Below are 142,976 nucleotides of genomic sequence, written 5' to 3' on the forward strand. Positions count from 1 at the left end.
ACGTCGGCTCGGTGAGTCTCTGATCTGCGCGTACCATGATAAATTGGTTGCTTCTGCATTCCCTTCTGACCCCTTTTTCTCCAGCAGCAGCCGTTCCCCAGCTTTGTGTTGCGTTGCGTGGACCGTCCGCTGTCGGCAGCTTAAATATTGTCTACGCCTGTATGCTTGAGGTTTACGAGTGATACTCGCCGCGCTAACCTTCATCACCAATGTGTGTACACTGTCGCCGCTCTTTTCTTGCAACCCGCCCACCCCTTTTCGCATCCCGTTGCTTGAAGCTGTTTTGTGGTGCACGTAATTGCCTTATCGCCACCCGACCCGTAACATTGCCCTCTTCCCAAGTTTCGAAAGGTTGTGTTTACATTGTTCTCGTGTGTTGAACGCTTGAGCGAGCACTGTCGCCGCCTCTATGCGTCTGTATTCTTGTTTCAATCCATGGCTGTCCGATGCGTGAGGAAAGACTTGCGGTGTTGTTGTCGCTTGTGTTTTGGCGAAATAATACAACATACTTCATAATAAAGGCACACATAATGCTTTCACTCAGTTGTCTCTCTTGTTGCTGCTGTTTTCTCTCAGTTAATAAACTAAACTGTGGTTTACATTGAGTGTCCGACAATATACTTCTCGGCAAAGGGGCTCCTCAATCATATCTCTCTCTCCCTCCATATATATATATATATATATATATATATATATATATATATATATATATACACACACACAGTAAAACCCCGGTGATACGATCACGGCTCGTACGAATTTCGGGGTGATACGAATTTTTCTGTGGTCGCGGCCAAGGCCCATTAGCCTGCAATGTGTTGAAGCACGGTTGTTGTTGAGAACCGATTTGCACCCCGCGACGTTTGATACGAACGTACGCTATAGCGCACAGGTACGAACAGGTGTTGCCCGCGCTGTCGCGGAAGACGCGGCAGTCATGCGCGGGCGCGGGCATGCGCGCGAATCTTGAAGGCCTTTAGGCGCCTTCGCGTTGAGATTACAGATGACGTTGACGCCGCGCTTTTTTTTTTCCGACACGTTGACGCCTGCTCCTGTGCTCGAGGCAGCAGCGTCGTTGTACTGTGTTAACACGTGCCTGCCACGTCGATGTAAGCCATGTCCCCGCAATCAGACGTTCTATGAAACAAGACTGAAACTTGGGCTGCGGGTCCGTCATAAGTCCCATTAAAGGTGGACGAAGACCCCAAGAGACGAAGCAGGCGGTCTTGGCGTAGGAGCTTGGCCTCTATCTATCGAGTGCAAAGCGCTTCTTAAGTCACAATCGCCGCAGTACTTTGGTGTCATGCAGAAAAGCGTAGTAAGGTTAGGCAGGGGCAGCTGGCGGTCACGGGGCACAACACATCTGGTTCATTAATTACACACGAGCGCATGCACCGTATATTTACGAGTACAAGTATGACCGTTGACGTCTAAAAACTTTACTGGCCATCTTTCAGTGCTGTTTATGATGTCGCTGCGGCCCTGAGAAACACTAAATCAAAACGTATGCCAACTTTCTTTTGTCGCATACTAATTTTCCATGTTTCTGGTGATACGAATTTCGGATGATACGAATAGTTTTGGTAACCCCGCGAGATTCGTATCACCGAGGTTTTACTGTATATATATATATATATATATATATATATATATATATATATATATATATATATAATATATATATATATATATATATATATATATATATATATATATATATATATCACGGACGACAGCTGCATTTAAAAGAAAGAGGCTGAAAAGTGCGTCAGTAACAGTTATTTGCGTAATCAAGAGATCTTGTTACCAATAACGCATGGGGAACCATTAGCGACAAGTTCGTAAAGCATGCGCTTACATTGTTCTCGTGCGTTCAATGCATTTGTGTGCTGGGACCTGCCGTGAAGTTCAATTCAGCAACGCTGCGTTCATGTTTTCAATGATGGATAGACTGCAGCCCCAAGGACCTCGGCGGTATATATGCATTCTGCAATGTCACGTTGAAATCCACCATAAACCTAGGTTCACCACTCACCCGTCGAGCACTGCGACGTTGCTGCGCTTTACCCACTGATGACAACGACAGCGCAGCCGCACACAGACAAAGAAGAGAAGGACCACGAATACACAGCGCTTCTTTGTCAGTGCGTGGGCGCGCTACCGTTCAATCATGAAGTACAACCAACTAGCCCAAGTTTCAGTCTTGTTGCCGAATGATATCGTGATCATGGACTCATTGCCAGCACTCACCGGGCTTCAAATGGATGGCCGTCTTCGGCTTCTCCTTTGCGCAATCCGCAGCGACATTGCAGATACATCCATCTTGACATCAGCTTGAAAACTTTTTATGGGATTTGCCCTGTACAACCGACAGTGACCACTTTCAAAAAGTAGTGGTGCTGCGAACTACTGCGAAAGCATTTGCCGAGAATGTTGATCAAAAACGAAAGTGAGAGGTTCGAAGGCGATCAGATACCGCCCTAGATCTGACCATAAACGATTCCAAGCAGCGATCCGACCAAGTTACTCGAAAACAAGTTTATTTGGGTTCCGCGGGGATGGTATATGGTTGCAAAGCTGGAATTGATGGTAGGGCACCACCAGAACAAGAGCATGCAGCTTAATTTGGCTCAACACGGGAAAACTTACCCGGCACGGACACTGGAAAAATTGACAAATTGAGAGCTCTCTCTTGGTTCGGTGGATGGTTGTGCATGGCCGTCTGGTTAATTCGATTTGTCTGGTTAATTCTGATAACGAATGAGACTCTAGCCTATTAAACAGATGAGCAGTTTCCAGCATCTTACAACCTTTCCCCCCTTGTTTTGATTGGTTAAAAATTGGGGCACTACTGTATTGACTTCTTTTTAGCCACGTAGCGCAAATAAATAATTGTAATTCCAAGCGCTATTGCGTTCGGCAGTGCTTTCACACTTCGTCACTAAGAAGAAATAAGCGCACCTTGTTTTAATTATTTCGATTTTTATGCACATCTTCCTATTTACATATATGAAGGAAAGGGCTCGTTTTCTTTGTTAGACACAATATTAATGAGAACTAACAGACAATAACGCCAAGGAAAGTATAGGGGGTGTTATCTGTAGTATTTAGAATATAAATGTGAAGAAAGTAAAGTGGACGAAAAGATAACTTGCCGCCGCTTTCCGGTCCCCACCGGCGGCAAGTTATCTTTTCGTCCACTTTACTTTCTTCACATTTATATTCTAAATACTACAGATAACACCCCCTATACTTTCCTTGGCGTTATTGTCTGTAAGTTCTCATTAATTTACATATATGTAACATATACATAAAGCTCTGATTACATAATTTGCACAGACTTCATTTTTGCTGTTATTGAATGAGCTAGTATAGATTCGGAACCTTCAAGTTATACAGCGTCAGTTTTAATGCGAAGTTTTCTTTGCCTCAACCTTGCACGTTTCTCTACGTAGGCATCTCTATACCTATCCGGTATCATATCATCTATATGATATTGACATCACCAGATTACATTAATGCACGACACATCGCCACAAGTTCTCTCTATTATGATCTGCTGCTGCTCGGCGCATCAAAATTCTTAATGCCATATTTTTCGCGCGCTGAAATATATTCGGTCGGTTTCAGCAGCAAGGTGCACATAAGCTGCAGTGTGCAGCAAAATATAGTGTACTACCACGAAAAGTATTAGATGACTCGGGCACGATGTATTTATAAGTTTTAAAAAAAAAGGGCACACCTATGACATTGGGATGAAGGGCGAAGTGCAGAGGCGTAGCCAGAAATTTTGTTCGGGAGGCGGGGGAGGGGGAGGGGGGGTTCAGCCATCCTTTATGTATGTTCATGCGTGCGCTTGTGTGTGTGCTTGTATATAAAAAAGATGCAAAATTGAAAATTTCGAGGGGAGGGGGTTTGAACTCCCCCCCCTGGCTACGCCAGTGGCGAAGTGAACAACAGTCTATCTTTTGATTATATGATTTATATGTTACGATGATTACAATGAAAAGTGGCACATGCCCAGCGACAAACGCCCATTGATAAGAAAAAACAGACAGTCAAGCCAAGGAAAGTATAGGGGACGTTATTTGTAGGAATATGATATAAATGTGAGAAATTAACGTGGACAAAAAGACAACTTGCTGCCGGCAGAGACCGAACCTGCAACCTTCGAAAAACGCGTCTAATGCTCTACCAATTGAGCTACGGCGGCGGTCGTCCTCTCGTCCTCTTTATCGGGCATATCTGTGTATTTTAAACCTGGGAGTGTTAGTCGACGCCACTCGTAGCCATGATGGCGAGTGTGGAACACTCTTTTATTGCCTGCTAGCGTCACGTAGCACGTGATATTTTTACGAGCTGGCAGCTGACCAATAATCCCTCGGATACTACCTGAATGCATGGAGTCTGCCAGAACAAGACCCTCGCTATGAGTGAACGAAAGAAGGGGAATTTAGGGGCTCATTTTTCTTTGTTAGACACAACCTTAATAAGAACCAACAGAAAGTCAAGCCAAGAAAAGTATCGGGGACGTTATTGGTAACATGGCATGGCAAGAACTTTATTATGGTCCAGAGAAACTATGGCCCGAGGGCAAAGCCCACAGGCCAAGTCAGTGGCTCCGCCCATGTATGCACCGGTAGGCCAGAGGCTTTCCCGATGGCGTGAGCTCTCAGGACGACCAGGAGTTGATCTTGGAGGACTTCACTGGTTATACGCCGACTCCAGTCTTCCTCACTGTTGAGATCCGAGGCCCTTTGAGCACAACCAGAACATATGATCAAATAGACACAGAGTGTGTCCACAATGTTTGCATTCCGCGGGAAAATCCCCGTCAATTTTGTTAAGCACAAACCTTAATGTGACTGCCTGAGCTCGGCTAATAAGCTTCTGTTGGGGGGGAGGAAAGCGTGAAGTGATCTCATGAAAAGTACTAAGAGGGTCTTTGTAGTAGCCGCAGTCATCCTGGAGCAATTCTTGATCTGGTGCGCGGCATGTGAGATCTCGCACAGCAGAGTGAGCTTGCTCATTAGGATTGCAGCCATTAGGGCTGATCAAGTGGCCTTGATGAGCCGGAAACCAGACTAGGTGTTTGCTATCCAGTTTCTAGCTGTGATGAGTATTGGGACTGTTTAGAAGTAACTTGTGCTCTTCCATTGATATGGAGCCGGCTGAGTGATTCCTAATAGGTGTATGGGAATCAGAGAAAATCGTAGAGCTTCTCCTCATTATAATTGCCAGTGCTAATCTTGCTTCTTCAGCGGCATGAATTGAGCTCGTTCTTAGTGATGCCGGGCTTATTAATTTGCCCGTCTCATCGACCACGGCAATAGCGTAGCGGTTGCCCGATCCATAACTAGTTGCATCGAGACAAAGAGCCGAGCTTTGTTGTTGGTGCAGTTTACCCAGAATGCATTTGGCCCTGGCGTCTCTTCTGCCCTTGTTGCGGACAGGATGAATATTTCTAGGTACGGGGTCCACAAATAATTGTGTCTCCACCTTCTTGGGTAGTGTTTAAACTTAGCGACGTCTCTTCCTCAAGGCAGCATTCGAACTTCATCTAGAATTTTAAGCCCTGCCTTAGTGTTGGATAATTTGTGACATCGAATGAGTTTCAATGAGCTCATCTATAGGGGTGTGAAATCCTAACTTGTTGAGGAGTTCGGTACTCGGTCCGTGCGGAAGCTCCAGAGCCCTTTTGAGTCCAGAGCACATAAGTGTGTCTAGCTTAGTCTTCTCTTTTTTTTATCCAGTTCAGGTATGATGCAGTGTACGTGACATGACTGAGGCAGAAGGTCTGATATGCTGTGATGAGACTGTCCTCCTTGAGACCGGCATTTCGATTTGAGACCCTGCTGAGGAGCCTTAAGGTACTGTTGGCCTGCCCCGTGAGACGGTTTAGGGCCGCAGCATTACAGCTGTTTGCGTCAATGAGAAGACCCAGAATTTTAATTGTGTCTTTTAATTAGCAGAGTTTCTAGAGGCGCAAGGTTCCTAACACCCTGTCTTCCCTGTCTAAAGAGCAGCAGCTCAGATTTACTGGGAGATAGCTTGAGCCCGGTGCCCTTAAGGAAGGATTCTGGTGTGTCAACGGCTGCTTGTAGCTTCTGCTCGAATGCTGCTAGTGATCCCCTGGAGACCCACACTACGATATCGTCAGCGTATATGGCGTGCCCCAAGCTCGGGATTTTGGCCAGTTCCTCCTAGAGTCTGTGCATGGCAATGTTAAAGAGGAGTGGGCACAATACCGAACCTTGTAGGGTGCCTCTGTTGCCTAAATTCTATGGACCACCTGGACTGTCTAGTGTTTGACCCCGGCCATCCGATTAGCTTGAAAGGACCTGAAATAATTGTAAAAATTGCTTCCCAGGTTCAAGGTTGAGATTTCATTTAGTATATGTTTATGTGCCACCGTATCAAACGCTTTGGTAAGATGCAGACCTAGGATGCCCTTTACATCCCTGCTAGTGTCTTCAATGATAGCACGCTTGATCATGAGCATGGCATCCTGCGTAGATAATGCCCATCGAAGACCTATGAGATTGTGCGTGAAAAGCTCCTTGTTATCTATATGTTCGACTATCCTGTTATGAATAGCATGTTCGGCTACCTTGCCCATACATGATGCAAGTGATATGGGCCTGAGGTTCTCTCTTGTTAATGGTTTACCGGGTTTCAATACCTTCCGTCACTCCGGTGGGACCGTGCCGGATTTCCAGTGACTTAATTTTGGCCGTAATTATTTCTATGGCATCATCGTCCAGGTTTCGCAAAAGATTGCTTGTTATGCCATCCGGACCCGGGGCAGAAGTGCCATTTAAATTGAAGAGTACGTGCCTTATCTCGGCTGTAGTGAAATCATTGTCTAAGTCCTGTTGCGATAGTCCGGAGTAAGGTTCGTTTATTTCTTCTTCGTTCTCATTGTCATTTTTAACTGGCAGTAATTATTATATAAATGTGAAGAAATTAACGTGGACGAAAAGACAATTTGCCGCCGGCAGGGACCGAACCTGCAACCTTCGAATAACGCGTCCGATGCTCTACCAATTGAGCTACGGTGGCGGTCGTCCTCTCGTCCACTTTATCGGATATATGGGGGAATTTTAAACCTATCTGTGTATTTTAAATTTTATCTGTGCTCTCAGTAAGGTTGTGTCTAACAAAGTTTTTAGTTCACACACGCCCTTTAAGTGTCTCAAATTCAATGCAGGCAAATAGTCAGATACGCAGATAGGTGCCTGAAACTATGCGAAGTATCCTAAGAATGCTAATATCAGAAAAATCAAGTTCTTTCTGCTGCGTTCGATATATAGTGCGATTCAGCCTCACATATATGGGACTATATTTGTAATGTCCAGAATGTCAGTGTTTTCCTCCCTTCCTTTCGCATTTATTTTTGCAGGACGCAATTTACTCATGCGAAAATAAAAATAATATCTGCAAACGGCCGGAGGCCTCAGGAGAGCGTCTGAGATTATTAGTGTCTGCAAGGAAGGCCGGAAGGAAGCGCAAGTACTAATGGTAAACAAGCTTGTCATACTATATTTAAAAAATTGGCCGCCATCCCGCCCTGCTAATGTGAATGTCCAGCAAAGCTGTATCAAACACCACACATACTGATGGGGGGGGGGGGGGGGGGGTAGTACGTTTTATTATTACTTTAGAGTAATAGTAGTGATAAGTAACTGTATATAACTTGTATTTCACTTTTGATGTTACCTTTTGTGCCTGGTTCCTGTATCATCGACCTTTTATAGCATTTTTATTGTACTACTTCCTTGTTTGACATGCTTTGCTCTTGCATATCTGTTTTGCTTACCTCATGTAAATTGGTTTATACCTTTTGTGTATGCAATTTCTGTTACGCCCCCCTTACCCAATGTCCACGTGGCCATGTAAGGTACTTTCAAATAAATAAATAAATAAGCGCTTTGTGGTCGCTGTGGTAGACCATGATCGGTTCGGCGACCATTTTCAGCAAGACGAATTTGTTCCTTTCGTCGAGCATTGTATTCACGCTGTTCTTCTGGTGTCTTTAATTTCCGTCTAACCATGGCAGTCTTAGAGTAAACTGAATGAGCTGCTAGACAGGTCTTCCTTTTATATATGAAAGCGAGAAACACATGCGGGAAGAAGGAAGGGCTGTTTGACGTCACTCGAAGCCAAGCCATCGTGTGAAGTGCAAAGCCCCTGCAACCTAATCTTTACCGGGAATGCGTGGGAAGGTGTTCCCATTGTTCACAGATGCCTTATTATCCGGCCATATCATGCGGTTTTGATGCTTGTTTTGTGGTCTTCTTTATTGAAACGAATACGCTCAATACTGTATGCCTGATTTCAAAGAAAGATATGCCGTTTGCCTTCGATTGTTAAAGGGCCCCTAAACTATCCAGAGGTTGAAGAAGTTTAGTTGTGGCGTTACAGTTGTACACGAGTCTACAGCGAACGCTAGCGGAGTTACACGCGTTTGCTCGTTTCGCTGTCTTTCCTTCGCTACGTTGCATTCGTCGGCTCGTCTGTCCACCTCTCCGAATGCCTTCCTTAGCGTCCGAGGTGAAAACGCAATGAGCGCGCGCATCTGCTAGCAGAAGAGCACGCGAGTGTCTGTGTGGTGAGTAGTGGGATTTCCCCAATTTCTGTGGCACATACGCGCTGTAGGAGTTTTGTGCTGACGCCACAAAATTTTCAGATCAACGAGAGGAATACAGCATCGCTGTCGCTTCGTGGACGAAAAGGGGACAACAAAGGTTGGAATCGAGATTGGTGCGTGAGCTCGACAAGGTATCCACATGCCGGGGATTGACAAGATCGTTTGTCGGCCAATGTTGTATGCGAAAACCCCACAGCCTGATTCTACCTCGGCGGCCCGAAGGCGCAAATGAACCAACGTACAGAGAAATTAACAAGTATCTTATTGACCAACTTTGGCCGACCCACGGTCTGCCCTGGTCACGGTGCAAGGTTCAAGCCATTCATGAAATTCTCAGGGCCCCTACGGTTCCCTGAAGATTTTGCGCCGCCCGTTTAATTATGAAATAATCTCAGATGCCCTCCCGTAGCCCTTGTTTGCAAGTTATCATGCCGCACACAAAAAGAAGCGCGCGAAGCGCGAAAGAAAGGCCTACGTAGCCGCTAGGCCGCTAGGCCAGCTAGGCGCCCTAGTCTCTATTTAATCCAAGCCATGTCGCAGCCAATGTAGAAAGTACGTCGCGCGCGTCGGGCAAAGTTGTTGACGTTGATGAGCGATATTTCTCTTAGAGCTGTAGAGCTTAGAGCGCCCAGCATCCGTTGTCATGTGCTGCTTAATCAAGCACCACTGAAATTTGTTTCTGCTTCTGGCGTAACGAAAGTATCATGTCTAACTTTGACTGCATTGTGGTCACTTGCTGTTCTCTTAAGTGGGCGACTGCGATTGAATCAGGTGATGCCACACATATCCGTCGTGTACTACTGTGTTTGTAGCTGCTTTCATCGATTTGCTAGCGTGAAGCTTCATATGAATCCATTTCAGAACTACGGATACTTAAAGCTCGGAGTATCATTTCTAAATCGGCCAAGATACTTACTATCGAGGACCCTGCAAGTAACATCGGCAGCGGAGCTGCCACGTTGAATGCACTTCTTGTAGTGACAGAATACTTGAGTGCACAAAATGGATATACTGTAAGTAGACAATTACTTGTCGTCGACACTGTTTTACACTGTTCTGGTACCATGAATAAATTAATAAGTCGTTATAGAGCTTCCAGTGAAGTGCCGCACACTGGTGGACGCACCCCGAGGTCATATCTTAAAAAAAAATGTGGGAGCCCTAGCATTGCGCCGTTCAGTGTCTCACTAGCTGACGGCGATTTTCTGCGTGTTTTGCAGCTGTAACTCATAGCATCCGGCTGCTTTGGTGCAGGAGCTTCCAAGATTCCATTTCTATTTCTGAAGAACTTGCAGTGAAACAATGGCAATTAGCTTACGGAAACTGACAATTGTGTAGATGAGTGAGCTGTAGAATTCTTCGTGTAGTAACGGGGTAAAAAAAAGGGGGGGTTTGGCGAATGCCTTTGTGGCCAAGGTCCAAAAAGGGGGCGCGGTGAATGCCTTCGCCACGCCCCCTGTTTGGACCTTGGCCACACCTCCTTGTTAACAAAAGTTCCACAGTATTTCTAATAGCTTTGGCTTGCACTAGAAGCGAAATCTTTATGCTAATCACATTTATATTGCTATATTCTTCCAGGTAGTGTCCCCTGACGTGCTTGAAAAGAGCCGGATTTTAATACTGCATCATGTAAGATATCTACTGTTGACTTTGCAATACACTAGTCAAATCATAATTTCCTTGTTAGGGTGTGTTTTAATGTAGCTATTTTCGCTCTTTTTCTTTTGTCTCGTATACCTCTCAATATCACAGTTATATTGAGTACACACATGTACGTCATCTCACTTTTGTCCACTGAAGGGAATATAAAAGGACTCGAGCTGAACAACACTGGGACCATTTTTTCCCTCTAATTTTTTTATTTTCTTATTATTTATTGTAGTAATGAGGCCAGTGATAAACTGGGAGAAGAGCTGCAACAGGATCATTCTTGGCCATTGATTAAACTCAACCTTCTGGAGTGAACCCTTTCATTTCATTTTGGCTTTATTGTCCGCTCCATATACTAATTGCATACATTTGCTTTTTGTTAAACAATGAGGGGCTGGATTTGGTTTACAACATTGCTGTTTTTTCAATGCAATGCATTCCTTGCCTAATACCAGGCTCGTCATAGTAGGTTCCTGTCTATTGGCAGAGTTCAAACTGGAATGGAGTGGGTCACAATAGCCCGATGCTTTATACCCATCAGGTCGCAAACGTGTGCACACTTCTGCCACTTAGCGAAAAGAGCTGCGTATACATTAGATTGCATAGCCACAATTTGCTTTAAAAGGACCGACAGCTGATTTTTCTCGACCCAGTTTTTACAGCTCAACAGAAAGCTCACCCTTCGCAGTGTTTTTAGCTGCAGTGGTTGATCCCAAAAGCACGTGGTTATTTTATAAGCAGTATTTTTTCATCTGAAAAGCCCCTAAACTGTATGTAGACGTCCTCCAGCAATGCTGTGAAGCGATAGCGATGCCGATAGCCCTCCTCGCATTACGCTCAAGAATCTGCTTTCACAGGAGTAAGTGAAACTTTGGTTACCCACCTTCGTATTGACATTTTCAATCATTTTGGAATATAAAAAGCAGGTAGAATAAGTTTTTCGAACGCTCGTCATCACATGAGATCCCTTTACCGCCTCACGAGCCAGGCACTCGTGGCCTCCTCGATAAGTTCCGGCAACGTGTCGCCGGAGGTAATCTCAGAGGCCGCAAGGTGCTCTTCATACTTCTCCAACTCATTGGTACGTGCCGCTAGGCCCTTAGCTAACAACATTCATGCTGCCGCTCATGAGCATCGGATCACACTTCAAGCAAAGGCGGCACCACTGTTTTGCTCAGTGCAAACGAAGGTATATCTGCACGTTTTAAGTTAAAAAAGATTATAATAAAAAGTGTGCTGCATTTCAAGAGACAATTAATAGCGTACACCAGTAAAAGGTCATTGATCATCTACTAGTGCACCTTCACTTTTTTACCGCGAGAGGCGCCAAAAGTAATTCTGAGTGAAGAAATAAAAATATAAATCTGTGTTTAACGAGAAAAACGGGGTTAATTTTTTAGAGTACAATAGACAATCTTTCCATTGGTGAGGTTATCTCAATTCTTCAGAGCGGTTGTCGGTCCCTTTAAGAACAAAAAGCATGTGCACCCCTGCCATTCTCCTTTAGGCCCAAACAGAAATGGAATGTGTGAATAATTGTCAACTTTACTGCAGTCCATCATGTATGTAACCCACAACCTTTGCGTAATGCAAAGGTTGTGGCTTTTAGTGTCTGTAAGTGGCAAGTTTATTATTTTTTTTTTTTTTTCAAATACTGCAGCCCAATGCAGGGCTATTGCAGGAGTGGGGTACATACAATAGGAAAGAATAACAGTAACATCACAACAAGATTTTCATCGGAACAAATATCGCCACCTCCTAAGCACAAACGGGTACATAAATGAGAAAAAAATAGGACAACAATGTCATTCAAGTGCCTCCAAAAAATCTGACATTCATTTCATGAACCGAACCTGGTAGATCGTTCCAGTAGACAATAATTTTCCGGAAAAAAACTATATTTGAACATATTAGTACATGCAAAGAATGGCCTTATGTTAAGATTGTGACCACGTCTAGTTGGCAGAGTATTAGCATACACAATGTAATTATCATTAGATAGCCGGCATGATGAGTGAACATAAGAGTGCAAAAGTTTCAAAGAGTCAATATCACGCCTTGTGCACAATGGAGATAAATTCAAAGATTTCATTGCAGATGAGGGCGAAAAATCATGGTCATAGTGATGAAAAATGAAGCGAACAGATTTCCTTTGGACAGATTCAATTCTATTCGTGTCACACATTTTGTATGGATTCCACACACACGAAGCGTACTCTAATATAGGGCGGATCAGTGTTTTGTACATTAGTAATTTGGTGGATTTTGGTGATGTAGATAATGTACGTCTTAAGTAACCTAATTTTTTTAATGCCTTAGATGTAATATAATCTATGTGATGCGACCATTGCATGTTGTGTGTGAACATAACCCCAAGGTATTTGTGTGTCTGTGCTCGGGGAACTGCGACGTTGTTGAATGAGTATGCATATTGTGATGGAGAATGGCTGTTCATGAAAGACAAAATTACTGTTTTTTGGAAGTTTATGCGCATCTGCCAGTCCAAGCACCAAGAACAAAACTGCGAGAAAGAATCCTGAAGTATGGCGTGACCATTAGGAGAAGTAATTACCTGGTAAAGTACACAGTCGTCGGCGTACAGGCGAACTTGGGACCTAATATTGCTGGGAAGGTCATTTATAAAAATCAGAAATAACATTGGACCGAGAACGGAGCCCTGTGGGACACCAGATGTAACTTTTACTGTTGAGGACGACTTGGAATTGAATGAGACGAATTGAGAGCGCGAGTTTAGAAAGCTTGCTAACCAGTCAATCAATTGCGGATTATTTAAAATTACTTCTAGTTTACTTAGAAGCTTGCTGTTTACCTAGAAGCCCCCTCCAAGTTGTTTCTTCATACACTTTCATTCATTTTCTATTTATCTCATAATTATCACACTTCAATTAAAAACTACAGTTATACTCGCGGACAACGTTTCTTGGCAATGCAGGAAAGGCTACGGGGGCGGAGCTACTGCACATGTACTCCTCCGCGAAGTAGTCCGGTTCGGCGCGCTTTTCGAACTTAATTTTGGTTTGTGAACCTTCCGTATCTCGTGTGACGACCGTTTGATTATTCAAGCGGCCGTCACAGACTTAGACAGCCATTTGTTAGTGAAATTCGTCGCAAGCTCCCTCGGCGAGTCGTCGGAAAAGCTGGAGGGTGATGAGCGCTCACCTGAAGACGAAGACGCCATTTTGACTGTGAGGTGCACGTGAAAGGTGCGACGTTTTCATGCGCCCAAAAACGCGAAATAAAACTGCATAAAGTGAAACAAATATAAATATCTTCCTGGTGCGTGCTGACCCTCTTTTCAAAGAGCGTCCCGTAGAAAATAAAGTAATGTTGTTGTTTTTTATCTCACGCGGAAAACACGGACGCCGTTGTGGGACCATATTCTTCAGCGGCAGCACACGCGTAGTTCGGCTCTCTAGTCTTCCCTTCATTGCCAAGAAAAGTTGTCCGCGAGTATAGCATCCCCTATGCTTCCCTTGGCATCATTATGTGTTGGCTTCATATGATTGTGTCTAACAACAAATGGGTCCCTTGATCCATTCTTCTTCCTTCGTACATCGCATAATAACAAGTTGTTTATAAAATCAAAAGCATACCAGTTTTCCCTATTCTTCTCTGTTGTCCGCTAGCACTTTGAAATGCCATGTAGCATCATGTTGCCTTCAGGAATGGCCCATGTAACAGGTTGTATTGTTATTTTGCTGTAATACAATAAATTGCTCGTCATGCTATGCCGTTGCTGTTTTTCTTACTACCTTTGTCACTGTCAAGCCATCAATGCCATGCCGTTGCCTCACTGTTGTCACAGGCCTGCATCACACACCATTGCTTAGGTTACCGTAATCTTAAAAATGCACGGCTGATGACGCTGTGAAATACTATTCGTGTGTGTTTAATTTTACAGGGCAGAGAGTATGCTCTGGAACCTTGTGGAAAGGCTTTTATGAGTGTACCACGAATTCATGCTGCTTCCATTGACCAGATCAATGGCCACTCTACCAACTTGGAGAATCTGTTGAATGTTACTTCTCAGGTACACAGTTCCCTTATGCTTACTGTTGTGCATACCGTGAAATCCTGGGCATGCGCCCACACCCGAGCAAGCACCCCCCTCCCCTTTTCAGGAGGTTTGAAATATGCACCAATGACCGAGCAAGCGCCCCCCCCTCCCCTCCCCTCCCACCATTTTCACTGTTTCGTTCACTCTTTTTATTTACCTGATGAGGTGAATAAAGTGCATGCATGCATGTTCAATAAAGCATTTCATTAGAAGCACGGGTGTACCTTCTTTATTCTGAGCGGCTCTTCCGTTGCCATCTTGAATTTTGATCCATGACCGAGCAAGGGCCCCCCTCCAAATCTTGTCTGATTATCTTTCACCATTGGGAGGGGGGCGCTTGCTGGGGATTCTACGGTAGTCCGTTCACACTTTATTAACCTTTTCTCTACCGAGTTTTCTAGCCAAAAACAATTCAAAAAGAGCGATATTTTTTATTTGCCTTTTTGATTCTATATGTCTCGAAACAACTCAAAAAACTGTTTAAAAGCAAAATATTTTTTTTTTAAATATGCAGAAGATTGGCTTCACTGCACTGCGCCATGGAAAGTGCCCCAACCTCGCCACTCTCCAGTGAAGAAAATGTCTCTTTAAAATTAAAAATAATAAAGTGCAGAAGCAAGCGACCTCGTGAAAAAAAAAAAAACTCGCGCCAGTGGCGTTTTTACATCTATTGGCGTTCAGTGCTGATATGTCGACAAGCGGTCATCGTCCAAATCCGATGATTTAGAGAAAATATGCTGCTCTGTGTAGTCTCCGACACACTCGCAGGAGAACTGAAATTCTTCATTCCACAAAACTTCAGCAAACAAGCGTTTTATCTTATTTCTTTTCTGAAGCAGCTGTTGCCAGCACACGTGCGCCGCTCACGCATGGAGGAGGACACCATTTTCTAATTCCGTTTACCAGTATTAAGACCTTTCTCAACCAAATGCATGCTTTGAGCGCGTTAAGTTTTTTACTGCGCCATCTGTTCAAACCAAAGAAAGCTCGGCAAAATTAATTAGGGTAGCTTAACTGCTCTGTGCCCCCAAACGCTTCTTTCAGCGTGGACATGCCAGCTCATCTTCGATGGGAGCAGCACAAACCGTTCGGACTAGCTCAGCTCGTCTTCGGTAGGGAAAGGGTTAATACCTTGTTGCACCGATAATATGTGCAATAGCTTTCTTGAACACTGAATTGTGTTGCAGTGTAATGGTGGAGGCTGTGTTTCACACTTTATTACACTTCATTAACAGTCACTTTATTTTAGTCAACTTCATCAATTCATTGATTTATTTGTGCTCACATGTACATTCTAGGTGATCTTAACATTATTTGCATAATAACCAATAATTTGCTCATGAAATGCCAAATTCACTCAATTAAAATAGGAGAGAACCACTGGCAGGTTGTGCACCCATCCACCGGCCATGCCAAATGCAGAAACTGAGAGTTCAGCTTGATAACTGTTGAATGGGGATGCAGTGATCTATATATGCAAGGCAGCTTTCAGTGCTACAGCAACTGATTTGCTCTGAATGACCAAACATTCATTTTAGCAGCTCCTGTTGTACCCTTCACTAAGTTTCTCAATGAAGCACCGAAATTCTCCCTGCATTAGTCTTGAGCATCACATCAGGAATGTAAACAGCATGTCTTATTGCAAGAGTATAAGTACACAGAATATGGACACAGAAATGCCTTTATCCCATGTGCTTTCCTTCCTGTTATGCTGCAAGAAAAATTAATGTCAACCAACTTGCCCAACTTTCTACGTTGCTAAATATCATTGCAGCACTGTTATTCACAAACTAAGGACATATGAAGCAGTATCACAGTCTTGCAAGGTCATTTGCACAGTGCCTATTTCATTATTTAATTGCTTAAACCCAGCAAAAGCTTTATTTCTAGTGAGGTAAGGCATACGTTATAAGCTGTATTTTAATTTTACGATTTTACCTTACATTTTCCACCAGTCCTTCGGTTACCATGCCAGATCGAATGAATGGAAATTCACATTATTGACATTACCTGTCGACAGTATCTTCCTACGTATTACTGTTATTTGATGCCACTCCCAAGGTTTATGTAACGTATGGCAACATGCGTCTCTTTCTTAGTGTAGTAATTGGCAACAAATCAGCTATCTCCGCCAGGAAAGATGAACTACACCTTGTTTTGGGACTTGATTATGCATTGCAGCGACTAATTTCGTTTTCCTCCTTAATGGTGTAATAAACTTACTGTACCTTTCTGACTGTTAGATGCAAGAAAATGGTCCTCCAGGTGTTTGGGTCTGCAGCACTGACATGATTTTGACCTGTAGTGATGTCGGTATGACAATCCTTACGTATCAACATCTTTCTTTCTTTGGAGTGTTAACTTTGAAATTTTGCTCACTTTGTATGCTGTTCTCTCAGCTGTAAATATCAATATATATCGACGTTCAGTCAGTCAGTAAATCATATTTGCAGCGTATGCTGCAAATATGATTTACTGACTGAGTGAATACTGTTCACTGTATCTTACCAGATTAAGGCGAGGTGTTAGCAGGTTCTGTTATGGTTGATCTAGTTCATCTTTTCATAGTTTATTTGGAAAAGTTCTTTAGAAAGGTGGCCTTGTTTGGTACTATAGTGAGGAAATGGTAGAAGTTGTGGGCAATGCATGCCAGGTGAAGGATCATGTAGTTATTAAGTTAGGACTTTCATATTGCTCCAACAAAAAAAATTGGTTTATTTGCAAGTCCTAATTATTTAACCCAACCAGACAGGCAAATCTGTTTAAATGTTTAGCTCCTAGTTAAAAGTTTTCATGGTAATGCCGAGTTTGATGTAAGTAAATTCAGTGATCACCTTACTTTACATTTTATTTATGAAGTTGGACCATCAAGCTTGACTTGTTGGTTGGTTGGTTGGTTGATTGTCTCAAAGCAACATTCAGGCTGTGTGAGGCTGTGTGTCTTTGTCTAGTGTTGTGCGTCCGGTATGGATCAGTACCAACTCACGAAAATGTCAGTTTTGCTATGTGAGACTTCCATAGCGAATAAACCACTGCACTAGATGGTTATAAAGTGCAGTGCTTAGTGACTGAAATACTATAATCAGACTGCATGGTGACCAGTGCTCTTAGCACCACTAGTGAGTGCTGGGTCATTGCTGAGGGACAAAATGCAGCTGCAATGTGTCAGAAAGACTTTATTTGTATAGCGTAATACACCAGTTTCATCCTAAAAGAAGGTAGGCGTGCAATCACAGGCACAAGAGAAGAGATCAAGACAATATAAACGCCGATTCATTCACAAAGCCGATTCAACACAAACATCAATTTCATTTTCCCAGCACCCATCGACGGCGCAAAAAGTTCTGGTTGCCATGCTGGGTAATAATGAAGTTTGAATTGTGAGGCATTGCACATTCATTTCAACACTTCTACATGTACTGAGTATGCCTCGTTACAAGTTGAAAGGCACTAAAACAAATTTATTGTTAAATGTTTTTGTATCTGAGGAAAATATAACTATATGGAGGCACACCTTGGTGACTCGTATGTTTCAAAATTTGAGCAAGCTTTGTTGTTTATGCATGTTCACAATGCAGGGAGTGCAGTGTACTTTTTTTTTTCCACTGTTACTTTTCACACCCAGACGTAAGAATGCCCTGTGTGACAGTGCCCTTACTTTCTTCAAACTGATATGCTTAGTCAGCATTCCTTATTAGCACAGTTTTATTACAGTGTTCTTGCCTTGCAGCCATCAACTGGTCGTGTGTCAAAGACTGCCTGCTCGTTTGCTCCGCTTGTGATCCCCTGTATGCTACAGGTCACGGTGCTGTCAAGGTGAACAGCGATGTAAGAGGCTTTAATTTTTTTGTATGTGTGCACAAGACTGTTTTAATGCCCAGTTGCCATAAAAGGAGCACGCATTATGTAACGTCTTTAAATTTAAAGCACTTTTATTCTCAATATAGACAAAGAAGGATAGGAAGCGTGGAGAACATACAGGATCTTGACCACTTGGTGGCAAAGAGTCCTCGTGAAATTTTTAGCAGGCCAGTACAACACTATTTGCACATCATGACTGCAATACATGTATGGCTCTGTGAAGGCTGTTTTAATATGAGCTACATATTTGTGGACAGCAATACGCATTTACCGCAGCAAAAATGTAATAATCACAGTCATATCTGGTCAGTAAGCGATTGCATTTAAAAATTGAGGCATCTTGTATCAACACAAAACATGTGTGCTACTGTAGTGTCATCGATTCTGACTTTGTGCAGCTTTCAGAAATCGCTGAAGAAGTTGTGCGAATGTGTGAAGCTGGATAGACCTCCATTACTTTGACTGCTGTTTGCAGTTGTATGTTCTCCAGAAATTTTGACCACCTGGGGTTCTTTAACGTGCACCTAAATCTAAGTACATGGGCCTCAAGCATTTTCGCCTCGATCGAAAATGCGGCCGCTGCAGCCAGGATTCAATCCCGTGACCTTCGGGTCAGCAGTCGAGCGCCATAACCACTAGACCACTGTGGCGGATCAAACAGACACGTCATTATTTTGTCCCCAAGCTTTGCCTTTGTACTGTGCAACACATCTCAATTTCAGCTTGCATCTTATTAGTTTGTTGCTAAACCAGTAGATAAGGTGAATTCAACCTACAACATTTGTGCATTTCCACCTGGAAAAGTATGTTGATTATGCATTGTTGTGTTTCATGCCTTCATACCTTAACACTCTTTGAAAGCCCTATACTGTACTGTAGTACTATCCATTCTTTTTTCTTTCAGGGCATTGTTTCAAGCATCTTATATTGTGGAACATTGGAAGCCTTGCACAATTACACACGTACTGATGGCACAGTTCTTGTTGTAAGATTTTGCTACTACTTTTTGCTTGAAGTATTTTTTAAAGTCTGCTGTAATGAAGTTTTGTTTCTAGTATGCTCATTATTTTTTGCCTACTTTTAGGTCTATTTTCTTAGGCTACTTAATAAGCTTCTTGTTACATTTTGTGGAAATGAAAGGTTCCTAGTAGAGCTGTGCGAATAGCAATATTTTGGGTGTGAAGCGAATTCGAATAATAAAGATTGAGTGCGAATCGAATCGAATAATTTCGAATAATTTTCGAATATTTCTCAAATATTTCTCAAACATTTTTCGAATAATTAGAAGTGAACTTACAGAAAAAGTTGCAGAGAATCCCTAAGTATGTTCTTGTGAGATCGCAACATGAAAGTGTTTCTTTTCGCTAGGTTGATGAAGCGCTGGTGGGGTCATATTTCATAGTTGTCTTTCTTATCAAGAGTGAGGCAATGTAGAGGCCAAATTCTATTTATGTACATGATTTGGTGCAACCAAAGTGTTGCCGACAACACTTTACACGTGATAGGCAGAGATGCCATTTCCTCAGCCTCTCCTCCTCTTTCAACTGCTGTGGAAGGCCAACTGACGTGGCAGACAAGGGTGTGCTCCCTTCAAGTTTGGAGTTCCAAATCTGCCAAGTAGACGTCGATATATAAGAACATCTGAAATTTTGGATGCTAAAAAGCTTCGGCGTCCGATTTTTCGGACTTCCTGCCCAAATTTCAGGTCCAAAACAGCATTAATTGAGCCCCCAACTCTGCCACATCTTTCATCTCCATGTTGGAACCAACGTTTTCTCGAGTTAATACATTTGCGACCGTAGCGGAGCTTGAAAGGCAGCTTTGCCGCAATACGGGGGTGTGATGAGGTGAAGCATATTGAAAATCTAGGGACCACTTCCAAACGGACGTTGACCGTCTCTTGGCTGAGTTCGACCGTAACGGACCTTGAAAGGCAGCTTTGCCGCAATACGGGGGTGTGAGGAGGTGAAGCATATTGAAAATCTAGAAACCACTTCCAATCAGACGTTGACTGTCTCTTGCCTAAGTTCGACCGTAACGGAGCTTGAAAGGCAGCTTGGCCGCAATACGGGGGTGTGATGAGGCGAAGCATATTGAAAATCTAGGGACCATTTCCAACCGGACTTGGTCTCTTGGCTAAATTCGACCGTAACGGAGCTTGAAAGGCAGCTTTGCCGCAATACGAGAGTGTAATGAGGTGAAGCATATTGAAAATCTGAAGGGGTCACTTTCAACCGGACGTTGACTGCATTTGTCTTTGGGAAGTTCGAATAGTTCGAATAGTAAAATTTCAGTGCGAATCGAATCGAATAGCAAACACTATTCGAAAAATATTCGAAATTTCGAATATTCGCACACCCTTAGTTCCTAGATAGCAAGGCACATTTATAGGGGCCCCGTTACAACCTTTGCATAGCCTTGAACATCTGCAGTCATCTAAGATTTCTGACCGCAGCTCAGTTAAAGGTACATTTAAAAAAGTGATTGTAGTCCTGTCCTCATGTATAACGGCTACTCTAAATGGTAATCACTTTTTGAGAAATGTTTCTGTAAATGAGCGTAGAATATTCGTGAAAAATACAAGTGCCACTTCAATGCTGGTTATTGTACGAGTTGATATTTAATCAGAATATAGAAATGCTTGTCTGCTAGTGTTGATGTTCAATAAAAAGACCAAGGTGGTTACATTTAGTGTGTAGCTCCCTTTACAATGACGCTCGCATCTGTAATGTGGCATTTAAAACATCATGAACTCAGTTGGAATTAACTCTGATGCCTTGTTATGCTCAGATGTTCTTAATTCTTATTATCACTACTTGTTTATCAGGATTATTTTTATATTAATTTATTCCATGTACTACAACCACTGACTGAAACAAACTTAATGATATTGTGTCAATTCACTGTATTTCTCTCTTAAGCTTTATTTGCATTTTTTGTTTTCTGGCAATACTACCACATGGCCTCAAACATTGTTTACTGTATTGGCTAAGGATTAAAGAAGTACTGACAATATTTCGTGGCCGAGATAGCCTGCACGATCGATTCCGGTGAACGTGCATATATCATCTGCAAGATAACAACAGCGAATATAGCTTGGAAGTTAATTTAAATGAATTTTGAAGTTTGCGTGAGCGATCAACATCCTCGTGCTACTGACACCCTCAAAGGGGACCCTTGGGGACCCCCTACTTCCCTCACGTGACCACGCTGCAACAAGTTATGATGACGTCATAGCCGCCATGTATTATTGCCATGTTCGCTCCAGCAGCCTACTTCTCAGCGGCTGCTCGCAAACCACGCGGAAGTGCGTCACAGTTCTGTGTGCTGGCGTGATCGAGCGCTGCACCCGCTAGGTGGTGATAGTTGCACCCGGAGGCTTGTCGTTTTTGAAACCGAAACTGACAGTGGTCGGTAATGAGGAGCCTGTAATTAATTATCTGTCGCGCGCTGCAGCAAACGATGTGCCATGTTATGACTAACAGGCCCCCAGCAACACATTGCAGCAAAAAAACGCAAGGCCATTTTTGTGTCAGTAGCCCTTGAAGTAACATTCTTTTTTCTTTTACTCGTTTCCATCTTTTTTCTCTTTTGGCAGTCTTGCCATACATTGAGCGCAAATACTGCTAGTACAGTTGAAACTCGACCTAACGAAATGATGAGGACAATTTATTTCGTTAAACCTGGTAGTTCGTAAAATCGAGAAAAGGGATTTTCAGCTCTTCGAAATCTGAAATTGTAACATAGCGACAACCAACAGCTGCCAGGCCATTGTTCTTGCCACTAGTCTACTCCTGCGCATGTGAAAAGTCTGCGAGGGCGGCCCATGGTTGGTCCTGATGTGGAGCCTCCCATGTCGCCCGGACATAGAGGCAACATGTCCGGGCAATGCAGGTCAGAAAGAGGGTTACATGAAGCAATGACGGGCGAATGATATGCAGAGACGCGGAGAATGAATGAGGCGATTGTGCAAGCAGGATGAGCCAGAAAGTTGAAAGGAGGTGATTAGTGCCATAAAATCACGAAACCAACCATCGCTGCCCGTAACACCATCCGGTACGTAAGAGCGATACCGACTGCCAAGTCCAATGCTCCATGCATGGGCGCAGCGTGTAGCCTCATCAAACTATTAAAGCTATGGCCATGTTTAGGGCGCCTAGACATTTTAATGCGATAGCGTTGAGCGCACGCTCGAAGGAAAACCCATATCCGAAAAATTGGAAGGAATTCACCGCTTTTCCACTCAATTATTTCTGGAAAAACATTGTTAAATTGGGTTTGGTGGCCAAGCTAGTTCATTAATTCGGGTTGATGATAACACTGTGTCCTCTGGGTATTGGCTTGGGAATCGACATTTCTTCGTTATATTGAGAACTTCGTAAAATTGGGTTTCATTAGATCGAGCTTTAACTGTATTGTATAAATTTAAATTTCTAATATTATTGCTGTATGTATGTACTCCACTTCCATCTACAATGTGCAGGTGCTTAAGGGTACTTAAAATAAATAAATAAACCAACAACAAAAAACTAAAGGCAGGTTTTAGATTTATTTATCTATTTGCAATACATTACAGGGCTTCCGAGGAAGCATTGAGTGAGGGCGGTACAGAGTAATAGACAACAAAAATAAAGCAGGGGAAATCTAAAAAAAAAAACTATTATATACAGGCCTAAATCAGTATGCAATGCAAGAGAAGTGAAATCATTATACAGTATTAAGACGTCTGTCTAGTTGTTCTCCAAAATGTTTACGGTCAGTGATCGGGACGAAGGCTTCCAGAAGGTCATTCCCAAGTGCATTGGCCTATGGTAGTGCAGATGACCTAAAAGCTTTAGTCGTTCCAAAATTGCGTTTAATGTTCAGGTTGTTATGTAGACAGCACAATGTTCAGGTGGGGGTGTGGATTGATAAGTGACAAAACTGTAGTATTTATGCAGTAGGCCTGGAAATTAAACAGAGCAATAGGTATCCAACGGCTATAGATGAAGTTTAAGGTTTGTGACACTGGAATGGCAGTTGTTGTTAGATTATATATTTCGCGCAGCTTTATTTTGGATTGACTCTTATCTTGTTAGTGAGATACTTCTGATGAGGAGACCAGACTGCTGAGGTGAATCAGCCTTTTGCACGATGCCATGGTGCATGCCCCCTTCCCCTAGCGGAAAGGTTGCAAAGGCCTTTTGATCTCGGAAGCTTTCGTTTTGGTGATACCGATTGTCCCTGCCCCTACCAAAACACTACCAAAACGGCAGAGGGCATCACAGAAAAATGAAAAAGGTGGATTCTAGCTCTGGTCAAACAAAATTTATATAGGCTAATGCAGGTATGTTATAGTTAAAATCAAGGCTTCGACGGACACCCGTCTGGTCATGAAGAATCATTGAATAAAAAGACGAGGATGCCGACCACAATGCCTTTCTTCGTCTCGTCCCACTGCGCAGTTCGGCCAGAATGAACTCGTGCCAACTCGCCCAACTCTCCACGCTGCTTACAAGAGAATAAAAATGCATTGACACTTCAGCACCCAGAACGAGAGCCTTGTTCACAATCTCAGTTTGTGAGCAAGGCTCCCGTTCTGGGTGCCAAAACATCAATGCATTTTTATTCTCTTGTGGTCGGCATTCTCGCCTTTTTATTCTATGTTAGAATTAGAATGATGCAAGTTATGGCGTAAATAGATGGCTTAGCACAAACTGTAGTTACGTGCTCCTCCCGAGAGAGTGTAGAAGTTAGACTGATTCCTAAACAGGTGTGTGAAGGTGCATGAGGCAACACTATATTATTATAGAATAAGGAAAGTTCGGTATAGAGTGTTTAGGACTGGACTGAATGAAACTCTTTTGCTTTTAGTTGAGGGATAACTAGCCATTTATTGTACCAAGATCTTTTTGAAGATTAACATGGTCATCAGCATTTTTAATAACCCAGTAGACAACGCAGTCATTGGTAAAGAGCCTTATACTGGAAGTTATGTTAGTGCTATTGTTAATGTAAATTAAAGATACAGGGACCCAGGATGCTACCCTGCAGTACATGAGATATTGCATCACAGAGGTACGAAGAAAAGTTATTTTCCACTGTGAATTGAAGGCAACAAGATAAAAAATTTCTAATCCATGACTAATTTAAACTATCATTTCCAAGGGCTGATAATTTTGCAATTTGACAGCAATGTGCTATGCGGTCAAATGCTTTATAGTAGTTTAGAAAGATGCAGTCAGTTTGGAGGCTATCATCCATGTTAGAATGTAGATCTGTGGTTAATTCAAGCATTTGTGTTGCACATAGCCTTTTACTAAATCCATGCTGGTTATTGAAAAAGAAATGATTGGACTCAAGGTGGTTGTAAAGGTGCGATTAAATAATGTGCTCAAGAAGTTTGTAGCGGATATATGTCAATGAAATGGGATGGTAGTTTTCAGCTATCGACTCCCATTTTTAAATATGAGAATAATCTTAGCAATTTTCCAGTCAACCAATAGTTGTCCAGGCAATAATGACTGCCTAACTATTTGGAATAATATTGGAGCTCAAATGAAGGAGGTATTTTTCGGTATCTTAGAACTTACGTTATCAATACCACATTCTGTCTTCCAGTGAGATTTTAATCAGCTCCATAAAATGAACGTCTGTTTTAGGAACAGATGGCACATTGCAATGACCTTCTTGAGTGAAAACATAAAAAGAAGCCATTGAGCTCTGGTCCACACTCTTGATCGGAAAGTCATGTCAGGTTATCTTAGTGTAATAAAAACTTCGTTACCCACACCACTGAAGGCAATTGTCCTCTAGAACATTTTAGGGCTAGACTTTAAGAGAGAAGGCAGGTCGGTCGAGTAATATTTATTTCTAGCTACCTTTAAAACCTTACAATATGTTTTTAAACATTCATATTTTGCCGAAAACGAGAGAGTTTGTAGATGCTTTGCAAGGTCATAAAGATGCTTTGCATGCTCGTAATAGATCGCATTCTGCAAAAGCTTGGACAGGATTTTTCTACTGCCTTGTTCGGTATAAATTATTCTTCATTTAAATATGTGTGTAGATTTTGGTCATTGCTAAATAACAGTTTGAAAGTGTTTTCTATTTAAATAATGTTATTTAAATAACGTTAAAGTACTTTAATTCTGCAAATCGACTTGGAAAAAAATCGGTAAGTTCTTGCAATTATTTACGATGTTCTGCTTAATAAAATTATCTAAAATATTTTAATTGCCAGCATGTATTTCCACACAGATTGCTGCATTCATTAGCCTACAAGAGCAAATTTTGATTAAGCATTTGCTTTACAGAGGTTTTTTATTAACCGTATGCAAATAGAATTAATACTTATAATGTAATAGGCTTCTGCCTTGTCATCAGCTGTTCCTTCCTCCGCTACCCTTCTTCAAGGTCATTCTTCATGGCACCTTGCCACCTTTTTTTTTCAGCTGATTTCAGTTTCATTGCTAATTATAAGGTCACTGGTGGTGTGCAGCAGCATGGAATATATAACAACAGAAGAGCATTGCTTATATACGTTCCTTTAGGATCATGTTAAAGCAAACCCACATTGTCAGAATTATTTGGGGTTGTCTACTGAGGCATTTCTCTTGGATTGTGTCACTAGATCGTGTAAACCAATTCAGTCAGTCACACAGTGCGGATATTCCTTGTTTATTATATTCCTAGAAGAAAATCTCATCTCTCTCTTTTTTTTTTCTTATTTGTTAAGGTGCAAAGGTTAAAGGTACAATCTTTTCTCTTTCCCAGGTGTCTGGAATGGTATTTTTTTCTTCTGAGCTGGCCGAGAGTCTCCTAGCTCTGCATTCCATGTCTCCTTTGGACTGTTGCACATACATGGGTGTTGACAGCGGCGCTGAGCCAGTGCAAGTTGGTGTCTCCTTTGCATTAGCATATGTGACTGCATATTCTTGTTTCACCTTTAATTAAGGTGTATATATTAAATTGCATGCTTCTTATGCATTTAGGTAGCTAGAGGCATTAATGACACTTATTTAATTAATGGTCCCTTGCACCTCAAGAACCTCACACATACACAGCTTGGTGTGTGATAAAGAGGGAGAGAGAGAGATAGAGGCTGCTAGAGTATGGCTGTTTTGTTATGTGTTAGTGTGTTGAGGTGTGGAATGTACAGGAATATTTGTGAGCTAACCTAAGAGGGTTCGGTTATCAGCCATAAGTACTGTGCCTTGTGTGGTGCTCTGAGGAATCTAAGGTGGCCACAATTAATCTGGGGTCCTCCACGACATCTCTCATGGCTGTGTATCGGTTCGGGAATAAAAACAGAAATAATAAGGTGAGACAAAAGTATTATGTCAGTTTTTCTTTAAAGTATTATGTTGAGTAGTTAAACAATCTCAAAGCTACATTCAGGTTCATACGTGTCTTCTTTTTCAGATGTCATTGTTTTTTGATTTGCTGGTGGCTATGGCCGAAGACGTCACGCAAGACACATTTGTTAGTGGCCAGCATGGTCGCTGCTACGACAAAAAATTTAGTCTTGAGAAGAGAACTATGGCCCAGAGGGCTCGAAACCTTGTTTGGAAAGAACTGTCATCATACTCTCTAAAAGCTTGTGAGTAACTGCACTGTTTTTGTATATTTCCTGCTTGCTTTATGTATCGGAGCACGTTGCACACTGCATTGTATGAATAATAGTTTTTTTAATGACAGAATCATTGTGAAACTGCTTGCACAAGTTCTTCATTCTGAGCGAAACTTCTTTGTCTACTACTTTGAGGGGTTTAACATGGCTATGTTTCTCCTCGAGTTGACAAGCAGCTGTTGTAATTCAGAAAAGGCACATTATGTACAAGTATGTACTTTCCCTACAAATGTGCTAGTGACCAGCTCTGTTATCAGTGGAATGGTGCAACAAAACAACAAACAGTACCAAAATATCCTCACTGCAACAAATATTTGCCCTCAAGCACATAATTGTTTAAATAAATTGCAGATTTCTTTGCCTACATCCCCGGAGTTCGGCTTTTCTGTTTGCTCATTTTCTCACCAAGTAAACTAGGCCGATCTCTGAGACACAATCATGGTCCTTCCGGCCACCTAGTGGGGGTTTCCAGGGCCACCTGGATGCTTGGATGGGGAGAACATGGGCAAGGATGAGCATATAAACAACTTTCAATGTGGAAGTGTGTAACATCTGCTCCTATGTGATATGATTGAAACACATTGTCAGTTACGAAGCACCAGCTTGACACGCAGGCACATGCAGTAATCATTACGCTGGAAAATGTGATGCAGATCTTGAGCAGTGACATGCAGGTTACCATGAAGCCAAATAACTAGGAGTGTGCGAATATTCGAAATTTCAAATATTTTTCGAATAGTGTTTGCTATTCGATTCGATTCGCACTGGAATTTTACTATTTGAACTATTCGAACTTCCCAAAAACAAATGCAGTCAACGTCCGATTGAAAGTGACCCCTTCAAATTTACAATATGCTTCACCTCATTACACTCTCGTATTGCGGCAAAGCTACCTTAGAAGCTCTGTTACGGTCAAACTTTGCCAAGACACAGTCAATGTCCAATTGGAAGTGGTCCCTAGATTTTCAATACGCTTCACCTCATCACACCCCGGTATTGCGGCAAAGCTGCCTTTCAAGCTCTGCTACGGTCGCAAATGTACTAACTCAAGAAAACGCTAGTTCCAACATGGAGATGAAAGATGGTGCAGAGGTGGGGGCTCAATTAATGCTGTTTTGGACCTGAAATTTCGTCAGGAAGTCCGAAAAATCGGAAGCCGAAGCTTTTTAGCATCCAAAATTTCAGATGTTCTTATATATCGACGTCTACGAGGCAGATTTGGAACACCGGACTTGAAGGGAGCACACCCTTGTCCGCCACATCAGTTGGACTTCCACAGAAGTTGAAAGAGGAGGAGAGGCTGAGGAAATGGCATCTTTGCCTATCACGTGTATGGTGTTGTCGGCAACACTTTGGTTGCACCAAATCATGTACATAAATACAATTTGGTCTCCACATTGCCTCATTCTTGATAAGACAACTATGAAACACTACCCCACCAGTGCTTCATCAACCTAGCGAAAAGAAACACTTTCATGTTGCTATCTTATAAGAATATGCTTAGGAATCCTCTCCAGTAGCAAGCCAGACGACAAACCAGGCTAACCTCTCCGGGCATTTAATTAAAGAATCTTATCTCTCTCTCTCCTCTCCAACTTTTTTTTCTGCAATTTCACTTCAAAGTATTTGAGAAACATTCTAGAAATATTCTAGAAATATTTGAAAAATATTCGATTTGATTTGCACTCACACTTCAATATTCGAATTCGCTTCGCACCCAAAATTTTGCTATTCGCACAGCTCTACAAATAACACAAAATTGTGTGATTGGAGGAGAACATGAATGATTCCTTACACATACATAGTTGAATATAAGTTTGCTTGCATAATGTGCCTCTTTCCTATGCATCTTAATTGAAATAGTATTTCCCAACAAATGCACTTGATTTGTCAAAACTTCTTTACTTTTCAGCCAGTGGTGCACATGTGTACTATTGTGCTGAGGTTTGGTGTTTCACATGAAAAACTCAGGCGTTAAAAAATATTAGAAAGCCTGTAGCACCAGTAAATGGCACAATCTGCTCTTATTGTTTGTGCAAACTGGCAGGCTCTGGTTGCTTTCTGGCAAGTTGTTTCCTGCACTGTATTACTGCAAAGAGTATTGATGAGCTAGGAAGTGGCCTGTCAGTTCAGTTTAGTTTATTTTCCTTAAAGGGCCCCTCACCAGGTGACATAACAAATTTTAGTTAGACATTGGAAGTTGTTGCGAGCGCAATAAAGAGCATTATGCCACATGAATTTTGTAATCGGTCCCTTAGAAGCCGAGAAAAACAATAATTTGTAGCAGCGGGAAACCATGATGCGAGGAGGCGAGCTGCAAACCCTTGTCGCTCGCCCCATGTAGCCTTCGCAATCGAAATCCCTTCCCTGCCCTCTTCGGCACGCGAGCAGGAGGATCACATAACGCATACGCATGAACACATCATGCGCACACAATGTCACGAGCGCATGATGTGCCCGATCCAGCCTGAGCCCCTGAGACGCGAGCAGTGTTGTGGCGGTGTTCTTTGCGCTTCATCTCTGCAAGTTATGCCGAATGCGCCCTCGGCGATCACTTGGCTTTCAACCTATTACTAAGCACGAAAGCTGCAACATTTGCACGGACGCTAGACTAGCGGTGTGCCGCATGTACATCTAGTTAGACGCGGGAGGATAAATGACCCTAATGAGTGCTGGAACGCGGTAGAAAATTAGTTTCGTTGTAAAGGGTGGCGTCTGCGCGATGCGCAAGGCACGAGAACACGAACACATGCGAAACGGAGGTAGATTAGTCTCGAATCTCGCTGCGATTTGCAGTAAAAATTAAAAAAGAAAACGCACACATTCTGTTTGTGTGTTTTATTATTGCTCTCAAGTTTTGTTCATCCATTCAAGCAACAAACTACACAAACTACACGTCATGTCAAATAATTATCGCAGTGTCATGTGCTACTGTTGGCAACGTCAGAACACAGTCGTCTACGTAGAGGAGCGACGTCACAGCACTACCATCTACGTAGGGCCATTCCACCATGTACGTCATCCCCCATTCTCTGGGCACGCGGCCACGAGAAGAAGGGCAAGCAGCATTCAGCTTGAAATTTGACGCATTTACGCGGCGCATAGCGTTGCAAATTTTGGCAGACGTAATCGTGAACACCCAGTGCATGCATTGCACTCGTCAGCTCAAAATTGTCAAACCTGGTGAGGAGCCCTTTAAAGACCCCCGATTTGGGGGTCTTACAAAATGTTAGTTTCTGTGTTGATTTGTTCACTACTCTTTGTGTGGCATAACTTGACAAAAGGAGGACATCCAACCTCAGATAGAACAAGTGATTCTCCATTTTTCAAGCTCTGCATTCTAACCACTATGCCACAGCTGCTTTGTGTAAGCAAGCTGATAGTTGCATTGAATGCTGACAAAAGTCAGCAGCTTTTCATGTGACCTATCTCAGAATTCACCAACCACAGTGCTTGGCCATATGATGCCTGCAATGTTGGCAGTGTTGTTAGTTGAAGTAAACTCTTCCTTTTTCCCACCAGCGTTAATGTTGCACCGCACATGCTTTCTTTAGGTTTTGCGAGTTTATAAAGCAAAATAGAAAATATATGTATACTATTATGTATGTGACAGTAGTAAAGGTAAAGTCAGTAAAGGTTCATATTGAAGGGACAAGGGGGAAGCGCTAGGACGAATACAAAGGACGAGATGAAGACAGGACATGTGTTGTACTCACAACTGAAGTTCTTTTTACTGGAAAACGTTCCTTATATGCAACCAGCCGTACCAACTAGCCCAACTTTCAATACTGTTGTTATAACTATTCTTTCATCTCTTCAGATGTTTTGGAAGGCCAGCCAAGTCACCACTACTTGTCCAACGACACTACTGCCCGTCAACATTCCGACTTTCTCATTAGTCATGCGGGCAGTGATTTGCTTCTTCATGCTGTTTTGGATGTAAGTTCATGCACCTATCTGCTTGCATCATTAATTACTTTTTGCCTAGCTAATTGTGGTACGTATGTTTTCTTGGGCAGTCAGCAAAGGTTGAACTTGTGCATCTAACATTACATCTTAAAACCTTATTCTGAGTAAGTTACCTTGAACTTTGAGGCTGACACAGTACGTGGTTTGAAACCATCAAATCTTATCTCTGAATATCTATGGCAATGTTGAGCAATGTCACTTTGTTGTAAGTGCATACGTATGGATGCAGTTACACCAGGCGGCTAGTGTCAGTTAGAAGAAGGTGGCTACAGTCGTTTATGATGAAAACACCACTGCCGTAGCTGATATGAAGACACATACCTGCAGTGCAGTGGTGCTCTTGTATTTGATCATCTTAAAATACTGATTAAGGAATGCACTAGACACTGTAAGTGAAAAGTTATTGCTGCACATTTTTATCTTTACCCTTAGCAGCAGCTTTTCACAATATTAAATTTGTAAAAAAAAAAAAATACAGCTTCTCAGAAGTTTTAAGATCTGTTTACTAGTACATATTGTGCTGTAAGGCAGTGTGCATAGCCCACTGCCTTGCAGGTTTTTCTCTGCAGAATGGTTTAGCACGTGACATTTTTGAAATACAGAAGGAAATGTTAACTATGGTTTGGGTCACTTATTTGTCCAAGTGTTAGCAACTTTTTTTTCCCTATTAATTTGTGAGATTGCAGCCTTATCTGATAAGGGCAGTTGCTTCGTGCTTCCTTCAAAGGAAGATGTAAGTAGTAATGTGGTTACGGTCGAAGAGAATATTATTCAAGGGCCCCTGCTAAGGGCTTGACAGTTATGCTCTTCTACAGGTAAGTTTCTGCTTTAAGAGTGAAATAGGCTGGTATTGCGCTGCACTGAGCAGCAGCAGCATTTTGAATGCCTGAAACTGGTTATAAATTTATAGGATGAATAGCTTTTAAAGCTAGTCATCCTATAAATTGAAAAGTGGTTTAGGACCCCTAGCTTTTAAAGCTAGGGGTCCTGAACCACTTTTCTAAGTAATCATCGAATTACCTCAGTATCGGAATTTATTGCCTCATGAATTGATTGCTGCAAAAATTTCTCGAATCCATCAAGAACGAGCGGAGTTGCAGGGATTTGTTGCATCCTTTAGGTGCTTTCTCTCTTCTCTTGTCCAGACGAGCACACTGGAAGCAGGTATGGATGACAAGGGGGAAAGAAGTTGCGTCAGCGCATGTCATGACCTTGGAGCGTGCGTGATGAAATGCGATTGCTCTCTCCTGTTGTGATTCCTGTGCACAAGTGTGGCTACTGTGTAATGTTAGCAGACTATGGAATGGGGCACCGGCACAAGGCAGCACCACGTGGCAAGAAGCGCATTTGATCCAAACGCCACTCTTGATTTATGTCGGCTATTGGCCATAGTATGCTGTCTGTTGTTCGAGATAAAACAGCAGGTGCCGGCAGTTCCGAAGAGAGTGAGCACAGGCCCTTGTATGAAAAGAGAGTGCCTGAGAAAATGGCAACTTTGCACTCCGCTTGTAAACTCTCCTTGCCACAAATGGCTGCAAGATTTGGCTGAGTTTTTCATAGCTGTGTCTGCATTCTGCAGGATGTGTTTTCTCACCAAGCCCGAGGGATGGTTTATGACCCCTTTAAGTATTTAGGATCTGAATCTTTTAGTTTAAAAAATAATTAGTTGCAAATTTGTAATACACTCTAAGAAAAAATCGAGTATTCGGGGAATATTTCTGCCACACAACAATAATCGTCATCTGGCTTGCTCGTGTTTCCTTTCTTGAAAACCCGGCTGTCGTCACTTTCCTATCAAGAATGCTATGTCACGCTGATAACATGTGCGCCGTTCGTGACCCAGAAGTGCCGGGACCATGGTGATAACGCGAGGAAAGTACGCGAGGTGGATGACGATTATTGTTGTGTGGCAGAAATACTCCCCAAATACTCGATTTTTTTCTTAGAGTGTATTTTCATATATTCTATGCCGTTGTAGTTAAAGCAGTCCTAAAGGAATTGCTTAATTACTGCATGTTCCCTATTTTTAGATAACTACAAGACATTTTCCAAGACATCCTATATTATATCACATAGAGTGCCACGTGTGTCTTGTTTCATTTTTTACCAGTCTGTATTTTTTGTCATTATCGTTACCCCCACGCATACTGATGTAAGAATGATGGACACACAAATTTTCATTATTTCATGCATTTTGCAGACTTGCAAAGACTGCATACATTAATGATGACATATGAGAAACATCTGAAAGAGATCTTATTTCGCTTCAAGGCTTGCAAATCCCAGCCGACTGAAAATGCCTGTGGAACTGCAATTGAGGCCAGTTAGTTATACATCGCAGAAGAAAGCAAGGCGGGCAAACGTGGACACAAGAGAAGACAACCAGACAACACAAATGCCATTTGTGTTGTCTGGTACTTCTCTACCGGTTGGCTCAACTTCCTTTGTTCTTGGTTGTACATTTTTAGAGGAACGCACTCTTTAGTTACACTGACAAAAACTGGACAACGTACTCCCCGTTGTAACACTTTATGTGGTCTGCTTTGTCCAGTTTTTTCCCTGTAGTGCACATTTCTTCAGGCTTGAAAATGCCAGACCTGTTGAAATTTCTGTCATTGTGGCGTCATGTCTTATGTGATTTACATAATAGCAATACACTTTTCTCTATGCTTTCCCTTGCCAATCGTGGTACTGTTGGCACAACTGAATTTTTCGTTCTGTGTAGGTTGACGAAAAAGAAGTTGGCGACAGTGCTCTTCTTATGAATACCTTTGTAAAGAGCAATAAGTGCTTCATCGGAAGCCACTCAGTGTTAAGAAACTGCTGCCTGCAGGCACGTGAGGTGGTGGTTGGCAAGAATTGCTACATAAATGGGCTGACAGTGAACCTAAACACTCAGGTAAGCTCCTCAGATCTCTCATTACTCCTGTCCCTCTCAAGAATGTTGTGCATGTTGTTGGTTAGATGTTTATTATCGCCACCAGCAGATGGAAGAATGAACATGATATTATTAAATATGGGCTTGACAGTTCAATAACTGCTGTACAGTAAAATACCACTTGAGCGAAGATCGGTCAAACGAACTATTCACTTGTACAAACTTTTTTAAATCCCCCATGGAAGCGCCTTGAACCCAATGTTAAATCACTTCAGTTTAACGAAATTCAGTGCACAGCACATTTCAGTTCTTCGAACATTTTCTGTGACACCATTCAGTGCCTCCCGGGTCATGTTGACCAGTTCAACAAGTACAACCCCACTTTTTGTAGCATAGTTTTACCGTTTCCTGCGTGGTTAGCTCCGCCAACAGTGCGCCACCAGAGCTAACAGCGGATTCCACGATTTTACGTTGCCAAGGGCACTGCATCACCACGTGCTGAAAAGTGGGTCCCAATTGACCCTGGAGCTCAATTGGCTGCCTTCATATTTTCGAAGCTAGCTGAAGTCATAGCCGCAGTGACAGCTGTAGCCTTAGCGCTATAACCGCGTGCTGGTTATCGTAGTGCCAAACAGCAGCGCATGTCTCTGGACGGAAAACTAGAACCTTTGTGTAGAAGCACTGATGCTATTGGAGAAACTCAAGTAATTTTCTGCCCAGCAGACTGTTGTGGTGGAGAAAGTTCATGAGAGCTTAGACACAGTGAGTCAATTAGTGACCACTGCAGTCTTAAGAGCACAAGTGCAGCAAAGGATTATTACATTCTTCACGAGATCCTCAGCAGGCATAAATTCACATGCAAATGCGAAGCATGACATAAATTGGTTGAAATGCATTTGAACACCTGTTGTTTCCTTCAGCTTGTGATTACAAGCTACAACACAGCTGTTTCAGTTCACCGAACTTTCACTTTAACAAACTTCTTCCAGAGGTCCCTTCGTGTTCGTTCAAGTGAAGTTTCACTGTAATATAATTGTAAAAATGAAATCCTGAAGTATTCTTCTCAACAAGCATCTGGCCGAATTGTTTCGGTGCACCTACTTTGATATTGCTGGTTACAATTGGTAGCAAGATACGCTGCTTTTAAGTAACATTTTCACAATGCACGTTATTGTGTCCGTGCCTGATCCTGGTGGCCCGTTTTTTTCTTGCTTGCAGGCTTTGATTATTCCTGAAAACAGCTGCATAATTCAGTATGAAGTCTTTTTGGAGCATTCTGGCGTATCATCTCCTGTCGTCATCACATTTGGAGTGGAAGACAGTCTTCACGTAAAATTCTCTAATGTTTATGTTAGTAATACATTAGCTTTGGTCATTCTCACTATGATGAGAAGTTTTATTGCCAAAAGTCACTGATAGGTTTGACGGTGCTGCGCATGTGAGGAAAAAAAGCTTGTATGTTTTGTGCTCAGTGCTTTTCGTCGTACTATTCGCTTACTATTCGCACTGGCCCATAGATACTCAGGCTATTTTTTAATTTCCCCTTAATTAACTCATTAAGTATATTTAATTAACCAACTTTTTAATTATTGACTGATGACCCAAAGTATGAATGCAAAGTCATAAAGAACCTCCAGAAACCACCAATTGAGTTGTTTCCTGTGCGATATATCTCACGTAGTCCTTTTTTTCCACGTTGCAAAGAAAGCCTGCAAAATACGAAAAAAAGCCATGTGACCAAGCAGTTACGCGCTGATATGGTGCTGCTCCCTAATGTACAATCGGTGAACAAGGTCGCCAGCAGCATGACTGTGGCCACAGGGAAGTGGCAGAGGAGTTTTGATGGCAGCTGGCATCTGTGCCTTCAGCTTTGTCGGATGACAGCACAAATGCATGCTGCTGGCTGAGCGCTGCCGAGGAGATAAAGCACCCATATAACACTGCAGGTGACTTGGTTCACCAATCGCGCACTTGAGAGCAGCATGAAAGCAGTACGAAAGTGATCAGTCACGTGGATTTTTTTCATATTTTGTGGGCTTTCTTTGCAATGCGGAAAAAGCGACTACGTGAGACATATCACGCAGGAAACAATTAGGCAGTGATTTCTTAAGGTGCTTTACAACTAAGCGTTCATACTTTGGACGTTCAGCCAATAATTAAAATGTTGTTTAATTAAACATGATTAATGAGTTCGTTAAGGGTAAAATAAAAACAGCCTGAGTAAATATAGGCCAGCACAAACAGTACGCATTCAGTTCGATTCGCTTCCAACGCTCCTTTCATTTTTAAGTTCTTGGCTCAAGTTACATGGGACGACCTGTGTGTGTGTGTGTGTGTGTGTGTGTGTGTGTGTGTGTGTGTGTGTGTGTGTGTGTGTGTGTGTGTGGTGTGTGTGTGTGTGTGTGTGTGTGTGTGTGTGTGTGTGTGTGTGTGTGTGTGTGTGTGTGTGTGTGTGTGTGTGTGTGTGTGTGTGTGTGTGTGTGTGTGTGTGTGCGCGTGCGTGCGTGCGTGTGTGTGTGTGTGTGTGTGTGTGTGTGTGTATATATATATATATATATATATATATATATATATATATATATATATATATATAAAAAGCTCAAGAGCCTGTCTCCTACCGGAAAAATGGGCGTGCTCTTTCTCTCCCTCTTTCTCTCTGGCATTGCACAATGCTCCCTCCTAAATTTTTCCTTCCTCCATACTGATAATTAGACTTTCTTCAACACATTTAGCAGTGCAACACTTCAGTTGATACAGGCAACAATGACGGTCATGCATTGATATCCAGGCAACAATGAAGTGTGGCAACGTAAAATGACGAGTGACCTCAATAAAACATCAGATTGCCATATCAGAAACGGCTGGTCGCCAACAAGCCCGTGATCAAGTGATTATGGCGTATACAAATGCACATGTGACCGGCGCACCTTCGAGAGCCGCATTTCTGTACACTCGCCGGCACTGGGGTTTTCGCTTGCAAAGCCGTTGCCGCCACCAAAATCTGTAACTCATAGCAAGCTTGAATATATATATATATATATATATATAGTCATCTATGTATGCACACGTCTACGTGTACAAACCAAAGGTGCTAAAATTAATTCGGAGTCCCCCACTGTGGCATGCTTTGTATAATAAGATACTAGAGGTTCTCGCGTGTAAAGCCCCAAAAGATAATTAATGGGATTTAATAAGAGGTTGAAGTTGATGCCCTCGTTACATGCTTAAAATAAACTGCTTGGCTGATTAGTTCCTGTTCTTCAGGAACTTATGTACAGTGTATGATGTTGAGAATGGTTAGGCAATTGTGATTGTGCATGCTGTTCTTGACATAGGCAGTCAAATTTTCTTTGTCAGTGTTGCACCTCCTATAGTAGGTGAAGATGCACCTGAGGCTGTTCTCGTTACATTCTTAGTGCATACACAGTGCCGTACTGCATCTGCCATGGCTCAGTTATGGAGCCACGCATGCATGTTTCTACTGAGCTTGCACATCCTTGTGCATTTTCTGCTTAACTAATGAGCAATGGCCACAAATTGGTGCTTTAGAAAGGGTATTGTTTGTTAACAGAAAGTTTAACTTTTGCAGCGGGGACAGCAGCAGAACTGCCTGATGACTGCGAAGAGGTTCACATGCAGTGAAGAGAGCTTACAAGACGCGCTGTGCCTTATGACCTCCCCTCAAGATCAAGAGCACTTAAATAAGTAGGGCAGGCCTGCCTTATTATTATTTCTTTCTTTTCATTTTGACTAGTTACTGATAATTTATTGATGAATACAAGTAGCCTCTAAGGCAAATGGATACCTTAGAAATGTGGTCATTTTATTAGAAATTGTGACATAACGGAAAGGCACTGAATATAAGGGAAAAGAAGGTACTTTTAGGTATATCAGAAAAATTCATTTAGAGCAAGGACATGTGCCAACATGCAGCTTCGTTTTCAGGAAATGTATCTATATAGTGCACTCATGTAAAGGCACCTTTTTTTTGTATGTGTGCGAGTTTGTTGAGGATCAGCCCTAGTACAGAACACTTCCTTTCGCTGCAATTTTTCTATCTGTGCGTAACTTCCGTGGTCCATTTGTACCAAAAGAGATATCGCAATTGTTCTCGTAATGCATTTATTCACCTGGTGTCCACCTTGATTTGGCCATTGTCAAGCTTGCTGCTCAGGTTTGGTTCAGCAACACACTTTCAGAAATGGTCATTTCCTGTACCATCATTTGTATTAGCTATACCTGTGACTTCAAAACATTTCAGAACAATGTCTGAAGGAATGGCATGCACTGTGCTTAGAGCTCAGAAGCACACAAGCCACATCAACAGAATCTTCTTTTGTTCTGTCTTCAGCCTCACTTGTCTTTCTTTTTTTTCAGCTTTTTATTTTGGCTGCCGAGCTGGGTGTGTAATTACTCTAGCGCTATTCCTACCTTGTAGTTTTTCGCCTCTCCTAACGGCGTCTTCACGAAGAGAGGTCCCACGAAATCCACTCCAACCACTTCAAACGCGTGCGCTGGTGTCACCCTATGTTTCGCGAGAGGAGCTATTGGAGCGTGTCCTGGTGGAACGGTATAACGTTTGCACAAGTAACATTACCTGGTCACTTTCTTCACCAGGCATCGTGCTTTGCACACTCAGAAGCGCTCTCGTAACTGAGTCAGTATCACGCACACCTCCGTGCAGCACTTCGCAGTGGGATCGGATTACAAGTAGCCTTGAAAAGTGATGGTCGCTTGTCAATATAATTGGGTGCTTGACACCTTCAGGAGATTCCATCCGCATTAAGCGCCCTCCAACCCGAAGTATCCGATCTTCATCCTGGAATGGGTTGAGGCCTGCGATGGGTGATGTTATGTCGACAGAACGCTCTTCTGCGATAGCTTTGATTTCTGCGCTGAAAAATGCGTCCTGTACATGTCGAATCCAGTACTGCTCCGCACTCGATAGCTCCTCTGCCATGAGGGGACCAATTTCTTTATCGCTGCCATGATGTTTGCAGCGATTGACGAACCTCTGCACCCATGCTGTAACTCTCAACAGCTTGTCAACTCTGCTGTAACGCTCCACTTCAAGTAGCGGAAGCGAGACGTGAGTGGTAAGGGACACTTGAACGTCGACCCTTTCACAATAGGCAAGTTTGTCGTTATCCGCTGTTTCTACTGGTTGTGATGCCCACAGGTTCTCAGGTTCCTGAAGCCAGCGAGGTCCATGCCACCACGATATGCTCGTAGCTACCTGGTCTAAAGATACGCCTCGTGTCAACAGGTCTGCCGGATTGTCACTACCAGGGCAATACTTCCAAGCGGAAGGCTCGGTTCGCCCTTGTATCTCAGTGACTCTGTTGCGAACGAACTGTTTCCACTTCTGTGCATCGCCTTTAAGCCATGATAACGTTACTGTCGAATCCGTCCACATCGTGTAGCGTAGCTGAAAGCCCGTAAGTGCGCTGGATATGAAGCTCAGCAACCTTGCACCAATCAATGCTCCTAGAAGTTCTAAACGAGGCAAAGTTACCGTCTTGATAGGAGCAACACGTGACTTTGCGATTAGTAAGTGAGGTCGTCTTGCTCTGTCAGACACGATGTAGACCGCTGCGCCGTATGCTAACGGACTTGCATCGCAAAAAACGTGCAGTTCTAGTTCATGGGGCAGCTTCCCTCCGTTGCTGTTGATGTAGCGCGGTACCCTAATTGACTGAAGCTTTGTCAACTGGTTCACCCAGTCCTGCCATTCTTCTCGTAAATCTTGAGGCAAACACTCATCCCAGTTGATTCCGCGGGTCCAGATTTTCTGAAACAGTATTCGTACAGACACCATGTATGGCGCGATGAATCCCATCGGGTCGAACACTCTTGACGCTGCTTGCAGAACAAACCTTTTCGTGTCTGATTTTGCTTTAATAAAAGCAAGAAGATTTGCCATTGAGAAGCTGAATTCATCGCTCTGGGGACTCCAGGCAATTCCAAGTACTTTTACTGAAGCTTCATGAAGTACCACCATATCTTGGCTGGTTGATCGGTGCTCGCCTTCCAGCAGGTTCATATGCTCTCTGGAGTTTGTCGTCCACTTGCGAAGGTTCATGCCTGCAGAGAGCATGAGCTGTTGCGCCTCTTTACAAAACTTGGCAGCTTCGTCGTCCATATCAGCTCCTGTGACTAAGTCGTCGACGTAGAACGATTCGCCCAAGGTCTTCGCGGTCGATGCCATACTTGGTGGCGCTCTTCTTATGTGATGAAGAATGGTTGCCGTCAGCAGAAATGGGCTGCATGTCGCTCCAAAAGGTACTCTGGTCATCCTTCATTCCTGCACTTGCTTCTGCAGGAACTCAGCAACATCGCCTTCTTCGAACCACAGAAATCGAAAGGCATCTCTGTCCTCTTCTTTTATAGAAATCTGAAGAAAGGCCTTCTCAATATCTGCCATTATGGCGATAGGGTGCGTTCTAAAGCGTAACAATATCTTTACGAGGTCCTGGTACAAGTTGTCGCCCTTCTCTAAGCACTCGTTGAGCGACTTGCATCCTCGTGCCCTTGACGACGCGTAGAAAACGACTCGCACCTTTGTTGTCAGCGCTTGTTCCCGGATCACTTCTTTATGTGGCATGTAGTAAACCTTCGCCGGATTTTGAGGTTTTTCCTTTACTACTTCTGCATGTCCGGCTAGTAGGTAGTCGCGGATCGTGGCATCGTAAGTTTGCAGAAGACCATCTTTGCTGGATAATCGGCTCAAAAGTTTCTTTAGTCTGGTAGTGGCGACTTCCTTGTTGTCACATAGTTCAAACCCAGTTTTCCAGGGCAATGACACTTCGTATCTGTCTCCTCGCATTTCTATTGTTTCCTCGAAGTGTTGCATAGTTGAGCTCATCTCAATTTCCTTGTTTCCGGTATCAGATATGCCTATACTCTCTAGTTCCCAAAATGACCGGATTAGCTCTTCACCAACCTCCACTTGAGTCTTCAACACGCATACCATGACTCGGGAGTCAACTGCCTTTGACGACCAGTGGTCGGTGCTCCCTTGGAATGTCCATCCGAACTTTGAGTTCATGGCAATGAGATTTTCCTCGCTTTTAGGTCTGTGAATTTCACCTGTCATCACCGTCCACATCTGGTCAGAGCCAATCAGCACACTTATTCCGCTTTCTTGCTCAATGGATGAGTGGAGCAGCTCATCGGCGATATCGTGTCCGGTTTTCTTGAATTCTGCGACGAACACAGAAGTCATCGTGCTGTCTGAGATGTCTTGGCAAATGTGGGGTATCTCGATGGCTCTCAGTGTGACTTCCACGTCGGAATGTTGACTTCAGAGGTGAAGCTCTACGATGCGGAGTCTTTTCGGTGTGCAACTGCTGACGTTAGCGAAAGTGTTGATTGCTATAGTAGCAAAGCCAAGACACTTCAACTTCAAACGCCTTGAAAGTGCTTCGGTTACGAATGTGCGTTCACTTCCTCCATCGAACACGCCTCTGACATAGCGACACGAATAATCGGTCACTGCCCATGCGCGGAAAGTTTGTAGGAGCACGCAGGTCAGAGAGTCACCCCTTGCGTTGTTCTTGGTTGTAGCTGCACATACGGTCGTACTGCTCCCTTTGACGTCTCCCCACGCTCTTCGGCTCAGTTTCCCTGGGTCGCACATACTGGATGCATGACGACCTCCGCAGCTTGAGCATGCAATTCTACGCCTGCAATCCCTTGCTCGGTGACCTTTACATGTGCATCGAAAGCACCTCATGTCGGCAGAAAGAAGCTTCTTCTTCTCTGACGGTAAGTCCATGCTACATGACTCCGTGAAATGCTCCGTCGATTTACAGAAATTGCAGCTCGAGTTCGTTTCAGTTATAGCAACTTGGCAGTGAAGCACTGATGACGTTGGGGTCGCGCTGTGAAAGCGAGGACTCTCGTCTTTAGGATGAGCCGCCTCGTTGTATCCTTTTTGTTTCCCAAAGTCACTCCTTTCGAGGCTCTCCAGTTCAATAGAGACGAAGTGAAGAAGACGCTCTAGTTCCGTGTCATGCTGAACGTTGTTGGAGCTTTCAGGTTGTGTCGCGCAGGATCGATGATATGCCACGACGATGTCACGTGGCAATGCCCTCAGCAGAATGTCGCACAGCATCGATGAAAAGGACGACTTGCTGATGCCAGGCGCCTCCAGTCCCCGCGTGTTAATGAGCACATGGTCATATAACTTGCGCAGTTTGGCCACTTCGTTGGAAGAACGCACAGGAGTAAGCCTTCGAAGTCTTGAGAAATACTCCTGCTCCAAGCGTTTTTTGTCACCGAAACGTCTTTTCAGGATGTCTAATGCGTCTTCGTAGCATGCTTCGGTGATAGGAAGCCCCGCTATAGCTGCCGCTGCGTCTCCTTTCAAGAACAGCCTCAGGTAGTTAAATTTGTCGCTAGTTGAAAGATTGCCGTTCTGGTTGATGACCTGATCGAATTGCTCCCAGAACTCGTTCCACTTGCACAAGTCACCAGCGAACGGATTAATCGTCAGCTTCGGTAACTTGGCTTCTGGCCTATCAGCAGGTCCAATAGCCGCCGGCACGTCGCGAACTTCGATGGGCGCTGAGACTGCAGATGTCTCGCTATGCTGGCGGCGTTTGCTCTGGAGCTCGGCTAGGATGCGGGTCGCGTTGTCCTCATATTCAATTACGGTAGCATACTCCGCCTCGAATGCCTCGTCACTTATGTGGCTCTCCATCTCATCATTAATCTTCTTCAGCTCCTCATTGTTGCTCTTGAGCCTCTCGTAAATCGAGTCGATCTGTCGCACTGTCGCGTCATCATTCTCAAGTAGCGCACTTGCCTCTTGTATAAGCTTGGTGTTCTGGGCCCTTCGCGTGGTCCTCTTCATCTTGAGCCTGTCCATGGCGGTCAGCTGATCGGTAGGCCTCCGTAGTTCGCGGCTGTTTTTCCAGTCGGTAGCCACCAGTGATGTCCCTTGACGGTAGCTCCCGGCTGTCGCCTCCCGGGTTTCGGCACCAAATGTAAAATATGTGGCACAAAAACCAGCCGACGCGGACTTACAAGCTCAAACAGACGTTTATTAGCGTCCGCACGAGCCCAGAACGTCAAGATGGCTCCTTCGTTCCTGGTAGAACGAGCGCACGAGCCCAGGCGCATGCTGTTTTTCTTCTTCTTCTGGTGGGATGAGCGCGGGAAAATTCAACATTCCCGGCCGCGCAGTAGTCACGCCTGAAGTTCTAGGGGGTACAGTCTTTGTATGGATCTTGTAGTCACAAGGCCGTCTTGTCGTTTTATCTTGCACCAGCGAACGAGACCATCATCTCCTTCGTAGACTTCAATCACCCTTGCGAGTTGCCACACTTGACGTGGAAGGGTTTCAGCATGTACAAGTACAGCATCGCCTTCCTTAACTTTCTTCTTGTCCCCGTTGTCGCAGAAGTGCGCTGATCTCAGTTGGAGCAAGTACTCTTCGGTCCATCGTTTCCAAAAGTGTTCTGTCAGGCGCCTTCTGTATAGAAGTCTCCGGGTGGCCTCCTTACGCGTTGAGATGTCCATTTTCACGATGCTGCCTTGTGGTATTGCGGTGAATCTTCTGCCAATTAACAGATCAGCCGGAGTCAAAGTGCATGGTTCGCCGTCTTCCGACTCAATAAATGTGAGAGGTCTTGAATTGACGACGGCTTCAACTTCTGCAATCACCGTCATAAGTTCTTCGGAATCGAGGGAGGCTCGTCGGAGAATCTTGCGAAGCGGTGTCTTCACAGTTCTTACCAGCCGCTCCCACCATCCACCCCACCATGGAGCGTTGGGCACAATAAACTTCCATTTGATGCCTTTACTGCTCAGGTGTCCGGCGACATCATCTTGTAACGGCATGCTGCAAAGCTTTCGCAAATCCCCTGACGTTTTCTTAAAGGCCCTCGCATTGTCTGAATAAATGACTTGGGGAAGTCCTCTTCTGGCACAGAATCGACGTAAGGCCATCAAGAATGCCTCAGATGTCATGCTTGACACAAGTTCTAGGTGGATCACTCTTGAAGCTGCACATACCTAAAGGGTTCCTGAAACTATGTAAGCGATTAGGCTACAACCAGAGTAAGTCGATCACACCATAGTTTAAGTAAATGACCTTATATCAAGGGAACTACGAACACTTAAAGGTTACCCTCCTCCCAAGCCCTGCTTTTTTTCCTCAACTTACTTGGCAAGTGATCAGGACTGAGCTCCACCTTCCATGATCCTACGCTGGCGCACCATGAATAGTGAAGGCTGTGCTCCGTGTTTTTCTGATTGAGCTCTGCGCTACAAGGTGACGCTACAAACCCAACTGCTAGGCCGCTTGTTCCTCCTGTATAAACGCTAAGAAACTGATCAGATGTTGTCCCAAAGTGGTGTCATGTCCCAAAACATGGTCAGCTGTAAACATGTTGTGGCAGCATGCTGCGATCAGTAGCATTTCGCATGTGTAAAACCTTATAAATTGCATATTTTATGCGGAATGAAGGAAGGGTATTTTGAGGGCTCGTTTCTTTGTTTGACACTTTGTTTCACGTTTCTTTGTTTTTCGGCAGGTGCCGAACCTGCAACCTTTCAGAAGGTTGCTGGTTCGGTCCTTGCCGGCGGCAAGTTGTCTTTTCGTCCACTTTACTTTCCTCTCATCTATATCACAATTACTGCAGTACACTTAAAACAGTACAAATAACATCCCCTATACCTTCCTTGGCTACACTATCTGCTGGTTTTCATTAAGGTTGTGTCACACTTTATACAGAGCACTTAAATCATTCTGTTAATGACCTGAAGGACATACACTAATGGCTCATTGGGCTCGTAAAAAAAAATTGTCAAAACTGTTTCAGGGTGCATTTAAGTGTATACAGTATATTCACATTTCGTGCTCAGTATTTTTCCTGCTTGCATTTGTTATGTCTCAGTGACAGTCTCCATACATACATATTATGTGAGTATATTCTGTTTTGTTTTCTTGCAGATGGAAAAACTGCAAGAGGCTTTCCCTAGTGGATGTGTTGGCACATCAGGACCTGAAAAACCAGTTTTGTAGATCTTGGTATGTTGCATCTTGTATTTTTTTATTTTAATTGAACTTTTGAGAATTTTGTTCGACATTCCTAAGAGGAAACCATTGCAGGAGCACATTTAACTTTTGTTTAAATATACTTTTTTTTTAAGTTAGAGATGAGAAGTCAAAGTGGTTTGTTTTTGCAACTATAGATGTACATTACAGCATCTGTACGTTGAAGCGCAAATGCAAGCACTGTAATTTCTAGCTGAAGAGCCCCAGCTTGAGTACATATGCTAACCTCTCTAGAAGTCTGTGTCAAATTAATTTTGTTTCTTTCTTGCGAGATTTAGAGGCACGTCATATTTATCACCAGAGCACATTTTTATTTACCACTCTAGCTGTGGTTTCATAAGTTGCAGACATTGGGGCTTGCAGGCTTTGCGTAATGCAGTATTGTGTAAGAACCTGTTTCTGAAAGTAAAATTTATACTTTATTCAGCATAGCTGTTCTGTGCCACTAATGACATTGTCCAGTTTCCTTTATTTGTCAAATAGGCCTGGCTTTCTTGAGTGTGGTTGGTTGGTTGCACTATGTGAGAAGGCAGCCATTGGTTAATCTTCATTCATTTATTTATCCACTGAATTGCAAGCATTAGCTTATAAAACTTAGCCTCATGGTAAGTTTTGATGGTCTTTATAAACTGATGTTATACACTTGTTTACCTTTTTCATAGCACTTTCATAGCTTAGAAACATTTCTGTTCATTCTTTACATTCAATTAAAGACGGAGAGCTGCAGGGAAAAGCAAATATGTGCCTCTTAATGAACACACAACTAGTTTTTGTTATTTTGACTTTTCTCACAGGGACACTTTTTTTCGTGTCACAAACTCCATTATTAAAGGGACTCTGGTGGAGAAGTCGGATGTGCTCATCACACCTTTTATCAACGCAGCTTGCGCTTGTGGTCGTGAGGCAAGTGTAATGGCTGTGTTGGATTCAGGTAAACTGTAAGGATTTCTTGAACTTGTGCACTTGACTTGGCACAATTATGTACACTTATGATGTGGTGTACAGTGAAATTTATTGTACATAAGGTGGTGCCATGGACATCAGGCTTGTTAAATGAGTTGCAAGTAAACATGACTTTAATTTGTTCTTGGAATGCTCTGTTTCATGACACTTACTGTCATTTCAGTACGAGTTAGTGTTATTTTTCGGGCTGCATATGCCCTACTTACTAAACTGTTTTATGAGTGGAACCACCTTCAGGTTATACAGCCTTCAGCCTCTGCTTCTTTTCCATATCCAAACTGGAAAGAATAAAATTCATTCACTCATTCAGTTTGTTTGTTCTTAGCTGTCTAGTGGTGGCGGGTACACTCTGCAGTTTACTTTTGACCAGTAGAGGAATATCTGAGACTGCAACCCTCGATGACACATGGGCCATTAAAACAAAGGAACTGTTGCAAGATGAGGTAAAGGCCGCATTTTTTTTTGCAAGTGTTCGAACATCTGCTTAGAGGGCAAGGACAGCCATATTCTTATTGCAAAAAAAAAAACCCTGAACTTCAGTGATCATCTAATTTTCTTAGGCTGGACACTAAAGGCAAATATTATGTCGACGTTGATTGTTGAAATAGTGGTCCAGAAACCTCGTAGTGCTACTTTTGTGCCAAGGAAGTGCTTATTTTGAAATAAAATCACGTTTTAGTGGTCCGCATTGTGTTAGCGCACTTCAAATCACCCGCCTGAGAGCGGTCGTTCTCACGTCACTGTTGCCGTGCCCAACGTTGCCCTACGTTGTCGAACTTTCTGTCAGAGTGACTTTCACGAGCGCGCAAAACACACGCGGCAGTACGCGATACCGAAACTACCGCTGATACACGACCGCGTGAGCAAAGCAGGGGGCCGGGCGAAGCGCAGTTCGGCGAAAACGGAACCTTTGAACCACTCGCGCCGTTCCCCATGGCAACGCCAAAGAGGTTCTTTTTTCCATCAATCAAACACAAACGAACAAGCAGCGTTTTATTACGTGTCTTGATGCATGGAAGGTTCTTTTTTTATTGCAGCTAGTTTGATTACGAGTGATTAATTGTAGTCGGACTCTCTCACGTCATCGCGGTCATTTCCAAAATGTCCCACTCGTGGCACTTATCGTGTGATACATTTAGCTTAATTTCTCGGTAAGTAGGGCACTGCTGTTGATAATATTACTGTTTTAGACGTTGTCATACATTGAGCTTTCACGCTGACATAAATTGTTATTTGCCTTTAGTGTCCCTTTAAGCTGATTGCTGTCATCAGTTATGAGACTCCTTAGTAGACACATGCAACTTGCAGATTCATTTGTAAAGCACCATCTTGCTTGTAACAAAAAGAGATCATGCCACCATGAGGCACCATGCACCTTGGATACTACTTTCTTCCTGCAGTATACACTGCTAACATGATATTTCTTGTATTGCAGCTACTATTGTGTAAACATTGCTCCGTATGTCACACTTATTTCTGTTCTTGGGAAGCAACTTCAAATTTGCAAGCTTATGCAGAAATTCAAGTACATACCTCTCAAAAGTCAGCTAAAATTATTTTTCTTATGTCTACACTGACAAGTTTAAAATGTTCACTCTTTGTAATGGGTGTTGGTGAATTTCGCTGCACTTCAATTTATTGTGGAGTGCCTTATTTACCCTACTTGCTTGAAAATTTCTACATAGTTGCTTCAGCATGTTCCCCATGTTCTTGCAAATTTTCATACCATATCTGACCGATCTGACCTGTATTTTATAGATTACTATCAATGCTTCAGGCTCTAAGTGGTCTTTGTGGTGTGCTTCAATTCGTCCAATTTAAATTTCTTCTTACTGCCCCTGTTGCCATGAGTTTCTATAACTTTGGCATTATATTGCATTGTGTACCTGCTACTTTACCTCAAAACTTCGCACCGATGTGATCTTTAGTTATTTTAGAGGAATTTATTTTAACATGTCAGTGGATGTTAGTTAGGAGGTACAAAGATGTGAGAAAATCTTAGGAGTCGCCAAAAAATATTAAATTTCTTGTGACTTCTCAAATTTTTCCACATCTTTGTACATCCTCCATCTAGTATATTCTGTGAAGTATCCACTCTGCTTCTTCCATATTTTGCTACAGTCTGCATTTTAGTTATTTTACTAGAGATCTTTTTAAAAGTCCTGGTGGGTGGCATTCAACTTTGATAAGTTCTTGTAAGTCTCACTATTAACCCAGATTTTTATAACTTCACCCCATATGCAATGCCCTCTCTATCCTGAGGAGTTTCATCCCATTCAATATCGTATGTTTTGAGCAATAAATCTGGATGCTGTCACCAAAGCATGGTAAACAGAAGGGCGTCGACTTGGGCTTGTTGGTTTGTCATTCTCGTACAACGGTTCGTTGTATAAACGACAGGCTTCGTGAGCACGCCAACAATGTAAAAAACAAAACGGGGGGATGGCTTGCAGTTCATTGCAATAATTGTGGCTGTATTCCGGAGTTTCACAAGTGCAACATAATCGCAAATAGCAACAACGAAATGTCGCGTCTCATTATCGAGGCTCACAAAATCTCGGGCTTAAAAGAAAAATGCGTCAGCCAAGCGTCCATCTCACTTTCCGACAAGAAAATCGCGTATCTGTGTGGCACAACACGTGTATATTGAGTGGACCGTGTTGTTGGTATGTACTTGCTGTCATGCGCATTGAGTTTTGCCAGGTATAAGGTCACGTCGCTCTGCTAATAAAATTTGTTGACAGTGTGCGCTCCGTGTGTGTCCTTTTGTGTTCCCCGTCTACGTCTTTCATGCGCAACAGTTTACGAGAATGGTAAACAGACACAATCTATTAATTTCCCAGGTGATAACTGCTGTCTGCAGTAAAAAAAAAAAAAAAGAAAGAATGAGTAATTTTTTGTTAGCACTGTATGGCTTTACACATCTTTGTGGTGAAGCCTCAAGGTTTTCCTGCAATACAAATGTCTTTTTTCTTTTTGCTTTGAATGCCATACCCTGAAAGCCTCACAGCAATGCTTTAAGCCGGGCATTGAGGTTCGAACACTCAGTAACAAATCCATGCTCCCACTGCTGTGATAGTCCATTACAGTATTCAAAATTCCTTGCCTGGTCTCCCGGCTACAGAGCTTAGTTTACAGTCTGACTATAGTGGGTAGTCTGACTATGGTGATGACCACCTATTGAACAATTGGATCATTTATGACATCTCAACAGTGACACTGGCAGCACTCATATGTGAAGCCCCTGTTGCACAAACTAAAGCAAATGCAAAAAACGCAAGAGCCATTAACCAGCTAGCCCAAGAACAAGTTATCTGGTCACAATGTTCACAATGTAACAAGGCGTTCACACAGCTCATAATGACCAGATGTTGATAGGTAACAAAAAAAAACTCTTGTGGTGGCTCAGAAAGAAAAGGTCAAAAAAGGAATATTACTGTTTTCTTTTTTCGATCTTCAAACAATCACTGCAAATGCGTACTTTACAAGGCAGATTATTTGCACTGTATCTTGAAATTATAGGCTTAAATTTACAAAGTCTAATTCTTTCACTGTGTATTTGCTGATGTGGTGGTACCATTTTGATTTTGCTTCTGGTTTGTTTGCATTGTGGCTTTGTGAATGTATTTTGTTCAGTTTTGAAAATGGTAATTGCTTATATTTGTATGATATGAGCACTTGTAAAAGTTTCAGCAGCTGTTAGCACACAATGTATACATTTGTTCCTGTTTATGTATGTATACTCAGCAGCCTAACTTAGAAATGAAGTCATGCAGGAAGCACTCACTGATATTACACTGATTGATTACACAAGTGCTTAGGCGGTGCTTATCTTCATGTAGTTGCTGAAGGACAAGAGGCTGGCATGGATCTAGCCATAGCGTCAAGAGCATTTTCGTGCATAGCTGACTTTTTGGGTGCAATGGCTGGAAATTTCGGAGGCTTGCGAAGTGGTCCAGGAGGCAACAAGACCTGGATGCGTGCTTTCGAGTTGCTGGAGGTGAGAGTACTGCTGCATTTTGCTTTCATTGCTCAAGCTTGTTGTGCAGCTTAATTGTCATAACTATCAATGGCTATTGGATAGCACTGAATGTGGCAGTGTGCAGGGGCGTAGCCAAGGGGGGGGGGGGGGGGGTGGGGGGGGTTCAAACCCCCCCCGAAAATTTTCGATTTTGCTTGCGTATATCCTCCTGAGTGCCAGCTATGGCGATTTGTCCAATATATTGGACATGAAATACTCCGTCACTACGAAGACATCAGCGTATTTTCACCCTTAAAAACCAGCTGTCCAATATTTTGGACGCCTACTAGCGCTATCTATGAAGTTATGTCAAAATTGTGCCAGCGGATTACAAAATAAAGAAGACAACATGGCGGCGTTCAGTGGAGCAGCGTTCTACGGCGACCGCCGTAGATATATTGGACATCACGCCATATAACTCGAATATATTGGACATTATGCCATACCAAAACCATAGACATTACTGAAATAATAAGTATCACTTTTTACCTTTGTTATCTACACACCCAGTTTTGAAAGTTTCAGGAAAATCTGTGAACCTAAATCCAACCCGGAAGTCAGGAGGATATATACACGCACACATACAAACGCACGCACGAACATACATGAAGCATGGTTGAACCCCCCCCCCCCCCCCCCGAAAAAAATTTCTGGCTACGCCCCTGGCAGTGTGCAGTGCTTGACTGTTGTTTTTTGAAATAAAGTTAGCTGAAAAAGATTTTTGGCCTTAATATGAAACTTCTTGCAGCTGCTTTGCACAGGCAGGTAGTCATTATATAGAAGAATTGTGGAGTCCGACCCGAAGGTCATGGGATCGAATCCCGGCCGCGGCGGCCGCATTTCGATGGAGGCAAAATGCGAGTCCCGTGTGCTTAGATTTAGGTGCACGTTAAAGAACCCCAGGTGATCGAAATTTCCCGAGCCCTTCTCTGCAGTGTCTTTCATTTGTTATTATTTGTGGAGTTAAACGCACTCAACCCTGTGTGGCCGACCAAAAAGAAAAGTCCCTCCCAACACGACTTCAAACTACGTTTACTGGTGGTGCAAAGACCATATATTACGTAGAAACCGGAATATAGGTCGAATTTGTTTGTCTTTTCAAAAAACGCGATGAAAAAAAAAAAAACTACGGAAGTCTGGCCACTATGAGCGGCTGAAATGTCTACCAGCTCAATCGCCATCACCATCGTCACTCTTTTTTGTAACATTGTGCTAGAATGTAATCGAAAATTTTTGTGCCGTGGGACGGCCCTATTTTGAGTTTTTGTTGTTCTCTTGTGAATCTATTTGGGCTCCGTGCTGCCTTTTCCCCTCCTTTACTGCAAAAATGAGCGGAAACCGACGGCAGCTCACCCACTATTCAAGAAAAAAAAATGCGATCGAGTTCATGAAGGCGCGTGGAAATCTGGCAGCACAGCGTGTCAGCGCGCGCCCGGAGTGTCCGGGAAAAGCATTCGCTACTTACGGACGAAGACGGCTGGCATCACGACATGCAGGAATCGGAAGAAAACTTCATTTTGGGGCAGGATCGCACCGTTTGTGGAGCTGAAGACGAAGGTTGCGAGGTTTAGCCGCGAACTGCGTTCAAGTGGTTCAAGATGGCTACCGGCGACCTCCGATTGCGTCCGAATAAAAGACGTCGAGAAGCGTGTGCCTTTGGATATCCCCCAGCGTGGGTGTGTGCCACGGTTGCAAGGTTCTACTCTACTGTAACGAGGCCAAAATTTTGAGGACCTCCATAATTGTTGGGACGTGTTATGAAGACAACGTACGCTAAACGCTTCTTTGTTCTGGCATGGGGAGCCAATTTGTAAACGCACATGTAAATAAATTGAATTGTCACTGTGTACAGCATTTGAAATCGCATTTGTTTTTTATACTTTAGTAGCGTTCCATGCACTACAACCAAATGATTTTTTTTTTTTCGGTTGGCGGGGGGAGGGGGGTGTTGGATATTCCGGTTTTATTGAAAGGCATAACATAGAAGCAATGGCGTATAAATATCGCTCTTAAGGGGCCCTAAACCGCTTTACAAAGCAGTCATCAAGTGACTTAGTATCGGAGTTTATTGCCTCAGGAATCAATTGCCGTAAAAATTTCTCGAATCTGACAAGAACGAGCGGAGTTACAGGGATTTGTCGCACGCTTTGAGGGGGCCCTGCAACACTTTTACAAGTAACCACCGAATGGCTTTACTAAAGGAGTTTATTGCCTCACGTATCTACCGCCGCAAACATCTTTAGAATCCGTCAAGTACGAGCGGAGTTGGAGCTTTCTCGTCCCGACGAGCGCGCTGGAAGCTAAGCGGGGAGGGATGGCACGGGGGGGGGGGGGGGGGGGGAGCAAAATTGCGTCACGCGCATGTCATGACCTTGAGCACTTTTTTTTTCTTCGAACTCGCGGGCACATGGCGGCCGCTTGAGCTATGCCGCACACAATGCTCAAATCGGCTAATGGCCGTGCAATCGGGTATATGGCATCATTTGTCGAGAGACGGAACGATTTCTGACTGAATTAATTGTAAATCCCAGGCCGCGTGCTGCGCTATAATGTTTGGCTCGTGTGTTCTCAGGAGCCTTAAGTTGATTACTGATTGGCAGCGTTTTCTGACCATGTTGAAAAAGTGTTGCAGGGCCCCTTTAAGAGCTTTCTCATCTCATCCGGACGAGAGTGCTGGAAGCCACACTGGGAGGGATTGCACGGGGGAAAGAAGTTACGTCAGCGCGCCTCATGACCTTAAGTGTACTTGATGAAACGCGATGGCTCTTGCCCATTGTGGTTCCTGTGCACAAGTGTGGCTCACTGTGTAATGTTAGCAGGCTGTGGAGCGCCAGCATGTGGCGGCACCCCGTGGCAAGAAGCGTATCTGATCCAAATGCCGCTCTTGGTGTATGTCACCTATTAGCCAATTTGCATGCTACGTGCTGTTCGATGTCAAAACAGCAGGCGCTGGCAGCTCAGCAGAGAGTGAGTGCAGGCCTCGGTATGAGAAGCGGGGGTGCCTGAGAAAATGGCAACTTCGCGCTCCGCTCTTAAACTCTTCTGGCCGTGCACGACTCTAAGATTTGGCTGATCTGTTCATAGCAGTGTCTGCTTTCCTCGGGATGTGTTTTTTCATCAAGCCTGAGGGGTGGTTCATGGCTCCTTTAAAGGTTATGTGTAGGGCTCCGTGTTTTCAGATAAGTCCGAAAAAAATCAGATAAGCACTCACCGGTAAAATTTTTGACAATTCGGATTTATCCGATAAACTACGATTTTAACGGCCAACATGACTCTGTTCCATTCTTTATGGAAAGGGCATGTTCTAAGCGGCCATTGATACATCGGCCCGTTCGGGCGATATAAACTTTACCTCACGCCAACAGTATCTCATAGACTGCAACCATTGCACAGGGCTTCTCGCGCACGGAGTGAGGGATGTCAACGTATGTAGGGGCCCTGAAAGCGCAGGACATCTTGATATAAGGTCCACTGGGGCGTGCCAGATGACATCGATAATTGTTGGGGTTTAACGTCTCAAAACCACAATATGATTATGAGGAACGCCAGAAGAGTGTTAGCAGAAAGCTCCCATTCTTTTCTGTATTTACTGGTAGCTAGTTTCCTTACTCCATATCCACGTGGTTCACTTCTACCAAAAGTGGTCACCACAGTGACACTGTGGTCACAGTGCTTAGCTGCTGACCCAAAAGACGCGAGTTCGGTCCCGATCGCATTGTGATAGAGGCAAAATCTAGAAGCCAATATAATGTGCAATGTCAGTACACATTAAAGAAATCCAGAGCCATAGTTGCTTTGATTGTTAAACCCCATGAACCAGAAGCTATTTATATTACCAAAACCTACAACTAGTTATGCCAAATTTACTTCTTGCTTTCTGTTATTAAAATATTTTTGTAACTAGCATAATACAATGTTTTTCGTGCTTGCACATAGTAGCTGCTTTATAATTCACACATTCTTCTAATCTGAAATGGATGTAGCAAAAGAGTCCAAATTTCCACCCCCTCATGAATGAATGAGAGAAGGGGAATTTTTCTCGAGGGGCTTGTTTCTTTGTTAAACACAACCAAATGGATCCTACAGACGATTAGGCCAAGGAAAGCATAGGGGGCATTAATTGTTGTCTTTAACTCTAGTGTAGTAATTAGGACGAAAATTGAAATTAAAGTGGACAAAAAAATCACCCTTTCCGTCGGCGGGATCCGAACCCACAACCTTCGAATTATGCTTCCTATGCTCTGCCAATCGAGCTACGATGGAAGGCACTTCCCCATCCACTTTATTGGGCATTTCTGTCTGTGTAATCCATGGGCACTGGGTAACACTTTCAGGGATTATATGTAGAGAAATACCCAACAAAGTGGACAGAGAAGCGCCTTTCATTGTAGTTCAATTAGTAGATCGAAGGTTGTGGGTTCGTATCCCACCGACGGAGAGGGTGATTTTTCATTCAGTTTAATTCGTTTCAATTGATGTCCCATACCCCGTCTTGAAGGTGCAAGAGCACAGGTGTTCTGATGTTGGAAGTGGTTTGACAACATGCTGCGTTCGGGGGGCTCTAAAGTAGATGTACTTGATGCTCCTTCACTCTGCTTAGTGCTATGCTGTGTTGTAGATGCACCATTGTGTTAATTGGACAAGATGGTTCGCCCAAAGAAACTTACTTCCTCTGAAGCAATTAGATTGAATACCTCACTTTGCAATAATTCCCATTCAGAACATTTTGACTGGTGTGTGTGTGTGTGTGTGTGTGTGTGTGTGTGTGTGTGTGTGTGTGTGTGTGTGTGTGTGTGTGTGTGTGTGTTTGTGTGTGTGTGTGTGTTTGTGTGTGTGTGTGTGTGTGTGTGTGTGTGTGTGTGTGTGTGTAGGTGGGTGCTTTTTGTTGTTTTTTTCTAAAAGAGGCAAGTCCACATTATGTGAAACTGAGAAGAATGCAGTTGTTTGCTACTGACAATGTGGTCAAGCCTGCTCCAACAACTTTTTGTCAGTGCACTCATATTACCAAAATACTTAAAGCTATAGTGCTGTTAAAATGTATGTAGACTACTATCGCTGGTATTCAGGAGGAAAGTTCGGATTTGGCTTTTGTAGATATGTCACAGAGTAATTGGCTCATTTTGATTGGAACACATTATTTGGGCTTGCATTGGCTATGCAGAAGAAGTCTAAATGGCAGTGCATGAATGATATTGCAATACTCTGCGACAAAATTAACATCATCAGTGTGCTTTTATCAACCGTCCTCTGTTGCATGGGTGCAATGGTGATGACCATGTGTAGAGCAGGCGGTTCTTCCTGGCAACAGGCGCACTCTTCTAGACAGTCAGCAGCGTTTTCTTGATCTTGGTATCTATTTAGTGCCTCAATAAGATGCTTCACCTCTCCTTTTCCTTCTTAGCTACTTCTTCGCTGGTTTTATCTGGCACCGTTTGGGATCACTTCTTCTAGGAATAGACTGGCCCCTAGTACCGTCATTTTGGTCGTCTTCCATTTCAAATATACTGTCTTGGAGCAGATACGCAATAGCAAAGCAACTAGGTCACATATGAAATAGATTGGATGTAGTCATGTTGGTTGTTCCAGCCACAAGGTGCTCACGCAGCAGTGGTTTAGGGATATGGCTCACTTTAATTCATGCAGATGCAGCACTTGGCTTATTTTTTATTTGAAACTGCTTTTTTGAGTCCACGTTACAATTAGGAATTGACCCATTTTGATTACAAATGTTTTAAAATGACGAACACATAGGCGTGCATCGTGCTTTATGTTACCATCAAATTTAGCCCAGTTTCAGTTTCTGGCATTGGCTGTTTTAGAAAAAGAACTCCTCATGTATAAGAGAAGAAAAAAAAGAGAGTGCAACATATATTGGTTTCGCACAGTATATTTGCTAACGTTTTGGCTGGCAGACCAGCCTTTGTCAAGATGCACTTTGACAAACTCTGGTCCACCAGCTCCTATTTGCTTGATGTGCACTGTGCTTGCATTTTATTCACTTTTTTTCCCATGCTCTGCTGCTTCTGTTGCCACTACATCACCTCTTGCATCTTGTACTGCTACTATCTATTCAGGCACCTACCAAGCGTTTTCTTTTTGCCAAGTATGTTCACATCCCTAGTTGCACATACCCAGTGGTCTAGCCGGTCATATAATTGGCAAGACAGCAGCAGTCAGCACCCAGAAAGCGGTGGGAAAGAGACAAAGATAGCCTCGTTTTTTTAATGATGACATGCTACATGATTCAAGCTGGCAATTGAAACAAGTAGAGACAGCAGTTACAGTTGTGATCGTTAGGATTTCTTTACATGCTGTGCAGTGTGCCTGCACGCTTGCATATAAGCGCCATTTTACGTTATAGGAAGGACAGATTCAGAAAGGTGCATTGGCATTGAAGCAGGAACGTCTCAAGTGGATGGACCGACCAGATCGCATGATGCGAGCAGCAAGGCATTACGAAGGGGCCTTACAGGTGCTTATAAGAAAAGCTGTGCTAACCGCAGAAAAGGTAAGCTTGACAGAAAGAGTGCAAATGCTGGCTGGTATCTTCTATAGGTAGCATTCTGGCTTGCTGTACTTGAGTAGGCACACACTGTGGGCCTTGTATGTGGGAAAGCATTAAGATATTGTTGCAGTTGTTTAATTATTTTGCATCAAAGAAGTTAGTGTGACAGGATGCAGCAAAAGGGTTCCATGAGGAAATGTGGCACAAAAGTGTCCAAATGGCGACTAATTCTGTACTGATTGTTGCAGATGTCAAAGCCATAGCAGGCTGAAATTTTGTGTGTATGTGGTGGGGAGGAGGGGTATATGGCAGGTGATGCGCAAGCCTAGTTAAATTATATAGGTTCATCTGGGTTTATTAGGTCCATTGTGTGATACTGTTGAAGGTCCATTGATTACTGGAAACCTACCAGTAGGTTTTAAAGAAACTCCACTAAGGAAGTATATGGGGCAGATCTGGGACGCTATTTTCTAGTGATACGTTTTCTGATGCTAATGCCTTTTTATTAGGCTTGTGCGAATATTAGAGCAGTTCGAATATTCGGACGAATATTGCAGTATTCTAATTCGCTTTGAAATGAATTTAAATTATTCTAAATTTCGAAGTATTCGCAATCAACAAATAGACATATATAAACCGCATGTAACACCTGTAAAGGTGGTTTCTCTGCAGTGCAGTGGTACTCTGCCGTGATTACACCTTTCCAGGGGAAATCCGCACTGCCGAGAAGCCCTACTTCAAGGTTAAATGAACAAATTACCCTCACATCGATTCACAATTTTTTAAGTTTAAAAGCTCGTTATAGCGGCTTATATGCTCTAAGTATAGTAAATTTTAAAACGTAACATATTTTACAGGTTATCACTTGCATTATGCCGAAAGTCAAATCCTGCTACTATTCAAAGTTGCTTCCACTTCCCTTTGAATCAGAAAGAGTGACGTTTGCACATGCCTTGTTTCAATTTTAAAAAATGTTGTGCAGGTTAGCTCGGTCATGACAAATATGCAAATTTTTTTTATAATGTGTGATATATACTATTTGGATTCGATACGAAATTATTCGACTAAATCACTATTCGCTTCGAGCCTATAAGTTACTATTCGCACAAGCCTACTTTTTATGCTTTCAGGTGTGTGTCGGTTGTCAGAGTGATAGTCTGCCCACATTATCAATGTGATCAGCCAACCATGAGTGGTGGATAACAAAAATTGCACAGAATCAAGCAGAAGACATCACTACAATATAGCAGCTCAGATTGAAGCTTTACAGCAGTAGAGTATGGGGAATCAGTTTTGTAGAAACCGACAAAGTTGACATAAGTTCATGAAACGGACAAAATTGTCATGCAACCTATTTTAGCACAGTAAGCTTTGTAGCACAAAGCTACACAGGAAATCCATATTGGTTTCTCACAAAGAAAGCTTCGGAGTTGAAGAAAAATTTGTCCTGTTTTGGAATTTGAGCACGAGAGCAGCACCTTTCTGGCGCGTTCACTCTACAACTTTGAGCTAACCAGGAGGCTAGTGAAGTGCTTGGGGAAAGTGAATTTATTGACAAATTCAAGCACTAAGACTCATGCTTCCTCCAGCTTGTGGGCTTCCATGGAACTTATTTGCCATATTCAGTGTCCCAGTGCTTCGTTGATTAAGCACAATATAAAGATTTCAGGCTGGAACTTCGTGCAGATAGGCCTGACTGTCTCCATGCTTATACCTGTTGAATGTGTCTTTGCAAGTTCAGGAACATTATTTGAGCACCTCAATTACAAAGGGTTGCACTCTTCAGAAGTGCCAGCATGCAAGAAACATTGGCGCTGTTCCGAGAAGTTACATGATGTATCTTCAGTTGGCCTAGGAAGGGTGGCAGATGGAGTCACTTGAGTGAGAGAAAAACATGGTACTAAATAAGGAAGTTTAGAGCAGAAACTATTTCGATAAAAATTATCTTGTGATTTTGAAAGGTTGCATGAGCCTGTAAGGTGTTTTAATCCTTGTGAAGTAGTAATCCTTTGTGTTCACGCACAGTGTTGTTGATTTTATTACATGCCACAAAGCTGTGCGCATGTGCATGTTCTGCATGAACATGACTGATATGGTGTTCTTGGTTACAGTATATCATAACAGCTGCAGCTTCTTGCCAGCTTCCCTTTGGACAATGGGTTGTAGCAGAGTGCCCTGCACGAATGGATTTGTTTGGTGGATGGACAGACACACCACCTATCTGCTATGAACTTGGAGGTTCAGTAATCAATGTTGCTGTGCTTGTTGATGGCCAGGTGAGCTGTTAACCATTTTAATTTTTTATTTTATTTGTAATGCTGCACTCGTCTTTGTAAGTTTAGTATGATAACACTGTGCATTTACTGCCTCTTAATGCTACATTGTATCAATAATACTTACAGTGCCTATACAAGTTGGCTCAAATTCAAAGCCACATCATCAGCTGGGGAAATATATTAAAATTTCTTCTTATTATTGTTTTATTATGCATATGAGGTGTGTGAGTTGAGCTGATGATCTGTTACTTTTTCGTTACCACCAACTATCTTGTACTTCATGGCCTGTAGTAGCAGGAGCGCCTGAAATCCCCTGTTCATAGTAAAACCTTCTGGCCATATTACAGTATTACCTAGCTGTTCGGAGCTCATCCATGCTGCACTGTGTCCAGTGCTCGTAGTTGTATTCATTTGGGCCTCGGTGCATAGGAAATTTTCTGATACTAATCTTTACAGGGAGCAGAGAAGAAATATATCAAGGCAAAACTATATAGCGCCAAGCGTGCTTAGTTCTTTATTTTATGTGATCGGGTTTCACCCGTAAAAACTGCTAGCACCACTCGATGCAAGCCACGCCGCAATGTTTGCGAAGCTTCGCGATTGTCCCATATTGTTATGTTAAGATCACGTGCAGGACGTGAGTAGTCAAGTTTGTCTGGGAGCTTGCGCGAGCATCAATGATAAAGCTGTAAGGTTCGATCCCTGATGTATAAAAGACAACGCATTTCGCTAACGTTTAGATTACTGACGACCGATGTCTATGCTTGCAGTTATCATTGTACAGCAAGTGTTGCTTGTGCCTTGAGTCTTTCTTTTATTGGGCACATGTTCGCCCAACAAAGCTTTTCATCTAGTACTGGTTTAGTTCGCTTCTTCATTGTCACTTCTGCGAGACAATAGGTAGTCAATAGACTCATGAGATATACTATTTAGTCACTTAGTGTTGGTAAAAGGCTAAAGCTGTAACTAACTAAATTGGAATGAGCGTTGACAAAGCAAGTTGTTTGCCTTGACTTCTCAGAGTTTCTCATAGTCTTCTGTAAATTTCTGCACATTCGAGTGATATTTGTGAAGACTCCAGCATAAGCAAGAGAATGTATTTCATTATCCTTGGGCTTCTTATAGGACTAACTATATTAGCGGCTGACACTGTTCTTGATTAGTGTCTACCAAAAGCTCTCATAGGTCTGCTAAAGGCTTTTTGTTGACAGAAACCAATTGGAGCCAGGGCACGAAGAATACATGAGTGAGTACTACACTTTGAGTCATAATTTTTCAAGCTGATGCCATAATATGCCCTATTGCAATTTTTCTGTCTAATAGACTGCACATTGTTATCACACTGGTGCACCACAATGTTCCAGAAAAGATTGAAATATTTACCATGCAAGACCTTCTTGACTATAATCAGCCTGGTGCTAGAGGTAAGGCTGCCGCAGGCATAAATTCGACTCTATTCAATGCTTATTTAATTGTAGCACTGCTTTCCTCCTTACGAAGTGTTCCTTAGGAAAAAACTCAATGGCTTTTTAGACACTGTAGCTGTACACCTTGGCACAAAAGTAGCAGAAACCTGCATCAGGTTTTTAACATTGTATCACCTGGCAGCACAGCTGTCATCCTTTGTTATTTACAGTCTACTATTCAGGTGGATGAATAACATACTCAAGATATAGCTTTGCTATCTGCCGCTAAACCTAAGTTTGAAAGTAGAGGTGGTGTCTATTGTCAAGGGTGTCTGCAGAACTTCTTGCAGGGTGGGGCATCCAGGGCAGGCAGCCTTTCTTTCACTGCCGTGACATGACTGGCAAGAATAGTCAGAGTGTGTAACATGAAAATTTCACGGGAGGGGGCAGCCGCCCCCCTTTGGAAAAGAATACTCTCTTCCAAGGGGGAGTGGCTGCCTCCTCCCCTGGAAGAGAGTATTCTCTGTTATGAAAGGCTTGCGGAATGACAACGAATGTAATATAAAGCTAGTAAGTAAGGGCTGATTGTATTATGGTGGCAACTCATTTTTTAATATGACAAGATTTAGCCAAAACAAGTGTTCATCGTGCACTTTAGTGAATGTCAATTTTTTAAAGTGCCCTTGGATTTAAATCATATTTAATAGTATATGGCTTCAAATAACAATGAACATAACAATGTACTTACATCAATTCTGATACTGTTTCAGAAATGTCATTGCCATGTTGCCATAGATAACTCAAAGCAGTTATCATATGCAAGCTCCTCATTTCTTTGGTTATCTAATTGTAAATGGTATTATACATAAATGTGCCAGTGTGTATGCTAAATCAGCTTTCTACTTACATCTTATTTTTACTTCCAATCTCTTCTTACATGCCATTTTAAAAGAAATCCAGTATCACAAGATGGGCAAAATGTTAGCTTCCTTTGCCTAAATTATGTCAACGAATACATAGGCTCCTTCAGGTGAGATGATTGGAAAGCGTTACGTAGAATGCATGTGCTCTATGCATTCATTCAGGAAGTGGTTCATTTGTGCAGCAACTGTAGTTCTGCAGCAGGATCATTTGGAACAGTCTCCACTCAGTGTTTTGTTTTTATTTTTTTAGGCTGCAACAAGTGTTGATGTACCTTATAATAGTTGAACAGAATAAATGTTTGGCAACTTGGAGTAGTAATTCTCTAATTGAATGCAAATTGGATAGCAAGAACTGCATGATTCGTATTAAAAAATTTCAGATATTTTGCTCACCACTACTATATGCTATGAAGTTGTAGCCAAAGTTCTGTATGAGGGTTGTGTTGAGTCCACAGTTGCTTTAATTGGTTAAATCAGTCAGCATATAACAGAGGTCAAAAGTCAAAGCTGTACAAGCAAGCCATAGCAACACTCACTTCGGTGGCATCATTTACAAGTGTGCTGTTGGAGAACTAATCGATAACTCGCCCTTTTTGGCATCCTAGTTTAGCAGTGCATGATATCCACCATAACTGTGTGCTTGTGTATTGTAGCAGTATGTTTAACTGCATTGAAAACTGGTTTATGTGAGTTCTAACTTTTTTGAAAAGGTTATGTTTCTCTAAACATTCCCAATATCTGATCTGTCCAATTACAACCTGCAGGTGCTCTCCTTAAAGCCTGTCTTATTGGCTCTGGCGTTGTCCAGATTGACGGCAAATCTACGCTGCCAGAGCAGCTTCTAGCACTGCATGGAGGTGGCATTGAGCTACAGAGCTGGTCCAACTTGCCCCAAGGATCAGGTCAGGCCTGTTTTTTTTTTTTTTTTTTTCTGGCACAAGCTGTCAGTTGAGTTGTCCCTAATTATTGCAGGCCTGGGAACAAGTAGTATTTTGGCTGCAGCCATTGTGTCGGCTCTCTGGACTGCAGTTGGGCGGACATTTGACAAGTTAGCCGTCATTCACTGTGTAAGCAACATTACATTTTTTTTTTTTCCTATCTTATAGAAACGTTGCATGTTTCACTATCACAAATGTTATCTTATTTAAACAGTTTTGGTTTTGAGAGAGGAGTATGTGTGAAAGAGAGGAGTAAGTGGAATGCAAAAAACTTTGGGTTAATTAAAACACATTATTTCATTTCTGTTACCACCAGCATGCATAATATCAGCATGAGTTTGGTTTGCATGCTTAATTTGGGGCATAAACCATCTTTGGCGACCAGATCACTAGCAGTCTGAGATAGTGCTCTCATGTTATCACTGGCAAAACTTATTCTACATGGTAAATTCTTGTTCGCGTTTCATTTGTCCGTGACTGTACCTTCAGGAATGATCAAGGAGCAAAACTTTATTTCACGGGAATTTTTACAGCAAGTTTCTTGCACCCTTTCCTCTGCTGCAGGTTATTATTCCTAGCATGTCTCTTCCAGCACAAGTGAATAGTGCTGTAAATAACTATTCTCTGCCTTTTCACCTCTGCCCCTTATAGACAGCAACCCTACAAACTTGAGCGAGAGCACGCAGATGTGTTTGTGTGATACCTTGGGTTAGTGTAGCACAAGTGCATCTGTTACAGGTTCTGCATGTCGAGCAACTCTTGACAACAGGAGGAGGCTGGCAAGATCAAGTTGGTGGAGTCATTGGTGGGCTCGTGCAAGGCTCCTCGCAGCCTCACTTACCACTTCGTGTGGATGTTGAAGTGCTCCCACTTTCACCTGATGTCTACCGTCAGTTGAACGATCATTTTCTCCTTCTCTACACTGGCAAAGTCAGGCTGGCCAAGAACTTGCTTCAGGTACTGTTGTACAGTTTTGATTTCTCAAGTTGTTTGCCTGCCCAAGTTCAGTATAGCTTGTCATAATTTTTTTTTCTCTCTTTGACGAAGCTGTAAATGCCTTTCTGTATCCTAAACTCATGAAGAATTATTTCTCAATTTTAATTAACTTTTTCCTTACTGGAACAAGGTGAACTTATTTGATCAATACCTTTCTAGACAGTGCCAAACCCTGATTTAAGTATCATCCTATGAGCATTGCCATGCACCATATGAATTGGGCCGCGTTTGTACTTTCAATGCAATTTGTCAATATGTGGCACGCTAGGGAGCCCTGGAAAATAAAGCTTCAATAGGCAGGCTTTTGAAAGACAAGACAGTGCAGCAATATGAAGGCAGGATAGCGAATAGAGGTCACAAGTCCTAACAACAATGGTTTTATTGCACCAAGGATTGCCCTACACATTTGTGTAATCTCATTGTCAACAGATAATTCATCCTTGGTAAAATTTTTCGAATGAGGAGGTAGCTCAGATTATTTAATATCTTATAAATTCTTTGTCGCTTCTAAAATAAATCATGAGTGCACCTTTAGAAAGCCTGAGAAAGTGTTGTGAATTTGTAAACTTACCTATTTTCATAAATTTTTGCACAAAAAAAATAATCATGCCATAAATAAAAGTTCTGCTTCCTACAGTCACTTTAATTGAACTGTTTTCTCTAACTCACAATAAACTTCATTGGAAACGGTCCTGTGGCTGTCTCATAATTATATTTTTCTTCATTTTACATCTGTATTTAAATAGTTTGTATCAGGGCTGGCCCTGGGCTAAATTTTCCTCTTAATGTGCAAAAAAATTAAAACATTTAAACCAAAATCTTGCTTTATTGGGATGACATTGCATTCGTCATAAAAAAAAAGTTGTTCTGGAGAACGGTGTTTGCTGTCAAAGCCCGATGTTTTCTTTAAAGTGACAGCTCATGGGCATCATGTTGGCCAACAGCTATCATGGCAAAAATCTACATTAGCACTTTCCCATTATTTTATACAGCTATCTCACAGGGCACTTTAAATTAATTGAGGTTGAAATTCCTCACTTGTGAAAGCCTTCTTTCTGCAAGATTTGTTATAGGACTGACCGCAATCGAGAAATTCTATTCCCATCAGGCTGTGACAATGATCGAAAGTACACCGTGTTGCACCTGTATTAGAGAAGTTTAAATCCACGATCAAAGCAAGGAGCCTCCGTTTTACACTATTTGTATTCATACATTTCTGCAAAATGGCTAGTAGTTATTTCGTCCACTTTTCTCTTTTGGCATACTTCTTTGTAGTTTAACAAAGATTTTGCTTCGCTCCCACTTAAAGGGCCCCTCACCAGGTTTGACAATTTTGAGCTAACGAGCGCAATGCATACACTGGGCGTTCACGATCACGTCTGCCAAAATATGCAACGCTACGCGCTGCGGAAATGGGTCAAATTTCAAGGTGAACGCTGCTTGCCCTTCCTCTCGCGGGCGCGCGCTTTAGAGAATGAGGGGATGACGTACATGAGAAAATGGCCCTACGTGGATGGTAGTGCTGTGACGTCGCTCCTCTACGTAGACGACTGTGCTCTGACGTCGCCAACAGTAGCACGTGACACTGCGATAATTATTTGACACGACATGTGTAGTTTGTGTAATTTGTTGCTTGAATAGATTAATAAAACTTGAGAGAAATAATGAGACACACACAAATGGAATGTGTGCGTCTTTTTTATTTTTTTCGCGAATCGCCGCGAGATGCGGGGCTAATGTGCCTCCCTTTCCCGTGCGTTCGTGTCCCCGCGGTTAGCGCATCGAGCAGACGCCAGCCCTGGAAACGAAAGTAATGATCTGGCGCGTTCGAGCACTCATTATGCTCATTTATTCTACCGCGTCCAAGTAAACGTTAATGCGGCACTAGCTCATGACAACGCCACTATCGTGCCCGTACAAATGTCTCAACTTTCATGCCCGCCCCGCAGAAACAGGCAGTACTCCACAGAGAACGCCGACAAAACGCCCACGGCCGCTACATAAAAAAAAAGGTAGCGGCGGTGCAACGCCGCTCGCGTGCTCGGGCTGGCTCGGGCACGTCATGCGCACGTGACCATGCATGCGCATGACGTGTTCATGCGTATGTGTCAAGTGAAGAGGGCAGGGAAGGGATTTGGCTTGCTAAGGCTACACGGGGCGAGTGGCAAGGGTTTGAAACTCGCCTCCTCCCATCATGGTTTCGCGCCGCTACAAATTATTGTTTTTCTCAGCTCGTAATGAACCGATTTGAAAAATGCTTGCGGCATACTGCTCTTCATTCGGCACACAACAACTTCCAGCGTCTAACTGAAGTTTGCTATGTGGCCTGGTGAGGGGCCCTTTAAAACGCCAAAGATTAGGCTACAATTTTATGCATCACAGTATATATCACAGTATGTCTGTCGCGGTACATATGCAGTGACATGTTGCCACGCCCGCTTCTTAGTTTATTTTGATGTATTCGGGTTTGACCAGCAAGGACGGTTAGCAACGCTCGATGCTGACTGCACCACATTGTTCGAGAAGCTTCGCGATTGTAGTTGATCACTTTGTTAAGATTGCGCGCAGGACGCGAATAGTCTAGATTATTCCAGAGCTTGCGCGACCACCAGTGATAAGACTGGAAAGTTCGATGCATGATGTAGGGGAGAGTCAGGAGGACTGGGACACTTTTTACAATTATATTTTTAGTTTTGTAGAACTTCAACGTGGAACGGTGTTTGATTGATTATAATACAGGTCTAAACAAGCCGCAAAACCTCTGAGACGCAACGGTTCCTATGGCTCCTGGTTGAGCTGTAAAAAAATAGCTTGTGATGGCTAAAATCTGTCCCATTCCACCTGCCTCTGTGGGTGGAGTGGGACATCACTTGGGAGGAGTGGGACGTATTGAACAAAATGGTTCAAGTGTCTTCAGTGACCATTACAAGCGGATAGTTCAACATCAAACAATAAATGGCGTTGCACAAACTTCGCTGCACCGATACTTTTTGACATTGGCACCTAGGTATCATCACAGTCAGTAATTGGTAAAGTCCCCATATTTTTCTAAGGAAAGCAGAACTGAGAGCTCTTTTGTTGGTTCCGCAGAAACTGCACACTGACGCTGACATGTTCATACTGCTATTCACTCTAGCCACAGAAAGTTTTTTTACTAAAATTGACAAGAAAGATATCGCCTTTTGTCACTTTAATATATTCATTAGGCCAGCTGATTTCACAAATGTCATGCCAGTCGTTATCAAAATCTGACATGTCGTTGTCAGAATTGTCAAAGACAACGGCAGGTGTGTCTTCTTCAGTTGAAGAACAGCAATCCTTCAGCAAACACCACTTCTTTTTTGGATGGCCTGTGGCAGCATTCTTGACTGTGCTGCACTACTTTTTTGATACTGTCTTGCTAAACTCTGAATTCTTGTTCAGTCGTATGCTTCCCCAATTTACATGCCATGACTTTGTTTTGCCTTTTCTTTTTGCGCTGTGTAACGCGGCATCGCAGTAGGATAGAGAGGACCGGGATAGTGTCCCGTTCCTCCCACAATTCAACTGTCCCATTCCTCCCAAAGTACGTTTCCAAAGGAAAGAATGTTCAGCGGCTAAAATTCAGTCGTAATGCTTATACTTTTTCTTTGAAAAAGTACAGCGCTGATGCGTCTTTTCGGAGAAAGATTGATAGCAGCGTCCACAAAGCGGTTCAAATCTGGGAGCGTTACAATTGAGATAGCGGAAACTTACTTTGAACACATGAAAAGGGCGACTTCCAGTTACAGAAAGCTCTATTCGCCGAAGACACCGGCCATTACATCCATGCATTCGGTCTGTTAGCACCATTTTATGAGTCGTTGGCCAACGTCTTTGAAGTAACTGGAGGAGAGATAGACGAGTTGTCCCATTCCTCCAACTGTCCCAAAGCTCCCGACTCTCCCCTATAAAAGATGGCGCGTCCCAGCCATGAGCAGTTTATCGGCGGCTGATGCTCTGTTCGCCGCTATCAGTGTACAGTGTGTATTGCTGTAGTTTGACTTTCAGTTTCCCGGCCATATGTTCGGCCAAATAAAGAGTTTCATCTAAGACACGCTGACTGCTGCCTTTGTCAATGTCATGATCACATGACAAGATACTGTTATCATCATGTTGGGACTATGTAGTAGCAAAGTGGTAGACTGTAAAAGGACTAAATGAACGTGTTTACAGTTGTGAGAAACACGTAAAAGTTGTGTCGCTAATATGTGGTGATCAACCCACCGCAGTGATCTAGTGGTTATGGTGCTCGACTGCTGACGTCGCGGAATCGAATCCCGGTCGTGGTGGCTGCATTTCGATGGAGGCAAAATGCTAGAGGCCTGTGTACTTAGATGCAGGTGCACGTTAAAGAACCCCAGGTGGTCGAAATTTCCAGAGCCCTCAACTTTAGCGTCCCTCATAATCATATGATGGTTTTGGGACGTAAAACCCCAACAATTATTATATGTGGTGATCAGAGTTTGTGTGTGGTGATAACCTCGTAGACATATTTGTCCTCTTAATGGGCCTTATTACATCTACTTCCCAAACATGGTGTGGGTGTTGCAGAGCTTATTTTTTTCCTGACTGATAAAAGCATTTATTTTCATTGTTCATCAGCCAGTCTCTATAACCTACCAGGCCCGTAGCCAGGGGGGCCCCTAGGACCCCCCCCCCCCCTGAAATTTTGGTGAAGTATGTGTTCTTACCAAAAATAAATAATGAAAATAGGTGTTTTTCTCAAATTGTCAGGGTTTTCAGCAAGTGGGCCCCCCACCCCCTGAAAAAAATTCCTGGCTACGGGCCTGTAACCTACCAATTGGTGTATGACACTTTACATATTCAGTCACATCCAATAGCTTTGTGCAATTATTGTCATTACAGAATGCACATATTGGACAATACAAAATAGCTTTTTTTTTTTGCCTTTCTTGCCCCATACAAATTCTTTGTGCACTGCTGATATCATAGCGTGTGTGATGCTTCCTAAATTTGAAACATTCAGCTTTCTCTGCGAATTTGACCAGAAGCACCCAAAATTTGAGTTTGTGAATTTTCATCTTATTTTAGGCCAATACTGCTCTACAGTAGAACTTATTGCTTTTCACGTATTTCTTGGCATTGCAAACCTTGCGTCAGGATATTTCATGTATACATTTGACATTTAATGTTGTAAGAAAGTGATCACTTTATGATTTTCTTGCTCTTAGAAAGCTTGTAGTGCTGCTCAAGTGTTTCAAAAGTTCAGAATTTCATTAATTACCAGTAATGGGGATCTTTTGGCTGTGCTATTTTCCTGTTGAACAAAATTTTTCAGGTTCATTTTAGTTGTAGCAAAATCTACTGTCCGACAGGAGCAGTATACAGACATGCTTGTCTGTACATTGAAAGCTCCATGTGGTCAGAATAAACCACATTCCTTCTTTTACTGCGAAAATATTTCCATACTTACAATCTACTGCTCCTAATTAAATGTCATCCTTTCAGACAGTCATACGAAACTGGTACACCAGAGATGCTAAAGTGGTGCTGTGTTTCAAGGAGCTGCTTCACCTCTGTAGGACAAGTGTTAAAGAATCCTTTCTAAAAGGCAAGTCATTGATTGCATGTAAATCCTCTCAGCCTTTGAAGTTTGCATCAATGCTTATAAGATTGTATAAAATATACAACTTAAATTTTTGTTTACTGTACAGCACTTCCAGAAGTGCCTCATTAGTTATGCCATCTTGCTACAGGCCATGAAATTGAAGTAAAATTAAGTGACTCAATGAAGCAGCCAGTCCAAGACCACTTTTGTTAGAGAAAATCTTAGGTATGTGCCTCAGAGAAATTGAAGAAATGTACTGTAGAGGCATAGAATTGTTTGAAGAATTTGAGATCACGGATAAAGTGTGGAGCCTTGTAGATGAATAATTCAGCACTATGTGCAGTGCTCGTCAAATGAAACCCGAACAGCGGCAAGCCTTCGCAGTGGTATAGTGCGCGCCGTCCAGTTATCACCATGGACAGGCGCACGCATCCGGTTTGACCGCACTGCACATATGCGCGCCTGCCCATGGTGATAACTGGACGGCGCGCACTATACCACTGCAAAGGCTTGCCGCTGTTCGGGTTTCATTTGACGAGCACTGTACGTGCACGTATATTAGAGATTATTTGCGTCATTTTGGATAGTTATAGTCAGGGTGTCGGAACAGAACAAAAACCGAAAACGAAAAACGAGAAAAACGATATTTTTGACCGGAATGAAAACATAACCGAAACTTTATCTATTATTTCGTTCCGGAGTGAAACCGGAATTTTTTCAATCGTTTTTCGGTTCACGAGAACATTTCGCAGTCCGGAACAACTGAGCTCATGCAACGTGAGCACGCGTACCTCAGGCAGCAATTCCAAAGCAAAGATATGTTGAAATTGTGCGAAAAACGAAAAACAGTGGCAACCAGAGATGTTGATATTAGCGCAAGTGGACTTTTGCGGGTCTGTCACGCAGACCAAAGTGGAGAGGGCATTTTCGGTGCTGAAGTTTGTTGCAGCGAAGGCTCTTATGAGATCAGAACAGCTGATTTTGGCACCATAGTTGCCCGCCGCCGCCCGTGTCCGTGACCACTATCGCGTGAAGTAAGAAAAAATAAAATGAGAAACAAATTTCTAGGATCGGATGGGATTTTAACCCGCGTCCCCTGCGTGGCATTCGAGTCTTCCACCACAGTGCCACGCTGGTGCTTATAACTCCTTCGCAAAAATACTCTATACAGGCGCCATGTCGGGCAAGGAATCGTGTTAACATAGGTCATACAGCGTGGCAGAAGAGTAAAACGACAACCAGCCATCACACAATGCTAATTCCGCAAAGAGTGTGTGGTTTAATGCTTCCCACCCACTGCAAAGTGCTCAGCCATAGTTCATCGTCATCAGCCACAGCGCAAAGCGCACATAATGTGTAGCGGCTACCACGATTCTCCGGAGAATCACAAAAAATGACATAGTGGGAACTTCGGTACTTCAGAAAAATTACGATGATTTATGGCGTAGTGGGTACCCTGCATGTGTACTTGTATCAGCTGCCCCAAGAGACTCTACAACGGGCTCTACAAAGTCCGCTCTTCCAACTTTCGCTGTGACTGTGCTGCACACTCCGCGCAGGCCTGGCAATCTTTTTATCAAAACAGCGGTCTCGCACATCACAGAGTGCACTCAGTGACGTGATGCTTCTGAGATCGTGCTCACTCCCTTGACACAAAGCACTGAGCCCACTAAGATTGTGATTGAATTTGGAAAAAATAAATACTATGACTTTGAAGGGTATACTGGTTTGTGCTAGTTGGTAGAAATTCATATGTACAGTTACTACCGCTCCTCTGAAGAACGTGTTTTACCCTTGTCCCGCTTTCTTAGGAGGAAGGCAAGTAACTACATCACAAATCAAATGTTTTTTTTAATGATTACTTTAGCTTCAAATTTTTCCATAAAAAAACGTTACGAACCGTTACGGAACATTATTTTTTCGTTCCGGAACAGAAACGGAACGGAACTTTTTGCGGTGGAACGAAACTAAAACCGAAACGAAAAACATTTCGTTCCGACACCCTGGTTATAGTGCTATGTTTGCCACATTTATAGAGATGTTGCAGTGCATTGCTCGTCAACAGTGCTGTTCTTACTGGCACAACCACATGTGTGTAAAATGAAAAAAAGAAATCAAAACCTGGCAGTTTCCTATTGTTTTTTGTGAACTGCGTTCCTGGGCTGAGTTATTTTTGTATCATATTTTCTGTGGGCCACAGTATACGTAGTTGGGAAATGACCTAGTTGAGTTTATTATGCTTTGGTTCAGGCACAGCATGACATGACTAAGAAACATACTCATCAGCTTTTATGCATGTGCCATCGTACATTCCAGTATGCATGCATGAGTTCGTACATTCCAGTAGTGCTTGCATGAGTTCAAGAATGTACTCAACTATTCCCATTATGCATTCAAACTGAGTCGAACATTCATAAACACCTGAGAAGGTTCCGATGCATTCAGGGGCATGGTCTGCACCAAGAGATAATGTGCACATCTGTTTGAGCAGGTGAAACGCGAAGTGAAGATGAAAAGTCAAGTACACCTGTCAGTGTGTGTGTGTGGGGGGGGGGATGTCCCAGATAAGTTAGACCAAGATTTTAAAACAAGACCAAACAAGGAAGATTTAAGATCTAGGAGAAGTTTCTCTTAGTGCTACTTCTGTCCGCATACTTTCAGATGATATTAAGGGAAGCACACATTTTGAGAAATAATACAGTGGCTACGTAGTAGTACAAGCGTAGTACCAGAAACTTTCCGTGTATCATAATCCTGCCAAATTTTTGCGAAGTACGGTACTGGATAGTACTGCGTCACTGGTACCAGTGCAGTCACTGGTACTGCGAAATATTGCTTTCTGACATTCATGGCATGTATCTTTCATCATTTTCTGTGCTGAAGAGCAAGAGACAGCTTTCTTACATTGTTAATATTTTACAAGCACATACAATATAATATAGATGCAGTAAGTTTTATATTTCATATATGTTTCTGATGTAGTATTTCTTTGCATGTGAAGGTTGTGGGTTCAGTCCTCACTGGTGGCGAGTTGTTTTTTAGTCTAGTTCATGTGTGTTCCTTTTATCTCATAATTACTACACTCCAATTAGAAACTATGAATAGCTCCCCCAATGCTTTCCTTGGCTTTATTGTCTATTGGACTCTTGCAGTTGTGTCTAACAAAAAAACGGGCCCCTCAATCCCTTCGCCTTCTGTCGTTTCTTACTAGAGGAAGCATTATAAGCTTAGATGAAGACATTGGTCTTGCTAACGTTGACTGCAGTTGCTGCAGTGAAGCTTGTTAGACAGCTGTACAAAGATAATGTTGCGAGTGCTTCATTGAGTATTCTGCAACCAGGGGATCTGGAGGCGATTGGCAAGTGGTTGGACCACTACTGGCAGCTAAAGAAGGTGCTCGCTGCTGGGTGTGAGCCAATGTTTGTTGGGCGTCTTATGGAGCTTCTGCGGCCACACGTTCATGGTCAACTGCTGCTAGGTGCAGGCGGTGGTGGTTTCCTGTGTGCCCTCACCAAAGAACCTCACCAGGCTGGCTTTGTGCAGAAGCTTTTGGATGAGACTCAGGCAAGGGAGCTAATACTTTGTTTTGACAGCCTTATGGCTCTACCAAACTGGCACATATTTTTGACAGTCCCTACACCACTGTTATGCTTTTTGGGGATGCATGTTTATGTTCTTGTGCAGCTGTGATTACCGACAGAGTGAGCAGTAATACTGTGTACCAAGCATTGCAGGAAGAACTTCAAGCAACTCATAAAAGCAGTTCACTGGTTTTCAGCTACACATTATTCCCTGTAGTAGGTGTCAGTCATTGTGTGACATTCAGGGTTAATAATTAAGTCATTAATATGTTATTGGCTTCTGCAGAAATTTTATTTGCACATTTGAAGTCAATAAGTCCTCAAGTCATACAAGTTTACAGATATCGTAAGACTAGCGTTACTTTCGAAATATATTCCAACATCTGCCATAAAATAAATCTCTGTTTTGCATGGCTTCTTCCCATGGTGTGTAACAAGGGATCTGTGAGAAACTGATACATTAAACATTATTTTATTTTTCATTGAAGTTCCAATGGAGCTCTTTATGCTACTGCTTTGTCTTTAAGAGATCATTTTTATGTATGAACTTATTTCCTACCCACACTGCAGCAACTCCCATTGAAGTCAGTAGAATTGTCAGATAAATAAGCAAATAGGTATTACAAAATATAACTACCTGTCATATAATCATTTGTAGTTCTTTGGAATGTTATGTCTATCATTTAGGATGCAATTTCTCTTAGCTTTGCTATTCTTTCAGTGACACGTTTCTGTTTGTTTTGAAAGCATCTGTAACAAGTACTAGTGTACACTACGTTGTTTTGAAAGCATCTGTAACAAGTACTAGCGTACACTCCTAAATTGCAGAGAACACTGTTGCGATGCTTTCAGAAAAATAACTTTTGTGTTGTGTTTCATGTTTTTGTTTTATGTAGTCAAAAGCTACATAAGGTGTAAGAACTTAGCATTCGAGTAATAAAATAATGCTCTTTAACCTATAGCCCACTTGTTTCGCAGCATTGCTGGAGTATATCTTGTTTTTCCTAAACCTTCACTAAAGCAAACTTCAAGAGTGGAATTATCCATGAATTTTTCTTCTGTGCAATTTGTGATGGTCATTGGAATAGTTGATTCTGTTGAGGTGAATAGTGTAATGTAGCTACACAGTTGGGATGTACACAGACCTGTCTCCTCCTTCTGTCTATGTCCTAGTTTGCATCCCTCATTTTATAGCCCTGAAGGCTGCCGATAGCACCTGCTGACTCAATGCATGGAGCCTTTAGACCTAAACAGCTGATGCACTGTTGCTGCAAGTTCAATGAATAGACGGCACCGCTTATGCCTCTTTTTTTTTCCTCTCTCCCTGTCTGAAGTTTCATCATTCTCTTGGCTTTTATGTGTGTGCTTAGATGCTTCTCTCTATTTTATTTCCTTACATACTCTCTCTCAGCACTCAGGACAGTGACTTCATGTTCAGAAAGGCAATTAACTGTGCAATTACCTGCCCCGTGCTGCCTTTTTGGTTCATGTAATGAGAGCTCCCGACCCTTGGAATACAATGCTGTTGCCACGGTGTGTACTGTAGTTAGGCTATATCTTATTGCGATAGCAATTATATGGACAGTCTCGGCTGAATTTTGCCGTCGCCGTCGCCGTCATGCACCGTATATGTATAAGTATGTATATATATATATATATAAAAGCCCCAAAGAAAAATAATTCAGAAAAATGCTTCCGAAGCGCGGAATCGAACCAGGGACCTCTTGCTCCGCAGCGAGTGGCGCTATCCACTACGCCACCAAACGCAGATCCTCCACGTAGCTAACGGCGAGCGTTATATACACACCATCTACCGCTGGACGGACTCAGAGACGCTAGGCGCTTATAAGCGTTTCTTCATTACCAGTGAGATGGCGTTAGGAGCGCGACGGGTGGATTTAAAAGTCGTCGGCGAGCGCGCTCGCTTCTTGTTATGTTTGCGCAGGGAGAACCTTGCCCCTCCGCTGTCTGCTCGCGCGGTTTTCTCGTGCTGAGGGGAAGAGGGATGTTTCACGCTTTCACCGTGATGTCCGCGCTCATGTTACGGAGCGTACGAAAGTCATTCGAGCTCAAGGGACGCCGCTAAACGAACAAACAGAAGATGAGCGCGAACTATCAAGTGTCACAGCTCGACACTTGAAGCACTCTAGTTTCCTTCGCTGCTTTGGCCGCCTTTGCAACAGGAGCGCTGTTCAAACTGAGAGTATCCATTGGCGAGCCTCACTTCGTATAGCATTAGTTTCTTGCTATCGCATTTATTGCTTCGCCCTTGCGGCGAAGCTGTGACTTTTTTTATTTAATAATAAATATTTTTTATAGGGCAGATAAACGTGCACTTGACTGCAAATAGTACTCACACGTCAGTGTTTAGTATAGGAAAGTGAACTGCAGGAGTTATGCTGAAAATGTCATCTCATTTGTGGCCGTTCAAAAGCATAGCATCTTTATACCAAGTTATTTGACATTATTGTTCCTTGTATTCTGTTTTCCTTCATTTTACAGGGAATGTCAAAGGTTACTGTACACATGGTGGAACTTGACATGACTGGCCTGAGACTAAGCATCAATGGAGAAAGTGCAGAGCTTCCAAGTCCTTCTTAGTTTTGCTATACAGTTATATAGAGAAGTGGCCCACCAGTGCCTATACTTTTGTATTCTTTATACATTTTTACAGCTCAATAAGAAACATTTACAAAGACATTCCGAGGGTTTTCAAAATTTCATACTACATTTATGCCACTATACATATGAATTCTGCAACCTAGTCCCCATTATGCACCAGTCTGCTGGTGATATGCTGCTATGCCAAGACTGAGTCTTGGCATTTGCGAATTGCTCTTATGGTTTTACCATGTATTGTATCGAATTTCTTTATTTCACAGCTAGTGCACCCCATCATGCTTCTTTTGTTTCTTTTTGTTTTGCTGAAATGCAGCAGTGATAGCTTGCCTTCTTTTATTTTTTCTCGAGTCTTTAACAGTTTCATTGACTCAGTTTTCTGTAGTTGCATCATGTAACTACAAAACACGTCAATGATTTGCTCACATTTACTGGAACCACAAGCAGAACTGAGGAGTCTAAGCTTGCTCACAAGCTCCTGGGCCATCATCCCATTGGAGTACACAATTAATTTCGCAATTGTGTATGCATCTTTCTTTCTTTCCTTTTTTTTTAATCACTGTGAATAAAAGCCACATGCAAATAGTATTTCAGGGCATTGTGTGGAAGAGTGCTTAAAAGCATAATACATACTGTCTAGCTGCTTCATAGCAACTGCTGTAGCTGGTAATGTATGTTAGCAACAATAAAAATGTGATACTGTCTTATGCTCATCTGATCAATGTCTTAATGCATGTTTTGCTTTTAGTACTTGTTTCACAAAAATAAAAAAATAACGACCTGCTATCACATCACCAAGTGCCAGTGTTGTTTCAAGTAAAAGATAATGAAGACATATAAAACTGTGAATCATGGAACATATACAGGTGTCAGAAAGCTGAGACACTCGAGATCATGTGCGTGTAAAGAATATTCGCAGTGAAAAATTGCACTGACCGATGCACACCAAGAAACTGTATTAGGGTCGGTATGACAGAAAAAAAAAGTGTAAAACTTCATTTTTGGTTTTGAATCATATTGTTTCATCATATCTCCTTATGTACTTTACCTGGTTCACTCAAATGGATGACCATGGAACAGATTCAAATTTAAACTTTCATATTGCTCGAGTGAAGTGTGTGGCCATTGTCAGCGATAATGCAGTGAAGCACAGGCAAACAATAGAACTTCACTCTTTACAGCAATAAAAAAAGCTGCAGATTTTGACTGGTTCTTACATTGGTTGGTCTACTGAGTAAGCTCTGTGGGACCATACTTGTGAGATCCAGTTACTAAATAATAGGAGCTGCTTTTTTTTTACTAATAAGTCAGTTTTCTATCTGCAAAGAAATGTGATGGAATGATCACTTCATGCCGGATAAAAAACATTGTTGACGGAGGGTGTGTGTACAACTGCACACGCTAAAAAAATGCCTGAAAATTTGAGGCTGATCAAAATGTCGTAAATGCACTGCAGGCATCATATGGCTGGATTTGTGCTCCAAAACTGACTATGTGCCAAAATGTTGTGCCAGTTTTGTACCAAAGAGCACAACATTGTGACTCCTCCAATGTTGCCAAAGAAAGATTACAAGCACCATTATCTGTTACAGCAAATGTGAGCTGTCAAATGCTACTTTTTGAGCTCAATATGAAGCCCGCCCAGCCATAGTAACATGAAAATGTGCTCAAACGAACAGGTGATACTGGACAGATGCTGCAGGCACTAATGGTTTGGTTAGTGTATGGTCTACTTATTGCTTGTATAACATTTGTGAAAACATCATACTGGAAGATCTCTACTGTTGAAATGGCCATTAACTTGTCAGAATATTTATTTTTTTGCAGCATTAGAGTCATGGCTGTCAGCAGGATTTGGTCTTGGGGGGTGCAAGCCCATGTTGCATCGCAGCTGGGAGAGGGGGGAGCACTGGTGTAGCTTGGGTGGGGGGGCAAGTGCTGGTGCGGCTTGAGCGGGGCAAGTGCCCCTTTTGCACACCCCTGCCGACGCCCATGATTAGAGTTCAGTTTATTTCTGGCTGTGTTTGCAAATGTGATGCCAGAAGGGAAATTTATTCATATGCATCATCAGATCACAATGGTGGATGTGTGCACATGCCACAATTTGTCATGGAAATCTGTATAGCCCAAAGATATTGTTCAGTAGAAGTGCACAGTTCAGGACAATTGTGTTAAATTTGATAATGGCATGTTTCAGGAAACATCTCTGCACATGAAGCACCACAGTTGTAGAACTTTCCTCAGTTTGCAACTGGCTGATGCAGTCTCAATCTAGAAAAACTTATTTTCACACTGCGCAGTATCTACAACTTATGGGATAAAGTTTGTTAGGAGTTTGACCGCTGGCTGTGTTTTCTAGTGAGATTTTTTGTATAATTTTTTAGGTACTGTGGAAGATGCAGAAAAGGTAGCATCACTTGGACGATTAAAAAAATTGTATAAAAAGCTCCATAATTAACACCACCTTGGCCCTCTTTAAACCATATTAGGCACTGCATCTTTTGGGGGCAAACATTACTTTCCACTTGTTTTCCTAGCAAGCATGACGACTAACACTTGTACAAGTCATAAGTTTTTAAATTGAACTATAGTAATGATAGTTGGCTGAGGAATGGTGTAAATACTAAGTTTTAAAACTTTAAGTCGGGCCAGTGCCTCAAAATATCCTCTTTTGGCATTGTGCCCCCTCAGCGCAACTTGGTTTTGAAGTAAGCTTGAGTGAGACGTGGAATTGAATGGAGTTCCAAGAGTTGAAAAGGCCGAAGTAGTGGTTGCATTTGAAATTTCAAGTAAGCCGCATGTTTACAGACTTGAATCCTTTCTTCATAGTGGTTTGGGCTTGCAGTGAGAGTATGGTTGTTTTCCCAACCATGGTAGATACTTTCTTCGTTCTCGACATCACCTTAATAGGCAAAGCACTGCATCTCTAGAAGCAAGCCCGTAGCTGGGGTTGGGGGAGGGCTAGCCCCCCCCCCAAAAAAAAAAAAAATTTGGTGAAGTAGGTGTTTTTACCAAAAATAAATAATGAAAATAGGTGTTTCTCTCAAATAGTCAAGGTTTTAAGCAAGTGCCCCCCCCCCCCCCCCCGAAGAAAATTCCTGGCTACATGCTTGTCTAGAAGATACTTCTACACTTTATTTGTGGCATTCAAGCAGCTAAGAATGCAAGTGACATGGGCAGGCAGGTATTTAGGCAGATTAGTTTACCACAGTGGAGCTGAGAAAGTTGCCTTAGTGTAGGTCTCCAGATCAATTCCAGCTACTTGAGGTTCTTCTATGTACAGCACTCACAGATTGAAACGTGACAATCAAAACATTTAGTATAACTTACATGCGCAATTGTTGGAGATCACTACGTCATGTCACTACGAATCTGGCTACTAAAGGTGATGTTGGCTTTGATGTAAGATTCCAAGTCGAAATTTCACCATTGCTGCACGAACTGAAGACTGTGGAAAGAAAAGTGTGTGTTCATTACTTAGCCGTAAAGTGACATGTTTGAATCCATGAGCACTGTAGATCTAAAGCATTGCGGCGTAACGTTCCCCTTGGAATGCAGATTGAAGTTTTACAACAAATCAAAATGAAACCAAATTAATATTGAAATTTCACTAATATGGGTTTGAACTAATTGCTTTAAGGCACATACTGCGATTTAGAAATTAAAGCCAGTGACTTAGAAAGTTGCGTCCTTTTGGAACAGATGTGGCAAATGGCACTAGTAAGAGATTGATGGATGACACTAGTTACGAGTTCCCGAAGCTTGTAGCAAAATGCATTAGTGTTGCAGGAATTTTCTAGCTTTAATATATGAAATGTGTTGTTAAAAAATTCAGTAGAACAATATCCTTGCTCTAAGTTTGATAGCTCTCATCTCAAAACCAGTGCTAGTTTCAAAATTCATTCCAAGTGATAGTCTTGTGAAATCACTGGCTTCAATTCATGCATCATAATGTGTGTGCAAAAGTATTTATGCATTCATTCTAAAAAGACAGGGCGTGCAAACACGGACACAAGAAAGAAGTCAGGACACCACAAACGCCGACTAACAACTGAAGAGACGCACAACGGCTGAAAAAAAAGAAGGCACGAAAACTTATCTGCGCATGCCCATGCAACAGGCGAACCTATCAATCCGGCACGCGTGGTGGTCTACGTGGAAGATAACTGTTAAGGCATTTGATTTCATCTTTATGCAAGTTAATAGACGGTTGGCTCACGCATGCACTACCACTATTCTCGATATGCCATGCTTCAATCATCAGGCGCGTTTCTTCATTTCTATGCCGGTACAACACTGCGCATTCATCAAATTTTGGCGTGCACTTACAATCTCGACAATGTAAAGATAGATTAGAAGGTGAGCCTCCTGTAAGCGATCTCTTATGTTCCAACAATCTCTGGTTGATGCATCGGCCCGTCTGTCCTACGTAGAAGCGGCCGCAGCTGAAAGGAATCTTATACACCACACTCGTACGGCAATCAGTGAATTTGTTGGTGTGTTTTACGAAACAAATATCGGTCCGCTTCTTGTCTTTTACTCCCTCATTCTTCCTCTGCACAGCGGCACAAATCTTACCTAGCTTATTGGCAGCCGTGAAAACATTAACGCCGTATCTAGTTCCTACTTTCTTTAGCCTGTGAGATAAGCGATGAATGTACGGTATATCTACGACACGTTTCTTCCTATCGCTTTCTGCAACCATGCTTGGACTTAACATAATAGACTTCTTTAAACGTTCAGCGACCGTGGCCACTGCGTCACGAGGATACCCTACATCTAAAAGACGTGTAACCTGTGCGTTAAAGCTATCACTCATTTTGTGCTCACACGACTTGGTGAGGGCTGACTTAAGGCAAGACATGGCGATGCCGTTTTTTACAACTTTCGAGTGCTTTGACGAAAAATTTAACAGCGGTTTCGAAGATCTAGGAGAATATTGCCAACACACACATTTATGCATATTGTTATCTAATGCAGGTAATGTCCATCTTTTGCAATAATCTTGTTTTGGAGTAGAACTTCGCTATATGCCACGGGTGATCTTTTAAAATGCAGGCAAAGTTCTGGTATTTGGGAATAAGTCCTTTTGCCTTCCGAAACTTTCAAAAAGAAAATTGTACAGCCACATGCTTCCATCAACAAAGTTTTAATTTGCCTAGTAGTAGTTGCACAAAGACATTTTATTAAAACTGTTCATGCAACACAGCTCAACCATCAGCTTTCCTTCTCTATTTGGTGTTGGAAACAAACTGCAGAAGGGCAACAATGCACTGTCCAGAACACTGCTTATAGCGTTGCTTCAATACTGCAGCTAGAAATCACAGTCTTGTTGGCCACTGAGAAGCAATTGAATACAAATGATAGTCTATTCCTGCAAAATGGCCACTTTAGAGTTTAAAAATTTTAACGCATATTTCCAGCAGTTTGTTCTCTTTAGAGCAAGCAAGACCTTGAAAACATCTGTCAAATGCAGCGGTTTCGGTACTTCCTTCTGCCAGTGCCAAGTAAACGTCTGTGGAAACCGTGCAGTCCTCAGTCCTTCAGAAGCTGCCTTGGCACGAGTCGCACCTTCTTTAGTCTCTTTATCTACCAGCGCTCCGATCACATATATTGCATCGTGATCGAAGACATCCAATGTGTTTTCACTGTCCGGGGTTAGGTACACAAGTCTTTCTTTTGGAAACATGTCCAAGTAGCTGCTTGGTGTCATCTCCGACAGTAATTTGTGTTCACAAGCCGCAAACAGTTCGTCCTGCAAGATCCGCGCAGTAGTTCCGTTCGGAGATGCATTACAAAAATGCAAATGAAACGGATCGCGACTCCATCTGTTCCATCCGAAGGCCTCAAGAAGGTCTCTAGCGGCTTTGTTGCTTTCTCTCGGAGACATTACATCGTCGTAGCCTAGATCAAACACAACACTTTGGCCAAACAGCACCGCTGGTATCTGCCTTGACTCATAATATCTGTTCATGGTGCCCTCTCGAATACGGATAAAAAAACTATTCCGGAAAAGGCCATAGTCGTCGATGCGGTCAGCTGTGTACGGCACAAATTCCCACTTCAAAGATGGTTTGTCATCGCTCACTGATGCTAAGCAGCCCTGTACTCGTCGGCGCTGGCGCAAACGCTTTTGTTCTCTGTAGAAGAGATATTCGAACATGCGGCCTCTCTTGCGAAAAGAGCTTGCTGCGAGCAAGTCAAGCACATCCTGGGAGGATAATTCCTGTGGCGCTTGTAGGCCATTTCTAAGCCTTAGTTTATGTTGCCGGAGCAGCAACCGCAATCTTTCTTTGGTTTTTCTGTCATGCGCAAGGCCGGGAAAGTCGGAAGTTCGGTACACACATTTGTTTTCATTTCTCTCGTCATTTTGTCCGTCTTCATCGGCGAGTTTGAGCGTCGACACCGCAAAGCAAAATCTCCTAGTCCAAAACGGCACCAGCACTTTCAGAGCTTTGCAGCACTTATTACGCGGCGCGTAACTAATGTGGCAAGTGTTGAACTGAAATAAAGATGAACGAAGCATCATAACTTCATCACAGCAGGGTAACAACAGCGTAAGCTGAAGCTACGAAGCAGTCGGCACAGAAAAAGAACACTCGCATGGCCAGGTTGCCAGGTATGGCCGACTCGCACGTGGCGCTGACTTGGCTACGCGTATGGCTACGTTACGCACTACTTTGCCAATGTTGCCAAGGGGAGAACTGTGAGAACCTTTCACGGCGCGTTTTAGGAGCGAAACTCCTTAGGCCCGCACCCTGCCGTCGCCGTCGAAGCTTCCTTCCAGGGGCGTAGCCAGAAATTTTTTTCGGGGGGGGGGGTTCAACCATACTTCATGTATGTTTGTGCGTGCGTTTGTATGTGTGCGTGTATATATACGCAAGCAAAACTGAAAAATTTCGGGGGGGGGGGGGGTTTGAACCCCCCACCCCCCCCCCTTGGCTACGCCCCTGCTTCCTTCACTTAATTAAGCAGAAGCACCCCTTGGGCTTATTGAAAAAAAACATCCTGCGAAAAGATTACAAGGCTATGAACTGCTCAGCCAAATATTGCAGTCGTGCGCGCCGCGTAAAGGCTACAAGCGGAACGAGGCCGGTTCAGGTTCAACTCTCAACCGGAGGCCGACTCACACTCGTCGGTGGGCGGGGCGTCTGCCCGTTGACGTCGCGATCTGCATCCCCACGTCGCAAAAGACATAGCATCCTCATTGGCCGATAGCCGAAATAAATCGAGAGCGGCGTTCGGATCAGATGCGCTTCATGTCACGGGGTGCCGCCACTTGCCGACGCCGCGCTCCTCAGTACACGGTAGCCGCACTCGCCCACGCGAATGATCGAATCGATCGAATCACAGCGGGAGAGCGATCGCGTTTCATGATGCGCGCTGACCGCGCTGACGTAACTTCTTTCCCCCGTGCCATCCCTCCCTGTGTAGCTTCCAGTGCGCTCGTCGGCACGAGAAAAGAGAGAAAGCGCTGAGAGCGTGCGCCAAACCCCCGTAACTCAGCTCATTCTTGACGGATTCGAGAAATTTTTGCGGCAATCGGTTCGGGAGGCAGTAACCTGCGATACTGAGGTCATTAGATCATTACTTGGAAAAGTGGTTCATGACCCCTTTAAGAGGCAACGTTTAGGCCTTGAGCGGTTTGGTTCTAGCGCACCAGAAATTCAAGGTTAAAGGCCTGAACACACGTACGCGTTGCAGCATGTCAGCGCGTGACCTTTTGACGCGGCGTCGCGCCCTCTCTCTCCATATGGAGAGTGCGCGGCGCCACGTCAAAATGTCACGCGCTGACACGCTGAAACGCGTACGTCTGTTCAGGCCTTTAAAGGCCAACTCCGGCGATTTTTTGGTCATGTCAAAGTAACGGTGCTTTTATGTTCCTGAGACGCTCCTGTTACGGGCCCGATAGCAGAAATACTTGGCAAATTGGAGAATAATTTTAAATAAGCAAAAAAGCGCAACACCGAAACCGAAACCCAACCGAGTGTACTGTCTACGTATGACGTAGACGTTGTTACGAACAAACCGGAAGTCGTGCAAGGCATGCCGGTCACGCCGGCGTGGAGTATGAAAACTGTGACAGCCGGGACGACCAGCGAAGCGCCGGTCAAACCAACGCTGTCTGTCACCTTGTGCACAGCAGTCGCTCGCTGTAGCGGCCGAAGCGCCGAAGTTAGCGGTGCCCTCGGCTGCGTCACTGCCGCCGCCTTCCCAATACTGACGTCACAGACGCAATGTTGCCGATAATTGTGGGAAGCCAGGAGGGCGTTTGCAGACAATATTTAAAATTCATTTGCAAACAAACTGCGCATGTCTCAAGCCTGTAATTTGGTATAAATGACGGAAACGTGCAAAGGAACGTACCCATGGAGCGAATTTCATTGAGATCCATTGACCTCGAAAAATCGCCGGAGTTGGCCTTTAAAGAAATAAGCTCTGTGCACAACTGGTTATAATGGCCGTCTTCACTTTCACCACCTTTATCGTGGATTGTTAAATGACAACCATCATTCTAACGCACTACGGGCTCTTTCTCGAAGGTAGTAGCAGATGCTCTCCCCACCCGGCGCCGGCGTAAGAAGACAATGAAACGCTGCGCGCGGCGTTCCGTCGCCGCATCACCGCTCGCACCCCTCTCCTGCTTCTCCCACCTGTCTCCCTCTCCCTGTGCTGCGCGCGCCGCACACTCACTCGCTTAGTCGTTCCCGCCACCGAGCGCAGCAGACGCTCTCCCCACCCTACCGCCTTCATGAAAGCCAGCAGCGATATCAGGCGCATAGTCGTTTGCGTCCCATTTCTAAGAAGCTTCGCTCATCGGTTGTATTCGTACACGGAACTGCTAGTTTTATTTCGGAAATGTTAACCATGATTACCAACGTATATTCATGACCAAAGAAACGAAACCCGTGATCGTGATCAAAGTTATATTTAGGTTAAAACGGTAATCTGGGCGAGTTGATAGTGAAGCCACGTGCACAAGCTTGCCTAGGTCTCTCAGATAGAAAGTAAATTTATTACCGAGCCCAAAGCTTTTTACTCTCTTTGCTTTCTTCTGTTCGCCAGCCGGAGTACAAAAGGACGCAACAGCTGGGACCCCAATATCCCAACGGCTTGGGGTCCCCAGGGCCGGTATCTGTAGCGATGCCTCTTCATGCTCTTTGCTCTTGACTAGTGGTCCGAGCACGTCTGGCCGCGTTATCAACTGGCTCAGCCGGTCGTGGGTGGTGGATGATTAGACTAGCATAACCCATCGCTACAAAATACCAGCCCAGTTCTGAAACTCTGTTTAGGTTTGGGACCGCAAGAGGATAGCGTCTCGCTTGCGCATGCAAGTTGCTTGGGATCCAGCAAAAGCGAATCAGACGTTGGGGCTGTTGGGGTTCTTGAGTTTGCAAGCCGCTTGCGTCGCCTAATCATGAAAACTCTCCAGTCAGGAGCTCAAAAATGTGCATACTCAATCGCATTGAGTTGTTGCCAATGCGTGTTTGCAAAACGCAAGCCTGGATTCAATTTCAAACTCCTTTATTTTTTTCTCTCGATGCAGATATCCCCCACCTATTCCAGGAAAATGGGAACCACGCCCAGGCTCTTCAGCAAGTACTGCTATTTATATTGCTGAAATATCGTCAAGACAATTTCAAAGCAGCAATGAAAAATGAAATTCCGTCGCGGTGCGACAGTAGCCAGGTATTTCTGGACTGAGAAAAAATTAAGGGGTCTTCCTTTGTAATGCGATGATGACCACTGTGCAGGTATCGACATAATAATATCTGGGGTTTAACGTCCCAAAACCACGATATGATTATGAGAGACGCCGTAGTGGAGGGCTCCGGAAATTTCGGCCACCTGGGGTTCTTTAACGTGCACCTAAATCTAAGTACACGGGCCTCAAACATTTTCGCCTCCATCGAAAATGCAGCCGCCGCGGCCGGGATTCGATCCCGCGACCTTCGGGTCAGCAGTCGAGCGCCATAACCACTAGACCACCGTGGCGGGCAGGTATCGACAAATCATCCAGCTGGGAGCTCATGCAAAGTAAAAAAAAGATAACCAGAAGAAAGAGAGAATTTGCAGTTACTAATGATGACAACAATGCATGTCGTTAGGGGGGGCTTTGGAATAATTCTGACTACCTAGCGTTTTTTCACATCCACCTAAATCTATAGTTTAATTTACACTTACACGAATTCTTGTCTCCATCGAAATGCGGCCGGAAATCGGCTGTGGCTACAGCCTCCGCAGTCACTAAGTTACCACGGCGAGCGCACGAAGTCTTCGCGTGCGAATGCAGATGTTCTATTTTATTGAAGAAGAAAACAAAAAAGTTACAGTTTCGCCGCAAGGGCGAATCAGTGAATGCGATAGCAAGAAATTAGAATGTCACACGGAGAACAGCAAGCTACTCGAAACTTGCAGCGCGCCGCTGATGCGCAAAGAAGGACGCTCGAAAAGAATGCACAGGTATACACAGAACAAGCGCGAACTAACAACTGTCGCAGTTGTTACGTCTTCGTGTTTTTTTTTTTTTTTTTTACCAGCGCGCTGCAAGTGTCGACTATGCGGAACCAGATGCTCTTTTTCTTTTAAATGGACCGACAACTCATTTTTCTCGACCCAGTTTTTTACGGCGCGACAGGAATAAGCTCACCCTTCGTAGCGTTTGTAGCTGCAGGTCGATGGATCTCAATGAAATTCGCTGGGTACGTTCCTTTGCACGTTTCCGTCATTTACAAGGGCGTCCGCAGAACTTTTTCTAGGGGGGTGCATCAGCAGAGGGCGGGGGAGGGGGAGGGGGGCAAACAGCATAGGTAGCTTTTGTTTCATTGCCGTGACATGACCGGCAAGATTCGTCCATAGCAGTATGTAACGTGCAAAGTTGGCTGGTAATCCTGAATGATGTTTCACGCGGATATGCGGGACTGGAGTGTGCTAATCAAGCTGTGTAGCTTACTGCTACTGCATAGAAACTTACTATCCAAAATTCCAGGGGGGGGGGGGGGGGGGGGCAGCTGCCCCCCCTTGCACCCCCCTCCGGACGCCCATGGACTCATTTATGCTAAATTACAGGCTTGAGACATGCGCAGATTCTTTGCAAATGAATTTTAAAGATTGTCTGCAAACGCCCTCCTGGCTTCCCACAATTATTGGCAACATTGCGTCTGTGACGTCAGTATTGGGAAGGCGGCGGAAGTGACGCAGCCGAGGGCACCGCTAACTTCGGCCGCTACAGCGAGCGTCTGCTGAGCTGGCCGAGACACTGTCAGTATCAGACGCGTTGCATTTCCCGTTCCTTAATCTCTCGTTGTAGTACGTATACCGCTGAAGCACTCCATACAGATGCTTCAGCGAAGCTGAAACGTGCGGCCAATGTGTTTACCACAGGGTTAATCCAGTGGTGCGTAGCGGTGGGTAGTGGGATTTGCCAAATTTCTGTGGCTCATACCCGTTCATGATGACGATAATTTTTGTACACACCAAAATTTTTACGGCCTCTTTAAACAGCTCTTCAAAAAGTGAAGAAGCGAGTCGACGAAAGACAAGTACCAAACAATACGACAGCCTACTGACAGCCCTTTCATTTCGCTCAATTCGGGCGCTTCCTCGTAATTTCTATGAATTAGCAAGTACTTGACCGCTGACCCGAATGTCGCGGGACCGAATGCCGGCCGCGGCGGCTGCATTTCGATGGAGGCGAAATGCTAGAGGCCCGTGTACTGTGTGGTGTCAATGCAGGAGGAACACCAGATAGTCGAAATTTCCGGAGCCGTGCACTTCGGCGTGCGTCATAATCATATCGTGGTTTTGGCACGTAAAATCCCAGATATTGTTATTATTGCGGAAGGGTAGATAGCCGGGCTAGTTGGTACAGATTCATTATGAAAACTTGGTAGCGAGGACAAACGAGACGCATAAGGAGCAGGACACAAGTTTTTGTCCTGCTCCTTCTGTGTCTCGTTTGTTTGTATTGTCAAGTTTTCATAATGGATTATTTACAACGACATGATCGCATACGTATAACCCCCCTAACGTGCTCAATGGATGAGAGAATTAAACTCAAAATGCTGGTGTATTTCACTAGCGTGTTGAATTGGCCTCGGTAAATTACTGAACTGGAAGAAATGAACACTGCAAGAAGCGTAACTGCGAACCCTTGCTTGCCGACTGCACAGCGTTAGGCTGATACGCCAGCATGAGATCTCAGCCAACGGCTGGGGCATCTAGCAGTTACAACAATACGAACCCAAAGAACTGTCATAAGCACTGATTTCTCACTCATGAGCTTATTTGTAAATGTTTGGCGGCGAGGGTAAGGACATTTACATTGTTCGATTTTACAGCAATGCATTGATGGTGCCTGTTCATGCGCACTTTCATTTGCTCGCATCGCCTGAGTCAGCAGCTAATCTCTGATCGTCTTGTTGGGTCGTGAATAGATCGAACTTGTTTCAACGGGGTTCGGTGCACATTGTGGTTTTCACACTTGTCATTGTCGCTGGTAACGACCATAACCCGTTGATAGTTCAGTGGCGAATCGTATCGACTTTTTCTTCCGACCATACTGGTTGTGTGTAGGGCACTGGAGTGATCGGAATTCGCTATCGTTCATGGACATCCACTTTGGAATCAGTTCAGGCATTTAGCTAACCTCCCTGTCTTCCCGTCTTCTTCTTCCTGCCCCTTCACCTGTTTGGCTTTAGCCTACATATGGTTGATCACGGGGCGTTCTCATTCATTGAATTGATTTGTATCTTAATTGATTTGTATCTGTAGAAGCCCGTTTGGCTTTGTCCCGGGGTTTGATTTCGTGGTGGTTATTTCGACCATTGCACCTATATTTTGTAAAACGCCATTGAGTTTTTAGCATTCGAAGCGCTTACCTTTTTGGCTTTGGCTTCAGAGTGTACTGCAGTGCGGTTGTTTCGTCAGTTCAACAAAATTGTTATAAAACAGTTTTGTCACAAACAAGGGTTTCATACAAGTTCTCGGTCCTCTCACATTGCTAACTGCGTCCGCCAAAATGTTTTAAGTGGCAGGTCATGATGGCTCTGCTTGTGAAGCTCCCACATATTTGTGTTCGCCATCACGGCGGTTTGGTTTCCGGAGTGACCACCATTTTGACATCCTCCCTTAGGATCTGTTAGAGCACTTCTTTCTTTGGCTTTGACCGGCGGTCTGATCTCGGAGTGATTGCTTCACACATTGAGCGGATTTTAAATGCGAAGCATTTCTTAGCGAACCTCTGGCATTTTGAGCGTTTCTATCTATCTATCTATCTATCTATCTATCTAGCCGCCTACGTCTGGGTGCTCTCATGATCGCCTCCTTGAGTTGGTGTAGACCAAAATTTGCATGAGAGGGTAAGATGATTTGACGAATATGATTGCCGGGTCATGACATGAATAACGTTAAAATCCTGTCGCGTACGTCGTCAAACCCTTTCCACTAGACACGTGTGGCACATACCCGTTTACCACGGGCCGCGGTGTACGGGTATGCGCAGGAACGGCGAGAACAGACGTTGGTAACTTAAATGCTAGAGCGTTAAGGAAAACCAACATCGGCAGCGTTGACTCAGCGAATGGAAATAATAAAAATTAGGATCCCAGCAGGAATCGAACCCAAGCATTCCGCGTGGCAATCAGGTATTCTACCACTGAGCCACGCGAGGTCTATAAACTGGCGTGGAAAAACAGCCTACGCAGGCGTACTATTGGTGATACGTCAATTGTGGTTGTGGTGCTGGCTGTCTAATTTTACAAGACAGCAATAAACACTGCATGATACTCCTACGATGTGTACTCCTACGATACAGGCGTCATATCAGATGAACGTCTGTAGTTCCAGTGTTGGCTCCTCTTTTATAGAAGTCTAATAAACATTACATTTCTATTCCTATGATTCAGGAAGCTATATTGGAGCATTGCTCGACCCCGGAGGAATACATTAACGAATGTTACATATGATATCCACATCACAGCACCGTAAAGTGCACTTCGTCCACCAGAACGACGCAGTGTCCTCTTCATTTCTTACGAGGCTGGGCGATGGCCTCATGCTGACCGAAAATGATGCGAGAATAATTGACAGCCGCTTTGTAGACTAGGCTACGTAGGCCACATACGCCCAGGTAGTCTACGAATACGACAAACACCGTCCACTGAAGTCTACGTAACACTATCCAGGCCTACCAGCCTTGACGGCCTATACCTCACCAACACGAAGGGTGGCTTCAGGTTCGGACATGTCGCTGGCTCTGTCGACAGATAATTTGTCGGCGAAATGACCGAGGCATCCACCAATTCTAACAGCTCTACTATACCACATACTTCAATACACATGGACCCCTCGTCACCACGATCACGACCGGATCCTATAACAAGTCACGACCAGCTGTTGGTGCTCACTGATCATGGTGATGATGCCCTTGTTCCAGAACTGTCAAGAACTTCTTGCACACATGCACACGGGTTCGTGAAAAGTGCGTGCGTTTTCGGGACACGTATAAGCACTACATATCACCTTACCTTTTCTGATTTTGGTAATACCCGCGTTGCCATTGGCTGCGTTACCCAACCGTAAACAACTGGTTATATAACCATATGCGGCTCTTCAACATATATATGTGTGCGTGTAAAATATATACAAATCTTTAGCGTCATTTTGTAACGTGTCGCTCAGTAAAAAAAGTTACGCCACAGTCACCTACCCGCCACATGCTTCGCATAACATCGACTCCCACGGTACGTGGGATCTGCCAAATTTTGTTGTATAATGATGCTGGTATGGGAAAGTTTGAAGTGCTCGTTTGGTGTTGCTGTTAATCTGACATGTTTCTTTCATGTATACTCTCTTGTAGGGCGCGAGAGTTTCATACATGGCCTCTGTTTCTTTGCATGTCGCTCATCACAAATTTAGAAGCTCAACACGCCGCTTGAAAAAGTGCGCAATGTGAATAAGTGGGAAATGGGTGGGTGTCTACCCTCACCAACAAACTCTGGCCAATGCAGAGGCTTCCATGTTTTGAGACTCGCAATAAAGCTGGTTCGTGGTGCTAGCCCACCGTGCTCGTAATTTATCCAGTCTGAATTATTCCGCTTTGATGAATGCAAGCATCCACTTTGAAGTGCCGTGCTTCTCGGTCTGTGTACTCCCTCCGCTGTTTGTACAGGTAAATACGCGCACTAAAATATCAAAGGTCTTTGGACCATGGAACCCTACAGAAATTGTTGCTATCAGACTCTACACACAGTCGGGCATCGGATCAGCATATTGCTTTGTCGAAGTGGGCCACATGGATCTTTGGCCTGTGCAACTCTTATGTCAGTTGTTTGTACATCGGACTGTTTCTCCACTGTGGCTGTTTGTTAATCGCCTCAAGGACGCAGTGGTTAAGTTCAGCAATTTAACTACGTGTAATTATTCGCGTGATTTTAGGCCATTGTAACCATCATTGTAACCATCCATTGTAACCCAGACATTGTGCTCTTTGGCCACACCTGGCCCTCGCGCCACAATAACCCACGAATCGTAATCACCAGTAGCGTGGATCCGGTTAAATCCCAAGGGGGACGCATATCTTGCCATAGCGGCCATTTTGTTTTTATTTTTATTTATATAAATATTAACATCATGCTTTGAAATAAAATGTAAAAAAAAAAACAAGCATGTGTTCCCAGCTCATGTAATTGCATTGTTCTATTGAGTATAATAATTATAAAACTTTTTGCTGGGTTAGTTGGTGCATAGTTATCATACAGGAAAGTGACCCAACACCACGATATGTTTATGAAGGACGCCGTAGTGGAGGGCTCCGGAACTTTCAACCACCAGGGGTTCTTTAACGTGCACCTAAATCTAAGTACACGGGCCTCAAGCATTTTCGCCTCCATCGAAAATGCGGCCGCCGCGACCGGGATTCGATCCCGCGACTTTCGGGTCAGCAGTCTAGCACGCCTGTGTTTGAAACCGAAGGAAAAAATGAAAACACGTGCCACACCTTGGGGTTCTTACAGAAGTGCAAATTTATTTTGCAAAGAAAAATCTCGTGACCCAAGCCTGCGTGCGCTTCATCACACTTCTCATTGCCCACAAGCGCTTTGAATGCGTCCTCAGCTCCCTCGGGGACCCCAGCAAACCGCCTCAAGATATCGATGGCGTCTATCACCGTGGCTTGGAGTGGGCACAGGAGCTTCGGGGTCTTCCGCATCTTCCATGTGTTCCGACTGCTCTTGCCATGACTAGGGCGCGTAGATGCTTAGCGTTAGAGCGCACTCTCGAAGAAAAACTTGTCTGTGTCAAAATTGGAAATAAATCAACACTTTTTGACCCATTTATTTCAGGGAAAACTTCGTTAAATCGGGTTTGGTGGCCAAGCCAGTTTTGTTAGTTCGGGTCGATCACAGCACTGAACCCTATAGGTACCAGTATTCGTTCACCGGTACGTAACGCTCACCACTTTTGTTTACCCCGCACATGCGTCTGGGAGAGCGAGCGATATTCAGAGCTAGCGCGACCAGTTAGGTTCCGGCAAGCCTAGACACGAAGATCGGGCACCGGCCGATATGCGGACGATATTTCGATCTGTTTCCTGGACGGAGAATGACTCCCTGTTGAACGTCACAAACGCAATTCTCCTTCGCTTTCGCATTGCAGTGACCTGCAATGTCGACAGTCTTGGCTGCGGAATATTTTTGGTAAATATACAAAAGGGATAGAAGCAATGGCTTACGTGCGATAGAGCCAATAAGTCCAGCTTCGTGTATCAGGTACGTACAACAGTTACGTTTATAAAGTCTGTCTAATCTGAGTACATATCGTGTTACCACTCTGCGGATTTTTAAAAGCCCGAAATTAATAGAACTTTCGTCAAAATGATGTTGCATGAATTTGCTGATTCCAATTTGTTGCTCTCTTGGACATATTACGATGCGAGAAATGAAGCGACTTATTTCGCCGCAAGGCACGTACATTTTTGGGGAATTATGAAACTAGCGCCTCATATAAGACAAGGGCTATCAAAACTGGGTTAAAAATGCACCGTTTGTTTGCCTATTTTAAACAACACGCGTTTTTATACGTTGGAGCTCACGAATGTCGTCAAAAACTCTTGAGAATGCAAATCTCGAAACTTACGTCATTCTCAGCATCGATTTAAAATGGATATCTACGAAGTCAACTGATACAATTCGTCCATTGCAATGTGCGCCGTAAAGAAATTAGTCTGTGGTAGAATACTCGACTGCACTGTAACTAGCGAATCTTTGTTAATTTGTGAAATATTCACTCTGATTTCTCGTGCAAATTATGTACGCATTTGGGAGTAATCTTCCGCAAGCAGTAGAATTGTACATGCAACGGGTGGAAGCAGCGGTGGCTCAGTGGATACTGTGCTCGGTGGTGGTGGTGGTAAACATTTTATTCAAGAAATTCACAAGAGGACTGCTGTGTGCCTGAGTGGCAGTCCCTAGTCCGGGACGCCATTGGAGATGGCCGCTGCCCGGGCGCGCGCCACCAAGGAGCGTTGCGCATACAAGGTGGAGCAGCCGAGCAGGTACTCCTCCCAAGCCTCTCTAGTTGGGATGGGGAAGGGGGATGAGAAAGAAAGTGGAGTTGCAGGACACGAAGCCACAACGTGAAAGGTGTCGGCGAGGACCTAACAAGTCGGGCACGTGCCAGAGATTTCCGGGATGAAGTGCCGGGCGACCGCCGGACTAAGGAAAGTATTAGTCTGAAGGCGGCGTAGTATTCGTTCGTCTGTTTTCGCCAGACCGCGAGCAGGGCCAGGGTAAAGTCGACGCGAAGTGCGATAATAATCCAGAATATCACGGTAGCGTGTGAGCCTCGAGTTTCCAGGATCCGACTCAGGGCATGGAAGGGCAGCGGCCCGGAAGAGAGAAGCGCGGGCAGCGGCATTCGCCGCCTCGTTGCCGGGAAGTCCTGTGTGGCCTGGAGTCCAGACTATTCTTACGGAGTGAGGGCTAAAGCGCCAGGAGGCGGCTTGAAGGAGACGAGCAGCCAATGGGGTGATGGAACCCTGGATATATCGAGAACAGGCTGAGCGCGAGTCTGTCAAGGTAGTGTGAGTGGTGGGGTGGGAGGCGGCCAAAGCGATGGCAACCTCCTCTGCATGAGTTGCACTATCGGCTCTAAATGAGAGGCCGTCGACGTGGTGACCTTCTGTGATCACAGCGGCCGTGTAGTGATCCGAGGGGGAAGGGCCCGAGACGTCTACATAAAATACGCCGGGGCGATCGGAGTGACGCGCCTCAAGGGCAGCAGTGCGCGCGTGCCTTCGACCGGAGTGTTGTTCGGGGTCCATGTTGCGGGGGAGTGGCTCCACCCATAACTTCTGGCGCCAGATTTCCGGTACTGGGGATGGAGGTACCGGGTCAGAGATTGTGTCTGCTGACCCGAAAGACGCGTTTTCGATCGCGGCCGCGGCGGTCGCATTTCGATGGAGGCGAAATGCTAGAGGCCCGTGCACTGTGCGATGTAATTGTACGTTAAAGAATCCCAGGTGGTCTGAATTATCCGGAGCCCTCCACTACGGAGTTTCTCACACCCCTAGTAACTTTGTGACGTTAAACTCAAACCATGCAACCGGTGATTCTTTATAAACAATATTAACTATGAAAAGAAACACCTGTATATAACAGCATCAGCTGCTATAAACGAACCTATAAATGCACCCGCAGATTTCCAAAGGCTCTCTATAGATGCTAGAATGCTCGCAATGGTCGCTGGAATTAGTTCGTATTCCAAAATTAACAATTAGAAATTTTTATAGGGCTTTTTAGACCAGCTGTCGCAGCGCTAACAATATGTATAAAGATTGGCAAGATATCAATATTGTTGTTTATCATGGCGCCAAGGTTCTGTCAATATTTGTCTCGCTACTATGCACATGGAGTGTATACTTACTGTCTAGAAAGCGTCACACCTATGAATTCAATCTTCTTGTGAGGATTATTTGTATACACTGTTATGAGCATAATTTCTCATTAGCTTTTTTCTAAATCACCAGAGTGATGGGGACGAAGTTGTCGGGTAACTACAGCCAAATTGCTTCTGCGTTAAACGTCGTTCATTAGGACGTCACAGCCGTTGCTTGCCATCATCGTTAGATTCTTTCATAATTTTTGTATTACAAACTATGTAAGAAAAACTCTATAAATGGCTGTTTATTAATTATTGTATTCTCTGAGCAAGTTGCGAAAGTTGAGAATCCATGAAAAAAATTTTTTTTAGGGGCGAAGCTCCTTAAGGCGGCACCCGTTCGTCCCTCGTCGTGGTCGTAGTAGTGAGTAACAAGTCTTACGCTTTGACCTCCAAGGTGGTGCCGGTGGGAGATTTCTCCTGTGCGTTGTTGAACAATAAAAAGTTCGCAGCGTGCGCGTTAACTAAAAGCCGAATTCTTCTGTCTCTCATTCCCCATTAGCAGCCATTGGCATGTTCCAGTAGGAAACGTTAGTAGAAGTAGAAGTGTAAGTGTTAGCTAAAAGCCGACTTCTTCTGTCTCTCATTGCCATTAGCAGCCATTGTTTACCTCCAAGATAGTGCCTGGTGAGATTTCTCCTGTGCGTGATTAAACAATAAAAATTTTGTTCAAAACGCCGTTGATTGATGAAATAAACCAACGAAAGACGCCAGATGTTTTGTAAAAGCAGAACGAAAGAACGCCAGATGTTTTTAGTAGTTGTATTTAGCCACCTCGCCCGATCGTCAACGGGCGAGGTGGACCGGCAACGGCGCGAGGACCCTGCCGTACGAGAGTTAAATCACACTAAAAGACATACTTTGCGGGCGATACACTCTAGTGAGCTTTCAACTTTTCGTCTTAATGTACATGATAAAGAAATTATTTCTACGAAAAACGCAAGGCACACCTTGAGCAATATGTTTGGTTTTGGGACGCTAAATGGAACCATGAGGCGATGCGAAGCCGGAGCACTTGCACGATCGCGTTCCGTTGGCTTTCGTTGGGCATGCTACCGACCTCGCGTCGTGGAACGCGCGTCCTGTCTTCCCTCTAGCCTTGCCTTTAATTCGCACAGGGCGAGCGGGGAATGCGGTCGCTCTTGGCGCTCTTTCGCTCGGGAGCGGACTTCTTCCTTGCATTTCACCGATCACAAGTGATAATGAAGGGACCACGTAAACCAACAGTACAATAAATGTTTGATGTTTAATATATACACGATGTTTCACACTCTTTATATTATGTACTGGGCGCATTTCACGGAAGAGTTTCACGGTTTACAGATGATTCCCTCCGTAGCTTCGCCCCACTCATCATCATTCACCCCGTGGATATGCTGTGATTTTGTGTGTCTGTGTGAAGCTTAAGAGTACCGATTCTTGTTTGGTCTCAGTTGCGTCTTGCATAAATTATTTTACTGCTCAGTAGAAAGCTACAATCGTATTAGTTTTCTCAACCATGTAGCGCGCATCAGGGGTGTCGCGCTGCATATCTCTGAGCTGAGACAGAACGGAGTCATCTCACACTCGCGCGTCACGTGCATCGTTTTCTGCTGTACGGACGCTTACACTGGATGAAAGAAAAGAGAACAGTCAAGCTGTACGTTTCTGTCATTTGGCTATCTTTGTTTACAGCGCTTTTACAGCGCCTTCCGAGAGGATACACACGGACGACCGTGAACCGGGCGAGCTGCAGCCAATAATGCGAGATTGGCAAATGTTGCTGGACGTGGACGCGCCCAGTGTCGGAATGAGCGACCCTCGGCCGATAAGCCCGCTCGTCTCCAAGGGCATTTTCGCACTTTTCTCGTGTGCAGGCGAGGGATTTGCGTCACCGTCCGCAATGCGTGTGTCACATGTACAAGCTGAAGATTGGCTGCATCTTACCTGATGGTGTACAGATAATTAGTAAAGCCGGAGGCTTCTGTCAAGATTCGCTTACCCTTCTTTATTGTTTGTTTACACTCACGCGTCGAAAGAAATACACAAGCCGGAGCGCCGCAAATACTGCACACCTTGTACCGCCCGACGGTCTATGGATAGGATTAATGAGGTCGTTAATTGCACAATTAAGCGATAAAAGTGGGAAAAAACATGAAATTGAAAGACGCATTTCGGTGTGAAGGCGCACACCGGGAAATACTCTATTTAGGGCCCGTAGAGCCTATATGTTTGAGGTCGCTTCTATACCTCGCTAGGGGAGACGCTGGTATAGTGATACATATATGAAAGCTAATGGGCTGCATGCGTCAGATTCAGTGACAGGTGGTCATGCATCAGGCACTGCCGGTGCCGCGGCTCCATTACGTACTTTTGGCGGGTGGTCTGAGAATGGAACGCACATATATCTGGGCACACGTTACTATAGATAAGTTATGAGCGCGCACGTGTGTGGCATAGCTGAGAAGAGCCCGAGGTCATCGTCGCCAAGCTTCTGAGAAAAATGCTGCGACACTTGTAGTGTTAAGCTGTTCGGTAGCCGGTGCGGTAAGGCGATGGATATGCCGAAGGGCCACAACCTTCACTGTTACTCGGTGAAACACAAACGCACAAATAGATGAAAACGTGGATTGTGTCTCAATAGAAAAGACACCGGTACATGTCATCCAAGACGCGTTGCAGTGAATTAAAGTGGAGCGTTCTACTTCGTACTGGTTCGTTAACCGTTGAGGGTCGTTTTTTCTTTACTTTTTTTTACTTCAGGATTTGTGAAAATACTCGCTTTGTTCTTACTTCGAAGACATGTTTTGAAAGAGAACACGAAAATCCTCTGAAAAGCGCACTAACGACGCACGTGGAATATTATAGCTAGCGAAGGTGAAACAACATACTTCTGAATATACCCGAAGGAAGTTCTTTGTGAGGTACATGCGAGTGATTATAGGAAACCAATTGTGGTAGCTCAGTGACTACCGCGTTGCGGCTGCGGACCGCGATGTAGCGGATGTGATCGCAGCCGCGGCGGCCGTATTTCTATGGGGGCAGAATGCAAAAACAATCGTGTGCTGTGCATTGAGTGCACGTTAGAAAAACCCACGTGGACAAAGCTAATGCGGAGTTCACGACGACCTCCATCGTAACTCAATTTGCGGTTTCCGGACGTTAAATACCACAATTTCATTTTGATTTCGCTCAAGCGGTTGTTATTGAGCCTTCATGATCGGCATTTATATACCTATGGACATTTTGGAACTTGCGTCGTAATTCACTCAAAAGACATTCAACACAGCAGAGGCACGGGGAGGGGAGGGGGGGGGGCACTCCCTCCCCGACATGATTTTCGTCTTCTCCCCCTTTGTCCACCCCCCCTCCCCCAAGAGCAAACAGTCAAAACACAGCACATATGTTCCCCGCCTCCCTGACCCCCCGAAGGAAGCCACTTGTGGTGGACGCCCTTCCAGTAAAAAAATCCTGGTGCCGCCCCTGAACACACAGGTGCTTGTTTTGAGATGTACGAGCTCCGGGGCAAAATTAAAGCAAAAATAAATAAATAAAAATATAAAGACGACCCCAGGATGCTTTATTGGTATGTGCTGCGCTTAGGGTCACATCGAAGAGAGAGTGTTCAACCGAAGGTCATTTTTTGTGTTTTACACGCGCGTGTCACGGCGTCTCTTGCAGCCTTAAAAAAGGGGAAGAAAAAAAAAAGGCTAAGGAAAATTTAAATACGAGAGCCGACAGATCAGGGCGACACTTGAAGGGCCGTTCAGATGTCATGACTCTCGTTTCATGCGGTCCTGTCCTGCGTAGTTTGTTGTCTTCTTTCTGGCCTGCACTTGACTCGCTTCCTCTCCGAGTGGCACGATTCGTCCCCCTCAGCGACGCATAGGGCCCACGCCAGTGGAACCACCGGTAAACTGGATGGTCCCGAAGTAGTGGAGAGAAGGCCATCAGAGATGTCCCGGCTGCTTCCCCCCTTTGCCCCTGTGGTGCACGAGCCTGTATTGTGGCCGGACCACCTGTACACGCGCGGCTGAGCATTTCGGAAAGGGTAGCGAACGCACAGGAGAAGAAGCACCTCTCCAGTGCGCAGTTCCTACCCGTGGCGTGCGGCGCCTTCGAATCGAAAGTGCGTCGCTCTCGACATTCTACGTGTCTTTCTTGATTTACTTTCGCGCTGCTCTCCTGAACCCTCTCCTGGTAGCGTGCGTTGCCACTGCCATCTCTCTCTCCTAATAAAAGGGTGCGGCCTGGAGATTTCTATAAGAAGCCCTGCCGTCGACCGCGCTCTGGACTGATGTTCACAAGGCAGTTTAAGTGATCGGGAGGCAAGCGGACCCTTCTTGCCTGACTTTGGTTGCGCGAGTTTGGCGCTGGTGTTCTTTGCCTGATACTCGCCGTATCACCGCTTTGCCCCATGAGCCATGAGGTTTAACATATATTTCAAGGTAAGAAGGATCAGCCATCGTTTGTTTTAGCTGTAAAAAAAGAAGGTTCCACACTTCGCTGCGATTTATTTATTAGTTTTATCGTTTAGAGTTATAGCTATGCTGCGTTAGTGCATGGTGTGCCGCGGAATATGCCATGGAGAGGGCGAAGAATGAAGCCTGTGTGTTTTACGTGACAGCATGTAAGTTATTGTTAGTACAGTATATTACGGGTTGATGACTATGGAATCTGTAGAAAAATACATTAATGGGAGCAGTGTCTCTGTATGGGTTAGGTGTGATTCAAAGATTTCAAACTTGTTACAGCGCGGTATTTAAGAGAAGATAACGGCCAAACGTGCCGAAAAAGGAGGGGAAAGAGCGCTGGTCACCCCCCTCCCCCCTTTGGCGGTTCTTTTCTATTCTGTACCGCGCTGTAGAAAGCTTGAAAAACGAATACCAACTAAATATATTGCAGCAAGGTCGACAGTTGGCGCTTGTTGTGTCTCCTTCTTCGCCCGTGTTTTTTGCGCTGCTTTAACCATAATGAAATACCAACACGTCCAATGTACAACACTATATAGTTTATGTTGGAGAACTTTATTCATTAGTGGATACGCAACACATACGCAACACACGTCATACGCAACACACGTGTTATACACCCGGTGTAATGTACTGGTAACGTTGGAATAGCCTGGTTTCCTCACTGTTGGATCCATATGCTTCCCATGATCTCTGATGATTATATGGTCGTCGTAAACCAGTTCTGTAACTCACTGCACTGTGGCGATTACAACCGACGCTTTTGTCATGGCTTCGCGAAAAGTGCTGAAATCATCTGAGGACACCGAGCGTAAAACAATGACAGCTGAGCATGTGCATACAATTAATTAATAAGAAGCACATGATCAGCTATCACTGTGCACGTTTGTATATATGCGCGTTGCAGAACGTTTCTTCTGATGTTCACGTAGTATGTTTCGTCTGTTTTGATTTTATTTAAGCCGCTTCTTCCATGCGTGTAATTTATTTCAAACATCATGGTGTCACACGGAGTACACGTTTTTACCTTTCACTGAGAAAAGTACTTCCCCTCCCGCTTATTTGGTGTTGAATTACGGCCGGTAGCATCGAGAGATGCCTTGCGGAAATCTCTCTTATACTCTTTTTACGTAACGCCGGTGACAGCGATGACGGGTTGCGGAGAGCGCCACTACGAGTGCACGGGTGCGATGACCCGAAGGCGCGATTTCCGAAAAAGGACCCCTTGAGGAGTCGCTCATTCATGACGAGGAGAAGGCGTGCGCCGTGAAGCGGGCCTAAAAGGGCGCATTATGTGTAAGGTGTCACTTCGCGAGGTGTCGTGTTTCGGGCGGAAAGCGCGTGATGCAGCGTAAGAAAGTGAACTTTATCACGCTGCCAGGAGGGATTTGTGGCACTGCACCGGTATGTGCGCCGACTTTCAACCATCCGCGAAGTATGGGTGCGTCGATCTGCAGAGCGCGCCGCATCCATATATACTTCCCTATACTCTTCAACTTAGCCTTCTTCTGCGTGCGTGTCCGTTCCGAAAGCGCTTTCGCAGCTGTCACTGGAGGCATAGCGCCTTGTAAATAGCGACTCGTGTTCGGTTCACGGAACGCCACCAAGAAGGGGTTTTTGAGAGCCAGCAGCCACAGGACATCGCATCGCTAGATGCCGAGCGCATATTATGCATATCTGAAAGGATCGCGAAAAAAAAAAAAGCAGAATGCAATACGGAGAAGAGGACACAGGGCGAGCGCTCTCTATAGCATAGGAAGTTTATTCGGAGCAACACACACATACAAGCATACTTCCTGCGTGCGCACATCAGCGAATACATCAGCAACGCTGCTTCTCACAATCTATCAACGAGATGGACGGTACAGACACGCAGTTATCGTGTCACATGTGATTATAAAAAGCTCCTACACGGTCACGCGCTTTTTGATTTTCAATATAATAATAATAATAATAATAATAATAATAATAATAATAATAATAATAATAATAATAATAATAATAATAATAATAATAATAATAATAATTGCTGGGGTTTTACGTGCCAAAACGCTACACGATTATGAGGAAAGCCATAGTGGGGGGCTCCGGATTAATTTCGACCACCTGGGATTCTTTAACGTGCGCCTAAATCGAAGCACACGGGTGTTCCTTGCATTTCACCAGCATCGAAATGCGGCAGCCGTGGCCGGGAATCGAACCCGCGCCCGCTTTTTGAACTTTGTGTTTGCGGCAGTGATTCCGTCCTCAAGAAGTCATGTGCCCACAGGGCTTGTCCATGATCACATAGAATAACAAGGCCTCTGCACGCTTGCGTGACGTTACGCTGATGAGATAGGACAGAAAGCCGTTTTCCCTGCATAGAGCACTTAACGGACGGACGGACTCCCATACGGGCTTTCGATGGTGGTGATGTAATATAATAATTGTTGGGGCTTAACGTCCCAAAACCACGATATGATTATGAGAGACGCCGTAGTGGAGGGCACCGGAAGTTTCGACCACTTGGGGTTCTTTAACGTGCACCTAAATCTAAGTACACGGGGCTCAAGTATTTTCGCCCCCATCGAAAATGCGACCGCCGCGGCTGGGATTTGATCCCGTGACCTGCGGGTCAGCAGTCGAGCACCATAACCACTAGACCACCGTGGCGGGTGGTGGTGATGTAGATTAAGTGTTCAGCTTTAGAGCTGATTTGTTTCGAGCCTGTAGGGCTTCCAGGGAACGCCCGCGGAATATGGTGTTTGCAAAAAAAAAAAAGGATTGTTTCAAAATGTATGAAAGTCTCGTGAAGTCTATTCTTTTGGAATTTCTGGTATAGATATCAGTGCAGCAACACAAATATTTGAACAATTTGCTTGCTATAGTGTTGTTGAAAACAGTTGTACGGCTAGCAAGAACAGCTATGTTACCAAAAAAATGTCTCTGACATTGGGACAGGAACCGTATCAGTTAATTTTGAGCATTACTACGAAAAACTGCGCAAAATAAACAGGGACAAGTGAGACACACGCACAAGCGCAGACTAGCAACTGGAAGTTTATTGAAGGAAGCACACAAATATAAGTAACAAGAAAAACCACGTGAACGATTAGAGGTTGGCGGTTAGATAGTCTATCTCTAGTTTCGTCTAATGGATCACAGGGCTTCGCTGAAAGCTCAGCCTTCATCAAATTTGTGCTTGCATTGCAAAGTTTGCAAATGTCACCCGTTGTTGCAGGAAACAAAGGTGTTGTCAAGGCATAAAGATAGGACAGCGCGAGAAGTGGCTGAGGCATTCTACATCCACAAGTATGGCAGCATGTGCGTTGCGAGGCCTTCGCTTACGTTACACAAACTAGAGATAGACTATCTAACCGCCAACCTCTAATCGTTCACGTGGTTTTTCTTGTTACTTATATTTTTGTGCTTCCTTCAATAAACTTCCAGTTGCTAGTCTGCGCTTGTGCGTGTGTCTCACTTGTCCCTGTTTATTTTGCGCAGTTTTTCGTAGTAATGGAGTACCAACTCGCCCAACACTCAGTCCTTTTAATTTTGAGCCCTGCAATAGTAATAAGAAGTAAATTATATGTAAGCATATAGGAAGTACTTATATACAAAGCTTTAAAGGTGTCAAGATTCTTCCTTGGCGAAGCGGAAGGCTTGTCATTTGCAGCTTTGCACCAATTGTTCATCATTGTCCTTAGCACTAAGGTGTCGCACTGCTAAGGTCTTGGTTGCGGGTTCGATTACCAGTCACGGCAGCCGCATTTCAATGAGGGCGACATGCAATGACCATTCCTGTGTTTAGATTTAGGTGCACGTTAAAGAACCCCAGGTAGGTAGTAGGTAGATAGGTAAGGAACTTTGTTGATTTCCTGAAGAAGTCATCAGGGTTTATTGAGTGGGAAAGGTCGAAATTAATCCGGAGTCCTCCACAACGGCGTACCTCATACCATATCGTGGTTTTGGCACGTAGAAACCTAGCGACTGTTATTATTAGTCAGCACCGTGATGATTACAGAAGCGTGAACTAGACAAAAAGATTAAAAGGCGCACCTCCCCACCCCCTCACTTAAGATTTACTTCCAAGTTTTTTTCTTGCGAACAGTACAGATTGAGCGAATTACTAGAAACACTTGATAGCCTATCGAATCATATTATCTTACGCTATAAGCTTCATCTTAGGTGATGTAAATAAAAAAAAATCCAGCGCTGCCGTGGCTAAGCCCTGACAGGTTCCAGCTCGCTGCGGTGGCGTAGGCCGCGTGTAGAGGCTAGAAAGAGGAGGGCTTTCAGAGGCCTTGAAAACTTATCTAGGAGGTGTTGGTTTACCATATATTCTCGGCAGAAGCTCCGTCGTCTCAAGGATGCAGGTAATCCTGCGCTTGTGCTGACCTCCGCGTTCGAAACTTCTGAAAATGATAAAATTCCGCTCTCATAGTGAAACATTAGTCAGCACAAAAAGCTTTATTAATGTTACAGCGATGTCGTACGCTCGTGGTTTATCATAGCATTTTAAGAAAATTGCAATGTATTTTAATGTGCGTATTGCTTTTTCATGCTAACCAAAAAGTTTGAAAAGCTTGCACCTTGATTGAGAGTAATCAAACAGGAAAACTACATCTGGTTATTCTGTAAACCGTAGAAACACTTTTGTTGTTTGCGCTATTGGCGTTCTTTACCAGATATCACTCTACTACGAAAAAGCCCAGACAAATACAGCTTAAACAAGCCCGTACAACAACAATTATAAAGAGAAAGCGTGTCTGCGCATTGTAACGAGCGTGGTTGCAAGCCTTTCTTTAGTTGCATTGGATCCATCACAGAGCACAAATAAAAGAAAACGCGTGAAGTTATATAGAAGATTTTTGTATTCAAATACAAAATATACGTGCTTGTGTGCCCTTGCATGTGTGAATGGATGCGTGTGTATATATACGTACAAATCGTAAAAATTTCGCCCCTCCAGCTGGCTACGCCTATGACCTACTGGAGTGTTCGCGCAAGTGGTGTTTTTATTTATTTATTTGTTTCCCTCCTAATAAACTTCTGTTAGGCAGCACTCGTCCTGTGTTCTCTTTGTGTTGCCGTAGTCTTTTCGTGCTGATTTCAAATGTTCCTTTCCAACTAACTAAACTTCTTATACCTTACTGCAATTTTATCTGTCGCCTTCAAGGAAGCGAGTTCATTTACTTGAAATGCATAGCACAATTGTTAATTGCATAGTGCGAACTTTTTTTCGCTTTATCGTCACCTCTTGGCCATTTCTTACTTTACCATACTTTATGTTCGTCCGTGCGTTTATTGTGTGGGTGTGTATATACAGGGCGTTTCAAGAAATGTGTCTATCCTTCGCAAAAAATCTGGAAAATGCGATATTTGATTGCTACCTTCAGAATTGGTCTTTCCGTAGTGGCAGGGATTTTAAGATGGTTAAAGAAATTATCTGGGACTGTAATTAAAAAAGTTAAATAATTATCTTTTTAATTAGTGGAGTTAGGTGGCTGTGTTAAATGGGAGAATTGAAGTTCTTCATGCCAGAAACCCTAGCCAACTTTGAGATTTCGGAAAAGTGGCATCTAGTAATAATTACGAAGTAATGAAATTCAACCAAATTCAATGGCTTTCGCTGTTAAAAGCCTTTGCATTTCGTTGAATTTCATTAGGCCACAATAATTACTAGAGGACGCTTTTTCGAAATCTCAAAGCTCGGATGGGTTCCTCGCATGAAGAACTTCAATTCTTCCATTTGACACAATCACCTAACTCCACTAATTAAAAAAGTTAATTAACGTAACTTTCTTAATTACTGTCCTAAATGATGTCCTTAACTACCTTAAGATTCCTGCCGCTACAGAAAAAGCAATTCTGAAAGCCCCGAGCAAATATCGCATTTTCCTAATTTTTTGAGAAAGTTGGACACATTTCTTGAAACACCCTGTATACACATGCAAAATTGAAAACTTGGGCGGGGGGGGGGGGGGGATGAACCACGTCGATCTTACTGCCACTGCTCGACCATGACAGAGCAGAAGATGAGACAACGCGATTTGAACAAGCACGACGAATGTGAGCGCAGCCTGATGAATCAGCACGGTTACGAGACGCAGGCCTTCGCCATTCTGTAATCACATCCGTATGCGAAACAATTCTGCAGAGAGCAAGAACAGAACCAGGCAAAAAAGAAAAGACGCAAGACAGGAGACCAGTGCACGTAGTTCCATACATGCACAAGCTGTCATACAATCTTAAGAAAGTTTCGAATAGGCGCAATGTTAACTTACTTTTCAATGCCCCTTGCAAGCTGTCCTTGATATGCGCACGCATGAAAACGAAAAACAGTCCCCTCGCGTGCACAACTAATCACAAGACCCGTTTCACTGAATGCATGAGTAATGTGGTGTATCACATTGCCATGAGCTGTGGGAAAGTTTATATAGGTCAAACCGGACAATGTTTCAACGATCTTGCTCGTCAACAACGCAATAACGTAACGAAGCTATTTAGTTCACCATTGTAAGAAGTGCGCATGTATATTCCCATGTTTCAAAGAACCAAGTTTATGGGAAAGAGAAAATCTAGAAAGAGAAACTTTAGAATCCTTTTGGATTCGTAGCGAGGGTGTCAATTGTATCAGTTCGCCCTCTCTTCTATTATCGGAGGGAGAAATAAACTTCTTGACAGAAAGATTGCGACTGTGATTAGAGATTGTTTGATGTGCGCATGTTCCTTCTGAGACTGTATAAAAGGCTGGTTTTCTTGTAATAAACCTTAAGTTAGCGCTTGTCCCGTGGTCTTCGTTCCTTTGTTGTCCTTGTTCAAATCGCGCTGTTTCATCTGCTCTAAATATGAACCAACTAGCCCTCATCCAGTTGTTACCATGACATAGTTATCACGAAACAGTGGAGCGATTGTATGTACTATGAACCCAAACTTGAATACGAACAATATGAAAACGATCGCTGCGTTTTATTCCGTTTCCAGATTCGCCTGCATTTGGAATACCGATTCAATTAAGGGGTCAAAACTTAAGTGTGGAAATAAACCACGCTTAGAAACCGTCTGCCGAATGGTTACGCGTCGTACTCTCATATAATTATGCATTACATACATTATGATTACAATCTTTTTTTTTTTCGCGCTTCCATTTGTGCTGGTGGTATTAGTAAATGTTGGTGTTTTGCCGTAATACCAGAACAGCAACACAGTTTGCCACTTCTCAGCCAGGAGTTGACAAGCAGCTCATTAGAGCAACCAAGACATGTATTGTTGATATGAAAACGGCAATGAAAAGGGCGAAGTGGAATTTGACTAGCTGAGCAATGTGTAACGCGTAAACTATTCATTTTTAAAATCGTTTCCTTCAGAAAGTGAATTAATTCTTTAAGAAAGGCACCGTCCGATTCATGGCCTGCCCCCCGAAGTGGGTTTCGCCAAGTATCTGAACAACAACAACACGATGAGAATATTTTATTCTTAGTAGCTCAGGTTACTCACATCACGCATTCTTTTTACGCATACACACTTCAGAACATTTTACTCCGTGGTTATCAGTAACATATATTTGTATACTTCCTAAAGTTACCTCTTCTAACACTCAGCGTTAAGTTCCACGATAAATAGTTATCCAAATGATGTTAACCTTCTGCCCAGGAGATATTTGCGTGACATTTCAGAAGACCACATAAAGCGCCCCCAGTTTAACAATGCAGTCGCGATTAATATTTCACTGTTTGGCGAGCGAGTTGTTGTAGGCACCTATCGGTATCTTTGTGGGTTGGTCTTTCTCTTGCCACCTCTCTGCTTCGATATCATTATACCTTCAGTATCATAGCCCTGAGCATTGGCGTAGCCATAGGGGAGGAGGGTGGGGGGTGACTCAAACTTACCCCCCGAAATTTTGCCATTTTGTATGGGAATACAGGACATGTTTATTTTTTATTTTTTAGAAAATACAGATTTTTCATAAATATGCGGCAACAGTACGACGCTTGTCGTCTTCACACACGAAATCTACGTCGAGGCGGAAGTACCTTGCTTCACCTAAATGTACATTGAAATGAATAATTAACAATACATCGTTAATTAATTTTTAATTATTAACTTCAGGGCAGTTCTTGATATGGAAACGTTGTTGGACATAGCAATTTATGGCATACCCATTTCCTTGGAAATCCCCAAAAAGCACAAATAATTTGATATATTAATCATTGAAATTGAAGGCCCCAGTCCAGGCGATATCGAAACTGAGCGCTCCGGGCGCGCAGAAAATGCGGCCGTTGTGTTACGTCAGACCGGAAGTTCCCGTGACGAACTTTGACAAAAAGGTGCGTGGCAGCAGAATCTGCTCTGGAAAAACGACAACTCGTCTGAAAAAATACACTAGTGGACCGCTTATTATTTGTGTGTGTTGTTTTTCGCTTATTTGTTTCAAGTTGTACCAAAGAAAACCACAATTTCTACCTTATCTTTAACTCTACAGCGTAAAACTCGGGAGCAGCGAATGTTTATCGGGGGCAGCCATTGGCAGCCGAATTTGCTTTGTTGAATTTTATACACAAAAGCCTGCAAAAAGGGGGGTGGGGGTGGACGGGGCGGCGCTTGTGTGTGTGTGTGTTCTGGCTTTTTTTTTGCGCTTTTGTATGTCTCAATGAAGCAACACAAGAATGTCAGGTCGACTTGCTACTATCATTACGTTTATGTAATAGAGGAAATGTGTGCACATTTCTTGGCGGTGGGATGTGTAGCAATTTAATTATGTGCACATGGTGAGCCGACTACATACCAGGGGTGATCAAAAAGTTTTGCAACTCGTATATTAGGAAAACTGCTACGCCCTGGAAAAGAACTTAATTTTCAACATTATGTCGCCTCATACTAATGCACTTCTCCCATTTTTCTTGAAGGCTTTTAATACCTTGAAAAAAAGAACTTTCTTCCTGGTTGCCAACAATGCCAAGTCACCCCTCTGCGGCACTTTGAAGCGAGTTCAAGTCATCAAACCTCGTTCCCTTGAGCTGTTTCTTCAAATTTGGAAATAAATAAGTCACTCGGGGCCAGGGGTGCTATGCAGGATGGTCCGAGTTTGGCGAAACACGGAATCTTTCCGAGCTCTGGCGACACCCCCTTTTGAACGAGCTAACAGCACTAACAGTACGAAAAGGTCAAATCCATACCTCAGCGCGCGCTGCGTTCCATTGGTTACGATGAAGGGCGGTCGACAAAGTTGGGTGGTGTCTTCAAACCAAAGGCATCTTCTTTCATTTGTTTGTCGTTCCGCTGAGTGCAGAAGTGTATCCATGCAATAAAAGTGTCAGAAACTTTTACTAACAACATTTTTCTAGAAGTACAGGCTGTTTAAATTCATTTTCAAGCTTTTAATTAATGCACCAAGTATCCTTTAGAATAATCAGCACCGTGGCCTCTGAGATTAGCTCTGGCCGAGCGCCTTACAATACCGCGGCCGGAGCTAATCGCCGAGGCCACGTGTATAATCATCATGATCGGCCTGTACCAAACCACCTTGGCCTGTACATTCTAGCGCGTTGTTCAGCCGGCGCGCGCCCTCTTCATCCTCTTATTTATCGTCTGTTCGCATCCCCGAGCGCGTGCGCCTGGCTTATTAGCTAATTGTCTGGGCGGTATACCTACCTAATTAAGTCAGGGCATGCTATGACCAAGCTAATTAAGCGAAATTATGCTAAGGCCGAGCTAATTAAGCCACATCTTACTAAGACCAGCTATAGTGAAGCCGTTTAAATGTAAGACTGAGTTAATTAAGGTCATGCTAATTAACACGACGCTAATTAGGAGCGCACTAATAAAACCCTCACTAATTAGTACATTACTCACTAATAGCATGCTATTTAGGATCACGCTAATTAGTTTTGTGTTGACGAGCCAGGTCTTGCTAATTATACCTGGGTAATTAATAGCGCGTTAATTAAAAAATCCCAATTAAGACAGTAAGACAGCACTATTCAACATCATGTTATTTAAGGCCCAGCTAATTAATACCATCAAAATTGAGACCGAAGTGAGGCGTTCTTCACTCCGAAGCAGACCAAGCAGACTGAGTAGACGAGCCACGTAAAAAGCTAGAACGAGCTAGGTGATCACAGGCTCCTCCGATGGCTCCATCCTTTCACAAGTAGTGCAAGCTGACCAAGCTGGGGCCTTTTCAGAATCAACGAATTTGTACCCGAGTTCGCGCGTCAATCAGTTTGACAGACGCCCGCGGCGGAGATCGGGTCCGCTCACCGCGTTTGCTCTTGCCGAGGAGCAGTGCTCACGCCGCAACGCCAGCGAGCGGCACGATTCATCTGTGAGCGTCATCAAACAGACTATGCACACACGCACGAAGAACTAAAGGTTATATCATCACGTGGCTACGATATCTTGCATTCAATTTCACCACACTCACGACCTACCACCCACAGCCATGAAGCAAGCGCCCCTGGTAGCATTTCCGGCGAGAAATGTTATTATTTACTTGATTGTGGAGACATTGTTTCTGCCGATTCTTTACTGCAGAAAAATCTTCAGACGTGTAATGTAGGTAGCAGTAACCTGTCCGTTTATTTATCTGTAATATTCGAAAGAAGCGAAACGAGCTGCACGAGAGTGCTGCATGTGCGCCCTTGTTGCCTTCGAGAGTGGAAATTTCCATGCTGCCGGTGGAACGCAAGAATTTGCCGAAAGAGGACAAACGCCCACGGACACGCCTGTGGGAGGCGCGATGTTCAGTGGGCAAAAAGATAGCGCGACAATAACGCTGATCTCGCTTCACTGTTGAAATGTTGACTGAGTGGCGGCGCTGACGCGTTCGCACGCGGTGTTCCTTTGAAAACCGCCGCATATGCCACACATGCGTTTGTGACGCCATGCTCGTTCTTGTAGCCGTTTTTATCAACGCTGCTACCGCGCGCTCCGCACTGACGTCCTGTCATGACCGCCGTAGTGCGAGCTCGGAGCAAACTCATGTTCCCGAGAAGCTCGGGCATTCTGCATAGCACCCCAGCTGTTCGAAATCACACTCTCGAATGGCCGCCTGTGAACCGGGGCGTAGTCGTGCAGGAGGAGGACACCTCTTGTCACTAATCCTTAGCGTTTTTCCACGATGGCTTTAAGCAGTTTTCGAAGAACGTTGGCGTAGTAGGCGCCTGCACTGTTTCCAAGATACTCAATGAGCAGGATCCCCTTTGTGTCCCAAAAAAAGTCTCGCCATAACTTTCCTCCCTGAGCGTTTGGTCGTGAATTTTTATGTGGGAGGGGACCCCGAATGCCTCCACAGCATAGACTGCTGCTTTGTTTCTCGGTTCCATTGATACAGCCACATCTCATCCCCATTTACAAGGCGGGAGATAAAGTCTGGGTCGCTTGAATAGAGGTGCAAAAGTTCCCTTGACGAATACCCGCGGTGCTGTCGATCTTATGCTGAGAGGTTCCGTGGCACGCATTGTGCCGAGACCTTCGACATACCCAAAACACCGTGGATGATAGTGAAAGCACTGCCACAAGAAATCTTCAATTCTCCAGCAACTTCGGACACCTAGATTCGGTGATTATTGATGATAAGGTACTCTGCTGAGGCTGAATGGTCCAAATCGGTTGAAGTGGTTGGCCGCCTTGAGCTTGGGTCATCTATCTCGTGCACTCGGCAACGCTTACTCATTGAATCATCGAGTCCCTGTAGCATATGAAGGACATTCACTGCCATACGCATTCACCATCATACTGTGGATTTTTTTGGTAGATCATCCTTCTTTGCACAAAAATTTCATAACGCTGCGGCACTCGAGCTTGAAATCATGGGAGGACACCATGTTTGAATGACTGATGCAGACCAAGTAACGAACTGGAAGGCTTGATATTCAGACCTTGCTAGGCTACAGAGATGACCTAAACGGAAGGTAGAGGGAGATCACTGTCAGATATTTGGTTACAGCAAAGTTGCAAAACTTTTTGATCTCCCCTCGTACCATGTCTTTAAGGTTGACGACTTTTGCATAGCCCTCGCCGGACCCAGAATGGTGTGTTATTTTTCATTTTAGTCCTGCTTCATTGCCTTGGATAGCACAAAATATTGTTGGGCTACTTCGAATACGCGTATGCTGGCGTATTTGTCGCAGCTCTTTCACCTTTATCGGTCGAGACCTTAAAACTTCTACGTCCAAGAGAAGTGTTTTCATCGAAACCACAGAACATTTATTGAAAAAAAAAAAGAAACGAATCAGTCAAGCATCCTTGCGGCTTTCAGCCACCGATTGCAAGGTCACAGTTTTCTTTTCAGTTATTGAATCCGCATATTAACGAGAACAGCGGTGATGGCTTAATTTTCATCCATACGTGAGTCTTACACAGCCCAACGGACGCTATTGAAACATAAGAAAGGGGAACAGTGTGACGGAGGTAGGGTTACAGATAAAAAGGCGTGTGATGTCGACGGTGTGCGTTTACGTTCTCGGAATTCGAAATACCACAGTCCCGCAGCAATCCGATAGCAGCTGTCTTTTCCCTCCTTTGGTATGTAATAGTGCGCAGAGGAGTGCTTGTACCGTGCGAATAAAGAAATTAAATTTAGGAGTACAGTAAACCGGGCTAGTTGGTATTCATTTATTATGTAACAGCACGAAAAGGACGAGAAAAACTTACGTGTGTCTTAGAAAGCTTTTCTCGTCCTTTTCGCGCTGTTACATAATGAAATAAAGGAAAAGAAATGAAATACAAAGTCAATGGCTTCGTCATCTTTATGAAATGCGCACAGTCCGGATGGTATTCACAGTTGCACCTATACTAAGGAAATAAGACACAAGCAGTGTCTGTCCTCAGGTCGACTTGCTACTCTCACGCGTTCGCTGTGAGGGCAAAGACCAATAAAACGAACCGTCGCCAACTCACCTAAGCTTCCACACTCGCGTGTAATCGTCGATGATTAAAGAATCGTAATAGAGCGCAAAGCAATTTTGCGATAGGTCATATTGATTCCCACCAGCATGAAGAGAGATTTTTATTTTATTTTTTCAACGCTACCGCGGACAGTTAGCCATAAACGAAGAAATGGACCGATCGTGATTATTTGTTTGCCATGCTTTGAAGCACTGGTTTATTTATTCAAGTACCCTAAAGGCCCGAAGGCATTACATAGGGGGGGCAGAACTATGAATAGTACAGCATAACACAGTTGCTAAACAAACAGAACTCAGGAAAGAAATATCTAAGGAATACACCAATACTTTCGTGGCAGCAATATCAATGTTCCACGAAAGTAAATACTGTGCAAATATAAAATATAACTAATTTAAACACCTCAGACATTTACAAATGCTCTAACAATACATGCGGCACCACACAGTTTTTAACACACTTTAACACAATTTTTCAACAAGCAGAAAAATAACAGTAATCCACACACCTCGGACATATACAGATGCTTCTTGAGCAATAAATACATGTGACACCAAAATACAACTAAGAAAAATAGAATTACGAATTGCATTTTAATGTGCAATGTGTCAAGAAGAGAAAAAAAAGGAAGTTCGACATGCAAAAATTTAAGCTTTAAAGTAACATTTCAGACCATTAATGAATGCATTATGATTAGTAATATCTGCAATGTCAGCAGGAAGCTGATTCCAGTAACGGATGGCAAGTAGTAGCGGGGAGTAAAAGAAAAGATTGGTACGGGCGAAGACGGGCTCGACCTTAAACTGATGATCAAGCCGCGAGGATACGCGATGGGCTTGTTTGATATGAAAAGCAGCGCGTGATGATGGATTGTGATAAATCTTATGGAAAAAATGAAAGAAGCGTGACCAGCCTGCGTTTTTCCAGGGGAACAAGATCAATTGAAGATTTAATTTCTGTTACACTTGATGTTCGCAGGTAGTTTTTGGTGATAAATCGAGCAGCTTTATTTTGTAGTGATTCCAATTTATGAATGAGGTATGCCTGATGCGGGTTCCAGATTAGTGATGCGTATTCGATTTTCGAACGTACCAAGGTGTTGTAAGCGAGAAGTTTAGTGGTGGTATTCGCTAAACTTAAGTTTCGCCGAACGAAGCCAAGTGTTCTAGATGCTTTGCTAACAGGCGCAGCACGAGGTGACGCGCAGAAAGGTAAGCGACTCACCTAAAATTAAACCAACAATCCCGTCTCCGAGCCGAACGATAGAAAGAGGACGGATCGAGGTGCCCGTTTTTCTTTTCCTTTTTTCAGTTATCCCCTGCCATCAGATGATGTACTCGAAGTGAACATTGAACGTAGCTGGCGAGCTACACGCTAAGTGCTTACTGGGTGCATTCAGCGAATGCGTCGTGGAAGCAAGCCCGTCCTCTTTCGTGGCAAGGACGGCGGCAACAATAAACCATCGTGGCCGTTGTGGGTTGCGATACCTGTGCTATCTATGCAAGTGGCGGCTCACAAGGCATGAGCCACAAGGCGCGCGACAAATTGATCGCAGGATTAATTATCCGCTGCTCGCTTTCAAATTCGCCTCCGTTTCTGGTTTCGCAAAGAGCGGGTGGAGTACCGCGCGCTTCTTCGTATGGCATTCTTACTGATTCATATGTAGGTTGCGTATGCGCGTATAGGCAAATGAATCGGACCGTCGCGAACCGCTGCAGCTACAGAAAAACGTAAATATTGCATCAGACATCGCGAGATTTGGTATTTCTTCAACATAACTCTCACGACGCTGCATCAGCTTTTGCCTCTTCCTCCTCACAGACGATCTTATGTTCTGTGTGGATTGTTCATATTTCTGAGAAAGATGGCGCTTCAAGTCTTGAGACATGTTTGCCTGCAAGAAATTCAAGCGGGAAGAGAGTAGTGAGAAGAAACTATTTGCAGGAAGACAAAAAAAAGTTGTTCAAGGGTTTAATGATGAGTCAAAGATATATATCGTATGTATCCGTTGGGAGAGGTGATGAATGTTTTGTAATACGGCGTCTTTCTTCAATATCTTTTTTTCTTTGAAAGAACTATGAGTTTGCAAATGAAGTTGGTAGTAATTACGGTCGAGTATTCAAATTTTCGGATATTAACTGAATAGCCTTTTATATTCAATGTGATCATTTCGTTTTACAAAATGTTTAGGATATTCGACGAGGCAGTATAGTGCGGGATAACGACGGTTCTCAAAGCTCAATAGAGAGAATTTACACCAGCGGAAGCAGCGAAGTGTTCTTTCTTTCTTTCTTTCTTTCTTTCTTTCTTTCTTTCTTTCTTTCTTTCTTTCTTTCTTTCTTTCTTTCTTTCTTTCTTTCTTTCTTTCTTTCTTTCTTTCTTTCTTTCTTTCTTTCTTTCTTCGTCTCGTTGATTGGTTCGTTCGTTGCTATATTGTCGTCGCGCAGCGTGCTAACTGTTAGCAAAAAAAAAAAAAGAACTCTCAACATTGGCACCTAGTAGCGTGTATAGATATTTAGTCGCTGGATATGTTCTCTGCCGTTACTGGCGTAAATTTTGAAATAATCCTATTTTTATAAACGCAGAAGACAATGACACTGCCAAAACTTGCATAATTATTGGGAAGGGTTGCATTTAATACGCAATAGTTTCGACAACATGATATATTTGTAAAATCATAAAGCCGTTCGAAATCATAAGGATGCGGTTTAGAAAAATTCATATACTAACTGCCGTTCCATATATAGGTGGGTGAACCGTCATGCATTCAGTTCCCGTCTAGCATTTTTAAAGGCATTTCTTAGCGAACCCAAGGCACTTTGAGAGTTTCTATCTATCTATCTATCTATCTATCTATCTATCTATCTATCTATCTATCTATCTATCTATCTAGCCGCCTACGTCTGGGTGCTCTCGTGATAGCCTGCTTAACTTGGTTTAGACCAAAATTTGCATGGGGGGGTAAGAGGGTTTGACGAAAATGACTGTCTGGTCATGACATGAATAACGTGAAAATCCTCTCGCGTACGTCGTCCAACCCTTTCCTCCAGACACATGTGGCACATACCCGTATACCACGGGCCGCGGTATGGGGGTATGCGCCACAGGTGATGGACAGTTTATATCTACCCAGGAACGGCGTGAACAGACACCGGCAGCGTTGATCCGACGAATGCAAAGAATAAAAATCAGGATCGCAGCAGGAATCGAACCCAAAAATTCTGCGTGGCAGTCAGGTATTCTACGACGGAGCCACGCCAGGCCACGAAACTGCTTTGAAAAAAGATCCTATGCAGCCGTAAATATCGGTGCAACGTCAGTTGTGGTTGTAGTGCTGGCTGTCTAATTTTATAACAAAGCAATAAACACTGCGTATGTACTTCTATGATACAATCGTTATGTAGAGTTAACGTCAATTGCGCTTCCAATGTTTGCTCCGTTTTTATAGCGGTCTAATAAAAATTACATTTGTATTCCTATGATTCAGAAAGCGTTGCTCGACCCCGGAGGAATACGGTAACGTAAGTTACGTATGATATTCGCATCATCACACCGTAAAGTGCACTCCATTTCGATAATACTGACGTATGTACTCTAACGTAAGGGCTGATACTACGTCAGACCGTAAGTTGCCATTTAAACATCAGCGTAGTCGCCGTGCCCGGTAAACCCATGATGTGCACACAACTCCTCCATTTACAAAAACATGATGGTCCACTTCGTAACACATGGCTCAAAGCCAAAAAATGCAGTATAAAACTGGCTGACTGCTTCGCATGAAACCGATTCCCACAGGGCATGGGATCTGCCGAATTTTCGCGTTCTTTTTTTTTGGAAATTCCTCGCTATGAAGGACATGTCCAAAAGGAATCTGAAACAGGGAAGTACTAGATTTCAATCGAAGGCTTCCTGTAATTCACTAAGGTAGTAGTCTGGACTTGTTGGCGTGACATGACACAGGGTAAATGCGCAGAGGACGAGGACAGAGAAGGGGCTTGACGCACACGAGCGCTGCCTTATGACAATATTTTATTTGGAAATAAGCAACCACATATATGGCAAAACCCGTGACACATCAAGTGTGGGCCGTCAGCATAAAATTCCTATCACGACGCAAGAAACAGCTCTTTCCTAGAAAGAGCAATTGACGGTTTTGGAACACAGGCGTCGCCTAACCTATCAATCAATTCCGCCCCAATATTCTCACTGGTTAACTGATTTTCCCTTCTGCTCACAACTCAACACTCATTGTAAACCGGATCACACGTGGTCATTACAGCACAAGACCTACAGTGTGCATCTAAGCCGGGAAAGTGCACGAAGGTCGCATCGCGCGCTGTAGCGGCTGCGTTACCGCGGCCAGCGTTTTGCTTGAGTAACGTCAGGTCTCATGCTAAAGGATTGAGCTGACAGCCTTACTTCGTATACATTGTAATTTGTTGCTATCACATTCATTGCTTCGCCCTTGCGGCGAAATCGACTTTTCTTTTTAATCCATTAGCTTACGTCAATGTTAGCGCGCCACGGCAGGAACTTGAAATCTGGAAGGTTGATTTAGCCAGTCTGTCTGTTTAAGCCTTGCGCGACTTAGTGAAAGCTTCGCCAAAATTTTTTAATGTTTTATTGAAGAGTCCCGATAGACCTGGAGGGGTATTCTGGACAGTACACAAAGTGAAATGTTTATTTTAGTGCACGCTGATCAGATAGCGCTCGTGAGCGGGCGGACCGCGGCCAATCGTAATCACCGCTGTCGAGCCCTATCCAATTAACGCCCGCTGAAATGAACTGTCCACTTTGTCCTGAACCAGGGGGGTACTCAGGAGGATACTCTTACAAAGTATCCCCCTGGTTCAGGACCTAGAGCTTTAAGCGCATTTTGCAGCAATATTTAAGTGCTTGTGGATTGCGCGACAGACCGTGAGAGCTACATCGTGTTGCATTGTGTTAGTGTGTGCATTTTCTTCCTATTAAGGCGAAATCCTCAGTGTCTTAGACGCTGGCCGCGGCGTGCACTACGAACAATCACGTGGCCTCGCACACAATGAGCACTAGAAAAAATTACAGCCACTTCCACGTCTGTGAAATCTCGGTAAACAGCTGAGCTGGCAAGCAAGCGCCACCACCTGGCGAACGCAGATTGAGTTCTTTCTTCATCTTTTTAACACGAAAGTGTTTTATGCCGGGGTCCACCACGGCTCAATTGACGTATTTCCGTCAGGGTTATGACGTTGTAAAATATGCACTAGCAGATTCCAAAGAAAAGACTGAAGAAAAAGTTATGTTGCCGGGAGTCGAACCTACGACACCGCGCTCCGCAGCGCGCGGCGCGTAACCACTTCGCCACAAAGCGCATTTCTTCAGCTTACTAACGGCGAGCTATTTATATACACCATATGCCTGTGGCGGTACTCAGAGCTCGGTGGATTCAGCGTGTTCTTGTTATCACTATCGAGATGGCGCGAAGAGCGCGCAGGGCGCGCTTTAAAGGTCGTCGCCCCGCGCGTTGCGATGCGAGCGCGCCAGGGGGCGCCTCTCGTGCGCGCTCTCTTATCTCATGATGGAGGCGGTTTCTACGATTTGTGCTTTCATCGCAAGTTTCCGTTGATGTTACAGAGAGCACGGTCACTTTCGCTGGCTAAAGCGACCGCGTTTCCGAAAGGAGCGCGCTGCTCACACACAAAGAAGTAACAATTCTGACAGTTGTTAGTTCGCGCTCGTCCTGTGTGTGCTCTTTTCGTACGTCCTTTCTGCTTTAGAGCGCGCTGCAAGTTTCGAGCAGCTTGCTGTTCTTCGCGTGACATTACAATTTGTTGCTGTAGCATTCATTCCTTCGCATTCATTCATTCGCCCGCAACAGACACTGGCTAATATTCCTGCTTTTCCCTCTCTTTTCCTTTCTCCTTCTTGAAGAGGCCCTAAACGAAGCGCGAGAGGAATTCACCTATCCGCGATAAAGTGCCTGATGTGAGGGTTTCCATCAGACGCGCTTCGCACTAAAGCGCTTTCCTTGACTGTTTCCGCAGTGTTTTGATCCTGTGCACGGAGTGCTAGAAGGTTTGGCAGAATTTTCGGCAGTTTCGCAAGTGTATAGTCAGTAAAAGGGAATTTAAAACGTACTGAGCGGAGCCTCATACCCCTTCTCCTTTCTACCGACGCCATCAAGGCTGAGCACAACACGAGAATGTTAAAACGGATACGGTGGTAAATTTATGCAAATCGCATGTCGCGTCATGTATGAGCATACGCAATTGCTGAGGCGTTCAGGGCAATGTTTGTTGCACCAAAAGTAAATTGCGTGCATCGCACACACGCGGAAAATGAATGCGGATGTGAGTGCCTCGCACGGCTGTTTAACAACCCTTGTCGTCTGACTGCCTTTCTAGCTCCTGCTGGTCGGCCTGGTAATCGGCGTGGGATCGGCCACAGAACCGCTTCCTGTTGGCGCAACACGAGCGGATGACAAGGACGACGTAAGACGCGCTCCTGGTCATTCGACATGCGCTTGAGCTCTTTGTGTGTTTGGAGTGTTGAATCTACCTGTGACATAAGTTACAGGAGAGAAAGGGAATGGGAATAGATGAATAGATGGGCACATTATATATATATATATATATATATATATATATATATATATATATATATATATATATATATATATATATATATATATAGCGTAGATGATTAGGCTGAATGCAGTGACAGTCTAATGCTGCCAATTAGATGTTGGGAGTTTATTCTCATACCGTTCTCACACGGTCACTTTTGATCGCGATCGGGCCTGATCCGGATCGAGTATCTTTATCGTGATTGGCTCCTTTAGGCAAGCTGTAGAAAGGAGCAAATCACTGTTGAGACATGTGATCCCGATCGGGCTTAATCGTGATCACGAGTGCACCGCGTGACACCGGCATTATTCTTAATTAGGTTCTTCGTCAGGGAGAGAGAAATGAATGAGAAAGGCAGGGAGGTTAACCAAGCTTTGGCGCGGTTGGCTACACTGCCAGCTGGTTGAGGGAATGGGGGAATAATAGATAAGATAAAAAAGAAAGAACAAGAGTAAGAAAAAGAAGAAATGAACAGTTAGTGTGAACACGCAGAGCACGAACTCACTCTGGTAGTACACAAACACTGGTGAAGTCGGTCGTCTTCAAGTATTTCCGTTATATGTCCAAAATATAAGTTAACAACAAGAAATAAAAATGACTCAGCAAAATTCACTGACTAAAAGTGACAGAGACACTGAGAATTACTTAGCAGAGCTGTGATTGACTAAGATGCCTCGACAGAATTCTAAATGACTAAGAATTATTTAAAGAAGACAGACGTTCAGGGGAAGATGGAGGTTTTAAGAGATGAATTAATCGCTGAACTTGGAATGTCGCTGGAGCCAACGTTTCGAGATGTTGCTGGCTTGACGAAGACAAGTCCACGTGTCGAATCGCTAGCTCCAGCGACATTCCATGTTCAAGGATTTTTTGCATCTTTAAAGAATTAGTAATTTTGACAACGACTACGCATAATTAAGGATGTCTAACAACGACTCAGCAAGTTTGAGGATGAATAAGGATAACTGACATTGGCTGTCATTGACTCAGCGACTTCGACAATGAATAGCCAGAAATGAGATTGACAATGACTAAGCAAAATGATATCTATAAAGAATGACTCAGCAACTGTGAGAAGACTAAGAACAGTTGTAACTGACTAACAATGACGCGACAATTTAGATAATGCCTAATCACAGCTGAAATTGACAAAGAATGACTCTACATGTATGAGAATGTCGTGAGTGTATTGGCAACTTTCCTCAGGTCACGTCGGTAAGGTTCACGAGTGCTCAGGCGTTGCGTGGTGCGAGCGCAACGAGTGGTCGGTTGATAGTATGGCCGATTGATGGTGTGCTATCAGAATTCGGCACTATTCCTGGCTATTATAAATTATTTCAACAAGAAAAAACACCTAATCTTTAAAACATTCTGCATAATCGTTCCATAAATCCAGTTTTTCGATATATCAGCTGCTGGGACATAAATAATGGTCGATTACAGTGAAATAGTTGACGGAGGTTTTTCAAAACTATAAAGTAAAAAAAAAAGTGGCCTAGGTATCGATAAAAAGAAGCGCGTTATTTATTCATGCACTAGGATAGCTTCTGAAAGTAGATTTTAATTTATTTCTGCACTTTTCTTTCTTTCTGCTTTCACTTTCCTAGAATTTAAAGACGGACGTTGTAACGCGTCAATTGGTAAATGTTGTTGGATTAACATTCAAGAAATCAATTCTTTTTAAACCTTAAAGAGAAGAGGGTTTTTTCATCAAATAAAATTCAAATTTGCGATCAAGTTAGAGGTTTCTTGTTTAGCGTAACGCGATAAAGGTCTGCCATTGGCAATGTTGTCGCGCATGTGTATTTTCTCGTTAATTGCGCTTGAAAGGAGGACTAGGCCAAGTGTGTTGTTTGTTGATTAGCACCAAGAGCCTTTGTCTGAACTTCTTAAAGAGTGACGAACACTGTAATTTCTCACCAGAGGAATGAATTAAGGTTCGCTTCGGTGACGGCAGCATAATTAGTTGCAGAATGGTAGCAGGGGAGGGGGGGGGGGGGTGGCTTCGCCACAAGATGTCGGTGTCACTTAACTTCTCAAGTACGCAGCGCACAATCGAAAACTTAACAGAGCTGTCTTCGTTTTGCTTAGCCCCTTTAACAAGGTAAACTATTCATTTTTCTTACCATGGACGCCTCTACCTTCTTTTTTTCTTTTTCTTTTTGCCTTATAGTTGCTTATTACGCTTTCTTTATTCGGTGGTTCTAGGCGAACACAAGACATGTCACCGTCGACACACCAACCACGCCATCGAAGCTCCTGGTACCGAGCTCTGCCGCGGTACAAGCATTGGGAAGCACGCCCCTCGATACAGGGCCTAGTTACAACCCCGGAGGTTTTTTGCCTCTTTCAACTGGAAAACCTACGCATGAATCACTCGTGCTCATACCGAGCAACATGTATGGACCTTTCGCAGCACCTTTCCACATGTCATTACCTTACCACCCTATGCCACCATTTCCCCTGGCTGTGTCCTACGTGATACATAGGCACCCGAGCTTCGACATCGGCAATGCGAGATACCCATTTGAGATATACCACACCCCAACAACACACTTTATACCAGTGCTGTCCTATCTTCCTCCACTGCCGCCACCTCCTCCAGGTTACCCGCCTCTGCCGCCCCTACCTGGTCGTCCCGGGAAACTTCCGTCGCCCTCTCCGGCTCCAAAGCCACCAAGTCTTCCGAAGCCTCAACTGCCGCCCACTCGGAGACCTCATATTCCTCCTAGGGTGCCTTCACCTCCACGGCAGCCGCCAAGGACGCCATTGCCGACGCCATCCCCTCCCGTCAGGCCAGCACCCCCAAAGAGACCCGTGTCGCCCCCGAGAAAGCAGCCGCGACCGCCGACAGTCAGACCCCCGCAGCAGCCACTGCCGGTTCCCAAACCACTGCCAGTGCCGAAGCCAGTACCTAGGCCTCCTTCCTTGCCGAAACCTCCAACTTTGCCCAAGCCTGAGAGGAAGCCGGAGCCCCCTGAAACAGGACCAGTTCCCTTGCCAGAGGACGAGGACGAAACCGAGATCGCCGACCCACAATCCGATCCACCGGTGCTTTCAGAAGAGAATGCTCCTGGACGCGAAGAATTTCCGAGTTACTACGAACCCGATGCACTTTCAGCCCAGGTTGCTGCGGAAAAAGTCACCGATGCTGCCAGCACTACAACAGGCGGCACTATTGGCCTCAATGGTGCAGTTGATTCGAAGGCGTACCCGGAGTCCTCTGCTTACGATAGCCACGTCGTGGAAGTCTGAAGTCTGGCGACCGCATGCTGACCGTTGTGTTGTGCAGTGTATCGATTCCTTTACTTCGCATCTGAGCCGCGTTATTTAACAATACATCCATTTGCCGCCTCGTTTAATAGCATTGATCTCGCGTTCTATAGTAACGATGTTCCACACGCTACTATTACTCATTATAAAACCCGTATTTATTTGTATTCTTCACTCGGTACCTCACTTTATATTCAACCATGAGCGCCAGTATCGCTCGTTTATGCCGCACCTTTTGTACATTTTGCAATTCCGAATGAGCTACAGTAGCTATATTGGAAAGCAGTTCTGATATTGCATTCTTGTTCTACATGCTTAGGTATTCCTTTCAATAAATTCAAATTCAAATTCAAATTCTTTATTTCTGCCTTGTAGAGGTACAGACAGAGGAGGCGCAGAAAAAGCTGTCAGAAACAGCTTGACAGAGCCGCGGCACCTGTTTGCTTGGCAGCGGCTTCACAACAAGACTCTTGTAATGACAGTATTAAAAGTGTAACGCCAAATATACAATAATCGACAAATGCAAAAGAGAAACGAAAGAGATTATACAATAGATAATATATTCACATTGGATACACACAGGTATGGCTACAAAGAAAAAAAAGAGAGAAACAAGGGTCGGAATCTACATGTTAACATACATGGCACGCAAAGCAGTGTTTGACGAACTGAAGAGATCAAAATTATTATGCACATACGAATTTAAAAGGCAAGGAAGGGTGAATTGCAGACGTTCTCTACCTGAATTTATTCTGGATGTCAGCACAACCCAAGTCTCTGCATGCCTTGTCTTATATGCTGCTTCTCGGGCATGCAAATCAGAAAGGTACCGTAACTGGTTTATGTTTCTTCGAGTTTCGAGTTTATACCTGACACTCAAGCGGTATTTGTACAGGTTCTGGATCTTTATTACGCTACTTTGCAAAAAGAGATCCGCACTCGGTGAGTCCCAGGGTACATTATGAACATGACGAAGGAATCTCTTTTGTAAAATGTAGTTACGCTGAAGACAGCCTGGAGTAGCCGTACCCCAAACTAAGTGGCAGTAGTTTAAATAGGAGTAAAAAAGGGAATTGTAGAGCAGTAACTTTATTGGTTTTGGAAGAACGTATTTGAGCCTGCTTACGACCCCGGTTATTTGAGCCAGTTTCGTTGAAATGTGGTCTACGTGCTGTTCCCAAGACATAGAGGAAGAAAAAACCACTCCGAGGCACTTAAATTGTTCAACCACATCTATACGTCGCGAGCTCAGCTTAATGTCGAAGGAAAAAAGAACTGGTTTATTTTTGGGGCGGAATACGACAGCTTGTGTTTTCTTCTCATTGATACGCATGCACTTGGATTCTGACCATTTTTGTAGCTCATTCATGGTGTTATTGCAATCCCGAACAAGGCGATCAAGATTATATCCAGTAAAAAAAGATGCTGGTATCATCAGCATAGATGATAAATTTAGCAGTGGTGTTAATATTGCAAATGTCGTTCAGATACATATTAAAGAGCAATGGTCCTAATATACTGCCCTGTGGAACGCCAGAAGTAACAAACTTTAGTTCAGATTTTATGTTGTCTATGCAAACAGCCTGTTTTCTATGCGATAGATAGGATTTCAGGAGCATTTGAGCCTGTCCGCGAATACCATAACATTCTAAGTTTTTAAGGAGTACAGTGTGGTTCACAAGATCGAACGCCTTCGAAAAATCCACGAAGATAGCAATAACGAAGGCCTTCTTTTCAAACTGTGTTAATATATATTCCTTTTGTTGGATTAGTGCTAGCTCAGCAGATTTATTTTTACAAAACCCAAATTGATTTGGTGATAGTAGGCCATGCTTATAAATAAAATCCGACAACCTACTCTATAGCACTTTCTCAAAAGCTTTCGAGAATATTGGAAGTATGGATACTGGTCTATAATTTCCTAAATCATTGCGATCGCCTTTCTCATACAGAACCGTTACTTTAGCCAGTTGCATTTTTCTAGGAAATATACCAATATACCGATATCTAAGCATAGGTTAAATATATCTGCAAGAACAGGCGCAATGATGGCTGCAACATGTTTCACAGGTCTTACTTGAATGCCATCTATGTCACAGCTATGACTATTTTTAAGGTTTTGTATTACTGCTGCAACTTCTTCTGTTGTAACAGGGCTCATAAATATTGTGTCATTATTAAATGAATTAATGTATTTATTGAAATACTCTGACGGGTTGTTATGAGCGAGAGCTGTAAAAAAGTCGTTAAAAGCTTCTGCCAGCTCTACTCCAGATGCATCGTTATCACTTAGCTTTAGCATATGTGGAGAGGCTTGTGGCTGCTCACGTCTAAGTAAGAGATTTAATCTTGACCATAGCAAATCATGACGACCATTTTTAACTTCAAGCAATTTAGAGTAGTATCATGCACGTGCTTGGCGAAGTTTTTTTTGTTAGCCTATTCCTGTATTGCTTGAATACCCTGAGGTCATCTGCTGAACGCGTATTTAAGAATATTTTGAACAGCTTGTCTCTCGTTTTAATTTCTTGACGTAGCTCAATAGTTACCCAAGGTTTGCGAGTTTTACGTTTTGATCCGCGCACTTTTAATGGGAAGCGGGAATGGTAAAGCTGCTTGAATACGTAGAGAAACTTATCGTAGGCCTCATTTGCATCATTTGCAATGCTGATATTATCCCATCGAACTTGTGTTATTGAGTAGTGAAATAAACTCATGGTTTGGTTGGTTATACGCTGATATGTAGCTTTTTCTTGCCGGTACTTTACCGCTCGATTCTTATTTATACTTAAGAACACTGGAAGGTGATCACTGATTGCGCACGATATTACACCTGTTTCAGCTATTACTTGGGATGAGTTCGTAACGAGCAGATCGAGAAGAGACACACTTTCTGGTGTAACCCTTGTTGGCATTTTAACAAGGTTAACAAATCCATTCGAAGTCAGAGTTGTGTTAAATTCCATAGCAAAAAAATTATCCTTCAACAAATCAATATTAAAATCCCCTCCAGCTATTAATGTGTACTTACTGTCTGTTATAAATGAAAGAAAGTTATAATAAAACTCGAAAAACTTGTCCACATTTCCCTTAGGAGGACGATAGCATACCGAAAACACGAACCTGCCAGTGCAGACCGATATGATTTCAAAATCATCAGTAATTAGAGAGTACGAGTCCAGCTTATCGCATTCAATATTGTCAGATACCAGCAAAGCAACTCCACCTCCACGCAGGGTGGGGCGGTTCAGATAATAGGTTTTATAATAGGTCATCGTAAAAATGTCAGAATCATTAGTGCTCCAAGTTTCAGTGAGCATGACCAAAGAAAACGTAAATGAAAATTCACCAAAAAATTCCTCCAAACACATTGTCTTGTTTCTTACAGAGCGTGCGTTTAAGTGAATAGCGTTAAGCGATGTCGACGCCGTACATGAAGTAAGTTGGTTAAGATCACTCGGGATATAATAACGCATCTGCTCCATCCTGATTTCATTCCAAAAGAAAACAAAGCATTCGACGGTCGGAACTATAGGCGGTCTAAGTCGCTCCTTCCCTTCACATGCACAGCATTCACTCCCTCGCTTTTCCGTTGAAATACCAAACTTGTAGCCTTTACCTCTGGCGCATTCTTTCGTTGCTTGGAGCAGTTCTCTATTGCGGCGTGTCAGATTTTCTTGCAGCATGAAAACGGGTGGGTGGCTATCCTTAAGGTTCTTTTTATTCTTGATCCACTGGTCTCTTATCGCTTGCTTCGTAAAGCGGACAATGATGCCGCTATATATATATATATATATATATATATATATATATATATATATATATATATATATATATATATATATATATATATATATATATATATAACACACCACAGCAGTGCATACACCGCTTCCTCAACACAATGCTTCACCTGAAGAAATGCAGGCTTGCGTAAGCCAGTGGAAGGATGGTGTGACACCTTGTGCGAACTATGTAGGCCGCTAGTATACACTGATCAGTGCAAGAACGTGTTTTGTAATGATCCACCTCATTTGCCACTCTCTTCTTATCGATCCTTCCGAGTTGCCGATTCCTGCGATAACGGTGACACAGGGACATCCGAAGAAGTGACGAAAACCGACACGAATGAGGAATGATATGAATCGCGGCAAACTACGGCTCTTGAGTGTATTTTATACCAATTGGGAACTACCCAATATCCGAGCGCCTTTAATCAATGACGTTGAGCCGGAAGAGTGACATTGTATGCCTGTTCGTCAGGTGGCATATATCGCCGTTGTAATGAAATCGCAGCATGATTTTACCGGGTGACTAATACGAGTAGGCTTGTATACGTGTGTGGGTACGTGTTGGCGCAAGTAAAAAATAAATGAAAATAAAGACTTCTATAAAAGGCGTATTTCTATAAAATTTTTACTTCACTTTATACACAAAATACCGGCAAGAACATCTCACCTTATTAAAGTGATGACACGCTTTTGCTTACATATTAAATATTTTCTACACCACACAAGCTTAGGAGAATAGTACAAACTCAAGAGTAGTGGTGAATAGAAATGAAGTTGAAGCCGATGCTGCTAAATCATTCTGCAGACTGCTGCATTGCGTTCTATTCCCAGGCTGCGATGAAGTTCGCGTACTGATATTTGTGTCGATGTTAAGCAGTGTGTGCTGTAGGTTACAGATGGCACATGAATATGTTGTTCAGAATGTATGGCTTAAGAAAAGCCAGCGCAGCGCTGTGTGACGTTCTTGTTGAAGCCTCGTTTCTGCTTCGCCGAGTGAGAGGCGCGAGCCGCATACTAACGTAACGTATTGTGTTAGTTTCCATAACAGCATAATAGACGATATACGCATACTTATATTTCATGTCGATGAGAGCAACCCCACTGCATCGCACGCCACGGCGTTATTCTGCTGAGTGTGTTCGTTCCCCATCGTGACGGGCAAGGAATGCAAAAGCGGTTGTGCTTTAGATGTGCACGTTAAGGAATCCCACGGTTTAGAAATTAATAGGAAGACGCCCAAAGTATCTTCCCTCATAGGCGAGGCCTGTTCGATACACAAAAACCCATATCAGTTACTTTTGCCTATGTGCAAGGATTCATGTTTACTTAGGTGGATACGTCGAGTGATGTATGTATATGAATGTATGACTGATCTTTTTTTTTTCCTTCCCGCATCTGAACGGCAATTATAAAACTGCAGCTTCCTCTCGTTTAGGCGCGTTTGTGAGGTAGTGCTAATGAGCCGAATAAGGTTCCGGAACTCAGCTAAAAAGAAAAAAAAAATGCCTCGGACGGTACGATAGCAGGAAAGTGCGAGTGTCCCTGAGGCGACATGTCGAGTGTTTTCTACCGAGACCTTCACACATTTCGCTACGTCTACTCGGACACTTGGCTCGCAGACGGGCATAAACGAAGGCACGCGGGCTATAGGCGGCGACACGCTCCAAGGTGTCGTTCCGAGTGCGGCGCGCGTAAGCGAAGCCGGCCGCTATCTGCCGCTATCGCCGAGCTCGGAACCGTAGTCGCCATTGTCGATCCGATTGCGTGTGTCTGGATAGCGTTTATGGAGGACAGGACCTTTGGGAAGAGGGGTAGTGGCACCGATAAGCGGCCACCGCTTTATCAGCACAGCTGAGCATCGTACGACATCTACTTATCAAAGGCCTCAAGTTTCTGCAGGGGTGTGTGCTCATGTCTGGCTGACCTACGGCTCCTGACGCGTCAGCGTTTGCCCTTCTCGCTTGGAAAAGGGCGGGAAGTCGGCACGAGGGAGCTCCTAGATAGAGGAGCGTCAGAGATGTAAACTGCGTCGATTCGCTTTTTTTGGTTCTTATACCCTTGCCACGAAATATTCTTGATAACTTCTCAGCGCTCTCGGCGTCACGTTCGTAGAAAAACAGACCATGTTGATTTCTCACAAAGCTACTCCAATTTGTGATTGAGTTAATGTCCCTCAATCCATCTTGTTCGTCACAGTGCGACAGTATACATAGCAGATCTTTTATTAAATAAAAAAGAAATTCAATTAAAGCAGCCTCAGTTTTTACAACTGATAGGAGTTTTTGACTGCTGAACTCAGTTACTATAAAAGCTCAGAGCATGCTTACTGGGCCGAATCATTACTTTCATAAACAAAGGCGACTGGTCCCAAATATTGGCATAAGGAAAGCGCGTTCGTTAGTTTCTTCGAAGCATGCATAATTTTGCGTGCGACTCAATTCGCACAACTTCGTGCGCACTTTTTTTTTGTCCTTGTCGGCGCCTGGCACGTACACCACGTGTCTCATGTAACAATGTAGCAATTCTTAAGCACGGGTTTCTGAGGAAAAAAGAACATTTCCTCCAAAGTAAACTGTCGGGTGTGGCGGACGTCCATAACCGTTAATATCACAAGTGGCTCTATTCAACTTTCTAATTAATCACTGCATAGCACATAAGTCGGTTGACGAATTGTAGCAAGTGAGTTAGCAAGGCGTATTTCACTTTTTTCAAATTTTCAGGCTCACACCAGTTTCGAGATTATTTCCAAAGTGTACGACAAAATCCATGGGCGTTCCAGTTAATGTAGTGCTTCAGTGCATAACACAGCGTTTCGTTGCAAAAGTAACTGGGACGGCCGTGTGTTTTCTCAAAGAGGTAACTGGAACATTTTATCGCAAGTTTAATGGCGCGTGTGTCAAAATGCGCGCCACCCTTCGATTTTACTGCAAGTGGCAGAGCTTCACTGCATTATGGAAAGGCAGTTTCTTAGCGCTGTTGTAGACGAGGACACAAAGGAAGAGACACTAGACACATGGGCGCTTCATTCACTGCATTGCACTGTTTTTCGCTTATGCTTGATTCGACGCTTTACCTCTCTCCCTTTTTTTCCTCTCGTTCTTTATCCACACAGAAGAACGTCGCAAGAATTGGGGGGGGGGGGGGGGGGGGATAATATTATCCGCCTATCTACGAAGGGGCACGCACTAGTGATTCTTGGAGATGTGCGCGTCATGACAAATTTATCTTGCTGATCACAACGACCAAGTAATAATAATAATAATAATAATAATAATAATAATAATAATAATAATAATAATAATAATAATAATAATAATAATAATAATAATAATAATAATAATAATAATAATAAATCAAACGTTTATTTAATGTGCCCAGGAACAACCGTGAGGTCTTTGTACTGGCGCACGGAAAAAAAAGGCAAACATTCATAATAAAATATCAGGGATAAAAAACATAAAATTGCACATATACAACAATGCGCAGGCAGAAAAAAAATGTCAACAGTGTACGAGGCTATGTAAGTACAGTGCAAAGCTCGGAGCAGAACAACGACTGGGAGCTGTGAAAAACATCGAGCTCCAAAAAGTAAGCATTGTAAAGACGTTGTATCCTGCCAATGGTCGAATGCTCACAGAGGCAGGCAGTTACATGAAAAGGTCTGTTCTCTCTGGTTAGCTTACGTGGAATTCGGAAATTAATACAGTTGAGCAGTACAGGGCAGGATATGATACCACGCACAAGCTTGTAAAGAAATAACAGATCAGTGCGATTTCGTCGGCAGCAAAGTGATGGCAATGATAATAATCCAGCAGCGTTAGAACGAGATCCAGAGTCATTTCTAGCGAAACGATGGTTGTAAATGCTTAGGAATTTTTTCTGGACTCGCTCAATGGCGTTGCTGCTGGAATTAGGAATGCCATTCCAGATCACAGATGCATACTCTAGTTGAGGAAGACATAGCGCGGTGTACAATTTTCGGAAGGGCACAGGAGAACGGAATTCTCTAGACATTCTGCAAACACAGCCTAGGGTGCGAAGACCCCGCAAAGCAACACGCTTAGCGTGAGCAGAAAAGTGTAAGGTGCTATCAAAAAGAACACCTAGATCATTGATCTCACATACCTTACACAACGACACAGAATTGACAGAATATAAAAATGGCACACTAGATGTTTTTCGAGTGAAACTCATTACCTTGGTTTTTGAAATATTTAGGGAGAGGTTATTGCTCCTGCACCATTCAGAAAAAGAACACAAATCAGATTGCAGCAAGCGACAATCGATAACTGAATGAATTTCCTTAAATATCTTTATGTCATCGGCATACAAAAGGAAAGAAAAATTCCGAATGACAGAAGAAACATCATTAACATAAATTAAAAAGAGGAGTGGGCCCAGTACCGACCCTTGAGGAACCCCACTAGTAGCTTTATACAAAGAGGACGTTTGGCTATTAACGGCAACATAACATGATCTATCAAGAAGATAGCTATGGAGGAGATTCACAATTGAAGAATCAACATTAAAGTGTGCAAGTTTATCCACAAGCAGCGAATGGCTGACGACATCAAAAGCTTTGCTAAGGTCACAGTAAATAGCGTCAACCTGTCCTCTCTGCGAAATAGGCGTGGAGACTTGCATCATGAAACTGGCAAGATTAGTGACAGTTGAGCGGCCAGCGAGAAACCCATGCTGATTCACAATCAAGGAATTTTTTGCATCAAAAGACAATATTTTGTGAAGAGCAAGATCAAAGATTTTGTATGCGGCACAAAGAAGGGAAATAGGGCGGAAGTTCGAGACGTCACTTTTAGAGCCAGACTTAAACACTGGGAAAACACGAGCAGTTTTCCACATGCTAGGAAAAGTTAATAATAATAATAATAATAATAATAATAATAATAATAATAATAATAATAATAATAATAATAATAATAATAATAATAATAATAATAATAATAATAATAATAATAATAATTAAAGAGCCGTTGTTACATAGGGCAACTCGCCACTGTTCGGAGTGGGAAACACAGTGATGTCAAGGTGCGTAAAATTTTTAGCAGGACCCATGTCGCGATGACCGTTGGCCTTTATTAATCAGATTACCACACAAGCAGTGCAGTGACACATTGACGCAGTTTCACTAAAAATAGCTTCCTAACCGCAGCAAGTGCTGCTCCGCTGGCACTCTATGCAATTGGGGTCGGGCATACTTGACTTCGAATGAAAGAACTGGGGCGCGATTGCAGTGGCTGTTTTTCTCAGGTACAAAGTTTTCCATTTTTCATTGCGAGCTGCAAAAGCGCACGCTCTCACTTTCATCAATATCTTGTCATCGTGCGTCATGACTAGAGACCGGATTTTTCGGCACTAAAAAGCTCGTTTTAGGCACCAGAGATAGGCAGGCAAAACAACGTTTTAGGCTTCCAAAATCGTAAGTATAGGCACAATAAATTTTCACATAAATGCAAATAATTTCAAACGAAGACGTGCGCGATCTCTATCTACGACAGGAAAACAAAAATATTATTGCTTAAGATGGCACAAAGGCGCCAACATTTGAACATAGCGTGCGCTGTCCCGCACGGTTCGCACTCCCGTGTTCTGCAGAGTGAGTCATGTGTCCACTGTCGAATCAACACGCTCCTGAGTATCTTTCCGGCATGACTGAGAAGTGCAGAGCAGGGAACAGACAGCCAGATTGCTAAAAGACCAGAAGTGAGGGATTCCTCCTATTTGCCGGGTGTCGAATTGCGTAGAGCCAATTTCTCTCCCGGCAGTGAACCACTGGAGTAGCCAGGCGGGGGGGGGGGGGGGGGGTTCAACCTTCCCCCCTCCCCCGAAGCTTTTCAGTTTTGCGTGTGTGTATTACACGCACACGTACAAATGCATGCACGAACATATATAAAGTATGGTTGTCCCCCCCCCCCCCCCTGAAAAGATTTCTGGCTACGCTACTGCAGTGAACACCTTAAAACGTAAATTACAAACAAAACAAAAGCTGCGTGCAGTTCACATTTTTCTTTCTTTTTTTTTTTTTTTTTGCTCTTCACTCTCCTTTCCGCTGACGGCTCTCTGCGGTTTCGCATTCGCCAACCGCTCGGGCCATGTCAGCGCGGCGGCGAATGCTCGCCGGCGTGTCCCGCTTCACTACTGCCAGCGGTTGTTGGTTGGTTGAGCTAGAGGACTAGAGTTGGTTGAACTAGAGGACTATGGGTTGAACCCCATAGCTCCCACAGTCAATCTTACGCGGTAACATGAATAATGGTCTCAAACAGCACCCGGGAGCGAAACTTGAGGCTATATAAGCTGCCAATTTTGAAAATAGGCATTTATAGGCATTTGTAAGCATTTAGGCACGAACGCCAAAAATAGGCATTTATAGGCACTATAAAAACACTATAAAAGCCCTTCTTAACCTCTAATCCATGCTTATATATGAAAATGGCGCGATAGGAGCGCAGTGAACAAAATAGGCATTTGCCTAAAATCCGGTCTCTAGTCATGACCCTCGTGAAGAGCGCCTCGAAGCACTGGCTGTAACACGCTTGGAAAGCTGGTGAGGATTTTATGTGCTACTGCTTGGCGTGCGTCCATGGCCAGAGCGCTGGGATACCGTGCCCGGATAACTGCGTTCAAAACCAACCGTCGGAAACGAAATCTCCTTTTCTGCTTCGCTACTAAGAGAGTCGTTTAAAAGGCTCACTGTATATATCATAGTCACCACCCGATACTTGGAGCAGCAACCCAGGCGATAAACCAGGCTATCTCCGGCAATTTTATTAAAGATTGTTATCTTTCTCTCAAAGGCTGGCCAGTAGCCACATGTCACAGTGGTGGAAGTCGGTTAAGCTTGCTATCATGGTGAAGAAGGTGGGAGCGTGCTCCCGGCCAAGTGCACGGCCAGTACAGAATGCCAGCGCTTAGGAGGGTCAGCAAGCTGATGGGAACTTGTGGGCAATGAACTGCCGGAGTCACCATTTACAAATTTCTATATGGCCACCTTCCGTGATGAGAGCCTCTACGAGAAATCGAGCACTAGTCCACAGGACATTTTTTTTTTCATTAGCAGAACGATTGGCTATTGGGGGTGCCTGGTCACAGGACAGCGCTTGTCTTGCTTCCGTTTCTTCTGGTTGTTGTAGATTCCTTTTTCGCTGATTTTAAATAGACGACTATTTCAGCCTAGCGCAGCTTTTTTCGTTGCAGAAACATGCGTACGAAAGTGGTCTCCACAAAGAGGCTGTCGCATTTGCTTTTACCATTCTTGTGTATTTGTTGTAATCTGTTAAGCGAGACAACGAAGACAAAATTGTAGCAAATTTCACTTAAGTGTCGTATACGAGTGATGCAAAGCACACACTGCACTGGGGTGACAATTGAACTAATCAATATTTAAATAGTGAATGACGTAAGTTATGTAGAAGGGAGTATGAAGTCAAGTCGAATAAAACATAGGCGCATGAACTGAACTTACAGCAGATAATATGAACTGTAATTAACGTGTTAAATAATCTTGATCACTTGAAGGTATATCTGAAAGGCCACGATCGCTCGCCTTATACATCGTTTCTGGCGGCCAAGGGCCTAAGATCGCTAGTCTCGATGTCAACCTTGTGCCATAACGTTGCTCTTCAACCGCGCCGCTTATATTTATGTCAGGAGCATTCAGACCGCACTGATGTCCGCAGAAAGCACAATGGCTAGTTATTTATGACATAACGATAGTTATCCACGCCTTTTCCGACGCGGTCACAATATTCGGATTGTTTCGTGCACTGCATCACGTTCTATGAGCAAACAAGTAGACCTTTTCTGCCATCCTGAAGCTGCTGAAACTGCTCCAAGAGGCCGGCTCAGTCCAAACTAGTTTCCCCACTTCGGGGGCAAGTCGTGTTTTTCGATGGGCCCTATCAGTCACCCTGGCCGCTTAGCCGAGTCGTCGTACGGCTTTGCATCGTAATGGGAACCGTCGGCTGACGCGCCTGGGGTCAACGGTTGCTCATCTATTTCGTCAAAAACAAGTTTGTTCGCCTTTCTAATCCCGCTGACACGCCGCCGCTTTACAAAGACGCCGAACTCAGCGCATAATGCTACCTGAACGAGAGTCGTCTACTCAAAGTGCAGTGCTGCATCGCTTTATGTAGTACGCCTCCTCTCTCAGCGCACGTACCGCTGCTTTGCACCTACTGGCCGACGATTATGCCAACGCAAACTGCTAACCTTATACGTAGCTGAGAACAAGCCACCCACGCCATATCTACTCGTCAATTTTTTTTTTTCCGGTTGTGTGATAATAGCCTTTGTTCTACACGGCTGAACTTTGCACAGCGCGCGCTTTTTGTGCCTTCTTTCAATTTCTCCTCAGGAACAGACTTTTCGTTCCTAGATCAGGATGACCAGCAGTTTTTAATCCTGGCGTTTGTTTTCCGAAACTAACTTGCACTGAATGAAAACAAATTTGATGTATAGTGTGTTCTTGAAGCGGCATAGTCTGACTCTGATCCTTCCTGTTAACTGAGAAGGTCGAGAATCGTAAGATTAGCGTGCCTTCTTGGAAAATTGAGAGTACAGCAAGAAAACGTGCCCATCAGCACTAAAATTTACGTAAGAAAACAAAATCTCATGCAGTTCTTCATCGGTATTTCTTGAGTGAACTGAGTGGTTTTCTACGAAGACCTGTAGCCCTTCATTATACCCTTAGCGACAGATTATACATTGTCGCTTATAGATGATATTTGAGAGCACCAATATCACCACCATAACTAGATATGTTAAAGGAACTTTGAGGCGGACTAGTTGGTTCATGACACGACAAGTACGACCAGCAGACTAGAAACAAGGTAATGACGCACGAAGTGGACGAGGCGTTAGCTGGACTAATTACTTATCCTTGAGAGCAAACTTTATCAAGCACATAGAGCCATTTTATACGTTTTGAAGGGGACAAAACTTGACTCCCAGTTATAGCCCGATGCTTTGTAGCGGTTATTTTATTTAATTCGTGGGCCATTTTCCGGAAGTGCTGCCCGATCAGGGTGTGAAATACATGTACTTTTTGTTACTGTGTGGCTTTCCAAGCCCCTTCCCTCTTTTGCTCTAAATTTCTTCGCTCTTTATCGCTCTTGTTTTTTAAGATTTCTCAACCTGTTCACTCACCGTTCCTTTCTGCATACCTTTATTTTTTTTTTTCGTTTCTAGAGCCAGCAGGTGTAGTACCTCTCCTCTCTCTGCGGCAATCGCCAGCTTCTTCTGCTTCTCCTATCTTTGACTCAGAAGGATAGACTGTTGGGCGAGTTGGTAATTCATTCTGGAAACAAATAGCACGAAAAAACGTGGGACTAGTAGAAGAAAGCAACAGGACCAGCGCATTGACTCTTTGACTGTCTATGTGCATTCCTACCTAATATGGATAATTTAACTCGGGAGCTCCTATCTAAACACATAAGAACCGAGAAATTGTTTTGCTCAGCATCCACTGGACAAATTTTGATGAGATTTGTTAAATTTAACAGAGAAAAAATTAAACCATGCGACTGTAGGAAAAAAGCTTCTAATTAGGAAGTCATTATCATAAATTGTCGAAAATTACAAAAAAAAAACTCGAGTGGAAATTATGATCGACGCAAGACGAAGAAGGGATGTTTCCCTTCCTCGTCCTGCGTCGTTTATTCGCGCTCAAAGTTTCATATCGTAATGCGATACCAACTATATAGTCCACCTAGCTATCGAGTGTAAAGTTTACAGTTATGTAATTCAGCAATTGAAAAAGACATTACATTCAGTGTGCGTCATACCAATAATACATCTAAAGCGGAAAAAATTTACGCACCACTCTGAATTATATATAGTGCACTAACTTTTCCAGGACCTTTTCAAAACTCCGTTAAGCACAGTAACAATTTCTCGTAAGCTATAAATTCGCACATCAAATTTCTGTTCCATTTAGACACTTAACGGCTGTATAGTACAGCGATATCCATTTTTTTATGGAATTCGGAATTAGCAAACTTCCCCGTATCTTTTAAAACCTGCCGATTTTCTCGAAGTTCAGTAAAATTTAGAGCCCCGAACAAAATACTGCTTGCTAGAACCACCAGAATTTCATCTTATCTCTCCAATGCAGCAAATTTCCTTCAAATCAGCAAAACGGTTTACTCGTGAACGCACTTTTGCAGTTTACATGCATTTCAACGGGGAAATCGTAATCGGCCGTAGCTAAAGCTTCTCCTTGAACGCGCACAGTCAGCAAGAGCTACACTAGATCCTACACCAAATCCATTATTTCTCACGTTACGCAGACGTCACTGCGCCAAAATCAACAACTGTATTGCAGCCACGTAGTTAAGCAGGTAGCAAACATGCAGCGCGTGCGGAAAGGTGCCAAGTTTGCTGTTTTTGCGTGACTCAAGCGCCCTTCACCCGTGGAAAGGTTTACATCGGTAAAACAGGGCGGCCTATCAGTGGTCGACTAAGAAAACACCAACGAGTTCCCCTCTCTGCGACTGACGGCGCAGTCTTGACAAGTCTGTTGTTGTAGGAGTTCCAGGCGCACCCCAATGTTTGGTATAGAGTTATTATTATGAAACGAAAGCAGAGATCTTGGATGCTTTCCATATCGTTAAGCGGCACAATACGTGCGTCAGTGGCACGTCCGTAAGCCTTAGTGACAACGATCTGCATTCCTTAAGTGACGCCGCGGGCATGACATGAAGTGCTGCAGCCTCTCACGCTATTGACATTGGTGCTCTTGGTGCCGTTGTGTATCTTTTGCGCATTTCATTGGTCAACATTGTGGTTTATATCTATGTCGGTTTCCAGCAGTCAAACCTTACATTGTTAGCCTCAGCTTCGTCCCATCATCTCGGTTGTTTGTATATTTGTGCCTTTCATGCGATTCGTTCCAATTCCTTTGCTTGTATTTCGTTCGCATTCGCTACGCATGTGCATGCCTCTTGGCGTCGCGTGCGGTTATCGCACGCAACGATTATGAGTGCAGCGGATTGCGCTCAGGCTCCTCTCGCGACGCAAGAGCCTGCGGTAAGGTGGCTTCAGTCGCCCATCAGGATCGAGTTTATCTTTTTGAGGCAACGTGTCATTCAACACATAAAATGTGTTTTCCCTGTAACACCTATTCATCGGTGATCTATAATAGTAATTGATGGGGTTTCACGTCCCAAAACCACGATATGATTATGAAAGACGCCGTAGTGGAAGGCTCCGGAAATTTCGACCACCTGGAGTTCTTTAACATGCACCTAAATCTAAGCACACGGGCCTCAAGCATTTTCGCCTCCATCGAAAATGCGGCCGCCGCGACCGGGATCATCGATGATTTCTGTCAGTTTCTCGCAGCCCATCCATTGAATTGTACGAAAAAAAAAATGCTTAAATAAAACCCAGGGTAACTCTGAAGATGTAAAGGTGCCGATGAAGATCATTCGATGGCATTGCTTTGAAAAAGCTGGCTATTAATGACGCAGAAAATTCGCAAGAAGAATGAAACTCAGTCATGTAACGGCATGGTGCCGCGAGCGACACCATACCGTTACAAAAGCTCGTGGCGAGCTGGCGTCGTCAAAGTGCACCGGTTGCACCAACTCAGTCACCTTCGTAAGCATAGATTCGCAATCGAGTCGCATAGTCACAATAGCGGCCTTAGATAGCGTTTGTAGCCAAACGTAAACGCATTGCGTATATACTTTAATAAATAGCGTTGTCTTCCCGGCGCTTCCCTTCCATGCTCCGTAAGTTACTAGGTTGCTGCGGCGTATGTTCGCCATGTAAACGTACGCTATTTGGTGGGCTTACCGTATACGCAATGTTTATGCATGCTAAAAAAAAAAAAAGATAACTAATGTACGCGAACCTGATGGCGCTCGTGGCTTCCGCTTCATCGTAAGTTCTCGTGGTTATCACTGATCACGAGTAACTGTTGAAATTAGCTTTCACTTCCTCTAAACTTACCTGAGACTTTGTATCAGGAAACAGCGCGGTAAAAACGAGGACGAAGCGTAGGAACGAACAACGTGCCACATAAAGCGCTTTACGTTATCCTCGTTCAACCAACTAGCCAACAAGTTCACCTTATTACCTGAGACGTTTGTTTCAGATAGCACGTCTCAATTTCCGTGATTGTTCGACATGGTAAGTGGATGCAATCAACACCCATCACTCTCAATCAACTCTGCAATCAACACCCGTCGTCCACCTTTTCATAACTGAAATTTGGAAGAAAGCCTTGGCGAGCACCTGCCTAGGCGACAAACATCGACTAGCTATTGACGCCGCTCGCACTCAAACGATGACGGACTGACGACGCCTTCCTGAAGCATCAAGACCAAGCTCATCTTTTGATCATTAAATAAATCTTTACTCTCTCCCACTCGACGATTCCCGCGTACGTTGGCAAAGAAACGGCGGGCTGGTTGCTAATGGGTTGTCCTAGCTTGGACCTCTTTTGCACGAGGCACCAGGTGACAGCTTGCCTTTTAACGCCGCCTTTACATTCGCGTTCCCGTGCATCAATCTAATATATAGACATGAAGGCACGCGCACCGTAACGTTCCTCCAAAATGGCTTCTTGCACTTAACGAATACGTAACGTATAATGTTTAATGTGTAATGTACGGAAGCGTTATTCTGAAACAGTCCATTAAGTGCTTAATGAAGTTAAACATATAATAAACATACATACTGAGGTTTCACGTGCGGACACTATAATCTGATTATTTGCTCTTCCTGATTAAAGAAAAAAAAAAAGGTTATGAAGCACTACTTAGGAACTCCGGAGTCAGTTGCAACACCTTGACTTCTTTACTGTGCACCTTTAACTAAGCACACAAGCATTTTTAAATTTCCTCCCGACCAAGAATGCGGCCGCTTCAGCCGGGATCGAGCCCGTGAACTCGGCAACACAGCTAGTCGGCTACTGTGTAATCGCGACAGGTAGAAAGACAAATATTAAATCAAGATGACGCGATCTAGCTTTACACGGCGTCCAACGCATCACTCAGACCAACACTAAGTCCCGTGTCCTTCCATGTGCTTGTGTTCTCTCGCGCCTTAAAAGCAATCAAGAACCCGGCTTATAGAAGCGAGCAGTTGAAGTCAGTATATGTAGAACGGGATTAGAGCAGCTATATCTATTAGCTCTGAAAACGTGGTGCTAGCTGCTATTTGTGACAAGTTTAGACAAAAAGAAACACAATTAGTCTGCCAAGTTTATTATATTTTCCCGCAGGTGGTCTCAGCGACATTTTCTCTTCACACAGCACTGTCAGTCCTATTTGTGTATGCATGGCCCGTGTATGTGGGCCTATGACTCAAAGCTAGCAGATAGTTGCAAGGAATGATATCTTACATCGCTGGCGCAAGTACGTAAGTAACCTGGTTCGTTGTCGGCGATGTGAATTGCAATAAATGTCGGACGTCACTATAACGTCATAAATTTTGGCGATCTGTGACGTCGTGATGACGTCACAGGGTGAGGTCATCACGGGATGATGATCTTTTGCATTACTCGTGTTGGCGCCGGCGCCGACGGTCACTCTTCGTGTTTGACGAGGCGTCTAAGGCTATCGCCTTAATAGTAATTCAGTGTCTGCCTTTAGTGTCCCGTTGAAACAAGCCAGCGAAGGCGCGAAAGAGCGTGTGGCGTAAGCAGTGCACACATTAAAAGGCAGAGATGAAAAACTGCCACAGCGGTCGCAAGACGAAACCACGCGATGAAAGCAGCTGTTGCGTGATTTTCTTTTACTATACTGGTCGTGCCTCGGACTCGGATTCAGGCTGCCGGCAACACTATGGCACTGGCACCACTTGGCGGCCGTGTATGGCTCGCGGGGAGACAGCTCATAAAATGTTTACAAGACGTTTTGCTACCCGTCTGCTTAGTGAGGAGTAAGACTTGCACTCCTGGTACGTAAGAACTGAAGTATTTGTTAGGAGCTTTGTTTAGCAGAGGCAAGGAATTAACTCTTACAGGAGAGAGAGAGAAAAGCGACAGACGGTCGCTACGTATACGCTGACATTCTTTGTGAATTCCTGTGTTGAACAGATGTTTATAAGAGACTAAACTCTAGCCTAAGTAAGGCAGAAGTTCGGGGGTAGATGGAAGCTTGAAGAGATGAAAAATTCTTAAGCACGGGATACCGCTGGAGCCAACTTTTAGGCAAGCGGACTTGTGTTCTTGCAGTTGCAGCCTTGAAGAAGGCAAGTCCGTTTGTAGAAACGTTGGCTCCGGAGACGGCCCGCGTTCAAGGATTTTAAATGCGAAGCATTTCTTAGCGAACTTCTGCGACTTTTAGCGTATCTATCTATCTATCTATCTATCTATCTATCTATCTATCTATCTATCTATCTATCTATCTATCTATCTATCTATCTATCTATCTATCTATCTATCTATCTATCTATCTATCTATCTATCTATCTATCTATCTAACCGCCTACGACTTTGTGCTCTCCTGGCCGTTTCGTTAATTGGATGTATACCAAAATTGGTATGGCATAACATGACCGTAGTACGAACATAAATGACAGCTCATAACATGAAAATCATGACATGCATGTCATGAACAGCATGATTTACATTCCACGGCCTTGGGACTCGCGGCCGTTCCGTTAGTTTCACATATACCAAAATTGGTATGATGTGACAAGAGCTCATGACGAACATAATGACAGGGCCTAACGTGCAAATTATGACACGCATGTCATGTGCAGCATGATTTGCATGAAATAATCTCGGGCCGCTCGCGGCCGTTTAAATGAATGGATATATACTAAAACTGGTATGACGAGACATTTCTGTATGACGAACATAACTGACACGTGGCAACATGTAAATTAGGACATGCATGTCATGTACGAGATGATTTACATGCCACGCTCATGGCGCACTCGCGGCCGTTTCGCTTGATTGATATACACCAAAATTGGTATTGCGCGATGTGATGTATGAAGAACATGAATAACAGGTGGAAACATGAAAACCATGACATGCATGTCGTGTATGTCATGATTTACATGCTACGATCATGGTGAATTCGCTGCCGTTTCGTTAGCTTGATATACACCAAAAGTGGTATTGCGCGACGCGACTGTATGACGAACGTAAATGAGAGGTGGTCACATGAAAATCATGACATGCCAGTCATGTACGACATGATTTGCTCATGTTGCGCTCGCGGCCGTTTCGCTAGATTGATATACATCAAAATTGGTACTGCGCGATATTCCTGCATGAAGAACGTGAATAACCGTTGGTAACATGAAAACCATGACATGCATGTCGTGTATGTCATGATTTACATGCCACGCTCATGGTGTATTCGCGGCCGTTTCGCTAGATTGATATACACGAAAACTCGTATTGCGCGACGCGACTGCATGACGACCGTAAACGAGAGGTGGTAACATGAAAATAATAACATGCAAGTCATGTACGACATGATTTGCTCATGATGCATTCGCGGCCGTTTCGCTAGCTTGATTTACACCAAAATTGGTGTTGCGCCACGCGACTGTATGACGAACGTAAATGAGTGCTCGTAACATGAAAATCGTGACATGCATGACATGTACGACATGATTTACATGCCACGCTCATAGCGCACTCCTGGCCGTTTCGCTAGATTGATATGCACCAAAATTGGTATTGCGCGAAGTGACTGCATGAAAAACATGAACAGGTGGTAACATGGAAACCATGACATGCATGTCATGTATGTCATGATTTACATGCCACGCTCATGGTGCACTCGCGACCATTTTGCTCGTTTGATATACACCAAAATAGGTATTGCGTGATGTGACTGCATGACGAACATAAATGACAGATCCTAACATGCGAATCGTGTTATGCATGTCATGCACGGTATGATTGACATGACACTATCATGGTGCACTTCTGGCCGTTTTGTTAACTGGATATATACCAAAGCTGGTATGGCATGACACGAGTGCGTGATTAACATAAACGATAGGTCACGTATTGTACATACCAGAATATACGTCTCATTAGCATGGCGTATACCAGATTGTGGATGCATGCGTGCATGGTAAACATGCGATATATGGCGAACTAGATGTCATGGCATGAATGATTTCATTTGGCTCAAAGTCATAATAATATCTGGGGTTTAACGTCCCAAAACCACGATATGATTATGAGAGACGCCGTAGTGGAGGGCTCCGGAAATTTCGACCACCTGGGGTTCTTTAACGTGCACTTAAATCTAAGCACACGGGCCTCATACATTTTCGCCTCCATCGAAAATGCAGCCGCCGCGGCCGGGATTCGATCCCGCGACCTTCGGGTCAGCAGTCGAGCGCCATAACCACTAGACCACCGTGGCGGGGCATTTGGCTCAAAGTCAACAAGGCGATGTATGCAGTTCTTTGCTGGCTGCTTCGCATTACATCGATTGCCACAGTGCGTGGGATCTGCCAGATTTTTTTCAAACTCAAGCCCAGTGGATCTCCCAAAAAGTAAAAAAAAAAAATATTTGTTCACATGCTTTCACTCAAGCTTACTAGGTCCAGCGGACACCCCTTCTGTTCATAGTCAGATATTTTAGTGATCATATGCACATATTCTAATTATTCCGACATGTAAGCTCACCAGTTAAAAAAAAAAAAACAAATTCACGTGTCGCGCGGATGTCACTAACCTCACAGACTCACGCGAGCAACTCACTACTCAAGCTGTCGTCCACTCGAATCCACCTTGGCTCACTCCGACTCAGATTTTCGTCCGCTCTGCTTGAACTTGATGACTCAGCACCATCAGGACCTCGATTGCCTCATCTATCGATACGCTCAAACTCGGGGCTCTCTCTCATTCTCACCCAATCGAACTTTCCTAGACCGAGATTCACATCCGCTCTCGCTCACTGAAGCTCGCCTATAGTAATGAGTCAACGTAAGATAGAATTCACTGACCTGGATTTCGAGCGGAAATATCAGACGCTCAATTTTCAGCGAAAGCCCTATAACATCCTCCACAAATGTGGTAGCTTGCCTCGCTAAAAATTGTGTAAATAAGTCAGCAACATAAATTTTAGTACTACAGACCTTGGAAAGAAGGGATGTGTTCTAACTGCCATTATAAAAAAAAATAATAATTGTCCTACGAACAAAAAAAAATTCAACATGTAAAAATGTGTTTAGTAGAAATCGCGAGAATATAATCTATAATCAGTCACGGGAGAAAGCCGAAAACGAAGCAAAAGAACGCTATTTTTAATTGTGTGACGCAGTTGAGCAGTCGTGTTGGCAGCGCACTACACTGACACATCAGGCACGGCGAGCAGTAGTGCACCTGACTCCCGTGATTATCAAGAAAATGAACCTGGCGCGTGATATCATCGATGTGGACTCACGCGATCGCTAGGAGAACACGATCCGTGCGTTCAGCTTGTGTACACCTGCGTTTCTTACAACGTCCGCAGTGGTGAGAAAAAACAGGGCCGATCTCATTACAGTGGACATCAAACAAACTGCAGCTGCAACTCTAGGACGGCACTCAACACCCTTTGTTCGGTGCCTCGGCGTTTCCATTTCTGTTTCTCGTGCCAGTAACGCGAGCACCTGGCGTTCCATTTCGGTTGTTATTTTCTTTTCGGGTGGGATTCTTGAAATATCCTTCCAAATGTTCCATCCTGCTTGGATTTCCCAGATAATTTCTCGGCATAGCAGATCACTCTGCTATGCCGAGTATCGAGGAGACTTTGCAGCATATCTTCTGCGACTATCCTCGCTATACTGTGCAGATACAATCACTCGCAATCGCTATCGCTCGCTTTGACAACAGACCAACAGCAACTATCCTCTAATGTCATCTTGAAAAGTCATCGAGGATTCAGCAACCAAGGTATTGTTGAAATTTCTGAGGACAACAGACTTGAACGAGCGGCTGCAGACTCGTAATGACGCCGTATACTGCACAAGACTGCCGCTCTGCTCTGTGAAGTTGTGTGTGTGTGTTCCCCCTTTCTTTCTCTCTTTCTTTACTCTTCTTTCAATCTCTCCCAACAATTTACCCTGTGCAGGGTAGCATATCGGTTATGCTGAACTGGTTAAAGTCCCTGCCTTTCCTCTATCTCCAGTTTTCTTTCCGTCGCGTTCACCACTGTCTCCATCATCTATCGTTCTACTCAACGTAAGGGCATGAAAACAGCGCAAGAACAGACACGGGCAAAAGTAAGAAAAGCGACGACGCAACGCTGTCTGTCGTTCAAGAGTCAATCGTCGATGTGTCCACCGATCCGATACTTTCTCACTTCCTGTCTTGTCGCACATCATGGACTCTGCTTGTATTCTCCTGACCTGCCCTCCTCTCTTAAGCATGTGCTCCAGTACCGTTTCTGCACTTCTTCGGAAGTGCACAGGACCCACAGGCGAATCGAGCTGTTTGTTGCTCGCGCTGTCCCGCAAAGACT

At 43.8% G+C, this 142,976-nt stretch overlaps 4 protein-coding genes across 5 annotated transcripts in view; 3 read left to right on the forward strand and 1 right to left on the reverse strand.

The window, feature by feature from the left end:
• Positions 1 to 541, forward strand: part of LOC119377843 (protein O-mannosyl-transferase Tmtc3) — a 334,865-nt gene extending 334,324 nt beyond the window's left edge. Inside the window, exon 23 of the mRNA XM_037647143.2 lies at positions 1 to 541. This exon is cut by the window's left edge and continues 2,774 nt beyond it. The gene's annotated coding sequence lies outside the window, so the exon portion shown is untranslated.
• Positions 542 to 9,197: 8,656 nt separating this feature from the next.
• Positions 9,198 to 74,854, forward strand: LOC119377852 (L-fucose kinase). Of its 2 annotated transcripts, none has more exons than XM_037647152.2 (26): positions 9,198 to 9,421; positions 9,512 to 9,663; positions 10,229 to 10,279; positions 14,223 to 14,351; positions 16,622 to 16,691; positions 18,109 to 18,206; positions 19,144 to 19,224; positions 25,995 to 26,114; positions 26,643 to 26,820; positions 30,671 to 30,789; positions 33,545 to 33,718; positions 34,916 to 35,047; positions 37,287 to 37,402; positions 44,658 to 44,735; positions 45,557 to 45,693; positions 49,568 to 49,725; positions 56,108 to 56,254; positions 58,363 to 58,527; positions 59,739 to 59,773; positions 59,851 to 59,951; positions 61,621 to 61,758; positions 61,829 to 61,923; positions 62,533 to 62,751; positions 68,281 to 68,383; positions 71,721 to 71,944; positions 74,464 to 74,854. In XM_037647152.2, exons 1-26 carry the CDS (start codon positions 9,355 to 9,357, stop codon positions 74,560 to 74,562), a joined length of 3,186 nt encoding a protein of 1,061 aa, XP_037503080.1. In that variant the 5' UTR covers positions 9,198 to 9,354; the 3' UTR covers positions 74,563 to 74,854. The 2 variants fall into 2 exon arrangements, with proteins under 2 accessions (XP_037503080.1, XP_037503088.1); XM_037647160.2 differs by having other exon boundaries at positions 34,916 to 35,026.
• A 5,055-nt stretch (positions 74,855 to 79,909) lies between these two features.
• LOC119377868 (tRNA methyltransferase 10 homolog C) lies at positions 79,910 to 81,383 on the reverse strand (the record flags this gene model as incomplete). The annotated part of the gene is made up of 2 exons (XM_037647169.2): positions 79,910 to 80,720; positions 81,343 to 81,383. Coding segments are annotated over 2 exons (813 nt in total), but the record flags the coding sequence as incomplete, so codon positions are not given.
• Positions 81,384 to 97,315: 15,932 nt separating this feature from the next.
• On the forward strand, positions 97,316 to 120,816 carry LOC119377878 (uncharacterized). Its single transcript, XM_037647178.2, has 3 exons — positions 97,316 to 97,946; positions 117,242 to 117,328; positions 119,672 to 120,816. The coding sequence occupies exons 1-3, from the start codon at positions 97,923 to 97,925 to the stop codon at positions 120,716 to 120,718; spliced, it is 1,158 nt and encodes a 385-aa protein (XP_037503106.1). The 5' UTR covers positions 97,316 to 97,922; the 3' UTR covers positions 120,719 to 120,816.
• Positions 120,817 to 142,976: the final 22,160 nt, after the last annotated feature.

This window comes from Rhipicephalus sanguineus, chromosome 1, assembly GCF_013339695.2.
Source record: "Rhipicephalus sanguineus isolate Rsan-2018 chromosome 1, BIME_Rsan_1.4, whole genome shotgun sequence".
Lineage (NCBI taxonomy): Eukaryota > Metazoa > Arthropoda > Arachnida > Ixodida > Ixodidae > Rhipicephalus > Rhipicephalus sanguineus.

Coding starts and splice junctions, on each gene's coding strand:
- LOC119377852 (XM_037647152.2), top strand. CDS start 9,355: ATGTCTAACTTTGACTGCATTGTGGTCACTTGCTGTTCTCTTAAGTGG. Junction 49,726..56,107: donor GTGCTTTCGAGTTGCTGGAG/GTGAGAGTACTG, acceptor TTTACGTTATAG/GAAGGACAGATTCAGAAAGG. Junction 58,528..59,738: donor CTGTGCTTGTTGATGGCCAG/GTGAGCTGTTAA, acceptor TTTTGTTGACAG/AAACCAATTGGAGCCAGGGC.
- LOC119377878 (XM_037647178.2), top strand. CDS start 97,923: ATGAGGTTTAACATATATTTCAAG. Junction 97,947..117,241: donor GGTTTAACATATATTTCAAG/GTAAGAAGGATC, acceptor CTGCCTTTCTAG/CTCCTGCTGGTCGGCCTGGT. Junction 117,329..119,671: donor GAGCGGATGACAAGGACGAC/GTAAGACGCGCT, acceptor CGGTGGTTCTAG/GCGAACACAAGACATGTCAC.